The sequence below is a fragment of the Rattus norvegicus genome, chromosome 1 (assembly GCF_036323735.1).
Source record: "Rattus norvegicus strain BN/NHsdMcwi chromosome 1, GRCr8, whole genome shotgun sequence".
In the NCBI taxonomy this organism is placed as follows: domain Eukaryota; kingdom Metazoa; phylum Chordata; class Mammalia; order Rodentia; family Muridae; genus Rattus; species Rattus norvegicus.
The window spans coordinates 88,651,470-88,773,365 of record NC_086019.1 but is presented as its reverse complement, the minus strand read 5'-3'; the positions used below and the strand labels follow the sequence as shown (position 1 = coordinate 88,773,365).

The window sequence follows — 121,896 nt, the reverse complement described above, 5'->3', positions numbered from 1 at the left end:
TTCAGACACACCAGAAGAAGGTTTCGGATCCCATTACAGATGGTTGTGAGCCACCATGTGGTTGCTGGGAATTGAACTCAGGACCTCTGGAAGAGCAGTCGGAGCTCTTAACCACTGAGCCATCTCTCCAGCCCCTCAACTTGCTTTCTTATAGAAACCAAGACTATCAGACCAGAGGCAGCACCACCCACAATGGGCTGGGTCCTCCCACCCTCCATCACTAGTTGAGAAAATGCCTTACAACTGGGTCTAAGGGAGGCATTTCCTCAACTGAGGCTCCTTTCTCTGTGATAACTCCAGCTTGTATCAAGTTGGCACACAAAACCAGCCAGTACAGTGGTATAGGAAATCAGGCTGAACAAGCCATAAGGAGCAACAGTACTCCTCATGGCCTCTGCATCAGCTTCTGCCTCCAAGTTCCTGTGTTAAGTTTCTGTCCTGACTTCTCTGGGTGCTGGACTCCAAACTGTGAGCTGAAACGAACCCTTTCCTCCCCAACTTGCTTTTGGTTTTACTGTTTTATTACAGTACCAGAAATCTAACTAAGACACACTATAAAGAAAGGGGGGAGTTACCTGTTGTCATTGGTTTTGAATAGTTTATTTGTATGCGCCTGTATGCTGGTGTGAGGGGGCCAGAGTCACTGGAGCTGGAGTTACAGATGGTTGTGAGCTTCCATATCAGTGCTGGGATTTGAACTCAGGACCTCCGGAAGAACAGCCAGTGCTCTTAACCGCTGAGCCATCTCTCCATTATGCAGCCTGCCATTGCTTCTTTTAAAAAGGATGATTTGGTTTTCTTTGTGTACATATGCATTGTGTGTGTGTGTGTGTTTGTGTGCGTGCGTGTGTGTGTGTGTGTGTGTGTGTGTGTGTGTGTGTGTGTGTGTGTGTGTGCTCGAGCATGCATATGCACATGGGGCTCTAAAGAGGACAGAAGCAGACATTGGGTCATCCAGAGCTGGAGTTGACAGGAAGTTGTGAAGCACTGACGTGAGCTCTGGGAGCTGAACTTGGGTCCTCTTGAAGAGCATGTGCACCTTAAGCACTGAGAAGCCTCTCCAGCCCCTTTGTCGCATGTTGTATGTGTGCCACTGGGGTTGGACCCAGACTCAATGCCTGTCAGGCAAGACGCTTGACCACTGAGTTTCTCAGCACACTGAGCTGGGTATGCTGTCATACACCTTTAACCCCAGCAAAGGCAGGGGGCTTCTATGAGTTCACGGCCATCCTGATATACATAGCAAGTTCCAGGTCAACCTGGGCTACGTAGTGAAACCCTGTCTCAAAAAATTGCTTTATCTTTTTTAATCTGTATGTATTCTTGTCTCTGCAGAGGCCAGAGGAGGGTATTGGATCCCTGGAAACTGGAGTTGGAGTAAGTAAGTCTCCATACATGGGTTCCGGGAACTGATCCTGTGTCATTTGGAAGAGCTGCAAGTGATCTTAATGACAGAGCCATCTCTCCAGCCCAGCTCTGTTGCTATAAATGAAGCGTGAGCCCAAAGCTAAGGTTTGGTGGAACTTGTTTGTCTGAGAATCTGATCCAGCCAGGACATCATGAAGTCCACAAAGGTGGCAGGGGATGGCTGGATTCTAATGTGCAGGAATCCACACATCGATGTCATGGAGTTTGTGACCCAGCATGGCAGGTCTAGACCTTCTGGGAGAAGAAACTTGGCGTCCATCAGACTGACGGGTTGATCTTGCAGTAAAGACTTTGGTTCGGATTCAGCAGTGCCTGTGGAACAACGGGAGAAAGTAAGTTCTATCGATGAAGTGTGCACTCCGGTCTACTGGGCTTGTCCTCTGCAGCCCACAGAGCCTGGGGCTCTTGATCCCTATCCCGGACATCCACTCTTTTCCTTACATTATTACAGTCATACTAGTGTCTCTAGGAATGGCCAATGACCCTGCCCACTGTGACAGACAGACTCTAAGGTGGCCCCCGCAATCCCTCACCTCCTGGTCTTAGCACCATTATATAGCTCCATGCCCTGATGAAGAGACCTGGATTTTGCATCTAATGAACAGGGCAACAACCCCAGACGTAGGTGACTGCAAAGATACTGTAATCTATCCCATGAGATTTTCGCTTCTATTCGGCTTTGAACGAAACAAGAAAGATGGGTAGTGGTGGCTGTGCACACTTTTAATCCCAGCACTCAGGAGGCAGAGGCAGGTGGAGCTCTGAGTTTGAGGACAGCATGGTCTACAGAGTGAGTTCCAGGACAGTCAGGAGTATACAGAGAAGCCTCGCCTCAGAAAGAAAGAAAGAAAGAAAGAAAGAAAGAAAGAAAGAAAGAAAGAAAGAAAGAAAGAAAGAAAGAAAGAAAGAAAGGAAGAAGGGAGGGAGGGACGGAGGGAGGGAGGGAGGGAGGGAGGGAGGGAGGAAGGAAGGAAGGAAGGGAGGTGAGGGAGAGAAAGGACTCAGTGTTACAAGATACTCACAGAGAGGGATATAGAAAAAGGTGGAAGGCCACTCGACAGTCAGTAAGAAACCAGGGCCATGCTGGCTTGAAAATGGATGCTCCCCAAGTGGAGCCCCACTTGAAACTCAGCACCTCCATTCCAGCCCTGCGGGAGGCTTGTGTGAATGACACTGACCTACTGACCCACAGAGACTGGGAGATGATGAATGTGTGTTATCCCGAGCTGCACAATCAATGGTGATTCCGCTAGGAAAAACTGATACCGAAAGCACCCCCAGCAGGGCCTCGACATCCTTCAACGTGACACACCCCACCCCATGCCCTCGACCCAGGTGGCTCGTCTCATTCTTCCAGAATACAGCAGATCCTGGGTGGGCTAGACGGACTCTCTCTTGCCCACATGTTAGCCTTCCTTTGACAGCCTTCCTTACAACAAGAAGTAGCACAAGGCTCCACTTTCTCCAAAGATGGATGGGAGAAAGCCTCCTATGGGAGATTTCCAGAAAGAGCTTTTCCCCTTGGATAAAGGGAAATTCCATGGCTCCCTCCTTAAGCTGTGACGGGGATCGGTTTGTGGCCAGGTGGCAATGACAGACACCTTTAATCTCAGCACTTGGGAGGCAGAGGCAGGTGGATCTCTGAATTCGAGGTCAGCCTGGTCTACAGAGAGAGTTCCAAGACAGCCAGGGCTACACAGAGACGCCCTGTCTCAAAACAACAACAACAACAAGGCACAGCTGACGGGAGAGCTCATCAAACTGAAGAAAAGGCCTGCAATAGCATGAGCAGGTCTGACTCTCTCCTAGGGAGCTTGGACTTAGACATACTGAAGCTTATGTGCCCATAGCAACACATACACATCTGCAGCTCCAGTGCTGGGAAGGTCAAGGCAGGAGGACCGCCATAAGTTCTAGACTAGCCTGATATATCTAGAGAGTAGCAGGATAGCCTGGGCTACAGAGTGAGAGCTTGTAACAGGGAAGCAAGATCAAGGAGATGGGAAAGTAGAGTGAGTGAGAAGAGAAAGAAAAGAAGAGAAGGGAAAGGGGTTGGGGATTTGGCTCAGTGGTAGAGCGCTTGCCTAGCAAGCTCAAGGCCCTGGGTTCAGTCTCCAGCTCTGAAAAAAAGAAAAAAGAAAAAAAAAGAAAAGAAGGGAAAGAAATGTGACAGGGAGCAACTGAGCAGAAGCACACACACATGCACATATGCACACACGTGCACATAAAAAACTAGATGGAATGGAAAATAAAAATCTGGGGTAGAATGAAATGGAAAGACAGAAACAGAAGCTAGGTGTGGTGGGCACACAGGTGCTTTCTAGCACTGGATAGGCTGAGGCAGGAGGATTATGAGTTCAAGGCCAGGGTGAACTATATGGAGAGAAACCTTAGAAAGAAAAGGAGAGAGAGAGAGAGAGAGAGAGAGAGAGAGAGAGAGAGAGAGAGAGAGAGAGAGAAGAGACAGAGAGAGGGTGGAGTAAGTGGGATGAAGAGTCAGATCTGGAAATGAACTATGTAACAAAGGAAATTAAATGGAATTGGAAACTGTTGTGAGAGCAGCACATGTGTGTACATGTGAACACATGTGTGTTCTTACACACATTTGTACCTGTGCATGTGTGGAACAGGTGTTACGTTGTTCCTCAGGAACCTTCCACCTTGAGTGTTTTGTTTTGGCTTTATTGTTGTTGTTATTTTGTTTTGTTTTTGAGATGGTCTCCCTGGCCTAGACACTGATTCTGCAAGGTTGGCTGGCCAGTGAGCCTCAGGTTCCCTCGGACTTGGCCTCCTCAGCAATGGGATTACAGCACGAGCCTTCATGCTCTTATGTGGGGGTTGGAACTGAGCTATCTCCTCAGTCCCTACACTTGAGAAAGTTCTTAAAGAAAACTCTGTTGGGCATTTGTCCTACAGACTCCTCAGCAGAGGACAAAGGGTGCAGGTATCTATCTACCAGAGGCGGGGTGACATCGGAGTACGTGGCATCGGAATACCTCATAATTTGACTCTTTGTTTCTGTTTGGTACTGGGGGGACCAATGGCTGCTTCGGGATACGGGGCAATGGCTTCCTGGGGCCCTCAGGAGCTGCGGAAGGTGGCTTCTTCTGCAAGTAAGTAGAGAAGTCAGGTGAGACCCATATAGTCAAGATGGACCAGATGTCAACCTATACTCCTCAAAGACCCAGAGAAGCCAGGCAGTGGTGGCTTGTGCCTTTAATTTCAGCACTCGGGAGGTCTGGGCAGGTGGATCTCTGTGAGTTTGAGGCCAACCTGGTCTACATAGCAAATTTCAGGACAGCTAGAGCTACATGAGAGACAGACCCTGTGTGAAAAGAGGGAAAGGACATCCACTTCAGAGTTCTACAAAGAACCCCACGTGGAGGAACATCTCTCCCAACCCACTGCTCCTCTATAACATGCCCTCTCCCTCTCCCTCCCCCTCTCCCTCTCCCTCTCCTCCCTCTCCCTCTCCCTCTCCCTCTTCCTCTCCCTCTCCCTCTCCCTGTCCTTCTCCCTCTCCCTCTCCCTCCCCCTCTCCCTCTCCCTCTCCCTGTCCCTCTCCCTGTCCCCCTCCCTCTCCCTCTCCCTCTCTTCCCTCTCCTCCCTCTCCCTCTCCCTCTCCCTCTCTTCCCTCTCCCTCTCCCTCTCTTCCCTCTCCCTCTCCTCCCTCTCCCTGTCCCTCTCCCTCTCCCTCTCCTCCCTCTCCCTCTCCCTCTCCCTCTCCTCCCTCTCCCTCTCCCTCTCCCTGTCCCCCTCCCTCTCCCTCTCCCTCTCCCTGTCCCTCTCCCTCTCCTCCCTCTCCCTGTCCCTGTCCCTCTCCCTCTCCTCCCTCTCCCTCTCCTCCCTCTCCCTCTCCCTCTCCCTCTCCCTCCCTCTCCCTCTCCCTCTCCCTGTCCTTCTCCCTCTCCCTCTCCCTCTCCCTCTCCCTCTCTCTCTCTCCCTCTCCCTCTCCCTCTCCGTCTCTTCCCTCTCCCTCTCCCTCTCCTCCCTCTCCCTCTCCCTCTCCGTCTCTTCCCTCTCCCTCTCCCTCTCCTCCCTCTCCCTGTCCCTCTCCCTCTCCCTCTCCTCCCTCTCCCTCTCCCTCTCCCTCTCTCTCCCTCTCCCCTCCCTCTCCCTCTCCCTCTCCCTGTCCCCCTCCCTCTCCCTCTCCCTCTCCCTCTCCCTCTCCTCCCTCTCCCTGTCCCTCTCCCTCTCCCTCTCCTCCCTCTCCCTCTCCCTCTCCTCCCTCTCCCTCTCTCTCTCTCCCCCTCCCTCTCCTCTCCCTCTCCCTCTGTCCTTCTCCCTCTCTCCCTCTCCCTCTCCCTCTCTCCCTCTCCCTCTCCCTCTCCCTCTCCCTGTCCTTCTCCCTCTCCCTCTCCCTCTCCCTCTCCCTCTCCTCTCCCTCTCCCTCTCCCTCTCCTCCCTCTCCCTCTCCCTCTCTTCCTCTCCTCCCTCTCCCTCTCCCTCTCCCTCTCCTCCCTCTCCCTCTCCCTCTCTTCCCTCTCCTCCCTCTCCCTCTCCCTCTCTTCCCTCTCCTCCCTCTCCCTCTCCCTCTCCCTCTCCCTTCCTCCCTCCCCTTCCTTCCTCACTTTTTCTCTTTCTCCTCCCGCCCAGTCATTTTCTCCTCCTAGATCAGCACCTTCCCCTCCTTACTTCCTCCCACCATCATGTTCCTAGCCAGTGCCACTGCACTGCAATCCAGCCCCAAGGCCTGCTGGAAGGAGCAACACAGCAGCCAAGGTCCCCGAATGAGTTATGGATCCCTGAGTGGCCTTGGGCCATGATCCCCCGATCCCTGGAACTGCCCTGCAGTGAGAAAGGTTTAGACTGAATCAACCCTCAGCCCTGATGATCATCAAATCCTCTGGTCACGTCTCTCCCAGTTTCTTTAACTAGATGCAGCAGGTCCAACCTACCTCATAGAAGTGCTCTGGGGAGACAGGTGGCGGAGATGGCATCTGGGGGGAAATGGGTAGGAAAGAAGTCATAGAGGCTCAGAGATAGAGCCCCTGCCCAGAATCCCCCAGTGAGGGGCTGGGGGCATGGCTCAGTGGTAGAGCCCCTGCCTAGAATCCCCCAGTGAGGGGCTGGGGCGTGGCTCAGTGGTAGAGCCCCTGCCTAGAATCCCCCAGTGAGGAGCTGGGGCGTGGCTCAGTGGTAAACGCTAGTCTAGCATGCTTAAGGTTGGGTTCAATCCCTTGCAATACACATATACACATGTAGATATATAGAGAAGGGTGAGAAAGGACAGATAGAAAATGGGGCAAGTGGGGTGGCTATGGCAGCCTCTCATCCTAAGAGGTAGAAACATCCCGCTGAACTGGGGAAGAACCAGACAGAAAGTTTGGGAACAGTGATAGTAGTATTCGAGGAGCTCACCCACCTTTTTACCTCTGTCCTCTCCTTTGGGTTTCAGCATATTGTCATATACAGGCTTTGGTTTGTCTAGAGAAAGCAAACCCCATCCCAGAGCAAAAGTTAGGGTGAGGTATAAGGACAAGGTGCTGTGTTTCCAGAACGTTTCCTTGTCCTCAGGATTTTCTTCCCCATCACGTCTCGGGTGAGACAGACCATTTAGTGTTACGAGGGAGGAGCCAAGTCGTGGCCATGAGTTGTGGGAGGCCTGTCGCGGCCTCAGTCTTTTTCCTTCAAGAAACTGTTTATCCTCTATTAAATGGAGCCAGGACCAAGGCGTATAGTTACTGGCTTGTAGCCCTAGCTGCCCTGGAGACAGAGGCGGGAAGGTTACACGTCAAATCCTTTCTGGGTTACCACACCAAGTTCCAGGCTACACGGGCATCTTGACAGACACTGTTTCAAGATGAAAAGTAATTTATTTTAGTGTGTGTGTGTGTGTGTGTGTGTGTGTGTGTGTGTGTGTGTGTGTGTATACATATATACATTTTTTGAGACAGGGTCTCTCTGTGTAGCCCTGACAGCAAGTCCTGGAATTCGCTCTGTAGACCAGGCTGGCCTCAAGCTCACAAAGAGCCACTTGCCTCTGCCTCCCGAGTGCTGGGATTAAAGGTGTGTACCACCACCATCCTGCACAAAGTAAAAAAGTTTTAAATGAAAAAGTAGTGGCACACAGCTTTAGTCCCAGAACTGGCTCAGGGAATGTCTAAATTCACTAGGCTGGGTGGAGAGAAGGGAGAAAGGTAGAGAGAGGGGAAGGAGGGGAGGGAGAGAGACAGATAAAGAGAGAGGGAGACGAAGAGAGTGAGAGAAGGGGGGGAGCACACAAGGTTAATGGGAACAGCAGTGCATCTCAGGGAGGACAGAGCTTCCCTGGGACCCGACAGTGACCTGGGACTAAGCCAGGAGGAGAGTCCTGGGCTTCCCATAGCAGCTGCCACCCTGCCCCTCACTCACTGCAAGAGCACAGACTGTGGAGTCACTTACTGGGTCTGGTGGACTCTGGGGTGCTCTGAGTCACAGAGGTGGGTGGCTCGGTATTAGAGGTCGTTGTGTCATTAGCTGATCTCCTGTGGATCCTGAAACAACATATTCCTCATAATCTCACGGGACAGGTTCTGGCCTGTTTCCATAGGTGCTGTCGTGTTCCTTACCCCCATCCCCTTACCTGTCTGCTCTTGGGGAATGACCCATAACGCTCTGAATTCCCAGGGTGCACAGACAGGGTTCAACACCACGGCCAGCAGCCATGTCTCCTTGCCCCTGCTGGCCCTTCCAGATCCCTTACTTCTTACCATCTGTCCTTGGTGCTGTAGAGGAAGTAGCCCAGCCCTATCACCAAAGCAATGGCAGCCAGGATCCCGATAACAATGCCAGCAATGACTCCAGGAGACATAGAGGATGACTGGAGACCTCGGCCAAAGAGAAAAATCGAGACTAAGCGGGGCACACTCTCTTCCTATCCCCAGCCCCATTCTGAGCCTCTGGCTTTATCTTTACTGATCGACGACCTTGTTTCCCAGCCACTGGGACGCAGCAGTTCACAGTGTAAGCAGTATTCTTCCCAAAGCACATTGGCTTGTGTTCAAATCCCCCAACCGTGTGATGCTGGGCACACTACTCAACCTCACTGTGTATCAACTATGTCTTCAGTAACACATGAAAAAGAGTGCCTGCTCTCTAGGGTTGCTGGAAAGATTAAAACAGAAGAACCTGCATTAAATAAGTCATGTTCAATACACCTGTAAAGTACCTGGACCAAGAACTGATCAGTACATAAATATGTGGAGGAACTGGTTATATGGATGGATCAAGGCATGGAGTGAAGGTTTTACTGCTCTGAACAGACACCATGACCAAGGCAACTCTTATAAGGACAATATGTGATTGGGGCTGGCTTACACGTTCAGAGGTTCAGTCCATTACCATCAAGGCAGGAGCGTGGCAGCATCCAGGCAGGCCTGGTGCAAGAGGAGCTGAGAGTTCTACATCTTCATCTGGAGGCCACTAGGAGAAGACCAGCTTCTAGGCAGCTAGGATGAGGGTCTTAAAGTCCACACCCACAGGGACACACTCACTCCAACAAAGCAACACTTCCTAGTGCTACTCCCTGGGCCCAGCATATACAAACCATCGCAGTGAGGAAAAGGATTTTGATTACAGAAAACTGGCTGTCCCTCAGGTGAAGCCCTTTGACTCTCTAGGGCAGTGTGACTCTGGGCGGATAAATTCACTCCAGAACCAAATTTTCTCATTGACAAGGGGAAAGTGGTACCCACTACAGAGGAGGATGCTGCAAGGATGAGAAGAGACTGCACCTGGCCGTGCCTGGTGTGGAGCAGGCGACTCCTGATGACCTTAAATCGCTCATCCATTTCCGCCTGAGCCTTTCACAGAAGGATGAGGGCTCAGCGTTCGAGAAAGTGACCCTGGTTTATGGAGTACCAAGATAGATCTTCCTGGGATCTGTCTGCCAGTCTGTCTTTCTTTCTGCTTGTCTGTCTCCACACGTGTGTGTGTGTGTGTGTGTGTGTGTGTGTGTGTGTGTGTGTGTGTTAATATATAGTTCTATTTCAAATACATTGCTGCTGATTCACGTCCCCAGCTCCTTGCTGGTGGACACTAGGCAGGCACTCCGTAGCCCAGAAATATCTTAAAATATGGGGAACTTTGCTTCCCAAGCAACTGGGATTATATACCTGTACTAAGTCTCCATTTTTTTAAGTTTAGTTTTTATTATGTTAAAAGTTTATGTGCACACATACATAGCTCTCTCTCTCTCTCTCTCTCTCTCTCTCTCTCTGTGTGTGTGTGTGCGAGTGCGCATGTGTGTGCACACGTGCATGCATGCTTGTGTTTACGTGAGTGCAGGTGTCCTCGGAGGGCAAAAGCATTGAATCTCCATGGATCTGGAGTTGCAGGCTGTTGTGAACCTTCTGATGTGGATGCTGGGAACTGAGGTCAAGTCCTCCATTACAGAAGCCAAAGCCCTTAATTCTGAGCCAGCTCTCCAGCCCATTGAGGTGCTTTTTGCCCAGAATTCTGTTGCAGCAATGAGATAAGTAACCAATATACTAACTCTATAGATCTGTGAGGAAATCAAATGGAATCATGCGTGACATTGCTAGAACATTTGACATACGTGATAGAAGCATGACAAGACATGATGATGATGGTGATAGAAATGAAGATGATGGAGGAAACAGTTGTCTAGGAGATGCTAATCACTGACAGCCTTTGCACACAGTCTCATTTAAGTTCTCATGAAAGTAATCAGGATCACAACTCCTTCCTCTGAGTCTCAGTTTCTCCAATTATCAAACGGTCTTCACCAAAGCAGACGTTTGTTCTGAACACTGAACTGGGTCATTTGGGAAGCTGTGTGGGGTCTTTGGCTTAGAGAGCAACCAAGGACAGTTGCAATGGTTTCAGACACCAGGAACAGGGTTTGAACACTGGGTCTCAATCTCTCCTGTGTGGTGAATATAGTAACAAGCTCATCCCATAACTGACTGACACACGGCACCAAAAAGTATTTGCTCAGCAGTAAAGTCCCTGCCTAGAATCCCCCAGTGAGGGGCTGGGGGCGTGGCTCGGTGGTAGAGCCCCTGCCTAGAATCCCCCAGTGAGGGGCTGGGGGCGTGGCTCAGTGGTAGAACCCCTGCTTAGAATCCCCCAGTGAGGGGCTGGGGGCGTGGCTCAGTGGTAGAGCCCTGCATAGAATCCCTCAGTGAGGGGCTGGGGGGGTGGCTCAGTGGTAGAGGACCTGCTTACCACAATTGGCTGGGTAACTATAACAATATGTGTAAACACTTTCATAGACAGTTATTCAGAGGCCCTGCAAGATTGAGTAAATTGCTCTCTAATAAGAGCTGGAGCCAGGATTTGAACCCTCATAAACAGTGACACTATGTTTTCCCATTAAGATCTCAAAACAGGAGGCTAGAGAGACAGCTCAGTAGTTAAGATCACAGGCTGCCCTTCCAGAAGACCAGAGTTCAATTCCCAGTATCCACACAGTGGCTCACAACCATCTGTGAATTCAGTCCCAGGGGATCCACTGTCCTCTTCTGACCCCCATGGGGACCATGCATACATGTGGCACACATACATATATGTAGGCAGATACTCATGGCGGTAGTTCGAATGAAAATGACCACCATAGGCTCACATATTTCAATACTCGGTCCCCACTTAGTGATACTCATTGGGAAGAATTAGGTCTTGTTGGAGGAGGTGTGTCACTGGGGTGGGCTCAGTCCTGCAGATCTGCTGTGACTCTCGGTTACCTCCCCAGCACTGTGCCTGCCTTTGCCATGCTCTCCACCAGGATGGTAATGGACTAAGCCTCCAAACCTGTAAGCCAGCCCCAATTACATGCCTTCCTGGTCTGTAAGAGCTGCCTTGGTTGCAGTCCAGAGCAAGCGAGCGAGCTAGAGGCTGTTGGACGGCTGGAGCGGAGCAATGCCTAAATCAAAGGGACTTGTTTCTCCGAGCTCTTCAGGCAGTGATTCTGACAGGGAAGTTGAAAAAAAGCTAAAGAGGAAAAAGCAAGTTGTTCCGGAGAAACCTGTGAAGAAGCAAAAGCCTGGTGAGAGTTCTAGAGCGCTGCCATCCTCCGAGCAGAGTAGCATCAGCAGAAATGATAACATGGTCCAGAAAGGTGAGGCGTCAGTGTCCGGGGCTTTAAAGGAAAACGTCTAATTGACATTAGAGAATATTGGGTGGACTTGGAAGGCGAAATGAAACCGGAGAAAGAAGGTGTTTCTTTAAACATGAAACAGTGGAGCCAGCTGAAGGAACTGATCTCTGACGTAGATGATGCAGTCAGAAAGCTGTAAAGTCTGAGGCACGTCAAGCCTGCACTGTCATAGCTGTTTTACTCTGTCTTTTCACATTGGCTTGTGATTTCTAAATGTTGTTTTCCACGCTGCTCTATATTTGGATTGCAGAACAATTTATAAGAGAAATACTTTTTTTTAACGTGCATTATTAAAATGTTCTAAATGAAAAAAAATTGCCTTGGTCACGGTGTCTCTTCATAGCAATACAATAGTGACTAAGACATGAGAACCAGTAAAATAATTTAATTAATTGATTTTTTAAAAAGATCTGAATTTAGGGGTTGGGGATTTAGCTCAGTGGTAGAGCGCTTGCCTAGCAAACGCAAGGCCCTGGGTTTGGTCCTCAACTCCGAAAAAAAAAAAAAAAAGATCTGAATTTGCTGTGGGTTTGGTTCAATCAGTAAACGGCTTGTCTCCCCAGCACAAGGACCTGTGTTTAATCCTCAGAACCCACATTACAAAAAACCTGGTGGCATGTGTGTATGATCTCAGAGCCAGGGAGGCAGAGCCAGGTGGCCCTGGGGCTCAAACAAGCTCTCCGAGCATATTTGGTTGCTTTCAGGCCAGTGAGAGACCCTGCCTGAAAAAAATAAGGCAGATGATCCCTGCAGAACAGCACCTGAGGTTGACTTCTGACCTCCACACATGTGCACATGCATCTGCACACTCATGAACCTACACGCATGTGCAGTACACACACACACACACACACACACACACACACACACACTAGTCTAGGGCCAGCTTGGGCTACACAGAGAGAACCTGTCACAAAATAAGTAGTATGAGACTGCATGACTTGCTCAGTGGTTACCGGCACGCACTCTTTTTGAAGAGGTCCCAATCTAGGTCTGGCAGCTCATAACTGCCTACATGTCCAGCTTCAGGCAGTCTGACGCCCTCTTCTGGCCGCTGGGAGCATGTGCACTTATATGCACGTACCCACAGAGACACACATCCATATAACGTTTTAAGAAACAGCACAAACGGGGGCTGGGGATTTAGCTCAGTGGTAGAGCGCTTACCTAGGAAGCGCAAGGCCCTGGGTTCGGTCCCCAGCTCCGAAAAAAAAGAACCAAAAAAAAAAAAAAAAAAAAAAAAGAAACAGCACAAACTCATTCACAGGTAAGAAAAAAATAAGAGTCAAATAACTCACAGAAGTTGCTGGAAGACACACTAGAAAATATAGGCTGTTTGGGCATGACGTGCCAGGATTCTGTGACTCTGGACTGGAAATCTAGCAAGCCGCTGTCACACTTCAGGCCATGATATAAGAGAGGCAGGTGGCTAGAGCCACTTGGGGACAAACCAAGTGGATTCCAGACAGAAGGAGCATTGAGCAACTCACCCACCACCGTGACCAGGACAGAGGCGGATCGGGTCAGGCCGGTGACATTGTTGGAGCTTGTGCAGCTGTAAATGCCCTGATGCTCCTGCCTCAGTGCCTCGATGTTCAGTTGATCGCCAGCAAACACCTGGGAGGAGTGCTCATGGGTCCAGTGATACCTGGCACCTGGTTTGGAGTCAGCCCAGCAATGCAGGGTCAGGCTGGAGTTGAGCGTTGCCTCGATGGTGTTGACCACTCCAGACGCTGACCCCTGGGTGATGTCCACTTGGTCAGGGCCATCTGCAAAGTCACACATCATGAGTCTCCAATGCCACAGGCAAAATTATGGTTGTTTTTTTTTTTAATTTTCTGTTTTCTTTCTTTCTTTTTTGCTCTTTTGCTTGTGTTTTGCTTTGGGGGTTTTTGTTACTGTCATTGTTCTTTTGGTACTTTTCGATTTTGTTTGTTTGTTTGTTCTTTGAGACAGGATTTCTCTGTGTAGCTCTGGCTGTTCTGGAACTCATTCTGTAGACCAGGCTGGCCTCTAACTCAGAGAGATCCACCTGCCTCTGCCTCCTGAGTGCTGGGATTAAAGGTTGCACCACCACTGCCTGGAAGTCTTGGTTTCTTGTTGGTTTTCGTTTGTTTTGTGACAGCCTCAAGTAGCAAAGGCTATTCTCTTTTTTTTTTTTTTGGAGCTGGGGACCGAACCCAGGGCCTTGCGCTTCCTAGGCAAGCGCTCTACCACTGAGCTAAATCCCCAACCCCGCAAAGGCTATTCTCAAACTCCATCTTTAGCCAAGAATGACCGTGAACTCCTTGAATACGGGATTGTTGCCACATACAACCACAGGTGACTTAGCTTTCTCCTTGGTTTGAACTAAAGGAATTCCAACTTTCACTTGGAAAATGCGGACTCTCCTGGGCTTTGTGATTTTGTTTTGTCTTAAATATTTTTGTTTGTTTGTTTGTTTTTTTGTTTATTGTTAAGGTCTCTCTGTGTAGCCCTGGCTACTCTGGAACTCACTATGTAGACCATGACGGTCTCGAACTCGCAGCAATCCTCCTGCCTCTGCTTCCAGAGTGCTGGGATTAAAGGCAGGTGCCACCTCGCCCAGCTTTGACTTTTGTTTGAAATTGTGGGTACGCACGTGTTCACATATGGGTGTGTGTAGGTTGATGCCATTGTCTCCCTTATCTATTTTATCAGCCTATACCTCTGACTCTGTGGTGAGGAACATGTGTGTAGTGCAACATGTATGTGGAGGATGACTTGCAGGAGCTGGTTGTCTCCTTTCCGTTCTGTGGGTCCTGAGGATTGAACTCATGTTGTCAGGCTTTGGGGCAAGCACCTTTACAGCCTGAGTCATCATGCTGGCCCTTGTTTCTCTCTTTAGGCTCTATCTCCTACACTACAAGTTGTATAATGCCTGAGTCGGCTCTGTCCAGCCCCCAGATTCATGCCTCACATGCCAAAGGGCTTAAAGTTCAGTGGTTCTCAACCTCCCCAACCCTGCAACCCTTACTGCTCCTCATGCCATGGTGACCCCATCACCACCACCAGTACCACCGTAAAACTATGTCGTTGTTACTTCATAATGGTGATTTTGCTTCTGGTATGAATCATGGTGTAAGTTTTTGGAGATAGAGAATTGCCAAAGGCCTGGAGACTTACAGGGTGAGAATCACGGGGTGATGGGCAGAACAATTCAAAGGTATGGCTTTCTTTCCCCCTCCTCTTTTCCTTTCTTCTCTTTTCTTTGTTGTTGCTTTTATGTGTTTACTTTTTTCAGATCATTGCTGACCTCCAATTTGTAATCCTCCTGTCTCAGCCTCCCATGTGCTGGGCACCATTGTGCCCAGAAAGAATTGACTCCTAGGGGTTGGGGATTTAGCTCAGTGGTAGAGCGCTTGCCTAGCAAACGCAAGGCCCTGGGTTCGGTCCCCAGCTCCGAAAAAAAGAAAAGGAAAAAAAAAAAAAGAATTGACTCCTTAAAGAGGCAGGTATTGGGAAAAGGAAGGGAGGAAAGGAGAGAGGGAGGGAAGGAAGGAGGGAGGGAGGGAGGGAGGGAGGGAGGGAGGGAGGGAGGAAGAAGAGACCCAGACTCCCCCACTCACAGTTGATGGTGAGCTCCAGGGGGACACTGCGTGCCTGGCTACCCCAGTTCCACACCTCACACTCATAGGGCCCAGAATCGTCTCTCTGAAGGCCATGGATGGTCAGGGTTCTGTTTTGGGATGACAATGTCAGGTGCTCACTAGGCATGAGCGGCTGACCCCTCAGATACCAATGGACACCAACCCTCTGGTGGCTGGTTTTGCAGGTCAGCATCACAGAGGTGGCGTTCTCCACAAGGGCCAAGGTTGGGGACTCGATATACGGTGCAGTCACTTTTTCTGGAAACACAGAGATAAAGGGTCAGGGTTCACGAAGGATTCCTAAGACTCCTACATTGCCAGAGGTGGCGCAGGCCTTTAATCTCAGCGCTTGAAGAGGCAGGCGCATCTCTGTGAGTTCAAGGCCAGCCTGATCGGCATAGCAAGTTACAGGTCAGCTAGGCTATATGGTGACCATGGGTCAAACCAAAAAAACAAAACCACTGAGTTTTCCAGGGGGTGATGGGCAGAGCAACACACGTGAGCATTTGTGTGTTGGGGACTGGACCACAGAGCTTGTGTGTGGATGAGGGGGTATGCGTGACAATGATGCAGGAATGTTATGTGTTTTGTGTGGGAGAAGAGTCTGTGGAATTGGGGTGTGTTTACGGGAATTGTTGATTTTGTGCCTGCTCTGTGTGCTGTGCCGTGTGTGTATTATGACTGTGAATTGTGTGAATTGTATGATATGCAATATCACAGATATGGAACACACACATCTTGTATCTGAGTGTGTCTTCCATATCTGTGATATTGCATATGTTATGGTACATATTGAGTGCTCCTCACAAGTTTTATTGGAGACTGCCAAATATGTGTGGTGTGTATATGTATGTCGCCTGGATCTATCTTTTTTTTTGTTGTGGTTGTTTGTTTTGTAGTGTCAGGGACTCGACCTAGAGACTCCTAAATTCTAAACAAGTGCTTTTCCACTGAGCCACGCCCCCAGCCCCTCACTGGGGGATTCTAGGCAGGGGCTCTACCACTGAGCCACGCCCCCAGCCCCTCACTGGGGATTCTAGGCAGGGGCTCTACCACTGAGCCACACCCCCAGCCTCTCACTGGGGGATTCTAGGCAGGGGCTCTACCACTGAGCCACACCCCCAGCCCCTCACTGGGGGATTCTAGGCAGAGGCTCTACCACTGAGCCACACCCCCAGCCCCTCACTGGGGGATTCTAGGCAGGGGCTCTACCACTGAGCCACGCCCCCAGCCCCTCACTGGGGGATTCTAGGCAGAGGCTCTACCACTGAGCCACACCCCCAGCCCCTCACTGGGGGATTCTAGGCAGGGGCTCTACCACTGAGCCACGCCCCCAGCCCCTCACTGGGGGACTGTAAACAGTCATTTACTAAAGAGCATTCAACTCAGTGGTATTCTAGAACAGGGCCTCATCAAGTTACACACACTGGCCTTGAATTCACTATGTAGCCTTGAAGTTATTTGGATTTTTTGTTTGTTTGTTTGTTTGTTTGTTTGTTTTGTTCTATTTGTTTTAATTTGGGTGGTGAGATGGCCCAGTGGGTACGGCTCAGTGTAGGCCTTTGATAAGCTTGCTCTGTATTTTGTCGTGAGTGTGTGTGTGTGTGTGTGTGTGTGTTATGTATTTGTGTCTTCTATGACTGTTATATGCCTGAGGTATGTGTATGTATGGTGTTGCTATGTGTATGTGATATATAAAAGTTGTATGTGCCCATTGTATATGTGAGAGTGGCCTGTGCTTATAAACGGTCTTCTGGTGTATATGGAGTGAGGGTTGTGTTAGTTTTCCTGTGTAGACACACATCCCCTTCCTATTCAAAGAATCAAATCATGGGTACCCACAGAGAGCTACGAAGGCCTGGAATATGTGCCAAGCTGGCGTTGTGTCCTTCTCTGAGATAGGAGCCATGTCACGTGGAAAATCATCCAACCTCTGGTTCTTCCTCAAATACTGAGGTGGGACTGGAGTTTCAGCTTTTACTTGAGATTGTAACGATTACCACTGACTGTTTCTTTTTTTTTTTTTTTTTTTTTCGGGGCTGGGGACCGAACCCAGGGCCTTGCGCTTCCTAGGCAAGCGCTCTACCACTGAGCTAAATCCCCAACCCCATGACTGTTTCTTTAAAACATCACCAAGACTCCGTACCCATCCAGGTAATCAAAGAGTTCCCCTAAAATCCCAGACTAAGTCTCTGGTCCCACGCAAAACCTCAGCTTCTGATCCCTTAAAGAAGCAACAGCGAAACCAGGAACTAACACTCACCGAGCACTTGGACTTTGACAACACCTAGACGAGATGAGTTGGTGACAGTGTTGGACACCAGGCACCTGTACATGCCCTCCTGTTCCCTGGATATGGCGGGGATCGTGAGTTGTCCTGTGATGGGGGGGGGCTGGATGGAGTCAGTGGGGAGATACCAGGTGTAGGTGGGAGCAGGGTAAGACTGTGTTTCCACCCAGAAGTTCACGGTGTTGCCTTCCATCACCTCAACCACGTCCCCAGTGGCTACTCCTGAGTCCAGCTTGATTGACACAGGGTCAGGACCATCTGAAAGGGTGGGAACAAGCGTGGCAGGGGCATTAGAATCAGCAACAGATCACTTATGGAAGAATACTGTAGGTACTGCTTTCTTTTCCCTTTAGTTACAAGGGGGACATGGATTTGATAGAGGTGGGATCCTAAGGAAGTGGGATTCTGATGGGGGTGGCATCTGATGGGGGTGGGATCTGATGGGGGTGGGATTCTGAGGAGTGGGATCTGATGGAGATGGGATCTGATGGAGGAAATGGGGATCTGATGGAGGAGGGATCTGATGAAGGTGGGAATCTGATGGAGGAGGGATCTGATGGAGGTGGGTTTATTATAGGCATACTGTTTAAAAACTCAGGTTTTAATTCACAACACTGGCTATTTCAGATGGAATCCTGATGTGAATATCAGTTTCCCACTTGAAGCCTACATTTGTTTTCTTTCCTGTGGGGTTTGGTTGGGATCAAATCCGGGGCTCACTTGTGCTAGACAAGGACTCTAATTCTCGACTGCACTCTCACTCCTTAAATCCTCTCTGGGCCAGCATTTTACGGCCTGAGAAAGTGCAGGGCCAGGGAAACAGGTGAAGGAACCGGGAAGACTCACAGTTCACCTCCAGCAAGGTGTCGTCACTTCTGCCAACCTCAAAGCCGGACTGCACTTCACACAGGTAAGAGCCCGAGTCCTCCCGCTGAACGACGAGGACGGTGAGGTTCTTGTTATCTGCAGACAGCTTCATGCGCTCGTTCAACACGAGCAGAGAGTTGTTGAAGACCCAGTGGATGGTGGCGTTAACAGCATTAGTGGCACAGTAGAAGTCTGCCATGTCCCTCTGCTCTGTGACAACACGCTGACGGACTGTGAGGATGGGCTTGGCCAGTGAAGCTTCGAGAGCAAGGGCAAAGGGTGATGGCGGCAGGCAGAGACACAGAAGAACAAGACAGTCACTAAAGAGTACGAGGTGTATCTGAAAAGAGCTACAGTGTACTGATATAAATAAAATAAATAAATCTTTTTTTTTTTTTCCAAAAAAGTTGTTTTTCAAGTGTGGAACTGTAGGCAATTCCTGTGGAGGCCAGGAGAGGGCGCTAGATTACGTTGGCGCAGAAGTTAACAGGGGCTGTGCAGGTGATAGGAACTGAATTCATGTCCTCTGCAGGAGTAGCAAGTGCTCCTAATGCTGACCCATCTCTCCACCCCTAGGGATAAACGTTTGCATCCTCCTTCTGATCTCTGTGCATCATCAAATGGGACTGTGTAAGTGGTACAGAGGGTGTGGGACATGACAGGGGCATCAGGGTAGCTCCCATAGATCCTGGCCCTCAGCTACTGGTGCTAGCTGAGAGGTTGCGAGATTGGGTGGGTGGAGGTGAATCCCTGGGAGAGTTATTTTAAGGCGTATAGATTGGCCTCCCTTCCAGAATTGTCTCTGGTCTACTACGGTGTGAGAAGCAGCTGCCATCTGACACTCCTGCCTTCAGCCCTTCTCACATCGATGGGCTGGATCTCCCTCCACGATGAGCTGAATTAAGTCCTTCCTCCCTTCATTTGCTATGGTCACAAGGAAAGTAACAGAGGCTGGAGAGATAGCTCAGTGGTTAGGAGCACCTGCCGCCCTTGCAGAGGACCTGAGTTCAATTCCCAGTACCCACATTGGGCAGCTCACGACCCCCTGGAACTCCAGTGCCAGGGGCTCTGATGCCCTGTTCTGGACACCACAGTTGGACACACACACATAAGCAAGCCCCAAGTAAATGCTTTATTTTAGTCAGGCATGGTGGTGTACGCCTTTGATCCCTGCACTCAGAAGGCTGAGGCAGGCTGATCTCTGTGAGTTTGATGCTAGCCTGGTCTACAAAACAAGTCCAAGACCGCCAGAGCTATGCAGAGAAACCCTGTCTCAAGCAAATAAATAAATAAGTAAATAAACAAACAAACAAACAAACAAACAAATCTTTATTTTTTTTTCCGGAGCTGGGGACCAAACCCAGGGCCTTATGGTTGCTAGGCAAGCGCTCTACCACTGAGCTAAATCCCCAACCCCCTATTATTTTATTTTTAATATAAGAGTTAGTCGTGGTGTCTCTTCACAGCAATGGAATGGTGACTAAGACACTCCCTAGGGCTCTTTTGGTTATGGTGTTCTATTTCAGCATTAGAAAGCCTAACCAAGATAGAAATTAGTGCCAGGTGTTCAGATATTGCTGTGATGAACCTGTCCATGTTTTGGTGGAGAACTGTGGAAAGTTCTGGAACTTTGGGCTAGAAAAGCCACTGAGTGCTCAGAGTTTAGTAACTGCTTGAGGAACTTTGATGATTCTGAGAGCAGGGAACACTGTACGCCTGACTGGTGAAGTCTCCCAGGGGAGAGTCTATCGGGGTCACTCCATGTTTCCAATTAGGAACCACAAACAAGAAACCTTTGCTTTGCTGGGACAATGGGCACTGGTCAACTGGGGTTGAAGAATCTGCTGTGGTTAAAAAGAGACCAGCATTGTTGAGGTAAAGCCTTCTGGGATGTTTCCTTAGGGTCAGAACACTGGATCTGTTGTCTGGAGGGGTCTGAGGCTGCATCTCACGCTGGCAGCTGGACTTGGTCAGAGTCACCCAGGTGGCGCCGGTTTCAAAGGCATGATGACACTGTAGAGAGCACTTGAGCCTTGGCAACTGTGCAGCAGGGCTGGAGTCCCCTGATGCTAGTACCATGGAATGACTGCCAAGTTCACTAACAACCGTGGGGTGGAGCTGGCCTGAGCCCAGGAGATGTGCTATGTGTGTGGTGCCAAGCCCTTTGGAGCCTAGGAGGTCAGGACCAGAAGTCTGATGTTGAGCTTTACACTGTTGGATTTACTATTAATATGCTATCTTGGGGACAAATGGAAAAGGAAAGGTTCTGGTTGAATAGTGATGGGTTTGTGTGTCAAGTTAACAAGGGGTTATTTGTGCTAGCTAGTTTTATCCAGGCCAAAGAAGCCCTCACTATGACACTCTGTGAAGACAGATACATGATGGAGATCTCAATCTCTGTGCTCACAAATCACTCAATCTGTCATGAATCAGGGGCTTCTGGGCAGAGGGCCCAAGATACCATACCTCTCTCCATCTGGGTGTTGCTAAGCAGCTCAGCATGGTCGGTGAACTGGGCAGCAGCTAGGGGGTTCCATGTGGTCAGAAGGGAGGCTGGAAGGAAAGAGAAGAGAGACAATGAGGGAAGGGAGATAAAATAATGTGGCTGATTACAGTCTTTACAAGTAGAGAAGATCACACACAGCATTGCTGGCCTACAATCCCAGGACTCAGGTGTCAGATGCAGGAGGATCGCATGTTTGAAGCCAGCCTGCCACCCATGTAGTAAGCCTCTGTCTCGAAACAAAAACAAAACAAAACAAAACAAACAGCAACAAAATGAAGCCTAGCACGATGGTGCATGTCTTTAATCCCAGCTCTCACAAGACAGAAGCAGTCGGATCTCTGTGAGTTCAAGGCCACCCTGGTCTGCAGAATGAGATCCAGGGCAGCCAGGGCTGCACAGCGAAACCCTATGTTTTCAAAAACATATATATATATATATATATATATATATATCATATATAAACATATATGTTTCCTAAACACCCCCAGTGAGGGACTGGTGGAGTGGCTCAGTGGTAGAGCCCCTGCCTAGAATCCCCCAGTGAGGGGCTGGGGGTGTGGCTCAGTGGTAGAGCCCCTGCCTAGAATCCCCCAGTGAGGGGCTGGGGGCATGGCTCAGTGGTAGAGCCCCTGCCTAGAATCCCCCAGTGAGGGGCTGGGGGTGTGGCTCAGTGGTAGAGCTCCTGCCTAGAATCCCCCCAGTGAGGGGTTGGGGCTATGGCTAGGTAGTGGAGCACTTTCTTAGCACCCACAAGTCCCTAGGTTTGATTCTTAAAGACACAAACACAGTAACTCCTCATTAGCCCTTAGTCATACTGATGTTCAGGCCTTGCTCATGTCCGTACTACTCTGCCTCCAATGCACTTACAGGTCAGGGCCACAGGTCCAGAGGGTTCCCATCCCAGCTTTGTTTCCTATTCAGCCTGGTGATGCTCTCTCTAAGTCTCACTTGCCCCTCTTGTCAATGGGAGTAAGGACAGTTCCAGTCTCTCCTAAGGACTGAAGGAAGCCACAGGGGTCAATGAACCAAAAGAGGACCTTGTCCCCATTCTGCCTGGATGGGAAAGAACCTCCTATAGAGAAAGTCCCCCGCCTGTCCTGCTTCCTTCTCTTGTCCTGACTTTGATCCTCACTGGAAGGAAGCAAACTTCACGGTGACATCTATGCACACAACTGATAACTTAGCCTCTCAGGAGGACCTGGAATCTGTCCAACCTTCACATCAGCCATAAAGCTCTGACCCAGAGAGGGGTACATCAGACTCGGGGCCACACAGCAAGGCTGAGCTGAGCCCTCATCTCTGCGGAGAACCAATCGCAAAAATCACAAAAATATCCCGTCACCTTCAAGCGCTTTGCTTTATTAAAATACTCTAGTAAACCCCAACATGTGTGTGCAAGCGAATGCATGTGTGCGCGCGTGTGTGTTTATCTCTCTCTCTCTCTCTCTCTCTCTCTCTCTCTCTCTCTCTCTCTCTCCCTCCCTCTCCCTCCCTCCCTTCCCTCCCTCCCCCATTCTCCCCCTTCTTCCCTTACCTCTTTGAGGCAAGGTCTCTCCCTGAATCTGGAGGTCACATTTTTTTGGCAACCAAAGAACTACAGAGACCCTTCCACGTTTATCCCACTGCGGAGGTTACAGGCTTGCAGGAGCCCATGTCTGGCTTGTTACACGGTGCTGGGACCAGAGCTCGGGTCTTCAAAGCTGTGCAAGTGCTCTTAACTCCGGGGCCATCTCTGCCACCCCTTTCATCTCGGATGCTCATTAGATTTGAATTTCACACCCACCCCACAGTGATGTGCGGACCATGGGGACATCCCTGTCTACACATGCCCATTTATCTGTCTAGTGGGGTCCTTCCTTTCTCCCACCCCTGCCTGATTCCCTTCTCTTCCCCCCCTGCCCCCGTTTTTCTTCAGTTTTCCTGCTGTCTCTTTGTCCTTTGTCTCCCCTGTCCCCTCCTCTATTGACTCAGTCTCTCCCTGGTTTTGTCCCTGGTACAGACTCCACTATCTCTGTCTCCTTCCCTCCCCTGTCCTCTGTCTCTCCCTCCCTTTCCTCCTCTCTCCCTCCCCTTCTTTTTCTCCCTCTTCTCTGTCTCCCTCCCTCCCCTCCCCTCCGCTCCTTCCCTTTCTCCCCTTCTCCCTCCCTCTCCCCTCTCTCCCTCCCTATTCTCTTCTCTCTCTCTCTCTCTCTCTCTCTCTCTCTCTCTCTCTCTCTCTCTCTCTCCTTCCCATCCTTTTTCCTCCTTCACTATCTCTCCCTCTCTCTTTTATCATTTCTACAAGAGAGAAAGATAATTTCTCTGTTTTTTTTTCTTAATGTCTTTGATGTCTGGTTTATTTCTACCTTGTCTCTCTTTCTGTGTGTCTCTTTCACACACACACACACACACACACACACACACACACACACACACACGCAACCTCCAGCCACCCAACCAATCCAGCAAAGTCTGTCTGCAGGACAGACTCACCTGAGAGGAGGATCGCTGTCCACGGGCAGTCGTGGAAGCCAGCAGGCCCCATGAGTCCTGGCACCTGGCCTCAGTGTACTGGGCAGTCCCTCTCCCGGCTGACACGCACAGCCTGTTGCACAATGCACAGTGTAGACAAGTGCCAGAGCATGAGGGCACCAGTGCTAGGAGCAGGGAAGGAACTTTGTTCCCACCTCAGCCCTTCCCGATCCCATCCCCATCCCCCACGTGCTGTCCTTCTCTGTCCCTGGAACCTCAAGGACCAGGAACTAAGACTGTTTGGGCCCACAGCAACCCTAATAAAGACAACAAAAGCCATTACTCTGAACTTAGGAAAGCTAGGCCGGTTGCCAAACTGACCATGAGCAGCCACGAAATATTAATTAAATGAGTGAGCATGCATGGGGGGGTGGATCCTGGTCATAAAAGAAGGCTGGGGTCAGGTGACTGAGAGGGCAAGTAACCTTCCTGGAAGCGGAGCCCTCTGAGGACATGGGAAAGAGCCTAAGAGGGTCTTTGGTGTAAAAGAAAAGAAAACGTGAACCAGCGAGGTGGTACACACCTGTTATCCCAGCACCTGCAAGTCAGGAGGGTCAGGAGTTTGAGACCAGCATGGGTTACAGAGTGAGACTTTTCTTTTTCATCTCAGAAATAAAACTAGGAACTGGAGAGATGGCTCTGGTTCACCGTGGTGAAGAGCACTGGCTGCTTTTTCTGAGGACCCAGGTTCAATTCTCAGCTCCTACATCGTGGCTCACAATCATCTGTGACTTCAGTTCTTGGAAATCTGTCTCTGGCTTCTGGCTCCTGCAGGCATTGCATACATGTGCTGCACAGACATACATGGGGAGAACACACATAAAATAAGCCAATCCAAACACCTGGAGCTGGGAGATGGCTTGGTTGGTGTAGGGTTTGCAGGATGAAGACCCGAATTCACATCTCCTGAGTTGTGTAAAGCCAGACATGGGAGCTCGTCTCTGCGATCCCAGTGATCCTAGGTAAGAAAAGAGGCTGAGCCAAGAGGCTGCCTGGAACTCAAGGCAAGCTAGCCTGGTGTGCAGCGCAGGAAAGAAGGAGAGACCTCATTCCAATGACGTGGACAGCAAGGGTAGACACTTGAAGTTGTCCCCGGATCGACACACACACTGTGACATCTGCACTCACGTACATCTGTACGAACACACTGGACACACTCACACAAATATGCACACACAAAACTAAGGTAATAATTGTTGTTATTATTATTACTTATTATTACTAACTATTATTAGCCAGAGGTTGGGTATTTAACTCGGTGGTAGGATTCTTACCAGGCGTTACCGTCTATGAAATGCTCCCTACAGTCTTGTGTGTTTGGACACTCAGTTCCCAAATAGTAGCACCGTTAGGGAAGGCCTGGCACCTTCCAGCCATGGTGCACACATAGCTAGTCGACATAGCACCACAGAGGTGAGGCTTCTGTGTTCTAAGCAAACTCCGCTCCTTGACCCACAGAGATGCCAGGATAAAGCAGCTCAGCCAGTTCCACCTCCACACCCCGTGCACATCGTCCTGCCACGAGGGACTGTGTCTCCTGGACCGTAACAGGAAATAAACGTTAGTTGCCAAAAAGAAAAAAGAAAAAAGACACGCTGTTGTGTAGCCCGTCCTGACCTCTGACCTCACATGGAGCCACCAACCAGGCTGTATCCCTAGCCCAAGTTGCTTCTTTTGTTTGTTTGTTTGGCTTGGTTTGGTTTTCACTAAGGTCTCTGTGTGTAGCCCTGGCTGTCCTGGAACTTGCTCTGTAGACCAGGCTGGCCTCGAACTCAGAGCCATGCCTGCCTCTGCCTCACAGTACCGGGATTAAAGGTGTGGGCTACCACAGCACTTCACAAAATTGCTATGTATTTAGAATTTGGTCACGTTGAGAAGAAAAAGAGTTAATATATTGTCATAGTTTCCTTTTGCTACTGTGACAAGCGCCATGACAAAAAAAAATAACTTACAAGAGAAAAGGATTTGCTTAGCACTTCCAGGTCATAGTTCATTCACTGGGAGAAATCAAGGCAGGCACCATGGAGGAATATTTTTTTGCTGGTTCACTCTCTGACTTTCTCAAAGGGTCATGCTTAGTTAGTTTTCTTATTCAGCCCAGGGCCATCTGCCTAGGAAGGGTGCCGCCCACAGTGGGCTGGGCTCTCCTGTATCAATTAATACTCAAGATAATCACTCACTGTCCTAGTCAGGCTTCTATTGCTGTCATAAAGACCAGGATCAAAAGAAACTTGTGTTTCCTTGGCTCACATATTCTGGGTCACAGTCCATTGAGGAAGGCCGAGGCAAAAAAGGTGGAGGCAGAAACTGAAGCAGAGGTCTTGGAGGAACAGTGTTTACTGGCTTCTTCCTCACAAGTTTCTGTGGTGGTTTGAATAGAAATGGCCCTCATTGACTAATGTGTTTGAATTCTTGACCCATTGGAAGTGGTACTAGTAGCGGGTATGGCCTTGTTGGAGGAAGTGTGTCACTGTGGGGGTGGGCTTTGAGGTCTCAAATGCACAAGCTATGCCTAGTGTGTGTCTCTCTTCCTGCTGCCTTCAGATCCAGATATAGAACTCGCAGCCACCTCACCACACCACCTCTTCCTGCCCGCAGCTATGCTTCCCGCTGTGACAATAATGAACTAAACCTCTTGTTGTGCCTATTCAGGGTCACGAACCCCAAAAGACCACCAAGCAGCACTAGAGTCTTTTATTCAAGCTCGAGCTCGGGCTCACCGCCAGGCGGCGCAGTAATGAAGCCTGGAGCCCAGTTTTCAAGCAAGCATTTATAGAGGCAAGCAAACAAGGGGGGTTTCCAGCTTGGCACACATCTGATTGAGGGGCTATTATTGCCTTCTAATATGATTGGCTGGTGCTGGGAGCCAAACCATAAAGTTAACTTCTGCTTTCCTCCTGATTGGTGGTTGTTAGGGAGTGACTTGGAAACTCGCGCTAGGGGCAGGCTTGTTGGTTAACTTAAGTTCGACTTTAGATGATGTTGGTCTTGTTTCTCAGTCTGAAACCGTAAGACACCCCAAGTTAAATGTTTTCCATTATAAGGTGTCTCTCCACAGCAACAAAAACCCTAAGACAGTTGCTCCACCTGTTGGATCTAAGCAGCGGGGTCTATAAAGTCACACCATGCCACAGGTCTCACATGGGAGGTTTATTCGAGGAAAGGGGAGGGGATACAGAGGCTGCTTATGGGGGAGGAGGGGAAAAGTGGGGGAGAGGAGTAACAGGATCTTTTATCAGGAATGTGGCGCATGCACCCCAGGAGGACAGGCAACACGAGGCAACAGTGAAATGTGTCACCTCTTGGCAGCTAGTGATGATGTGTCCTGCTGTCACCGGCCCCTCAAGCTGGCCATGGAAGTGTCGGATGGTCCTATTGTGGCCAGACCCCTCAAGCTGACCAAGGAGGTGCCTGATTGCTAACACTATCTGCTCTCTTAGAGAATCAAAACCACTTCCTAAGGGTTGACACCGCCCATAGTTGGCTGGGTCATCCCACATCCATCATAAGCCAATCTGATGGAGGCGCTGTGTTGTTTTGTCAGGCTGACATGAGCCAGAGTCATCTGGAAGTGGGAATCTCAATTCCCTCACCAGACTGGCCTATGCATTTTCTTGATTGATGACTGATGTAGGAGGTCCAGCTCACTGTAGATGGTGCCACTCCTGTCCTGAGGCCCTGGGTTCTATAAGAAAGCAAGCTGAGGGGCCGGGGATTTAGCTCAGTGGTAGAGCGCTTACCTAGGAAGCGCAAGGCCCTGGGTTCGGTCCCCAGCTCCGAAAAAAAGAACCAAAAAGAACCAAAAAAAAAAAAAAAAAAAAAAAAAAAAAAAAAAGAAAGCAAGCTGAGCAAGCCAGGGGCAGCAAGGCAGTAAGCAGCACCCCTCCATGGCCTCTGCATCAGCTCCTGACCCCAGGTTCCTGCCCTGTTTAAGATCCTGTTCTGACTTCCTTTAGCGATGAACAGCAATGTGGACGTGTAAGCTAAATGAACACGGAAGTGGAAACTTTTGGTTTCTTTGGAAAGTCAATTATGTCAAAGGATGTTTTGCTAAAGCAGCCCCATGAAGAAGTGTTTTCCTGAAGCGGACACAGGTGAAAGGACGTTTTGCTGCAGCAAGCACGTGAAAGGACAGGTGACAAAGGATTCTTCACTAACGATATGCCTTATATTGTGTTGCAAGCTCCACTTGTGGTGACGCCATAGAGAGCAACTCACCAAAGAACTTCTCATGAGGTTCCTGCGGCTTCTGGCTGTTTCCACAGACTGGGGCCAATTAGCAGAGTGATGTCAGTTGATACAGACTCACATGGAGTTTGCTAAGACAGATTCACATGCTGGGGCAAGACCCATGGTGAGGCAAAGCCCATGGAGGACATGTGACGTTTGGAGGGAGCATAAATAGGACGCAAGAGACAGCGATGAGGGCTGGCTTGCATAGGTCGCTTTGAAACACTTCTTGGTCTGCAGCTGGTGGCCTCTTTGCTCATTTTCACTTCATCGAGAGAGGCACAGCAGAGAGCTTCTCCTGGAGTCCCTGGTGGTCCTGGTCTCTCCTCCTGACTCTTGCTGACTCAGCCGAGGTCTGGCTGTCTCTGCCAGGTCGTGCCACCACCGCTGGTTCATGTTTGCTATCCTGACTCTACTGAACCGGACTGCTGGTGTATCTGTGAAGTGTTTGCCAGTGGATCCAGCGGCCGCTGCTGACTCCTGTGAGCTGAACTGCTGATGTCCTGACAACGCAGATTGGATTATTTCCAAAGAACCATTTCTAAACAGGTCCACTTCCCCATATCCTAATAATCTTTCTTTTTCACTACCTCTGGTGGGTGGTAGGCTAGAAGGAGATTAAAGCATTTAAGAAACCACATTAAAAGTAGGAATTGATTTAAGTTACAGAACACTTTTCTCCCCAACTTGGTTTTTGGTCAGGGTGTTTTGTCACAGCAATAGAAACGCTGAGACAGAGGCTTCCCTGTCAGGTGGCTGCAGGCTAGCATTTGTTAGGCCATCTAGAGTGCCAGGGAGGATGGAAATAAAGGATGCAGGGAGAGAGGGAGGGAGGGAGGGAGAGAGGGAGGGAGGGAGGGAGGGAGGGAGGGAGGGAGGGAGGGAGAGTACTTATTTAACTTACAATGTCAAGCCCTGCATCTGACCATTGAACATCTCTACCAGCATGGAGCCATCTCCCATCTGGACTGCCCCAGCCAATCCCTTACTCCCTGCTCCTGGTGTCCCATTAACACTTAGAGCTGCTTATGTCCCCTTTCTCTGCTCAGATGTTTCCCATAGCTGTCATCTCACCGAACAGAGAGAGAGAGAGAGAGAGAGAGAGAGAGAGAGAGAGAGAGAGAACTGGGGTGTCGTGCAGTCCTTTTATACACCAGGCCACGTGCACCTGGTGGCAGCAGGTAATGGTGGCAGGTGATGCTGTAAGCCATTGCTAGGTCCCTGGGAGGAACCTAACAGAATAGCCTGGAAGCTAACACAGGCAAGCAAGCTAAGTTCTGCAGAGCCATCCTCTCTCCCTCCCTCCCCCCCCCCTGCTTTCTGACTGTGGATGCGATGTGACCAGTCACCCTATCACTTCTGCCACTATGCCGTCCAGCTACTATAAACCGTAGCCTCCAACTGTCCGACACAGTGGAGTTGCTATGTCAGGTCTCTGGACAGAGTAATGAGAAAGCAACTGATATCCAGGGCTTTTTCCACTGACTTAGGCGTGAGTGAGTGCAAAGGCTACAAAACCACCTCAGAGAAACTAAACTGTTTTAGTTCCGTTGGCAGTCATGCAGACACACAGTGCAGCAGCTTCTTCTTGGTGTGGTATTACAGTCGGGTGTGGGTGAGCCACAACACATTGTAAAGCCAGTGAAGTTAGGACAGCAGAACAAGTATAACAGTGGCTAGGGGTTGGGGATTTAGCTCAGCGGTAAAGCACTTGCCTAGCAAGCGCAAGGCCCTGGGTTCAGTCCCCAGCTCCGGGGGGGGGGGGGGGGTGGGGGGGGGGAACAATGGCTAGAACACGTGATCTAGTGAAATCCTGTTAACATGTTTGCCCTGAGCAAAACAGGTATAACATAGCCTATTCTGCATAAGCCTTTTATAAGCAATCCTTAGCATGACAAAGCAAAATCATACACATCTGTCAGAGTGTGTCCTTCGTCCCTTTGACAAAAGACATTTGGATTCTGAACCGGTAAAGGTTGCATGTAATGAAGTCAGCAAGCACATCAGTATCATTTCTGAGTGACCCTTGTTGTTTTCCTCCAAGTCCCAGCTTGGTGAGTCAAAGCCCTGATGTCTCCCCAAGTTACCAGATGTCTCCTCTTGGGACACCTCCTTTTGATGGGTGTGCCATCTGCCTTTAGAGTCATCTGGTGGTCTCTGGGTGTCCTGGTCGCATGTATCAGATCGGGGGTCCTCTGGGATGGTGTCATTTTAGGACAGCTTGACCCTGTGAATAGGAAGGGATTTTTAGTAACGCGATTAATATTAAACTTTCTGAAATCACTTGCTGGCCTTAGCAGGACCATTGTCATGTTTCGGTTGTAAGGAGGCCTACAAAGGACCTGCCTAGAGGGCTGTTTGTCAAGCTTAAGTTCCGGATGTGGCGTGTGGCGTTTTCTGGAGTCCCCGGGGTCCCCTGGCGTGCCTAGGGCTGCGCTTTGTAACTGACCGGTTGGGGAGAGGCACTGTGTGCGTTCGGCTGTATCTCAAGAGCAGATCCTCACATGCCCATCAGCAGAGAATGTCCAAGTTCCAGATGTCAAGCTGACGTCCACGCATTACTGATTATGCATTCAAAGCTTGGAATATTGTATAAAATTTGTTTTTATGAGGTATAACACAATGCAGGCTCTTGTGAGCCTTTTAAACTATTTTTCTTGACAGAGTTTGATTATTTTTTTTTCTCAAGACAGGGTTTCTCTGTCTGCCCTCAAACTGGCTGCCCTCAAACTCATTGAGATTTGCCTGCCTCTGCGTCCTAAGTGCTGGGATTAAAGGTGTGTGCCACCATACTCAACATTGGTTTTTACTCCATTTTTGATATAACAAATGATAGTTTGATATAACAAATTCTCGAGCTGAACTGAAAGTAATTTTAGGTGAAAACTTTAAAATAATTTAATTTGGGGCTGGAGAGATGGCTCAGTGGTTAAGAGCACTCACTGCTCTTCCAGAGGTCCTGAGTTCAATTCCCAGCAACCACATGGTGGCTCACAACCATCTGTAATGGGATCTGATGCCCTCTTCTGCTGTGTCTGAAGACAGCTACAGTGTACTTATATAAATTAAAATTAATTTAAAAAAAGAAAAGAAAAGCAAACAAACAAGAGAATTCTAAATCCTTGGCCAACTGTGTTAGCTTATGCAGAAGGGAGCCCCGCTCACCCTTCCTCAGAAAGTGTCACCATTCTAGGCTGGTGACCTGTGGGCAGCACAGGCTGACAGGCAGCTTCCAGCCAGAGATTCTGAGCTCCAGCTGTCATTAGTCCTTTTTTCAGAATCACCAACCATTCCTCAATCCCTTCGTAAAGAAGTGCCACAGCCCCTGACTTCCCTTTCTACCAGAAAAATCCTTTTTCCTTCCCCTCTCCTAGCAGGAGGATCCCTTTTCCTTCTAATATTCTTTGTCTCTGGAACTTGTTTATTTTTATCTGTAAATTTTGCAAACATGCAGTCTGTGCTTCTAACAAGTGCTTTTAACCAGCATTTTAACAACTGTATGGCCACTCCTGAGGGGAAGTGTTGGAATCCCCCACGTCCCTGACAAATCCTGGAGTCTTGCTTACTGGTGAGCTTTCTTTGCCTCCAGTCCTGGAATGTCCAGGCCCCTCTTTTCTTCCAGCCCCACATCAGACACCATGTATCCATGTTCTCAGTTACTTGGATAACGGAGTCACTAGGGTCAATCTAAGAACCAGGGTCACTCCAAGAAGTAATCAGGCTCTGAGGGAGCAGGAAGGTCCAGCCTCGATGAACGGAACTCCAAACCACTTTACAGAAGCATATTTATGGATGGTTACACAAAAGCTTTCATTCTGAGAGTAAAACACGTTCCTCATACGAAACCCAGATCTGCTCTCCGTGTTTCCTGAAGGAGCTCCTCACCCTGCAGTCTCAGTCTTTACTGTGTACTGTTTGCGGTACTCAAGACTGGGAGACATTCCAGGTTTGCCAGGACTGGCTTGTGACCTAAGTCATACAAAGGCTGTTAAGCTCCCTCAGAAGAAAAACTCTATAAATCACAGAAAACAAACACTGTTTTCTATGTGGATTTCTTCAAGGTTGAGTACTTCTAGAAAACTATTCATTCCGATGTCTACCCTAGCTATAGGTTTTCAACTACACTCAGTTCTTGCTCAACTGTTACCTCCCCAGAGAAGAAATCCTGTTGAGACATTTACCCAAAGAACTCCGAAGGATCACCCCACCCTGTCTCTATGTCTCTGTCTCCGTGTGTCTCTGTCTTTCTCTGTCTCTCTCTGTCTCAGTCTCTCTGTCTCTCTCTCTTTGTCTCTCTCTCTGTGTATGTGTATATGTGTGTGTGAGTGTGTGTGTGTATATATGTGTGTGTGAGTGTGTGTGTATGTGTGTATGTGAGTATGTGTGTATGTGTATATGTGTATGTGAGTATGTGTGTATGTGTGTATGTGTGTATGTGAGTATGTGTGTGTATGTGTGTATGTGTGTATGTGTGTGTATGTGTGTATGTGTATGTGAGTATGTGTGTGTGTATGTGTGTGTGTGAATGTGTGTGTGTGAATGTGTGTGAGTGTGTGTGTGTGCGTGCATGGTTGTGTGTCAGACAGGATCTCAAGTCCCTCAGGCTGTCCTCTTCATAGCCAAGGATGACCTCCTTCTCCAGGATGCTCAAATTATAGGCAGGCATCACCCCACTAAGTTTCATGCAGTGCTGGGGATTGAACCCAGGACCTAGTGAATGCTAGACAAGCACTCTACCAATTAAACCACATCCCTGCTCTAAATCCACCCCACCCCCACCCCCAGCCCAGCCGTTGTCCCTGATTGGTCTCTGCTACTCTCAGTTTGCCTGTTGACCATTGGCATCCTTCTGATGTCAGCTTTCCTAGGGTGGAACCTCTGTCTGTCTGCTATGGATGCGCTGGGCCAGACGGTGCTCAGCAAATGCTTGTGATGGATTCTTCAGACCCTCCAGTTCTGAGAGGTCGATTGAGATCAGTCAGTGAGGATTTCTGTCCTTTGGGCATGGGAACAGGGATGGAGGCTCCACTGACTGAGCACACTTTCCAACCCCTCACCTCAGGGGAAGGAAATGGATTCAGACCCAAGGGCAATGCAGAGGCTCTGGCTAAAGGAATCCATGCCCAGAGGCACCGCTAACTCTGGTAACCAACAGCTAAGGGGAAACTGAGAAGCATCTGGAGTCACTCCTAAGGGAACAAGAATTCAAATGAAGGGCTGGAGAGATGGCTCAGTGGCTAAGAGCACTGACTGCTCTTCCAGAGGTCCTGAGTTCAAATCCCAGCAACCACATGGTGGCTCACAACCATCTGTAATGGGATCTGATGCCCTCCTCTGGTGTGTCTGAAGACAGCAACAGTGTACTTATATATAATAAATAAATCTTTAAAAAAAAAAAAAGTGGGGCTGGAGAGATGGCTCAGCAGTTAAGAGCACCCGACTGCTCTTCCAGAGGTCATGAGTTCAATTCCCAGCAACCACATGGTGGCTCACAACCATCTGTAAAGAGATCTGATGCCCTCTTCTGGTGTATCTGAAGACAGCTACAGTATACTTATATATAATAAATAAATAAATCTTTTAAAAAAAAAGAAAAATGGAGTCAAATTTAAAAAAAAAAAAGAATTCAAATGAAAGCCCATTTCCCACCAGAATCTATGGGTGGGGGAGGAAACGGTGGATGTTCAAAGTGCAGAAGGAAAAGAACTGTCAAGAATTGTAGATGTAGAGAGCTGGAGAGATGACTCAGAGGTTAAGAGCACTAGCTGCTCTTCCAGAAATCCTGAGGTCAGTTCCCAGCACCCACATGGTGGCTCATGAGGGTCTATAGTGGGATCTGATACCCTCTTCTGGCGTGCAGACATACATGCGGATAGAGCATTTATACACATAAAATAAAGAAATATTTTTTTAAAAAAATCTAAATCTAGAACAGGAGAGAATGGCTCCATGGGAAAAGAGGTGAGGATCGCATATGGAATCCTCAGTGTTGGCACCAAAAGCGACCAACAACCTCCGAATCCAATGACGTCATTCCTAGGTGACAGGGATACAAGCATCTGTTGCCACGGCAACTGTCACGCCTTCCCAACATCCATTTTACCTGCCTGCGCCTTACCTGTGCAAGGTGGTGCGTGTGATTATGTCATGGCCCTAATAAAAGGCAGAGCCTCTCAACCCCTCACTCTTTTTTTCTTCTTCATTGCCCCCTTCATCCTCTTCTCTTCCCCCCTTCCCACACCAATAAACCCTCTTCTCCTGGAGCTGTGCTGGCCTGGTATGATCTGTCCAGATATGAGCCACCATTCTAACACAACGCCCAGCATCCCTAGGTGAACATGGCGGCCTGCCCATGAATCCAGGTCTCAGAAGCAGAGACAGGGGATTCTTCAGAACAAGCTGGGTAGCTATTACCTGATAGTCAACTGGGCTCAATGGAGAGACTCTGCCTCAATGTATAAAGAGGAGAGCCATCGGGGTTGGGGATTTAGCTCAGTGGCAGAGCGCTTGCCTAGGAAGCGCAAGGCCCTGGGTTCGGTCCCCAGCTCTGAAAAAAAGAATCAAAAAAAAAAAAAAAAAAAAAAAGAGGAGAGCCATCAAAAATGATTCCTGATGTCAGTCAGCCTCAGGCCTCCAACAGTCACAGACACACATACGCCTGCACCCTCCTGAGGTGCCTCGCACCGGTGTGCACATGCATGCATGCACACATGCTCCACACATGCATTCACAGGAAGAAGAAAAGAATTCTGGGTCTGGCAAAAATATTCCTCATAGCCTGTGATGGTGGTGCTCACCTTTAACCCCAGCACTTGGGAGGCAGAGGCAGATGCAGCAATGTGAGTTCGAGACCAGCCTGCTCTACAGAGCTAGTTTAAGGACAGCCAGGGCCACACACACACACACACACACACAGAGAGAGAGAGAGAGAGAGAGAGAGAGAGAGAGAGAGAGAGAGAGAAGACATGCATGCACAAAACCCTGTCTCAAGATCAAAACAAAACGGGGTTGGGGATTTAGCTCAGTGGTAGAGCACTTGCCTAGCAAGCACAAGGCCCTGGGTTCGGTCCCCAGCTCCGAAAAAAAGAAAAAAAAAAAAACCTTCAGACATGAAGACAACATAGAGTGGAAATTGTGGGTAGTTTTAAGACCACAGATTCTTCTTCCAGAGGAGTCAAGTTTGATTCCCAGTGCTACCATGGTGGCTCAGAACCCAAGAGACCTGATGCTTTTTCTGCCCTCCTCAAACCCTGCGTGCACTTGGTGTACGTGATAATGTCCTTAAATCGACAAAACGCTCCTTGGACTTGGAACACACGCACCGGATGCAATTCCACATTTGAACAGTAGGTGGCACCGCTGCAATTCACAGCTTCCTTACACTACCACAGTCGAACGAAAATTGAGAATGTTGTCCAACCAGTTTGGACAACCCTTGAAGTGTTTTCCTTTGCTAAAGAGGGTAATTGGCAGCGTCCTCTGCAAGAGTCGAATTCCCAACCTCGTTGCAATGTCTGTGCCAACCCAGATGGTTGAGGAGTTAAAAAACCATCCGGGGCTAGGAATGAAGCCAGAATCTGGCACCCTCCAGGTAAGTGCTGGGGGAAGCCCTTGTGTTTGTTTTCATGAGACAAGACCTTGTTATGTAGCTCTGGCTGGCACTGAACTCTTCGTTTGAGCCAGATGCCCTTGGGCTTACTTACAGTGGTTCTCTTGTCCTGGAATGCTGAAATTACAGGTGTGTGTCGCTCACTACCTCTGGTCTGCCCTTTTGTTTAGTTTTGTATTTCAGACAGGATCTCATTAAACTGCTCTGAATTGTGGCCCTCTAGCCTCCCTTGTAGCTGGAGTTACTCACCTGTACCCCCAGGCTGGACTTTGTTTGTAGCCCAGGCTGGCCTGGAACTCACTATGCAGCCCAGGCTGGCCTTGCTGCACAGTGGGTGAAGAGCTGATATCAGATTTCCAGCTCCCACGTAAGTGCCAACATACAGAGAAGAGAAGTCTGTGAGCACGAGCGCTCCCAGCTAAAACAAATGTTTTTTTCCCATTACCTACTTTTGTGTGCATGTATACATGTACTGTTTCCAGGCGTGCGTGCGTGCATGCGTGTGTGTGTGTGTGTGTATGTATGTGTGAGAGAGAGAGAGTGTGTGTGTGTGTGTGTGTGAGAGAGAGAGAGAGAGAGAGAGAGAGAGAGAGAGAGAGCGCGCATGTGTGTGTGTGCATATTGGAGACTTGGACCACAGGAGTCATAGAGCCCTTGTGGAGATCAGAGGACAACTTTGAAGTCCTCTGCTCCCTGGTTTATGTGGGTCCCATGGATGGAGCTGAGGTTGCCTGACTTGCCCGGCAGCACTTTGCCTGTGGAGCCTGTTCTCTGGCTTAAGAGCAAATGCTTTCAATGCTATTCAGATTTTCTGATCTGTGTGGAAACCAAGTGCACTGACAGATACCATAGCGCCATATTAATCCTGAGATACCATAGCGCCATATTAATCCTGAGATACCATAGTGCCATATTAATCCTGAGATTCACAAGAGAGAAACCAGTTCCACAAGTCTGAGCCAAATTTGAAGCAAGTTTTAATTAAATGTTGGCCAGGGTGGGCTTGGGTGGGCTTCCTAGCAGGCAGTAATGCGATACCTGTCGTAGGTACTTTCAAGAACAAAACCACATGGCCACCATATTTTCCCATATGGTTTTGTTATTTTCCATGAACTACAACTCCCAGGATTCCAGAGAGTTACTTGGTCCTTGGGCAGGGAGGGTTTATAGGTTAACTTTGGGTCTAGAAGACCCGTTTTACAAAGTTCATCGTGCAGAGATCCACTTGCCTCTGCCTCCCCTGTGCTGGGATTAAAGGTGTGCACCACCACACGAAACTCTAATGTTTTGTTTTGTTTTTTTTAAGGTCAATTGCATACCTTTCATCCCGCTCTTGGGAGGCAGATCTCTATGAGTTTGGGGACAGCCTGGTGTACATAGTGAGTTCCAGGACAGCCAGGGTGATATAGTGAGACCCTGTCTCAAACCCCCCCCCAAAAAAACAAAACAAAAACAAAAACCCACGATTACCTGCCCAGAGGTGGCACGGCCTACGCCCTGTCAATCACCAATCAAGAAAACGCCCCAGAGGCCAATGTGGCTGAGGCAGGTTTTTCTCCACCGAACTTCCCTTTTCGTAGATGACCCTGTTGGGGTCCAGGAGTCGCCCCACAAACCACACGAACACCCATCTCACTCAGACAGGGATGGTTTATTGAACGCACACCTAAAGACTGGGTCGTCACCCAGGCTCATGCTCAAAGGCTTGAAGCTGAGCACTGGACATCTCTCAGGGCCAGCGTATAAAGGCTAAAACCTCAAAACCCACAATGAGCTCATATGCAGGTGCTGGAAGTGCTGCCCAGTGGTCGGCCCAGGCTCAAGCCATTTTAGACATAACGGTTCCCACTTAATTTGAGGGGTCCTGAGTAAAGTTTTTGGTTGTGGAACTTTTTAAGATTAACCAACCTCATAGCATACAGAACCCTCGTGGTTAGCTCACCCCTGCTCTTCTGAGCCAACCTATTTTCTGTGTCACTGGCGGGCAGGCCTATCACAGGAACAGTATGAAACAGCCGGCTGGCATGGAACAAAATGGCTACAGCTATGCTTGGTTGGGAGGGAGACCTCAACAATGCTAACTTGTGTCAGGTTGATTACAAGAAACTAACCAGCTCGCACAACTACGGGGAAACCACTGCACCTGCTATGAGTACATGATAAATAACTGAGTCATCCGATGATGGAGTCGTGGGTAGCCTTTGCCCCCGGGTGAACCTGTGTCTGGGAGGGAACGCATGAGCTTGTGACTCACAGGGATTTGAGTTAAAATCCTGGCACTCTCCTCTGAGGCAATCACTTTTTCACTGACAAACAGCACAGGCCTGGATTCCCTGGAGGCAAGATGTTCAGGCACTCAAGGCCAGCCTCGGCTGTGCGAGCGAGTTTGAGGCCAGCTTGGGCCACGCAAGAGCCTGTTCGAAAATAGAAATAAAACAGGCACATTGTGGTGGCAAAGGCCTTTAATCCCAGCGTGTGGGATGCAGAGGCAGGTGGATCTTCCTGAGTTCGAGACCAGCCTGGTCTACATAGCAAACCAGACTAGACAGAGCTACGTGGTGATACCCCAGGTCTTCTATGGTTGTGACAAAACACCATGACCGAAAGCAACTTGAGTGGGCAAGGGTTTGTTCCAGCTTAGAACTCTCCGGTCACAGTCCGGAGGGAAGTCGGGGCAAGAACTCAATGTAGGAACCTGGAGGGAGAAACTGAAGCAGGAGCCATGGAGGAGCGCTACCCCCAGATGCTGCTTACAGCTTGCTCATCCTGGTTCCTTACACACTCCAGGACCACATGCCTGGGATGGCGCCAGCCACGGGGGTCCTTCTCTATCAGTTCAGTCCTTAATCAAGAAAATGCCAGGCCAGGTGATGGAGGCACACACCTTTTGTCCCAGCATTCAGGAGGCAGAGGCAGGCAGATCTCTGAGTTCGAGGCCAGCCTGATCTACATCAAGGGTTCCATGACAGCCAGGGCTACACAGAGAGAAACCCTGTCTCAAAGAAAAAAATGAAGATGGGAAGGGGGAAAGAGGTGGGGGGGAGAGTATACCCCATAGATATGCTCACAGGCCAATATAAAGGAGGTAAGTCCCCAACCGAAATTCTTTCTTCCCATATATGCCTACGTTTGTGTCAAGCTGATAAATAATAAGCACACTCTGACTTAAATACACGCACACACACACATGCACACATACACACACCATACACACACCTGCACACACACACCATACACACATGCACACATACACACACACCACACACACACCTGCACATACACACACACCGCACACACACCTGCACATACACACAAACACACCTGTACACACATAACATACACACACATGCACACATACACACACCACACACACACCTGCACACACACATATCTGTACACACATACCTTCACACACACCTTCACACACACATACACACACATGCACACACATATCTGTACATACACACCTGCACACACATACTCACATGCACACACACATGCACACACACATACACACATGCACACATACACACACCTGCACACACACATATCTGTACACACACACTTGCACACACACATACTCACATGCACACACACATACACACACATACACACACCTGCACACACACACCTGCACACACACAAACACACACATCTGCACACATGCACCTGTACACACACACATACATACACACATACACACACAACACACATGCACACATACACACACCACACACACCTGCACACACACATCTACACACACATGTGCACACATGCGTGCACACATACACACATGCACACATACGCACATATACACACACACCTGCACATACACACACACACCACACACATACCTGCACATACACACAAACACACCTGTACACACATCACATACACACACATGCACACATACACACACCACACACACCCCACTAAAGACAATCCCAAACAAAATAGCTCAATTCTAATAGCCACCGCCATCCGCCAATCACCTAACCAAGTCCCTCAGGCCATGTCTCTTGACTGTGACTCACTCACTGTCATAAACGTCATCTTCCAGAGAAGAGCTGGGCTCGGAGCTGACAGATGAGAACCTGGCAGTGAAGCCAAGAGGTGGGTCCCAGCTGCCTCCTATCATGTTGACCTTTGGCCTCAGTACCCTCTGACGAGGGTGATGGGTGGGGCTATACATAATGGCACATCCTTCTTCCTCAGCATTCAGTCTGCTCTGGCTATGGAGGGCGGGGACCATAGAATTCTCTATGCTGAAGACATAGGTTAGCCCTATCCTCTCCCACATAGAGGTGCTGGAGGAAGAGGCTGAGGGGGGACTCGTGCAAGGGCAAGGGCAGAGACCCAGCCTGTGGAGGAAGAGTGTGGCTGGGGCCCCATAAAAGACCTGCGTGTCCTTGAGGTTCTTCTACCCAGAATTCCCTAAGAGGTCCAAGGACAGAGGACGACATGGACTGTCTTCCGGACTCAGGCCGTGGCCTCATTCCTGCCTGGAAGACGCTTCTACTAACAGGTACATGAGAGAACATGGCTTCACCTCTGGCTGGGGACAAAGGAGGGACACCCTCAGGGAGCCCACATAGTTCATCACACAGAACTCCTGGTTAGGAGTCCGGGGCTCCCCCAATTCGCCAGCAATCTTTTCGTTGTGGAGCGGGACCTTTTTAAAGTCATCTTGCTAGGTAGACCCACTCGGCTGCATAACTCAGAATCAGGATCCTCCTGCTCCAGCTCCTCCCCGCCTCCCACTGCTGGGGACACGGGCGTGTGCCTAACAGCCTGGCTCTTTACCTGTGGTCCTGAGAGTCCTTCCTGCTCTTCTTACAAAGAATGAGAAGATCAGAAAGGGACTGTCCCCTGCTAGTCACTCAGGGCTGGGGAAGATCAAAATGAGAATCCAGACTCCTGTCCCTTTTTGCCAGAGTAGCACTGCGCTTTGGCTCTCCAGACCCTAATAAAATTATCAGCCCAACATCATCTCAGAACCTGGAAAATGAGACAGGAGGATTGCTGTTAATTTGAGGCCAACCTATGCTGCTCAGTAAAGACCACACTAGTCAGGACTCCGTAGCAAGATCTGGACTCAAACAAACCAACAATACGAACATTCATACATCGGGGTCCTGTGGACCGGTCTCAGCTGGTCCAGTGCTCGCCTAGCTTAGGAGACCCTGGGATCTGTCAACAGATAAACTGGGTGTGGTGATGTACACAGTAATTCCAGCATTAGGGCGGAGGCAGGAGGATCAGGAGCTCAAGTCATCCCCGGTTACATTGTGAGTTCAAGGCTGTTAGGGTTTCGAATCACGGCCTGTGCCCACAAAAGACATCCAAACAACATGGTTCCATGTGAAGGGGTTTTAATGAGAGAAGAGTAGAAGAGAGGAAAGGCAGCCGGCCATGGACACGTAGTGGGGAGGGGATGGGGAAAGGGACAAGAGCAGCAAAGAACAAAGAACAAGATGGGTAAGAGAAAGAAGAGTAGGAAGAGGAGGAGGAGGAAGAGGAGGAGGAGGGAGCAAGCAGCCCCTTTTATATTGTCAGGCACAGCTGGCTGTTGCCAGGCAACTGTGGGGCGGAGCCTACCTGACTACTGCCAGGTAGCTGTGGGGTTGGAGCTTAGACAGAATGCCAACAGAGGCTAGCCTGGGCTACACGAGAACGTGTCTCAAAAAGAAAAAATGGGGGCTGGGGATTTAGCTCAGTGGTAGAGCGCTTACCTAGGAAGCGCAAGGCCCTGGGTTCGGTCCCCAGCTCCGAAAAAAAGAACCAAAAAAAAAAAAAAAAGAAAGAAAGAAAGAAAAAATGAGGGTTTGCGGGGAGGCAGCGAGATAGCTGAATGGCAATGGAAGCCTGACACTTGAGTTTGATCCCCCAAACCCATGTAAAGATGGAGGAGACAACAGATTCACACAATTGTTTTCTGACATGTATGTGTGTCCTCCACAGCACACACACACTAATAAAAAAAAAATCACACTAGGAGAATTTCTGCCATCACAGTGCACAGTCCCCGGGACTAAACATATCTACCTGCCAGTCAGACCTACCTGCTTTCAGACAGTGACATTTACCTTCCACACCCGCTGGTCATCATTTATTTGTGGGGAGAGGGGGAACGCAGCTCAGAGAGGTTATATCGCTTCCCCGGGTCACACAGCTTAAGGAAGAGAATGAAGCTTTGAAGGGCAGTAGTTTGTGTGTCAGAGACCACAGAGAGGGCCTCTCATAACGAACTGCCCCTCCTGGTCCAAAGTTCTGAGCCAGGGGTTATGACACGGGCCTGTGGTGGTTGAGGCAGGAGGATGATGAGTTTGGATCCAGTCTGGGCTTCCATAAGGAGACCCAATCTCAAAAAGAAACAACAAAAAGATCCGGCTCTGTCCATTCTAAAGCCCACCTGAAGTGGGCATGGTGGTGCCCACCTGTAATCCCAGCATGCAGCAGGCAAAGGGAGGGGGCCCACGGAAATCTGGAGGCCAACCTTGTCTAGGTGTCGAGTTCTAGGCCAGCCAGGACTACATAGTAGGACTCTGTCCCCAAAACCAGCAAAACATAAATAAAGCCCCAAACTCCATCCAGCTCAAAGCTTTCCTGGTCCCCGGGTTAGCGCTTGCACTGCAGGGGAGATGGAGAGCCTCTGACATCTCTCCTCTTCTCTCTGTGTGTGCTTCTTCCCCTTCACAGCTGCCCGCTGGGTGCCTCTGGGCATGAACAGAGACAGGCAAGGAGAGGAGACAGGCTCAGGCTGAGCCCTTGCATCCAGCTGCTGTAGTTATGGCGAGGGCGCATGTGCTCCTGGATCTTTCTGGCTGGGGCCTACTTAGAACCTTGCAGGATGTTCAGAACTATCTCCCACCACCTCTCAGTCTCTCCGCCAAGAGTCCTTCCTTCCCCTGGGCCTGACCCAAGAGAGCCCCCGCCTCCCTTCACAGTCCTTGGCTGTTCACCTCCTTCCAAATGCTGGCAGTGTGGGTCATTTCCCAAGGCCCCTCCTGCAGAGGCATACCTGTTCCCCACCGCTGCGATCCGATGGCCCCCGTACAAGTCTAAGACCTCCTTGTCCCCAACTCTAGAAGACACTTCCAAACGTCTTCTCCAGCCCCATTTCAAGTCCTGACCAAAGAAGCCCTCAGATAGTGCTACCTCAGTCTCCTCCCGACAGCCCTAGGACTCCTGGATGAGTTTTATTGAGAAGGAATATGTTTGGTGGGTGTGTGGTAAGGTGTGGGGGAAGGGGAGGCCTCAGCGGGCCCACACTGCTGAGGCAACCCTTCCCCCTGAGGGACCAGCCACAGGACGGTATAGGATAGGATAGAGTTTATTCACGGCATGGGGAGGGGAGCTGAGAGAGAGAGAGAGAGAGAGAGAGAGAGAGAGAGAGAGAGAGAGAGAGAGAGAGAAGATGGCCATGTACAATTGGAGGGGGGGGAGAAGGGGAAAGAAGACAGAGCAGGAGCAAGAAGGGAAGAACAAGAGAGAGCAGAGAGGGCACACAACCCCTCCATTGCTAGGTAACTGTGGGGCGGAGCCTCTACAAAATGCTAACACTCTGAGCCCCAAGGGGCTGGAGGAATCAGTGGGGTGGGGGTGAGGGAGCATCTCTTTTGTATTGGGTCTTGGTAGGGACTATGGTTTCTTGACATCCATTTTGTTCCTGGCCTTTAAAGAGGTCAGGGGTTAGGCCTGAAGAGATGGCTCAGAAGTTCAGACCAGTAGCTGCCCTTGCAAAGGGCGTAAGCTCAGTTCCCAGCACCCACACGGAGGCTCACAACCTTTATTATTAGCGTGCGCATGAGTAGTGTGCTGTGGTGTGCATGCAGAGGTCGGTAGAACAGCCTTGCAGACCGAGTCCTCTTCTTCCACTTTATCTGTGGGCTCCAGGTTTCCTGATGGTCAACAGCACGGCTGCTCTTCCTGAGGACCTGAGTTCAGTTCTCTGTGTGACTAGGAGGATAAAGCAGCATTGTGTCTTAGGGTTTCACTGTTGCGAACAGACACCATGACCAAGGCAACTCTTCTAGGGACCACATTTAATTGGGGCTGGCTTCTGAGGTTCATTATCACCAAGTCAGGACCATGGCAGCGTCCAGGTAGGCATGGTGCAGAAGCAGCTGAGAACCCTTCATCTAAAGGCTGCTGACAGAAGACTGACTTCCAGGCAGCTAGGAGGGTCTTAAAGCCCACAGCCTCAGTGACACACCTACTCCAACAGGGCCACACTTAACAGTGCCACTCCCCGGGCCGAGCACATACAGACCATCACAAGTGGTACCTTAGCGGGTCCTGGACAAGGTGTGCAGCTAAGAGACTACGCCATGCAACAGATAAACGCAGTAGTTTTATTGGGGGAAGGGGAATGCACTGAAAAGACATTTCAGAGAGTGGACATGAAAGAGAGACAGACAGACAGACAGATCATGAAACAGAGAGACAGAGAAAGAGAGACCATGAGACAGAGAGAGACAGAGACAGAGAGAGACAGAGACACACAGAGAGAGACAAAGAGAGAGACCACGAGACAGAGAGAGACCATGAGACAGAGACAGAGAGACAGAGAGAGAGACCTTGAGACAGAGAGAGAGAGAGACCACAAGACAGAGAGAATGAACAAGACAGACAGAACGATCTGAGGCGGCCAGAGGCTTTTAAAAGGTGTGTGTGTCTCTACTCAACTCACAGCGGTGGCGGCGGCGACATAAGCTGCTGCGCTGAGTCTCTGAAAGGCAGGCACTGAAGTTTCAACCACTGCAACCCAGAACTGCCTGCTGTGTGCGGGGATGTACTGGCTGGTTTTGTGTGTCAATTTGACACAAGCTGGAGTTACCACAGAGAAAGGAGCCTCGGTTGAGGAAATGACTCCACGAGACCCAGCTGTAAGGTCTTTTCTCAATTAGTGGTCAAGCAGGGAGGACCCAGCCCATTGTGGGTGATGCCATCCCTGGGCTGTAGTCTTGGGTTCTATAAGAGAGCAAGCCCCTCGGTTGGAGATTTAGCTCAGTGGTAGAGCGCTTGCCTAGCAAGTGCAAGGCCCTGGGTTCGGTCCCCAGCTCCGAAAAAAAGAAAAAAAGAAAAGAAAAGAAAGCAAGCCGAGCAAGCCAGGGGGAGCAAGCCAGTAAGTAGCAAACCCCCAAGGCCTCTGCATCAGCTCCTGCTTCCTGCCCTGTGTGAGTTCCAGTCCTGACTTCCTTTGGTGATGAACCGCAGTGTGGAAGTGTCAGCTGAATAAACCCTTTCCTCCCCAACCTGCTTCTTAGTCATGATGTTTGTGCAGGAATGGAAACCCTGACTGAGACGGGCACAGTAAAGAAACCGCCAACAAAACGGCTCCGTGATATGGTGGAAGTAGTGGACTGAACACGGTCAGGGACACGGAGAGAGCGGAGAGAGCGGGAGAGAGCAGTGGAGACATAAGCTAGCCAAAGACAGAGCACAGCAGAGAGAGACTCAGAGAGTGAGCAAGGACAAGAGTAGAAGCAGAGGGGAAGGAAGTGAGGAGTAGTGGGAAATAGGGCTGAGAAGGCAGGTGAGCCCCTAACGGAGGGAAGTGAAGCTTCAGAGACTGCTGTGGCTTTGAAATGTGTAACTAGATACTGGTTCTGAGAGGGCCTGGAGGCCAATGTACACTTTGATATGCTGATAGCTGCCCTGGGTGCCATACTTTCCTTCCCCCGACGACGTAATATAAAGGAAATGACTCCTTAAGGCAGGTGGAAACCGGTTTGACAAGTTCCTGAGCAATGCCAGCTTTCATCTAAATCTTCCTGCAGTCTGCACTGAGATCATTTCTGGAGATTGAACTGCCTGAGACCTAACACCTGTAAATCCAGACCTTGGGTATCTGATAACTACTTCTGGCTTTGATGAGCAGCAACACACATACACACACACCACACACACACACACACACACACACACACACACACACACACACGGACACATGTCTGTCAGGAGGATTGCCACAAGTGAGTTCCAGGTCAGCCTGGTTAGCCTGGACGACACAGTGAGGCCCTATCTATAAAAGATCAATAGCGACAAAAAGAATCAGTGCACGTTTGCTTGAGACAGGGCCTCCTGTAGCCCAGGCTTGCCCTCAGTCTGATATGTGGTTGCCTTTGAACTCCTGATCCTACTGTCTCTACCCACCAAACAATGGATGGGACCCCAGCTCTAACCACCACACGCAGCCTTTCTATGACTTGCATTAATACTTTTCTGTGGTAAAATATCCCAACAAGCAAGTTAGCACAAAACACGGTTTATGAGGGATACAATCCACACCGGCAACCTGTCAGGGAAACCAGGAAGCTGGTTGGTCATATTTCCTATCACACACAAGAAGGAGAGGAGTAGAGGAAGTAAGGACACTCAAGGCCCACCCCCAGTGATGCACTTCCTCCTGCAAGACTCTATATCATACATAGATCAATGTTTCTCAACCTTTCTGAAACTGTGACCCTTGTGCTACTCCACAACTGTGATTTTGCTATGGTTACAAATCATAGTGTAAATATCTGATATGCAGGATATCGGTAATCCCCGTGAAAGGGCCATTCAACCCAGAGGGGTCACGACCCACAGGTTGAGAACCATCCTCCTAGAAGTTCTGTACCCTCTCCCAAACAAAGCCTCCTCTCGGGGACCGGGTCTTCAAACAGCTCCTTCATACCAACACTTTCCCCAGCATCTGTAATGTTCACTTATGGACAGGTCACTACAGGCAGTATATCACCTGTGGTCTCACTTGTCCCTCGATGTCCCCTCCTCTTTCCTGCCGCCTCCTAGGTGCCCTGCTTGCCTCCTGCACCTGCTCTGCCACCTCCAAGCCACCCCACTTGGAAGGAGCTGGCCCCCACCTGCCTGACCCCAGAGCCCCTGAAGGAGTTCTCAGCACTTCTTGGTTCCGAGAGTTTGAAGCCCAGCCGCCAGCCTTGTCCCCTCTCAAGGGCCTCCGGGGACTTTCTCACACTAGCCAAGAGGTGCTACACACTGAAGACAGCTTGGTCATCAGGGATGTGTCAGCTCAAAACTCAGAGAGCCACGCTGAGGTTCTGGACGCCGTCAGGTCCCATAGGACTGAAGTCAAGAGTGAGTGGGGCCTGTGGGGAGGGCCCCAGTTCTCAGAAATTAGATTCGTCACACCCCTGGGGGCCAACAGGGCCTCTCTCAGGTGGTGTTCATCACCCCTGTGTTAGATCGTTTTTTTTTTTTCTCTTGCTATCATAGAGTGGCTGAGACTGGATAATTTATAAAGAATGGGGGTTTGAAGTCAGGTCTTGTAGTTAGGGTTTCTATTCCTGTGATGAAACCCAATCACCAGAGGGAGCCTAGGGAAGAGAGGGTTTTATTGTATCCACGCTTCCAGATAACAGTTGACGACAAACAGAAGTCAGGGCAGGAACCTGAGGCAGAGACCATGGAAGGACAATGTGTACTGGTTTGTTCTCCATGATCACCTGCTTTCTTCTGGGTACCTCAGGACCACCTCTCAGAGGTATCACTGCTCCTAGTAAGCTGGGCCCTCCCAGTTCAACCATTAATCAGGAAAAGGATGCTGGGTAATGGAGGCTATGCCTTTACTCCCAGCACTCAGGAGGCAGAAGCAGGTAGGTCTGAGTTCAAGGCCAGCCTGGTCTACGGAGAGAGTTCCAGGACAGCCAGGGCAACACCAAGAAACCCTAGCTCAGGAAAAAGAAAGAAAGGAAAACAAAGAAAAAAATGACCCCACAGACTTGCCTATGGGCCAATTTTATAGAGACATTTTCTAAATTGAAGTTCCAGCTATTAAGACTCAGTATTGGGGTTGGGGATTTAGCTCAGTGGTAGAGCGCTTGCCTAGCAAGGCCATGGGTTCGGTCCCCAGCTCCAAAAAAAAAAAAAAAAAAAAAAAGACTCAGTATTAAAAACAAAACAAAACAAACAAACAAAAAAAAACAATGTCTCAGTTATAAAAGAAATAGTTTAATTGTGCCTAGCTTTACTGGATACTTAATAACCGGGTATCATTACTATTACCAGTATAATTAATTGTGACTACTGACACTGTAATGGCCACACGCTGCGGAACACAGGAGCTTGTGAGCTCCAGTAGGGTTGTACTAATGAATGCATGAACGAATGAATGAATGTGTGCGTGAATGAATGAATGAATGTATGTGCACAAATGTGAGTGAATGAATGATTGTGAGTGAATGACTTGTGAATAAGCGAGTGAATGGATGTGTGAACGAGTGAATGAATGAATGAATGAGAGTAAATGAATGTGTGCGTGAGTGAACAATGAATGAATGTATGTGCACAAATGTGAATGAATGATTGTGAGTGAATGACTTGTGAATAAGCGAGTGAATGGATGTGTGAACGAGTGAATGAATGAATGAATGAATGAGAGTAAATGAATGTGTGTGTGAGTGAATGTATGCATGTAACTATGTGGGGCAGAAGAGATCCCAATGTCTCTGGAAGGTTGGTCACCTGCATGTCTTGCTCTCTGTTCCCACAGACAGCGCCAGCCTGGTCCCACTGGTGACCTTCCCAGAGGCTTTGAAGGGCACAGTCTACAGTGACCTTAACTACTCTGTGATCCTGCAGTGGAGGGCGATCATGGACCCAGAGCCTATCCTGAGGTGGACCTTCAATGGGAAGCCATGCGGGACTGGGGACAAGCTATTTATCCGGCGACTGTCCCAAAATCAGCTGGGCACGTATCTGTGTATAGCCAAGAACACAAACGAAGAGCTGGTATCTGAGCCAGTGACCGTCTCCTTGAGCCGTAAGTGTCTCTGGGATCTCTGTACCTACACGGGTCTGCAGCTGGCTTCCCCGTAGCCACCCCAGCCAGGTCTTTTACAGCCAAAATGTCGCTCCGTGTTTTCTTCTACCTGGTAGGCTGTGGCTTCTTGGCCTTTTTAAAAATTTTTAATTTTCTTTCATCTGCGTGAATATCTGCGTGTGTATCTCTGTGCATACGAAAGCCAGAGACGGATATAGGTCTTCCTTAGTTGCTCCTTACCTGGTTCAGAGGCAGGGTTTCTCAGCTGAACCCAAAGCCCGCTGATACTCGTCTAGCTGGCCAGCGTCCTCTAGGATCTCGTCCCTCACTCCTCATCACCTCCCAGGCACTGGAATTAGAAGCAGGCCATCTGCCTGACATTTACTGTGAGTCCTGAAGGTCCCAACGCTGGTCCTCGCATTGCACAGACTACTTTATCCACTGGGCCATCTCCCAGCCCTGCGTTAACCCATTTTATGTATGACAGGCTTGGTCTTGGGGGTCCTTAGCAGATACCCTCCCCTTACAACACCAAAGTCCAACTTGGTGAAGCGATGAGTTTCATTAGGGTTACTTACATACATGTGGGTGAGGGGTGACTTACAGGAGCATAGGACTCAAAGATGGCTTCGTCACCGAAGCCCACTCCAGCATGAGTGACTGCTCACAAAGCTGGGAACCTGGAGACAACATGGAGGCAGCTCAACAAGGTCAGCGGTGTCCTGTCTGGTGCCTCGGCTTCCCAAGGGCACCCCAAGACCAAGTTCTCAGCCCGAGAAGGGGAGGGGAGCAAGGCAGAGGGGGAAGAGGTTGTAAGGCTCGAAGTGAGTCTTAACTACCGGAAGGCCCCCCAAGTGAGGCACGAGAACGGAGTTCGATGCAAACGCAAGAGATTTAATTTCTGTCACGTCGGGGTCAACCTTCAATCAGCCCCTTATGGCGAATGACTAGAAGGCGACCCTGAATGGCTGCAACAGTTTTTATATTTTTAGAGGTACAGGTAACATCAGCAAATTTACAGTTTACACTTACATGGCATGCCTTCGAACTCCATCTAGGACCAGAGGGTCAGGCGACTGTCAGTCAGTACATCCTGCGGATTTTCAAGAATGTCCCTGCTCATCACAAGAACTGTGGGTAGAGAATGGAACTTGGCCTAGCTTTGACCCAAGGCAGGAAGCTGGTACTTGGCATAATCTTGACCTGAGGCAGTGGATGTAAAGCTGGCGAAAGCCCTTAGGGTCCTCATAACCTACCTACTTTCTACGGGGCCAAGCTCTCATGCTTCAGTAAGGACTAGGGTCCTTCATGGTGTGGGTCCCAGAGGATCGAAGGACTGCTTCTGCATAGAGGAAACAGATAGGGGCCATGGGAAAATGGCAGTTTATAAAGGTCCAAGGGGGAAGCCTCGCATTAGGACGAGGAGTTTATTTTTGATTGGACAGGTAAATTGGGTGAGCCAAAGGGGGCTTTGATTGCCGGGCTTCAATACTTTAACAGCTGGATCTAGGTAGTCAACCTCAGTGGGAGGAAGTGGCAAACTACAGAAGTAGACTTTGGTGGCTAGCTCTAGGAATGCAATGTAACAATTTCTAGCAAGGCAGAGGGAACTGGGGAGAAGGGCAAGGTCCGCCAGAGCCGAGGAAGACTTGCTGGAGCTGGCCTTCAAGTTTGCCTGAGGGTGCCTTCTCTGCCCCGCTTGTGGGAGAAGCTTGCCAGCAACCACTACTCACATTTGCTTACCAGGAGCCTAAGCCAGTTCCGGAGACTTCCTGAAGCTGTTTTGAGTTGCTTGCTTCCTGTCTTAAGGACCTTTCTCTGGAGGATGGAGGATTTCACACCACCCTCCCAAAGAACATCCTGTTGTTACACTTTGCTTCTACATCCTGTATCTGGAGAGGTTTTCCTCAGGTGGCACACGCCTTTAATCACAGCACTCTGTGGGAGGCAGAGGCAGGGGATCTCTGAGGTCAAGGCTAGCCTGGTCTACAGACCAAATTCCAGACTACCCAGAGAAACTGTCTCAAAAAAACCCAAAAATATTAAAAAAGTAAATAACAACTACAATAATAGAAGACGTTTCCCTCCAAAATGAAAAGTTATTATAATCTCTAAGAAAACTCCAACACAATAAACCCAGAGGTTGATATTCGGTATCTTTGGCCATTCTCCATTTAAAAAAAAAACTTTTGGGCTGGAGAGATGGCTCAGTGGTTAACAGCACCCGACTGCTCTTCCAGAGGTCATGAGTTCAATTCCCAGCAACCACATGGTGGCTCACAACCATCTGTAAAGAGATCTGATGCCCCCTTCTGGTGTATCTGAAGACAGCTACAGTGTACTTATATATATAATAAATAAAATAAATCTTTAAAAAAAAACAAAAAAACAAACTTTTGCCCTGGGTTCAGTCCCCAGCTCCGAAAAAAAGAACCAAAAAAAAATTTTTTTTTAATTTATCCTTTGACAGCTCCATACTACACGCAATGCATTTTTATCATATCTACCCCGTGCCCTCCTCAGCTCCTTCCCTAGTTTTTCACCTCCCCTGCCCCCTCCTCTCTGTCACCAACTCAGTTCAATTAGTGCGCACGTGTTCTGCCACCCATTGAAACACTGCAGCTTACTAGCATACACCTCAAATCCAAATTCACTTTTTGGAGACAGGGTCTTGGGTTCATGGAGTCAACTAGACCAGCTGGCCAATGAGCTTCAAGGATTGGTCTGTCAGTTTCTGGCCCCTCCCCAACCTCAATACAGGAGTTATGGGCAAGTGCCTCAGGAGATGTTTACCGAGAAGCTATAGTGTGCCCAGGCCAGCGCAGGCAAAGCTGGATCCACCCTGATGACCAGGACTACTCCATCTGGGGAACTAACGGGGGGGGGGGGGCGCGAGGGGGGAGGCTATCCACAGACCACTCCCACCCCAGAGACCAGAGTAGGCTGAACTGGAATGAGGGAGCCATGCAGCATGGCTCGGCCTGGAGGAGAGGCCATCTGAGCTGGTTCTAACATATATAAAGATTATGCAGACTCTGGGTAAGAAAGGAACAGAAAGAGGTAGGGTGTGCCATTCCGAGGACCAGGGTGCTATCCGCACGTTTGGAGCAGCCAAAGAGTTGTGGCTCTTCAAGTGGGGAGGGGGAGCTGAAGCAAGGCAGGCTGCCAGCCTATGGGGTACAAAGGCAGGTGGGGCACAGTGAGTGGCTAGGAGCTAAGGGCGTGGCCTCTGAGCAGGAAGTGGTGCAATAGGCTTGAGAAGCTTCTGCGATGAAAAGCTTCCGGAGAGATTTCTCTTCCCCAAGGCGTTACAGCTCTACAAGGCAGACACTCCCAGACAGTCTTTTGAGAAATAACTTTATTCCTTGTAGACAGGGTGTTATACACATGTCCGGGTGGGTTGGGATCTAAAAGCAGATGCTTTCTATGGGTTTGGTCCGAGATGTTAGGGATGCCCCGTCTGCATGTGGAAGGACTTCGGGTGTTGCCCCTACATGACTAATAGTCACAGTTCCCTCCATGGGGTGTGGTGGTCACCATGTTCTAGGACAGAAACCTGGTTGTGAGTAGATTAAATGCCCGCTGTTCTCAGACATGAGAATTACCGGGGTTTCTGAATCTGCGTGACCTTACCAAGTTTTCTGTCTGGTGGCACAGTGCGACGGAAGAGAAGGATAGAGAAATCGATGAACTTGGAAACAGGAGGAAGAGAGATGGGCGTGTGGAGACCGCTGTGTGCAGAGAGGCGCCTGAGTTATAGGTTGACAGGGATGGGGGTGGAGGGGCAGAGGGTGGCTCCTTCAGTCTTGTCTCCCCTCCGTTCCCAGAAGACAATGTGGCTCCCACAGTTCCGGATCCCACAGTTGCCTATCCCACGACGTCAAACGACTACATGGCGCTCTCAGGAGGACCCGCCATCGTCCTCATCGTAGCAGCCACACTGGGAGGCCTAGCACTGATCGGAGCTAGCTGCTTCTATTTAGTTCGGGAAATTAAGGTAATTCTGCCCCCCGCCCCTCCCCCCGCCACTGGTCCACCAGAGGACATCCACTCCAGCACACTTGAGATTGATTTCAGTCGCTCTACCAGTGGAATAAGCTCAATTCTAGTCTCAGTTTATGGATGAGGCACAGAGACATCAAGACATTAATTCCAAATCACACAGTCAGGGAGCAGCAACAATTCAAACTCTGATAAAAACAAAAAAACCCACCGACCCAACAGGCCCATGGGAAAGAATAACTTTGACCCCAGATGTGCCCATCTGACTCTGTAATACCCAAAGTGACAAGAGAAGCTATGAGTGCTTGCTTGGCTGCCGTGGCCCACATACCTGCTTAGGGGAGCTGTGGAGAAGTGGAGTTCCTTTGGGGCTCAGTGTGTCCATCTGCAAAATGGGGATGGTCATAACCACACCCAACCCAAGAATGACATGAGTCTGAACCACGTTTAAGCAGTGGTGGGCTTTGTGAGTACCACATCCCATCCCATTTGTGTCCTGTGAGGGAGGCAAACGTGATCAACAAAGATGGGAATCAAGGATGGGAAGACGGGAAAAAGAATGGGGAGCACCAGGGAGGGGAAGGGGGAGCATCAGGGAGGGGAAGGGGGAGCACCAGGGAGGGGAAGGGGGAGCACCGGGGAGGGGAGCACCGGGGAGTGGGGGCACCGGGAAGGGGGAGCACCGGGGAGGGGGAGCATCAAAGAGGGGGAGCACCGGGGAAGGGTGCCAGTGAACCAAGTCAGGGAGGACCCACCCTGCAGAGAGAGAAGACAGCTAAACAAAGCCTTGGGCAGCACAGAGGGTTCAGTTGGCAAATTCACCTGCTGCCAAGCCTGAGGGTCTAAATTTGATCTCCAGGAACCAACATGGCTGAAGGAGACAATGCCAGAGCATGCACACACATGTACACACACCAAAAAGGTGTAAAATACGGGTTGGGACCTCCATATATGCATAACAGTGATGTTCATTCTCTCTCCCTCCCTCCCTCCTCCGCCACCCTTCCAATCTTTACTGCAGAACACATAGAGATAAGGAATGTGCAGCTGAGCCATGAGCGCATAAATCTCTACCCAAAGCCGATCCCAGGACAGGAGTCTCAGAAAAGGACATGGCCCTCGTCAAGCTCCTCTTCCCTCCCAGTTGTCCCCATGATGTCCCCAGCTAAACAAAGCATTTTCTGTCCTCCTGCCCACCGCCAGCAACCCATCTTCACAGCCCACCTACTCCTGGAACACTGTCTCTATTCTTCAGCCTCACCAAACAAAAGAAACTTCTTGGCTTAGCTGAAGGGAGGAGTGGGGTAACGGAGGAAGAATTTAACAGAAGTCATGAAGATTTCCCAGAGTCCTAGCGTGTATCTGTCAGCCTCCGCATGGTAATAAATTGCCTCTGGAACTCAGCAGCGTGAAACAACAGTCATTTGTGCAGATTGTAATTCTGAGGCTTGGGCTGCAAGTAGGGCTCGGCAGGAGGGGGCTTGCTGCAGCATCTGTGGTCCAGTGGCTGTCTGGAGGGGTAGCATCAGTGGGGACAGCTGGCACTCCTTGGTGTCCTCTCTCAAGCTCAGAAAGGCAGACCTCAACTGGTCAAGGCCTCTGGCTCAGAAAGAAGACCATCATTGTCTCCCCATTGGTTGGAGGGAGTCACGTGGCCGGCCCAGTTCCAGAGGTGGAGGAGTTGGCTCCGCCTCTTCCTGCTCTCAATTCCCTCCTTATTACAAACTTGCTTTCCAGGAATTCACACTCTGTGTCTTCTTCACGGTCCCCTCCCTCTTTTCTCCTCTCTCTTTGCATTATCCCAAATTTCTGTCCCTGGGAGTTGACCAACTCAGCCAGCTGATGGGCTTACTTACGACATGCAGCATCTGTTGGAGTGACGTTTTTGTACATTGTGTGAAGACGTGTCTCTGTCCTTCTTTGCCTGCCCAAGGCGCCTTCTGATTGGTTAAAGTAAAAAGCCTATGGCCTGTAGCAAAAGGCAGGATCGTAAGATGGGACATCCGGCAGAAAGGAAAGAAACTAACTCTGGGGAAGAGAGAAGCGCCAGAGATTTGCCACCCAGACTCAAGAAGTCGGACAAAAGAAACTGAGGAGAGATAACCAGCCAAGTGGCAGACATAGCGTGGTAAAACGAAGTTTGGAGCTAGTTGGGGAGCAAGCCTAGTATAAGGCCTGGCATTTACTGGTAAACACAAGTCTCTGTGTCGTTACTCTATCCGGAAGCTGGGGCGGGCATAGAAAAGCCAGAATGGTTACAGACGCACTGGTTTCCTGCTGGGATGTGGCACAGGAACACCGAATGCTGTCACAAATCCTGGGGCGGCAGAGGACGTATTGCTTTGCCTTGTAAGTTGAACCGAGCACAGAATATTTCTTCTGAGTGTACAACTTGTTCTTGCTTACTTTCTAAATAAAAAAACTAGATCGCCGGTGTGCCTAGAAAAGGGGCGGTCACGGCGGGCCCCCCAAAAGCCACAGTGCTCTTGTGGGTGGCATTTTGTGTGGGGATCTTCAAGTTTGGGTTTCTGAGACACAGTCTCACTTCGTAGCCCAGACTAGCATCGAACTCATAACCAGTATACATGCTGCACTGTTAGTTTGAGGCCAGCCTGGGCTACGTGAGATCCAGTCTTAGGAGGAGGGAAAGGAAGAGGACCCTGACAAAAAAATTTTTTTTTTAATTTTTGAGATTCCGGCACGGTCACCCCTTCTTTGGCCTACACATCCTATTTTTACCTACCTTGTTAGGCTGGAACCATTGCACAGCCCTGCACAAGCTGGGAATTTGTCTGCCCTCCTTCCCCAAACCCCGCCTACACTGAAACACTCCAAACAAAGGAATGGCTCCAACAGTCCAGTTCTGCATTCTTGGCAGCTGGCAAAACCTGCTTCCTTGATGCTGCCGGCCACCCAAATCCGGGCCTAGGTGTTCAGCTCTTGACCATACTTGGGCACAAAGCTAGCTTATGGCTGACGTGTCTCCACCCTTTGCCTACAGTCTATAAAATTTCTCCGCTCCAGCCAGGGTGCACGACTTCCTCAGCCCTGTTCTTTGGGACTGATGAATCCATCCCAGGGCAATGCCTAATAAACCTGACTATCTACTTTTAATTTGGTCTAATCTGGCCTATACCTGTGTCACCTAAGGAGAGAAAAAGCCTCTCACAGCTAGAGATCCCTCCCTTGATATCTATCAGAAGCACTGTTGTGTCGGTCAGTGTTTGAGTGACCGCTCCATGGTGTCAGTCCTGTCAGGTTGATTTTGAGTTCCTAGGACAGAAGCGGGGGTAGGAGGGGCCTGAAAAGACGCTTCTTAGGGCAAAGGGAAGTAGGAACCCTCCCAGCCTGCAGGGGTCTCTGTAAGCTCAGGAAGTGAGCAGAGGAAGTTCCTGAAACGGACAGCTCCAGGAGGCTCCTCCTTCCTGGGCGTTTATAGACAGACATTAAGGACTGAAGTGGAAACTTCTGGTTTCTCTGGAAAGTCAGTTACTTCAAATGATGTTTTGCTGGGGCACACATGCTAAAGCGGACACGTGAAAGGACGTGTGATGAAGGAGTGCAGCTGTGACCCGGCAGACAGCGGGAGAGGAGCACTGAACATGGATTTGGTTTGCTCTGCCTCCCTGTTCTTTGCTATGCTGCTATTAAGAGATGCTCACCCAAAACTGCTCGTGAGGTTCCTGGGGCAGTTCAATTCGTGTGTGTTGTTTGCCTACCTAGAGGATTGGTCTACAGCTGCTGAGTTGTATTTGGTGTTTGCTACAGAACTGAACTGCTGCCCAAGAAGATCAAGGTCGTCCCCGAAGAACTATTGCTTAACAAGTCCACGTCCCCTGTACCCTAATAACTTTTCTCTTCCACTACCACTACTGGGCGGTGGGCTAGAGGAGAGGTTCAGCCCTTATTAAAAGTAGGTTACAAAAAACAATGTATGCCGGGCTGGAGAGATGGCTCAGTGGTTAAGAACACTGACTGTTCTTCCAGAGGTCCTGAGTTCAAATCCCAGCAACCACATACCATCTGTAATGGTATCCGATGCCTTCTTCTGGTGTCTGAAGAACAGCTACAGTGTACTCATATATAATAAATAAATCTTTTAAAATATGTGTGCCTACACAGACTCATTCACTCTCAGACCAGCTGAGCCTGAGGACACTCTGTCTGCAGGTTGTGTACTGTGCTCAGGGTCTCAGCCTTGTGAGCTGTCAGTCGTGCTAGGGTGTGTTTGGTGACGAAACTGTCCTTGTTTCATTTCTGCTCCTTTAAGTGACAATTCCCCCATGCATATTCCTGTAAGGAACCCCAATACAACTCATTGGTTTACCGAGTTGGACCACGGTGGTACCCCCATGCTGGTCTGTCATCAGCTCCCTTAGTGGGGTGACTAGATGTTTGTCATTATCTCCTCAGGAAAGGAGGTCTAAGGAAAGGCAAGAGGGTGAGGAGCCAACCTACATCCGTACATCTGCCAGACCTTCCTGCTGAGACGCCTACAGAGTCTCTTCTCAGTCCTTTCACATCTACTTTTGTGCTAGAAAAGACAGATAGATGTATTTCTTCTCAACTACCTTTTTAAAATTATTTTACTTTTAATCATGTGTGTACATGTGTGTGTGTGTGTGTGTGTGTGTGTGTGTGTGTGTGTGTGTGTTGCATTCATGCAAATGCCAGACGACATCTTGGATCCCTGGCAGTTGGAATTACGAGCAGTTTCAAGCCATCAGATGGGTACTAGGAACTACACTTGGGTCCTCTGTAAGACCAGCTCACACTCTCAACCCCTGAGCTGTCTCTCCAACCCCCAGCTATTTTTTTTATAGACCTGTAGTGAGTATTTAAGAGTGCTTACTACATTAAGAATTCTGGGAAGTCAGCTGTGCTCACTGGGTGTGCTGACACCCAGGAATGCCGAAAGGGAGTGTTTGCATCAATTAGTGATGTCTGCCACTGGGAAGGCAGAAAGGGAGCACTTTTATTGTTAGTGATGTCTGCTGGAGGTTTAAACCAGAAGACTCCATAAGTCTGCGTTTGTTCCCTAATCCTCAGCGGTGTGAGCGAATGCCAGGCGCAACAGCTCTTCTAAAATTCTGCTACACCTAAGGAGATCAGAAGAACTCTGGCAAGTTATTAGGGTACACGGGAAGTGGACTTGTTAAGCAATAGTTCTTTGGTGACGAGCTTGATCTTTGGCAGCAGTTCTGATATGAACTATTGTGATTCTCTTCACAGGGGACACAGAAAGAGTTATAGCCCGCTTTCACAATCTGGAGTCATCCCAATAGTGACTCAGAGAACCTTGTAGGTAACGGGATCCAAGTTACAGAAGCATGACTGAGCCGGGCGTGGTCTCTGCCCACACAGGACTTTTCCCAGCGGGTCTCCTAGCCCCGCCCCTATCTACAGCCCCCCCCCCTTCTCACTTATCCAACACCTCTTCCTTAAGATTTTCTCTCTTCTCATCAGTAGAAATATTCTCTAAATTGTAGTCTTTTTTAAATTTTACTTTGAATTACTTGTCGTTAATATCAATGTGTGGCACTTGAGTGCCTTGCCTTGGAAGGCTAGAAGAGGGCGTCAGATCCTCCTGAAGTTTATTTCAGGGGGGCGTGAGTCATTTGACTTGGTGCTGGGAGCTGAATTTCTGGAAGAGCAGGAAGTGTTTTTAAGAGCTGAGTTGTGTCTCCGGACCACCCTTCCTCCCACCCCCCCACCCCCCCACCCCCCCACCCGTCTTTGTGTGTGTGTAGCCCCAACCAGCTTTGTCACCAAAGAGTGATCTTGAATTCTTGAACCTCTTATCTCCACCACCCTCACCACCAATTTTTCTGGGATTGAAGACATGCATGAGTCACCACCACTCAGTTTCTGGGGTGAGGGAGAGGTGGGGGGAGTGGAGGGCAGGTGGCGGGAGGTTGGGGGAAGGGACCGGACAGAGAAGGGGAACCGGGGACAACGACATGGGGGAGGGGGAATGGAAGGCATCATGCAGGCAAGCACTCTACAACCAAGCCACATCCTCAGCCTCTGCTTGCAATTCTCGATATAGCGTCCTACTGCTCTGAAAAAGCCCGGATGGAACCTAGTCTGATAAAGGATGCGCAGGAGGCGTGGGTTGTACAGGTTTAATATAAGCCTTTTTTCCGGTAAGTGGAATTTCTGGAGAGATCTTCAGAATGTTACAGGTCTCCTCGTGACCCCAAAATTTTCCCTGCCTCCCATCGTGCCTCAGGAAGTAGAACAGAGAAGCCCAGAGGTTGTTTACACCCAGCCAGAGGAGTTTTACAGAGCTTTCAGGAGGAAAAGCCTCGACCACTACAACCAAAAAAAGAACGTAAGGGGAGATTCCTGTTTGGCAGCCACAGAGCCCAGGCACAAGCGAGAGGAGAGCTTGCACAACTTTAGGAGGGCGGGGAGGGCCAGACGGGGAGAAGGGCGGAACGCTGATATCACCGAGCGTCACTCAATCAGTTACCGAGACTGGAGACCTGCCCTGGTCATTCATTTATCCAGGGTACAGTTCTCAGCATTTTGTTTTCTTCTCTGGGCTTTCGAAAGAGAAGGAAGAAGAAAAAGAGAGCACTGGAAGGGAATGCGAAGCAGAGGAAGTCGCAGCTAGCACCTTCGTGGAGAAAGGGCCATGGAGGCTGGGTCTGAATTCTAGCACGTTCCTATGTGGCTGAGAAAAGAAGAAAAAAGCTCCGCCCCATTCAGACAGCGCCAAGGAGAGGAACAGGGGGTCGTCCCAGCTGTGTCAACATTGGAGAAAATGAGTTAGTGAGCTGGAGTAAAGTCTTTGCAGGGATGTCTGTCTCCTTCCTTCCATTTTTAGGACTGGTTCTCTTGCAGACCTAGCAGAGGGTGGCCTTGAACTCCTAACCACACCAAATCCACGAGATATTGGGGATGGAATTCAGGGCTTTTCACTCTATAGCTCCCTACTGACAGCAGAAGCAGGTCTAACAAAGAATGCCCAGCAAGATGACACAGGGTGAGTGCCAGGCAGAGCAGGAAGTGAGACTTAGCCTACAGCCCAACCCAGCCTGAGAAATTCTCCCAGACTTCCACTAAAGGAAGCAAGAAGTCTCCACTTGCCTTTTGGAGACGAGCTCTCATATAGTCCGGGCTAACTCCCTAGGTTCCACCACACCTGAGTATCGAAGCTTGAATTTGTTTTGCTAGCATGTGTTAGCATGTGTGGTGCATGTGTCTGTATGCATGCACGTTAGCATGTGTGTGTACACATGTACCTGTGCATGTGCATGACGCGTGGAGGCTCCTCCCTGACACTGTGTCTCCTTGCTCTCTCCCTACCTTCTTTGGTTTTTGGTTTTATTTTTATTGTTTGTTTATTTATTTATGGTTTTTCAAGACAGGGTTTCTCTGTAACCATGACTGTCCTGGGACTCATTCTGTAGACCAGGCTAGCCTCGAACCCAGAGAAATCCACCTGCCTCTGCCTCCTGAGCGCTAGGATCAGTGTCATATGCCACCCCTTATTTTTGAAACAAGGTCTCTCACTTGAAACTCAGCAGCCCAGCCTCTTGCTCATGTGTTCTGTGTGCTGGGATTCAGAGCTCCGGTCCCTGTGCCATCTTGCTAGTGTTGGGAAATATTTTTAACAGATTTAAACATGAGCATTAAGAAAGAAAGAGGCATTAAGAAAAAGATTGTACGTACCCAAGGCAGAGGAGCAGGCTCAAGAGAAAGAGGAGCCTTCACACATGTCAGACACATGCACAGGTACACATACAGGAACATAGACCACACATACAGGAATCTACATATCTAAACATTTTTATATTTTATTATGTGTTCGTGTAGATGTGTGCAGGTGACTGCAGGGGTCGGAGGTCAGATTCCTTGCAATTGGAGTTGCAGGCAGTTGTGAGTGACATGGGTGCTGGGAACCCAGCAGGGGTTTTGTGGATGGGCAGGAGGCTTCTAACTGCTCCCCAGGCCCAATACACATGGTTAAGGTGGCTTCTGAAATTGCATGATTTAAAAGGCATTTGGGTTGGTTCTGGCTGGGTTTTTTTTTTTCTTTTTATGAAGATTTTTATTTACTTTATATATGAGTACACTGTAAGCTGTCTTCCGACACACCAGAAGAGGGCATCGGATCCCAGTACAGATGATTGTGAGCCACCATGTGGTTGCTGGGAATTGAACTCAGGACCCCTGGAAGAGCAGTCAGTGCTCATAACCGCTGAGCCATCTCTCCAGCTGTTGATCTTGGTTTTTGAGTCAGGGCCTTATGTAGGTCCGGCTGGCCTAGAACCGACTGCAAAGCACTGGCTTGCTGCAGGGGTGTGAATGAGAATGCTCCACCCCCACCCTCCCTCCACACTGTAGGTTCATGTGTCCGAATGCTTGGTCTCCAGTTGATGAACTGTTTGGGAAGGAGTAAGAGGTGTTAGGGGAGGTGTGTAACTGCGGGTGGGCTAAAAGCCTACCCCAGACCTGTTTCTTTCTCTCTCTCTCTCTCTCTCTCTCTCTCTCTCTCTCTCTCTCTCTCTCTCTCTCTGCCTGCCGCCTCAGGATTGGGTACAAAGCTCTCAGTTATTTACTGGCTGTCTGCTCCCCACCATGATGATTATTGGTAAACCCTCTGTAAATGCAAGTAAGTCCCGTGCTTTAGAAAATTTTAATCCCCACAGAGGGTTTCTACTCCGCCTTGGACCATTTAGTTGCTAAATAAAAGACACAGGCCACCTTTCTATTTAGAATAAGCCTTAAGCAGAAGCTGGGCAGATCTACCCTCTATGCTATTCGAATCTCCTTTGCTATAATAAGGTATCGCTGTGTTCCTTCTGGGCTGCTCTTAACTCCAGTTGTCCAGCCCTCGGGGCCATGCTGTCTTGAACTTACATAACCCATGGTGACTTCTCCACCCTCAGCTTCTTGTCCCTAGTGGTTCTTCACTGACCCAAGCCCTGTGTCTCTTCTGTCCAGCTATTGGCTGTTGACATCTTTATTAGCCAGTCAGAAATCATTTGGGGGCAGGGTCACTTGGGTCTAAATGCAGACTCCAGGTCATAGGCCTCCCACCGCCATTACAATAGACAGCAAGGGGAAAGCTCAACAGTCCTTAATTAAATGCTTTTATAAGAGTCGCCTTGTCTTAAAGAATCTTCACAAAAATAAACTCAGACCAGCACCTTGAATTTCAAGTTTTCCCCACCCAGAGCTGGGATCATTTGGCCTCGCCTCCAGGCTTCAAATTTAGTTTGTTTTGTTTTGTTTTAAAGTGAGATCACAGGTCCTTCCTGTGTTAGGAAGGAACCCTGAGTCATAACGGTCCCAGTGTAGGCGGCCAGCGGTGTTATCAGGGTTCAAGATCTGATTTGTGAGTTGGGGATCTTACAGGTTCGAGCCCGAACACAGTTAAGGTGAAAGCAAAGGCCTTTGTGTGGAAAGAGCACTCAGGGGTGAGCATCGGGCGCTGCTGGTGCCTGAGCGCTCTGGGGTGAGCATCGGGCGCTGCTGGTGCCTGAGCCCTGGGGGGGTGGGGGGGAGGAGTGTGAGCATACGGTGCCGCTGGTGCCTGAGTGCTCCGGGGTGAGCATCGGGCGCCCGCTGGTGCCTGGGGAGGACTTAGGTTTGGTTCCCTGCGCTCATATGGAGTGGCTCACAGTCACCTTAACTTCAGCTCCTGGGGATCCAATGGCTTCTTTTGGTCTCCTTAGTCAACACACACACACACACACACACACACACACACACACACACACACACACACACCACACACGTATTCTCGCACACACTTGCACAGGCAAAGATTTTTAAAAAATAATTAAAGCAAAGGAAAACTTAAAGCGAAGGTCTTACATGTTTGAACCATAAGCAGGCTTCCTGGCTGTTTCGGTTTAATCTTTCTCCTCCCTTTTCAAATTTGCCCCTTGTGGTTTCCGAGGTAGAGTCTCGCGTAGCTCAGGCTGGGCAGGAATTTGCTGTCTAGCTCAGGATGACTTTGGACTCTTTTTTTTTTTTTTTTTTTTTTGGTTCTTTTTTTTTCGGAGCTGGGGACCGAACCCAGGGCCTTGCGCTTCCTAGGTAAGCGCTCTACCACTGAGCTAAATCCCCAGCCCGACTTTGAACTCTTGATTCTCTGCCTTCTGCCTTCAGAGATGACAGTTGGGACTCAGGGCACCAGCCATGTATTCTTTCCTTGTCACACCATGTCCTGGAACTCACTCTGTAGACCAGGCTGTCCTTGAAACGTAGATCCTCCTGACTCTGCCTCCCGAGTGCTGTGATTAAAGGCCTGTGCCACCACGCCTGCCTTGCATCTGAAAATTTTTAAGAATTGTGTCAACTTGGAGCAGCTAAGGAGAAACTTGCTTTGCTAAGACAGGCTGCTCCTGTTGGTGGCATGGCGACATCTTCTAAAAACAGACTGTCTGCCCTTTCACCCACTCAGGAAGTCATAAAACAGATACCGCCACATCTGTGGGGAGTGTCGGTCAGGCCTACATACTTTCTACTTTGCTTGATTTTATCTGGGTGCTGGGGAATCAGACCCAGGTCTCTAGGCTTGGTTGCAAGTGCCTTTACCCACTGAGCCATCTTGTCACCCCTTCCTGCCATTTTTCATAAACACTGGCTCTGCTCTGTGCTGGCTAGTCCTGAAATTCTTTTCTGCAGGGAAGTCAAGATTAAGAGACTTCCTCAAGCTGCTGGCCTCGATCCTGGGATGTGTTTCCTGCTGTACCACCACTGACAAAGGCCACATCAAAGTCACAGGAATGCCACAAACCGAATCTGTTCCTTCTGAAATTGCTCTGCAGATTGAATTTCCCCCAACACTAAAAAGCCACACTTATGTTAAAGATTCCACAAGGCTGATGGACTGACTTCATGATTGTAGAGAGTTAGGATGGTGCAGATCCAGTACCATATTCCAAGCTAGCTTTAACCCATTATAGCAGCCATTCCATGCCCAGTCCATGTCTAATCTAATGTCCTTTTGGCCATCACATAAAACCTCTGGGAATATATTATCTTTACAAATCACCCATTTGCACCAACCCCAAAGCCAAGAATGCCACCAGACAGCCTCAGACATCTTCCTTCAGCCTACAGGTTACAGTCCATCATTGAGGGAAACCAAGGCAGGAATTCAAGACAGGAGCTCAAAGCAGAAACCATTCCCTGGCTCACATTCCTGCCTAGGGATAGTACCACCCACAGTGGACTGGGTACATCCAATCAAGGAAAGGCCTCCTAAATATGGCTCAAGGCCAATCTAATGAAGCAATGCCTTAAATAAGGTTCACTTTAGCAGGGTGTATCATGTAGACAAATGAGATTATACATCACTCATGAGCCTGATCTTTCTGCCACCATACAGCTTTGGCTGCCCTGGAATTCTCTATGTGGACAAGGTTGGCCGGGAACTCATAGGCATGCCTCTGCCTCTGCCTCTGCCCCTGCCCCCTGCCCCTGCCCCTGCCCCTGCCCCTGCCCCTGCCCCTGCCCCTGCCCCTGCCCCTGCCCCTGCCCCTGCCCCTGCCCCTGCCTCAGTGCTGGGATTAAAGACTTGCACCACCACCACAAGGCCTGAAACCTTTATGTTAGAACATACAAGCTGTATCCATGACCCCAAGCCAGGTCACTCACTGTCAGCTTCAGAGTCATCTCTCTATTCTCTATGAGGCCAGTGTTGTGTTTTTCATTGATAATGATGGCGGCCAACGGCAGGCTCCAAGAATGACCCATTTTCAGTGAAGGAGTCTCCGAGATTGACACCAGGTATGGCTCGTGTCCAGACACTCAGCATTGTCTTCTTGGGTAGATGTCAGTGAATCAATTCTGAAGACCAGACTCACTTTGGTTTTGGTGGACAGTCAACTGCTTTCCCCTAAGCTGGTTCTTTTTTATTTCTATTTTTAATTTATTTGTGTGCGTCAGTGCGTAGCTGCAGATAGTGTGCAGGTGCTCATGGAGTATGGAAGGAAGGACTGGATCCCCAAGGGCTGGGTTAATAGGCAGTTTTGAGTGAGCCAATGAGAAGGCTGGGAACTGGAGTCCTCTGGAAGAGTAAGAGACTCTCTCAGCCAATGAGCTGCCAGCCCCTGGCTTCCTAGTTTGTTCAAAAGTACTTATGTACCATTTGGCCTTTTCCTCCTTCCCCTCCTCTGTTTATCTAAGTCTCCATTCTAGTTCTGGGCATCCAGCTATAAAGACGGATGGATGGTTTAAGGCACTTTCTGGCTGGAGAGGTGGCACAGCGGGTAAAGGTGCTTGCAACCAAGTCTGATGGCCTGATTCCCAGGGCCCACAGGCAGAAAGGAAGGACTGACTCTGGCAAATTGACTGTCAGTTCAAAGAAATTCATTTTCCCCGCATTCTAACAATGACATCTAAAAGCCAGCATTCCCTTGGGGACTTGGGAAGCCAGTTCCTGTGTTCTGGGTTAGGGATGATCCAGGGATCTTTGGAAGAAAAGTGAGATACTTCAGGATGAATTTACATTTTTTTTTCAATTGGAGGGGGGTGGGGTAGGGATTGGGAGTGGGGGTGGGATCAGCTTCTCAAGGACTGAACCCTCACAGCTTCTTAGAAGCACTTTTTATTGTTACACGAAAGGCACTTTTAGAAAGTCAATTTCTAAATACGCAAACTGTTGTATCTGATCTAGGGAATGTCTTGAAAGACACCCCGACACCCCCCCCCCCCAAGCAGTTCTCAGCCATACAGACTTCCTAGTTTGCCAGACATGTCTGCCGACTAGGTTACGCAAAGGCTCCATAGAATCTGACGAAAGGCTATTTTAAGTTTAGGTGCCATCAGATTCATGACAGGTACAACGATTCTGCTAAAAAGTTTGCTACAAGCTTCCGCTTGCCAATAGGAATCATTCTCCTAATCTCTAAGACAGGGGCATAGGGCACTTCCATTAATACATTTCTGTGGTTCTTATCAGCATATCAAGGGCCGTGCTGTCCTCCAGGCTCCCTCAGTCCCTGCTCAGAAGTACTCCAGATCCCCACACTCTGGCTCTCAGGCTCCCTTCCTCTCAGTACCTGTTCCCTAATAGCCCTGAAGAATGTTCCTCTTTCCCTTCTTACTTTCCCCACCAGACAGCTTGGAGAGATTAAAATAAACTTTTCTTCCTCACCCACCGAGTGGCTACTTCTAAATATTTCCGTTTCGTTACTTTGCCCTTCACCTCCAGCCAGTCAACCGAGGCGTGGCTATATGCATGCTCATATGAAACTTACATACAATAAATAAAATGCAACTTACATTATATATATTTACTTTTGAAGACACACTTTCGTCCACCCTGGTAGGCTGAAGACCTCAGGGAGAGAACCAAGAGGTTGCAGTAGATTTATCTAGAAGGTCTAGAAATAAGCCTGACCATTAGGTTAGATGAACTGGATTAACTCAGCCAGAAAAACACAGGGGAAGCATTGATCCCTCCCCCTTGTTAGGCGGGATTCTCCTGACCTACCCTTAGGCTCCTAACAACTGCTTAAGTCATCATCCGCTTCGGCCAAGGTCGCCAGGTGTGGGCTGTGTATAAAAGGATCCCCTCCCAACCCTGCGCTTCCTCTCCCTCCCTCTCCCTCCCACTCCTCTCCTTCTCCTCTTCTACTTCCCCACGTCTTCAAAGCTGTCTTTCTCTCTCCCCCGTTTCTGTCCTCTCTTCCTCCCCCACATCCCACCCCCTTTGAGAGCTTCTTTGCCCTCATGGTTTTCCTCCCATCGGTCTGTTTGTCTACAGGTCCACCAGTCTGCCTCTACCCCTGCCCAGTCTGACTCCCCTCCCTTCCCCTAATAAGTAAGTCCCCTTTATACCAGATCTTTTAGGTTTCGTTCCAGATCTGCTACATAATGTAATTACTCAGAGGACACCTTGGCATGGGCCTGCCAGCTACCCCCCACCCCCGCCACCGCATTGTATTTCATAGCACTCCTGACCCCTCTCACACAGTGGGAGGAGCCCGAAGAATGGCTCTCATCAGTGGCAGACACCTAACCAAAGCCCAGACTCTCTCACTAGCTTAGAGAGAAGGGATGGCATGGCTCAGGAAAAATAGGAAGTAGAGACTCAGGAAAGGAAATGAGAAGGAGGGAAAGCAGCATTTGGCACCTCAGACGGTTTCAAGTTTTGTGGTGGCATTAATTTGATTTAGAAGTAAATGGGGGAAATAGGGAAATAAAAAACACCCTGGCTTTGTTCCCCTCTGAAGACAATAGTTAATATTGCCAGTCGGTTTTACTCGTTCACTTGTGTGCTAACTGCTATGTATCCATCCGCCTGTGCGCCTCTCCCACCCTCTTGGTTGGCCAAGTCCACCTAGGCCTAGGCAGCACCTGAAGAGCCGCCGTTCGCTGGTAATCTCTAGTGAAAGGATATCTGAAGAAGGAAATGTTGGAATTCCTCATTTAGAAAGTGATGCTTATGATTTAGGGAAGCGCGGGCTTCACAGCGCCTCAGGCATTTTACCCACAAGGTGCATAACTGGAGACAGATTGCGTCAGGAAGAAGAGACTCCTGAGGGTTGTCCCTGACTTTCACACATGAATCAAGGCATGCACAAGCACTGTGTACACACTCACTCACACACACTACACACATACTCACACTCCTACACACACTCCATTCACACATACATACACATACACTCTACACATATATACACCAGGCATACACACCAGGCATACACACTACAGACATATACACACTCATACACCCTCACATTACACATCATATACACTACACGTACATACACTCACACATACTACATACACACACTACACAAACACATACATTCAGGCACACACACACACACTATATACATATATATATACTTACACATATACATATACATATCTATCTATATATATATATACACTCATATATACACTAAATATGCACCCTACATACACATACACTGTACATACATATGCACACAAGCACATACTACATAAATATACAAACTCATTCATACACACCCAGGCACACACATCATACATACATACATACACACATGCATGTGTACATAGAAAAGCAGTTTAGAATCTATCAAATTGGAAACAGATGTTAAAGAACAGCCAAAAAAGTTAATAAGAAAAATGTAAAGGTTGGTGTTGCTTCCCCAGGAATCTGACTTTTCCACCATTTTCTTTCATTTCAGGAAGCTGACAAGCTGTGTGTGTGTGTGTGTGTGTGTGTGTGTGTGTGTGTGTGTGCGCGCACACGCGTGCGCGCGCCCTCGGGCATAAAGAACCAGAACCAGAGTCTCAATGAGGAAACAGCCTTTGTGTGAGAAAGGACTAGAGACACTGTGTTCACAGGGCAGAAAGGGGGAGAGAGAAGGGAACGGAGCTTTTTTCTTTTTTGGGTGTGCGTGCATGTAGGGGTGTGATTTAGTGACCTGCCAGTTTATGCCACAGCAATGGGGAGATCTGAGAGAAGGGGAACCCCACAGTGGTGACAGCATGGTCAGAGAAGGAACAGAGTGGCCACAGGCTCTCAGCGTGGAAATGCCACAGGACTCAAGAAAATCCAGAGATTTCCAGAAGACCTGCCCCTCAGATTCCCATTCAGAAGTTAGTAGAGAGCAGGAATGGTGGGGTTGGGGGAACACACACCTGTTATTCCTGCATTCCAAGGTGTTGGAAGGAAGATCCGGAGTTAAAGAGTAGCCTAGGACAGTTGTTCTCAACTTGTGAGTTTCAAACCCTTTGGGGAAGCATATCAGAGATCCCACAGGTCAGATATTTACTTTATGATTCATAACAGTAGCAAAATTACAGTTATAAGTGGCAATGAAAATGATTTTGTGCTTGGGGGTCACCATAGCATGAAGAACTGTATTAAAGAATCGTGCATTGGGGGGTTGGGGATTTAGCTCAGTGGTAGAGCGCTTGCCTAGCAAGCGCAAGGCCCTGGGTTCGATCCTCAGCTCCGAAAAAAAGAAAACAAACAAACAAACAAAAAACAATCGTGCGTTGGGAAGGTTGAGAACCGCTGACCTAAAATAGTCAGTCTAAGGGCAGCCTGTGCTTCATGAGACCCTATTTCTTCTTGAAACAGAGTCCTTTCTGCCCTGTGAACACAGTGTCTCTAGTCCTTTCCCATACAAAGGCTGTTTCATCATTGAGACTCTGGTTCTGTGTTTTTATGCCTGCGCACGTGCGCGCGCACACACACACACACACACACACACACACACACACAGAACTTGTCAGTTTCCTGAAATGAAAGAAAATGGTGGAAAAGTCAGATTCCTGGGGAAGCAACACCAACCTTTACATTTTTCTTATTAACTTTTTTGGCTGTTCTTTAACATCTGTTTCCAATTTGATAGATTCTAAACTGCTTTTCTATGTACGCATGCATGTGTGTATGTATGTATGTATGATGTGTGTGCCTGGGTGTGTATGTATGAGTTTGTGGGCTGGATTTGTCTACGTGGACCAGGCTGACAGAACTCACAGATCTGCCTGCCTTGCAGAGTGCTGTGATTAAAGACATTTTAAGCCTACCTTCCCCTCTACCCCTATTATTTTTAATTAGAAAAAAAAAATCCGGGATGATCTCCTATGGCCCAGGCTGGCATCGAACCTGCTTTGAACCTCCGATCCTCTTCCCTCCATTTTCCCCAACCCGACTCCCGTGCTGGGACCACAGGTTTACTTAACACAAATTGCCAGTGCCTTGGGCAACTAGCCCAGCGGACCGGTTTGGCTGTGTGCGCCTGCGCGCCGAAGACCTCGCTTAAAGGGTGACACCCGTGCGCTGAGATTCCAGATGACGCCAGCTACCGGGAGAGAAAGGACGCTTGCCCGCTCGCTGCTAGCTTGGATCCGCGTGGACTACAGGGACTGAATCGGACCCGGAACCACATGGCCCCACTCGCCGGTGCCTCTCGCTCCCGGGTGTGGTCAGTGGGGCTACTGAGGCTGCTGCTGCTGTCCTGCTTTACGCTCCAGAAAGCGGGTAAGTAGCCCCGCGCTCCTGCTCCCCGGCCTGGGCGCGCCTCGAGAGGCCCTCTGAGGCCACCCGATCCCTTCTTCCCCGCCCTTCTTCCTCCGGTCTGGATTCCGGAGCAGAGATTCCAGAAAACTCAGGCAGGAAGGCTCACACTGGGTCCCCTAGTACCGGGGAAGATGAGGTAGGAGGGTTGCCTTGAGTTCCAAAGTAGCCTAGACTGCGGAATGAGACCCTGATTTGTCCCGCTGCGCGCGCACACGCGAACGCTCACAAAGTTTTCTTTTCTTTCTTTCTTTTTTTTTTTTTTTAATTGTAAAATAAATGACACCTACGCAAGAATCAGGTTACTTATGCCAGGAAGCCTGGCGGCTACACCCGAGTCTCCAGCAAATTCTTCCTGACTGACTCAGAGTTGGTTCTTTCATTCATTTTCCTTTCGTTGAGTTGGAGACTGAAACCAGCCCCTCACTCGGGGAATTCTAGCGCAGGAGTCTACCCTGAGCATGCGAGGTGCTGACGATAGACCCTTGGACCTCACACAACCTAATTAGGAGCTCTGGGCTAAGTCCCATTGTTTCAGTGGTGGATCAACAAGTCACGCTGGGCTCTCCGAGTGAGCTCAGAGTGAGGTTAGCAGCAGGCTGACTTCATGGCTGTAACCAAAAACCAAAACCAAAAAACCAAACCAAACCAAAACAGGGAGGTGGTGGCTCATTCATGCCTTTAATCTCAATACTGGGGAAGCAGAGGCAGGTGGAACCTGGTACAGGGGCACCCTAGGGTCGCCATGGCAGGGCCTGGGTTCCCAGAACTTGACTCTGAAGTCATTATTAGACTTCTGAAGTATTATTGACTTCTGAAGTAATCAGAAATGCCTGACACTATATCTGCTAATGTTGAAGGCCTACTGTGTGTTGGGCTAAAGACAGAGTCTCACATAGGGCCTAGCGGAGTGACTATTAATGGCCCAGATTCAAACCCCACCTTCTCATCTTATGCCAGTGTGAACCCCTAACAAATTTTCCTATGCCTCCATTTATGCATTTATTTCTAAGGGACACCTGCAGCCCAGGGGGATAGCGCACGCCTTTAGTCCCAGGACTTAGGCAGAGGCAAGCAGAGTACTAGACCAGCCTGCTCAACATACTGAGACCCTGTCTCTAATAATAATTAATTATAATAAATTATACCTACTATATAATTATCATAAGGTAAAATTATTGTACATTATAATAGATTCTGTAATATAAGCATATTTGATTGCATCAATAATATTTAAATATAATATACTTAAGTAATTGTATTATAACATATATTTAGATATAACCCCAATACATTGTTTATTATTATTATTATTATTATTATTATTATTATTATTATTAAAGTAAGGTAAGAAAGCACTGGCTGCTCTTGTAGAGGACTTGGGTTCGGGTCTCAGCTCCCACATGGTGATTCACAGTCCTCTGTATCTCAAATATAGGGGAATTTCGTGCCTCACTTTTGGCCCCTGTGGGCACTGCACACATATGTTGCACACACGTGTAGAGGAAAATCTCTTATAAACATCACCTGTCAATAAAAGAGCCAATGGCCAATGAGCTGAGGCAGGAAATATGGGGTGGGACACTGGCAGGAAGAAAGGATTCTGGGAAATAGTGAGAGAATAAAAGAGAGATAGGGCGGGGCGCAGGGGTTGGGGGTTGGCGGGATGGGGACAGATGTAAACCAGCAGGGAGACACTGAGGAGACGCTAAGGGAGAGGCAGACCAGCACTGGAGGAGAGGCAGCTAACCACATGGTAGATGCAGAACAGTCTAAATGGGTTAAGTGAGTTACGAGCTCGTCAGGGAATGAGCCAAAGCTTGTGGCCTAGGCATTTAATAATAACTAATTAGTCTCAGAGTTGTTATTGATGGGAAGCAGCCACCAGGAAAAATGGATTTAAAAAATCATTTTTATATGTACGTCCATGCTAGCAAACACTAACACACGTGAACTAAAAATAAATACAACTTTAAAATAAATTAATTTAAATGAATTAATTGGCACCTCTGGGTTCCCAGGTGGGGAGATAGCTGTGCAGGTGCTCTCCAATTCGACCGGCTTCTTGGGAGGGTCTACAGTCTTGCACTGTAGTCTGGCTTCCAAAGACAATGTGACAATCACTCAGCTAACATGGATGAAGAGGGATCCAGATGGATCCCACCCTTCCGTGGCTGTCTTCCACCCCAAGAAGGGGCCCAGCATCTCTGATCCAGAGAGGGTGAAGTTCTTGGTTGCCAAGGTGTACGAGGATCTGAGGAACGCATCTCTGGCCATCTCGAACTTGCGTGTAGAAGACGAAGGCATCTATGAGTGTCAGATTGCCACGTTCCCCACAGGCAGTAAGAGCGCCAATGTCTGGCTGAAGGTGTTCGGTAAGTGTTGGGGTAAGGAGAAGGGACCCCAGGCCAGGGGAGCAGGGAGCTAGTCAAACCAAGAAAGCAAGATACCCTTGGGACATGACATAGCCTCTGTTTGTTCAGACCAGATGTGGGGTAAGTCAGAGGATCCAGGCAGGATCTCGTGTAGCCCAGGCTGGCTTCCAACTTGCTGTGTAGCTGAAGATGTCCTTGTCCTCCTGAGCTTACAGTCATTGCACCCCAGTCCTCTGACCTGACCTTTTTTGATATGTGGTCTTTCTAACCCTAGCTGGCCTGAAACTTGCTATGTAAACCAGCTAGCCTCAGACTCACAGCGATTCTCCTCCCTCTGCCTTCTGAGTGCTAGAATTAAGTGGGTACATCATTATACCTGGCTTTTCTTTCTTTCTTTTAATATAAAATGAAGTTTATTTAGGGACATGGAGAAGAGGTATGAGGAAGGGAGTAGAGGCAGAGAGAGAAAGGGGACAGAGAAGGACAGAAAGAGAGAAAGAACGGAAGAGGCCAGCTAGGAACGCATGGAGGCAGGGAGAGGACAGTGAGAGAGATAGAGAGGGAGAGAGATGGGCTGAAGAAATGGCTCAGTGGTTAAGACTGACTGCTCTTCCAGAGGTCCTGAGTTCAAGTCCCAGTGACCACATGGTGGCTCACAACCATCTGTAATGAGATCTGATGCCCTCTTCTGGTGTGTCTGAGGACAGCTACAGTGTACTCATAACATAAAATAATTTTTTTAAAAAAAAGAGAGAGGGAGGGAGAGACCAGAGACTATTCCTTCCTTCTTTAATCAAATAATACTTACAGAGCTATGTACCAAAGAGCATTTTGTATGTATGTATATATTGCATATTCATATAATATATTCATATATAATACACATTACATAGTCATATAATATATTCATATGTAATATATATTACATAGTCATATAATATATTCATATGTAATATATATTACATGGTCATATAATATATTCATATGTAATATATATTACATGGTCATATAATATATTCATATGTAATATATATTACATGGTCATATAATATATTCATATGTAATATATATTATGTATTCATGAAGTCCAGAAGAGGATGTTGGATCCCCTGGAACTGGAGTTATAGATAGTTGTGAGCTGCCTTGGAAGTTGTGGTGCTGAGACTTGAACCTGGGTCCTCTGGAAGATTAGCCTGTGCTCAGAACTGTTGAGCCACTTCTCTGGTCCCCTCCTAAACCTCATTCTGAGTGCTTGGCCCGTGTATTCTTATTCTCTCTCCCCTGATACATAGACTTAACCTGCATCTATCTGGCTCTTCAGAAGCAGAGTTGAGATTTTACTTCATATTCTTCATTATATTTTATTTATCTGTGTGCCTATACAGGAGGCAGTCAAAGGACAAAGGTAGAGGAATTGTCCTTTGTGAGTCCGGGGAATGAACTCAGGCTATCGGGCGTGGCAGGAAACACCTATATCCACTGAGTCAATTGGCCGTCTCATACCCTTAAGCTACCCCTCTAACACCAAGCGTAGTGGCACAAGCCTGTATTCCACCACCAAGGAACCTGAGGCTAGAGGCTTATGAGCTCCAGGCCAACCTGGGCTACATAGTGAGATCTTGTCTCAAAAACAAAACAAGGGGGCTGGGGATTTAGCTCAGTGGTAGAGCGCTTACCTAGGAAGCGCAAGGCCCTGGGTTCGGTCCCCAGCTCCAAAAAAAAACAAAACAAAACAAAAAAAAACCAAAACCAAAAACAACAACAAAGCAGGATAATGTGCTTTCTTCCTTTGGCTGTTGAATGGCCTGTGGAATGTGTCCTTAATGGTTCTTGCAGCCCGACCTAAAAACACAGCAGAGGCCCTGGAGCCCTCTCCCACCTTGATGCCGCAGGACGTGGCCAAATGCATCTCTGCTGATGGTCACCCTCCTGGACGAATCACGTGGTCCTCGAATGTGAATGGAAGCTACCGTGAAATGAAGGAAACAGGGTCCCAGCCGGGCACCACCACAGTTATCAGCTACCTCTCCATGGTGCCTTCTAGCCAGGCAGATGGCACGAACATCACCTGCACAGTGGAACATGAAAGCTTCCAGGAGCCGGACCAGCAGCCATTGATCCTTTCCCTACCTTGTGAGTGTGTTGCGCATGCGTACAAACCCTGACCCCCTGGCAGCCTCTGTCTCCTCCCTAATTCACGGTCCCTCATCCACACTCACTCCTTAGACCAGCTGTGGGGCATAGTCACTGAGACACACACACACACACACACACACACACACACACACACACACACCCTCTTCCTATTTTTACCCTGGTTCTCTAAGGCACCCACTGTTTCCCCAATATGGTACCCCTCTCTCCCACATTGTCTATGCCGACCAGCCCACCTACATTCCAATGTCCCAACCATGGCAGGCTATGTGGACACCGCCCCACAGTCTGACACTGAATCCTGGGTCCACAGTCCAAACGCCCTGGCACTGTCTACACTGGCTCATCTCTGGGCTGCCTGTCTCCCGGCCATCAGTACATGTAATTAGCTGTGCTCCGTGGTTGGGACTCACACTCTGTGGGGCCAGGGTCACCTCCCCTAGATGCCTAATTGACAGGGACACCTGCAGATTTACCGACAGAGGCAGAGAGTCCACCCAACCAAAGTAGGACACAGCAAACTATTCACCCAGCTTGCACAGAGTCATTGGTTTGAACCCCAGCATCACATAAGCCTGGCATAGTAGCACACACCTATAATCCCAGCGTCCCGGAAGTGGTTCTCAACCTGTGGGTCTTGACCCCCTTGTAGGTCAAATAACATTTTCCACAGGAGTCACTGAAAGCCATTATGATTCATAGCAGCAAAATTACAGTTATGAGGTAGCAACAAAAAGAGTTTTATGGGGGGGGGGGTGTCACTACAGCATGAAGAACTGTATTAAAGGGTCACAGCATTAGGAAGGTTGGGAAGCATTGCTCTCACGGCTTGATGGAAGCATGTTCAAGTCCAGCCTAGGCTACATGAGACCCCTAAGTCTGACATGGTAGTGCACACCTGGAATCCCAATACACAGGAGGCTAAGGTCAGGGCATTCAGGTTTGAGGCCAGCCTCGGCTACGACATGCTCAGTACAAACAAACCCAAATGCAATTAATGATCATAGTGGATTTTACCCAACCCTAAATATCCAAAAGGTTAATTTTTAAAAATTTTATGACATCTAAGTATTTCTTAATCATGTGTCCAGAGGAGACAGCTATGCATGTGTGGAAATCAGAGTCCCTCGAGTGTCACCCCCCCACCATATGAGCGTCAAGGCTTGACTTGGGTCATCAAGCCAGGTGGCCATGGCAGGCACCCACTGAGCCATCTCGCTGGCCCAATTTTGACACAGGATTGACTTCTCAGTCTTGGTGATACCTTTATTTTTTAAGGTTTATTTATTATGCACACTATAGCAGTCTTCAGACACACCAGAAGAGGGCATCAGATCCCATTGCAGATGGTTGTGAGCCACCATGTGGTTGCTGGGAATTGAACTCAGGACCTCTGGAAGAGCAGTTAATACTCCTAACCGCCGAGCCATCTCTCCAGTCATCTTGCCAGACTAAATCTTCAAGTTAGTGCCTCTCAAACTAGCTGTCTCTGAAGCTGTGAGAGTTTCTGTAACTGGGGGTAGCATCTTGAACTATTGGGATTTAAACTCCTAGGTCATCTATGCTGCCCCATCTAGCACGCGCGCGCGCGCGTGCAACACACACACACACACACACACGCACACACTCGTCTTTATTGCTTGCTCCCCTAGGACTGAACTTTCCCCCAATCAGTGGCATCCACCCTGCACTCCCACACCCTGTCTACACCAAGCTCATCAACAGAGTCGACACAATCTTGCTTTTTCAGGGACTGAGTTGAGGTAGGATCTTTCAATGTAGCCCATGCTGCCCTCAAACTCATGGTCCTCCTGCCTCCACCTCCCAAGTGTCTGGTCAATGCCTGGCTCCTATACAAGCTCTTGAGACACTCCACTTACCTTCCTTGTCATCACTGTCTACCCTGGGCTCTCTTGTCAGAGCCATGAATGTGTTTGCAGTGTCCAGAAAGGCCTTTGCTCACATGACACCCAAGACAAGCCAAGACTTGTTGCAGGGAAACTCACTTAAAGGAGGAACCTGAGAAGTCCTGTGTGTCCCCCTGACTAAGGAAGCCCAGACCTGACTATCATGGGTTGATCCCCAAAGCTGCCAAGCTGCCTCCTGCTCAGGAGAGGCCCCCCAGGCACTGCCCAGACCTCAGCCTCATGCCCATCTTCTCCAGATCCACCCGAAGTGTCCATCTCTGGCTATGAAGGCAACTGGTACATTGGCCTCACTAACGTGAACCTGACCTGTGAAGCTCGCAGCAAACCACCGCCCACCAACTATAGCTGGAGCACGTGAGTGATTGGGACCTGGAACGCCATCTGTGGGAGGGGAGCTGGGGTCAGGACCCACAGGTTTGAGAGAGAAGGGCAAATACAGGAGCAGTTAAAATAGAGTTGGGCATAGTAGCCCACATCTTTAATCCAAGCATGCTGGTAGCAGTGGCTGGTGGACCTCTGTGAGTTGGAGGCTAGCCTGGTCTACAGAGTAAGTTCCAGGGCAGCCAGGGCTATACAGAGAAACCCTGCCCCTCCCCCCCAATCAAAATCAGTAGAATCATAGTCCTAGTAAAATTTTAGTCTTAGGGGTTGGGGGTTTAGATCAGTGGTAGAGCGCTTGTCTAGCAAGCGCAAGGCCCTGGGTTCGGTCCCCAGCTCCGAAAAAAAAAAAAGAAAAAAGAAAAAAGAAAAAAAAATTTTAGTCTTGTGACTGTGCCTGGGGTTTTCAGGGTGGTTGGATTCAGACCATGGCCACACTAGCTGTCCAGGGATTTTTTTTTCCACCATACCCCTCGGAAATCCCCTTCTCTGTGCAGGTTAAAGGTCAAGAAAAAAAAAAAAAAAGCTGGGATAATAGTTTAATCCTTAGGTGAGTCACCCAGGATAGATAAATAAATCAAAGAGGTCTGCCTTCATCCAGATCCCTTTGATTCCTGACCACCTACATCTGCCACTCCTGAAGCCACCAGTCATTCCAGTGTACAGATAAGAAAATTACCTCAGAGCCGTCAGAAGCTCCAAATGCCTCTGGAGGCTGAGGTTATATGGACAGGAAAGGGAGATGGCTCAGGTGGGAAAGTGTTTGCTGTACAAACAAGAGAACCTGAGGCTAATCCCCAGCACCCACATGAATAAAGACCTCATCTCAAAGAGAAAAGAAAAGAAGGGAAGGAAGGAAGGAAAAAGAAAGAGAGAGAGAGAGAGAAAGGAAAGAAAGAAAGAAAGAAAGAAAGAAAGAAAGAAAGAAAGAAAGAAAGAAAGGAAGAGAGAAAGGAAGAGAGAAAGACAGGGTGATTTTCTTTTTCAGTTAAGGTTAGAATCCAGGGCCTCATAAACTCTAGGAAAATATGTTACCACTGAGCCACACTGGGGGACTCTAGGCAGGGGCTCTACCACTGAGCCACGCCCCCAGTCCCTCACTGGGGGATTCTAGGCAGGTGCTCTACCACTGAGCCACGCCCCCAGTCCCTCACTGGGGGATTCTAGGCAGGGGCTCTACCAGTGAGCCACGCCCTCAGCCCCTCACTGGAGGATTCTAGGCAGGGGCTCTACCACTGAGCCATGCCCCCAGCCCCTCACTGAGGGATTCTAGGCAGGGGCTGTACCACTGAGCCATGCCCCCAGTCCCTCACTGGGGGATTCTAGGCAAGCTCTATGACACCTGCCTAATGTATAAATAATTGAACATAAGTTTTATTAGACTTCTTTCTTTATTTCAAAAATACTTGGGATGAGCCATTCTAGAACTTTCAAACAGACCCATTAGTGCATGTATTCAAGTATAGCCACCCACTTTGGTTAGTCCCACGTGTGTGCACACAGACGCACATGCATGCACACATGCACCACCCCTCCCTATTCTTCTGGTCCCCCGACAGCTGTAATCTTGTCCTGGGCGCAGTTTGCACATCTTCCCTCCCACGTTCTAAACATAGCGGAGCTCATAGTTTCACAACCCTGTTTCTTCTTGTTAGGGAAATTTCCAATATACATTGTCATAGGAATTTTCCAAGTGAATGCCCAAAAGAAAAAAGAAATTCAGGTCGAGGATTTTCTGACTGATATTCACTGCCTCTACTTTGGCATTTTAAAAAAAACTATTCCGGGGTTGGGGATTTAGCTCAGTGGTAGAGCGCTTGCCTAGCAAGCGCAAGGCCCTGGGTTCGGTCCCCAGCTCCGAAAAAAAGAAAAAAGAAAAAAAAAACTATTCCATCGATTCATTTATTTTGTGGGGAGGAAGCAGCCAATGCCACCATGCACGTGTGGGGGTCAGAAGACAGGCATCCGTTTTCTCCTTCTACCATGTGTAGAACTCGGGGATAGAACTTGGATCGTCAGGCTTGGCAAAAGCACTTTCCACCCGTTGAGTCATCTTACTGGCCCCATTTTGGGCTTTTTTGAGACAGTTTCCTTACATAGACCTCAGCATGGCTGGCCTAGAACTTGCTGCAACCCTGCCTCAGGGTCCCAAGTTCTGGCACCACATGCGCGGTCCACAAATTGACGGCCCTGTTCCCTCGGCCTCCTGCTTGCTATGGTTCCTGGAGTCACTACTAGACCCTGCCCACGTTGTTAGAATTTACACTCTATATATTAATCAGTTATTTAAGCAGTCTTTAGGGCCAGGTGTGGCGGCACATTCTTTAATCTCAGCAGAGGCAAGCCAGTCTTCGTGAGTTCAAGGCCAGCCAGGTCTACAGAGCAGATTCTAGCCAGTCAGGGCTACGCGGTGAGAGCCTGTCTTAAAATAGAGCAAATCTGTTCATATTGTGTGATAAGGTGACCATTTCTGTATTTTAACTGTGCAACCATGCATGCCTTGGTGGTTAAGGCCCACACCACGTTACCAGTATTTAGTGGAAAGGAAATGACGTCAACATTTGGCATCTAAGGACCGGGAGCCTGACTCAGTGGTAGGGCACCTCTGAGTCATTTCAGGGCTGAGAACTCCACACTTCCACACCTGCTGCCTCCCTGCTTGGATACTTCCTTATGGCTTGTGCCCATCCTCCAACCCAGCTTGGTGCATAAGATTGACCAAAGTCTCTGTGTTTCTGGGCTTTCTGCCCCGCCGAGAAACATAAAACTGTAAAAGAATGTCTGAGAAAGATAAATGTCTGGGATAGGTAAAACAGGGTGGGGACTAGAGAAGGAGGGTTGCTCTGTCACCAAGGCTGTGCCTGAGAGCAGAAGCCTGGGGGAGGCCAGGCGGAGCTCAGCACCGGAGGACGGGCATTGTACCCACAGTGAGAGAATGGCATTTGCAAGTGCTTCTCTGCCATCATCGGCCCCTGCTTCTGCAAAGGTCTAAGGGAGGTGTAGGTGCCTGGAGCGGGAAGTTCGTGTTAATGTGCACAGGTAGAGGGGGGAGGTCGGATCACGTGGGCCTTGCCCTGAGTGAGGCCTGGCCCTGAGAGCCCTGGAAATGGATCTGGGTCCGTGTGCCCTCTGGTGGCCGTATGGGGGACAGCCGGAGGCGAGGACTTGAAGCTAAAGCCCCCGCTACAGCATTTGTGTCCCATCACAGAGGCTGCCTGCTTACTATCCTGTCTTCCCCAGGGCCACGGGTCCCCTTCCCAACTCCACTCATTTCCAGGAAAACGGCAGTCACCTGCTAATCTCCACCGTGGATGACCTCAATAACACGATCTTTGTGTGCAAAGCCATCAATGCCCTAGGGTCTGGGCAGGGCCAAGTGACCATCCTAGTTAAAGGTGAGCAGTCCTCGGACAAGGAGGGGAGGTACGCGAGGATGGCCCCTTAGCAGTGGGATCTGGGTGGGGTGGCCAAGAATGATAGCAGTCACATACTTCACCAGCCCGGACTGGGGCAGGTGCGGGACACCTCTGACCAAGGAATGTAATAAGAAGTTTTCTGTAAGTCCGTCTTTTTCCTCTCAGCCCCAAACTCCTGTAAATAATGACTCAGAGACTCAAATATATTTACAAATGCCTAGGCCATATAGCTAGGCATGTTCCCCGACAGCTTTATAATTTAATAACCCCACTATTCTATTGTAAATTCTGCCGCGTGGCTGTTTACCTGGTCCTTAGTTACATACGCCATCGTCCTCTATGTCTGGGCCAATCCTCCCACACTTGGCTCTATCCCTGCTGGATGCCCCGCCTTCTAGTTCCTGCCTCAGCTCATTGGCCATAAGCTTGTTTATTGACAGGGGATGTTTATAAGAGATTCTCTCTACAGAGGGACTCAGAAGTCCAAGGGTCTTGGACATATTAAGCAAAGAAAATCTGAAAGGGCAGGAGGCACAGAAGCGGCTCAGCGGCTAAAGGGGCTTGCTGCCAAGCCTGATGGTCTGAGTTCGATCCCTGGCACATTCATCGGAAGGAGAGACCCAACTTCCACAAGTCGCCTTCCAACCTCCACTTACCTACTATGGCAAGGCACATGTACACACATCTGCAAACACATGCACATGAATAATTGTAATTCTTACTTGAAAAATAAGTTGGTGAAGGTGCAGCTTCAGGTATGGTTGGATCCGGGTGCCAGTCCAGGAATTTCTTTACATCTCTTATCTTGGAAGCCAGGCGTAGGGGCACACACCTCTCGGCCCCTGGCAGGGCTGACGAAGAAGGTCCAAAAGCCTGAGCGACCAGGGCCAAGGATACAGTTTATTTGGTAGAGTGCTTGCTTAACAGGCATGAGGCCCGGGTCCAAACCCTAGCATGTTATCTGCTGGGTGCTGTGGTACACACCTGTGATCACAGTGCTTGGGAGACAGAGAGGGAGGAGAAATGGGGTGGAAGGTTATCCCTGGCTACATAAAACGTTTGTGGTCAGCCTGGGCTACACGAGCCCCTATCTCAAAACAGAAAACTAAAACGAACAGTCCCGCTGTAATGACCAGAAAGGGTGGTCAACACCTAGACACTGTAAACTGAGCGAGGTGGAATTCGGGGAGTTGTTTCAAAGATGCAGAGGCAACATGAAAGCTCAATAACTGTCCTCACCTGCTTGCCCATTTTCCAGAGGCATCTGAGATTCTGCCGCCAAAGACAAGCTTAGGCACTGGCTACATCATTGCCATCGTCTTTTGTGTCCTGATCATCGGAGTAGTAGCAGGCATTGTATTCTGGAAATACAGGCGTGGTAAGTCTTTTCGTCCTTAGGACATTCCTTTACCCTCTTTTGAGAGCCACTTCAAGGAGCCCCACTCTGTGCAGCCTTGGGTCCCAAGCATCCACGGGCACAGATCAACGGTACAGCCAGAGAGTTTTCGGATTTGGTTTTGAAGTATTAGAGATGGAATGTTGGGCTTTGTGTATATTAGGCAGGGGCTCTACCACTGAGCCACACCCCAGCCCCTCCCTGGGGATTCTAGGCAGGGGCTCTACCACTGAGCCACACCCCAGCCCCTCCCTGGGGATTCTAGGCAGGGGCTCTACCACTGAGTCACACCCCAACACCTCACTGGGGGATTCTAGGCAGGAGCTCTACCACTGAACCATGTCCCAAGCCCTTTGCTTTCCGTAGACCACACTGTCTAAGCACTAGGTCTGAATGCCAGTGTAGTCTGCACAGGGGCCTATGCTGTGTGGGGGAAGGGATGTGTGTTTTAACTGACCAACCTGGCTGCTGTAGCCACACAGAATGACTGGTTGGTCATAGAAGGCCATCCTTTGTGACTGATTTTTTTCTTCAAAACGTGAAATAAACCTGGCCCCCACCCTGTCCCCAGTCACCTGGCTTCTGCCTCCTCCTCTACAGAATCCCCTCTGACCTCTCACAGAGCAGATCAAGAGCTGTCTTCAGTCTCGCCCAGACCAGCCTTCCTCAGTCCTGGTGGTCACATATGTCACAGCCCTGTGTGGGGACGTGTGTATCTGTCCCAGTGGACTGTGAGCACAGAGGACTTGGCAGGAACTGTCAGGGTCAAAGGTATCTCCTGCTACATAGGTCAGCTTGGGCTACCTGGGACCTTTCCTCAAAAAAACAAAACGTGCCAGGCAATGGTGGCGCACACACCTTTAATCTCAGCACTTTGGAGGCTGAGACGGGATGATTGTGAGTTTAGAAGCCAACCTGGGCTAAATGTCAGGGCCTCTCCCTCCACCCTGAGATAAAGCTAAATCCTAGCCCTGTCTCAGTGGTTATATCCCGGGGGAGGAGCAACTTTGTCTCTGTGGATTGACATATACCAGAGCAGATGACATGGTTAGCACAGCCCTTGCCGCCTGAGAAGGCACGTGCTAGGGGGGTGCGTTAGCTATGGCCATCATTGGCTTTAGTAATAATTATCCTCACTATTAACTTCCAGAAAGGTGAGGCTGTCTGTCTCTTGGTCTCAGCTGTGTCTCCAATGTCTTCTTGTCACAAGAGACACCTTCCATTTACTGACTGACCCCTGCTGGAGAGTTGAGGGAACTCAGGCACACAGAGGTTAACTCACTAGCCCCAACGCCACACCAGCCCTAAAGGGTTAGAGAGAGAATTTTGGCTCTTGGACAAATTATTTTGTTTTGGAGACAGGCTCTCACTCCTTAGCCCAGGCTGGCCTGGAATCCAGTATATGGACCAGGGAACCCTTGAACTCACAGAGATCCACCTGCCTCTGCCTCCTGAGTGCTGGGATTGAAGGTGTGCACCACCATGCCTGGCTTTATATTTTGTTTTGTTTTTTGTTTTAACGTGGTATCATGGGTGCTTTATCTGCATTTATGTCTGCATAGTACATACATGCAGTGCCCACAGAAGCCAGAAGAGGGCGTCAGATGCCCTGGAACTGGAGTTACAGGTGGTTGTGAGGCACCATGTGGGTTCAAGGAACTCTATCCAGGTCCTCTGTAAAAATGGCCAGCGCTTTTTTTTTTTTTTTTTTTCCGGAGCTGGGGACAGAGCCCAGGGCCTTGCGCTTGCTAGGCAAGCGCTTTACCACTGAGCTAAATCCCCAACCCCATGGCCAGTGCTTTTAACCACTGAGCTATCTCCCCCGCCTCCCCCAACCCCCCCCCTTTTTTTTTTCAGAGCTGGGGACCGAACCCAGGGCCTTGCGCTTGCTAGGCAAGCGCTCTACCACTGAGCTAAATCCCCAACCCCCCTTTTCTTTTTTTGAGACCGGGACTCATGTAGTCTAGGCTGGCCTCACATTCTATATGTAGCCAGAAATGACCTTAAAGCACTGGTCTACTTCTAAAGTGTGTGCACCACCATGGCTGGCTCTTCCCTGTCCTACACCAATGCAAAGACCAAAGAAGCCCAGATGCCCTCAGACATCCTCTTCCCATGATTCCAGAGTCTCAGACATCCTCTTCCCATGATTCCAGAGTCTCAGACATCCTCTTCCCATGATTCCAGAGTCTCAGACATCCTCTTCCCATGATTCCAGTATCTCTTTCCTCCTGACAAGTTCTCTTGTTTCTCCAGGTTGTGGTCGGCAGTCCAGGACCTTAGACAGGGAGGTGAGTACAGAGGCACAAGGGAGGAGGATGAAGGGGTCTGAGTAGGCCACAGACCTATTTCTGGAACTTTCTCAAGAAGGGCAGGGCAGATAGCTACAGTGTGGCATTGGGAGTTGGGATTTTCCAGGTCCCCAGCTTGTGCCCCACTGGGAGGAAGATGGGACCTAGTGGGAGGAGGCTGGATTATTATTCTGAGTATGTCTTTAGAAGGAATTTTGAGAGCATACATCTGATTTTGAGATCAAGCTATCCTTTGAGTTCAATGTCTAGCCAAGGCTGGCCTTGAACTCTTGACCCACCTACCTCTATCTCCCTAGTGACTGGATTACAGGTGTGTGCCACTGCATCCAGCTCTCTGTTTGGTGGTGGGGGGTGGGGAAGACATGTCACTGTAGCCTAGGCTAGCCTCTGACAGTCCTGCCTCTGATGCCAGAGTGCCAAGGTTCTGAGGTCTGCCTACCTCCTAATCCCTGCCTATGGCCACTGCTTAGGGATCAGGTGGGCCAGCTCCTTGAGCACCTCACTTCACCGGGAAGACCGTTTACTTGAAAGAGGCCCTGACTGAAATGTGATGTCTGTTGTCCCCCATCCAGAACGTCCGCTATTCAGCAGCGAATGGCGTCTCTGTCCCAAACGTGGAGACGAACAACTTGAGGTGATGGTGCTGGGGTAGACAGAACTAAGGAACTTGAAGACATAACAACTGGAACCCTACTTCCACAAAAGAAAAAGCCTCCAGAGAGACTTGACTGTCCAGTGTGGCGAACATAGCAAGGTTGGGGGTCTCCTTGGCCGCTGCCGAATTCCGCATTGTCGAAAGGACTCATGGAACCCGGTGTGCTGACTCACACTTGACATCTCAGCAAGCGAGGGCCACATAAAGCAAGGTTGAGTCTAGCACGGCTGTAGAGAGAAGCCCTGTCTATACACAGGCAAGCTAAGGGGCTTTGAGACAGTCAGAAACTGAAGTCTTTCTTTGGGTAAGGTAAATCCTCTACCTCGTGTATGTGACAAACTTGAAAGACTTCTACCTCTGAGACTCAAGTGCGGACTCTCTTTATAAGCTGACTCAGCTGGGGCTAACCCCTCTCTCCTCTCTGGACAAGGTCTCAGAGTGTAGCCAAAGCTAGACCGAAACTCACAGAGGTCCGTCTGTCTCTACCTCCCAAGTGCTGCAGTTAAAGGTTTGTGTGTGCCACACTCCTTTGCTAGGTCTTTTTAATAAAGTAAAATATTTAATAAAGTAATATATTTATAAAAAAACTAGTTATAATATATATTTTTTGAGACAGTGTTTCCTGTAGCCCAGGCTGACCTCAAACTTACTATGTAGCCAAGAATGATAGTAAACTAATTTATTTTAATTTGTCTTCAAGTTTAAACATAGCCCAACCCCTGCTCCTTTCCCTCTCTTCTCTCAATCCATTTTCGTCTTCTTTTTCTTCCCAGACACTATTCTGATGTATGTCTTCATTGCAAACATTTTATTGACCTTCGTAAAAATGTGTGAACCACAGATAAAAAAAAGTTTTGTATTTGACAAAATTGTAGCTGTCTTTCTGAGGCTGACTTGACTTCTTTGATACCATTCTCTCCAGTTGTATCCGGTTTCTTTTTTTTTCTTTTTTCTTTTTTTTTCGGAGCTGGGGACCGAACCCAGGGCCTTGCGCTTGCTAGGCGAGCGCTCTACCACTGAGCTAAATCCCCAGCCCCTGTATCCAGTTTCTTGTAAGCAATGGAACTTTGTTCTTCTCAGAGGTTGAAAACCCCAACTGTGTGTGTGCACTTTCTTTACCTGTTCCTCTGTGGGCGGCCAGCTGGGTCGGGTCCATATCTGAGCTGCTGTGCACGGTCTTCTCTCTGTGGTGGCTCTAGTAAATCCCAGGGATGCTACAGCCCGTCCTGTGGTCTGGGCTGTTTGAACCTGGGGACAAGAGACTGAGGTGCTTGTTTTACATATTGAAGCAGACCTGGCCTCCTGGTTCTCCCAGCAACCCTCAGTCCTGACTTGGCATACCCTGTCCCCAACACTGAACCTCCCCAAAAGTTCTTCTCTTTATAATCCAGACATTTTGGTTCTCTCTCTCTCTCTCTCTCTCTCTCTCTCTCTCTCTCTCTCTCTCTCTCAATGGGCCATTTCTTTGATTCTCTTCCTCTTTCCCCCCCTCCCAATGGTGACTTCCCTGGCCTCAGTCCTTGGAGCCAATGAACTCACCCAAGAGCAGCTTCCCAATAAACCTGCATTTAGTAAAATCTAATCTGGCGTGAATTGGCTCATTTCACCAGTGGAGAAATGACTTACTATACATTCGAGTTTTTAGAGACAGTACATCAATAGTGTAAGGATGGCTATACCAGCACCAGCAGTTACATCATGCAAAGGTTCCCTTTTTCTGCAAAAGTGTTGTTTTCTCAATGACTACCATTCTGACTGGAATGAGGTAGAATCTCAGTGTGGTGCATGTGCGTGCGTGCGTGTGTGTGCGTGTGTGTGCGTGTGTGTGTGGTGTGTGTGTGTGTGTGTGTGTGTGTGTGTGTGTGTGTGTCCATGCACTCATGTGGGTGTATTGCTTGCAGAGGCCAGAAGAAGGCCCCAAATGTGGAACCAGGCTTACACGCCCTTGTGAGCAGCCTCCCGCCCGCCCCCCCCCCCACACACACACACACTCACAGGTGCTAAGAACCCAGTTCGGCCTCTGCCAGAGCAACACATACGCTTAACCACTCAGCAGGTTTTTACTTTTTTAAATTACTAATTAATTTTTTTGCCTTTTGCTTTTTTTTTTTTTTTTTTTTTTTTTTTGAGGCAGATTTCTCTGTGTATCCCTGGCTGTTCTAGAACTCACTCTGTAGAACAGGCTGACCTCAAACTACTCAATATAGTTGTTTTTTTTTTTTCTTTTTCTTTTTCTTTTTTTCAGAGCTGGGAACCAAACCCAGGGCCTTGCGCTTTCTAGGCAAGCGCTCTACCACTAAGCTAAATCCCCAACCCCAATATAGTTGTTTTTTTAAAAGATTTTTTCTGTTATATGTCTGAGTAACTGTCACTCTCTTCAGACACACAAGATGGTTGTGAGCCACCATGTGGTTGCTGGGATTTGAACTCAGGACCTCTGGAAGAGCAGTCGGTGCTCCTAACCACTGAGCCACCTCTCCAGCCCACTTATTTTATTTTTAAAGCATCTTTATAAAAACTAAGGAATCATTATCTGAGGAGAATGGCCCACACCTCCAATCCCAACACTCAAGAGGCAGAGGCAGGTAGATCTCTGAGTTCGAAGCCAGCCTGGTCTGCAGAGTGAGTTCCCGGACAGTCAGGGCTACACAGAGAAACCCCGTCTCCAAAACAAAAGAAATCAGCTGGCTATAGTTGCATGAATTGTTACTATTTTCTTGCCTTGTTTAGCCCAGGTTGTCCTTAAGGTCACTATATATAGCTGAGGCTAGCCTTGAGCTCTCAAGTCTTCTGCCTCCACCTTCCAAGTGCCAGACTTAGAGGGCACAGACTCGAACTTGTGGGGGCCGTCAGCTCAAACAGCCTTTTACCTAGCTTAAGTCCTGACAGAGGCCCTGCCTACTGTGGGTTGGCTGGAATTGACAGGTTTTAACTCATCTGTGGAGGGGCTCATGGAGCTCAAATGTGGCTGCAAGGAATACTTTAAAAGACCCTTAGGCATGAGGAGTTGACTCGGGTCCCAGCGCACATGTAAAAACCACACTTTAATAAAAGCGTGTGCCTATATACCACTCTCCATGTGGTGGGTCTGCAAATACCAGGCAGGCAGAGTAATCATTCCCAAGAGGCAAGAGGGAAACCCTCTTCCACGGGGCTAAAACGTGGGTGTTGGTTCCAACATCCAGAGTCTGACCCCGGGCAGACTATTTGGAGCACACTTGAGTACAGTCTGGAAAAAGTGCCCTGGCTGGTGCCCCAGGCCAACCAGAAACCTGGAACCTCGACCTCATTTGCTTTCCGAGACGGGGTTTCCCTGGGTAGCCCTGGCTGGCTTGGAACTCACTCTGTAGACCAGGCTGGCCTCGAACTCAGAGATCTGCCTGCCTCTGCTTTCTGAGTGCTGGGATTAAAGGCATGCACCATCCACTGCCAGGCTAAATTCTTTAAACCCAAAATCTAGGATTCTCTTACCTCCAGAGATCCCAAATACAGAGACTAAGGTAGACTTAGCTTGAGGGGTAAGCTGGAGAGGGGTAGTCAGTTACTGAGGTCGAGGAACATCATCTCGGTGGCCTCCCGTAGGAACAATAGCCCTCACCCTTTCCTAGGAGGAGCCCCACCTCAGGGCTCGGGGGATCATCTCAGGGATGTTGGTAGGACCCCGAATGTTATGGGGTACCTAAAGAGAAACACCTGAGAGACCTGAATAAGTCAGACGGAGTCTTTGTGACCTTTAACCACTGGTGTTATTGCCCCAAGGAGATTTAGCAAGAATCAGCCTCAACCTCCGATTTGACTGAATTTTAAAGGTAACCCCCCACACACACACAATTGTGACATACAGGAGAGGTAGCTCTGGCCATGTGCAGCAGTCAGATTTGTTTCCAGAAACGGACAGACAGACAGCAGTCAAATGACCAGGCAATTCACCTGCTTTAGGGTCACATCGTATTGGAATTTATGGCTGATTCGACCAGAGACCAGAGACAAGTTTTACCCAAGACGGTTTTAGCTGGTAAACATTCTTAGGAATCCATTCATGGGATGGAATAAACTATGGTTCAGTTGTTCGCTTGGCCAGAAACCAAGGAGCGAATTTCACAGTTATTTGTATTACAGTGTGGCAGAGCTGTAGCCCTGGGATTTTGCTCAGCCAGGTGAACTACAGCCCCAGCATTTGTCAGGCAGAGGCAAGCAGGTCTCAGAGTTTAAGGCTAGCCTGCTCTACAGAGTTCCAGAAAAACAAAAAAAAAAAAAGAAAGAAAAAAATTGTTTTTGCTTCTCTGAGGGTAGACCCCCAAGGGCGTGTCAGTTATGAAGGCCTCCACAGACACCGTGGCTGGCAAAGTAATGAGCTATGTAAGGAAGAAGGAAATCCTGTTCAGAGTGACTAAGTAGCCTGGGTTGGGTCAAACTTCTAGAGTGGGGCCCTGGGCAGTTTATTTTAAGCATGTTTATGTACAGTGCAGTTTTGGAAAAAAAGTTTCCTGATGTAACAAGATCCTGTGTACACAGGGAGGCATAATTACATCGAAACTCTCCTCAAAGTACAAGTAATTCTTCCATGAAGACAGGTTCAGGCTAGAGATGGCTCAGGGGTTAAGAGCATTGGCTGCTCTTCCAGAGACCCTGAGTTCAGTTCCTACAACCACATGGTGGCTCACAACCATCTGTAATGGGATCTGATGCCCTCTTCTGGTGTGTCTGAGGACAGCGACAGTGTACTCATATAAATAAAGTAAATAATTCTTTTTTTTTCTTTTTTTCGGAGCTGGGGACCGAACCCAGGGCCTTGCGCTTGCTAAGCAAGCGCTCTACCACTGAGCTAAATCCCCAACCACCCCCCCCCCTTTTTTTTAAAAGATAGGTTCTTAGACAGGTATCTCGGGTTACCTAGCAGGGAAGACAGCTTAGACATAGTATCTTAGTTAGGGTTTTACTGCTGTGAAGAGACACCAGGACCAAGACAACTGTTGTAAACGCAAACATTTAATTGGGGCTGGTTTACAGGTTCAGAGGTTCTGTCCATTCTCATCATGGCAGGGAACCAGGCAGTATCCAGGCAGACATGGCTCTGGAGAAGAAGCTGAGAGTTCTACGTCTTGATCCCAAGGCAGCCAGGAGGAGACGTCTTCCGTAGACAACCAAGAGGAACATCGCTTCCGCACTGGGCAGAGCTTGTGCACTGGGAGCCCTCAAAGCTCCCCTGCACATTGATGCACTTCCTCCAACAAGGCCACGCCCATTCCATCAAAACCACGCCCCCTAATAGTGCCACTTCCCATGGGCCAAGCACATTCAAGCCCCCACACGTAGGTTTACATCTTTATACAAAAAGTCTTAATAAGCAGGTCGGGGGCTACACTGAATGCTCGGCATCCTGGCGTGGCCCCAAGCCTTTCTCGGAATGAACTTTCAATCACAAAATCACTTCACCTAACAAGAACAGTTAGCCAGAAGCAGAGCTACAGAAGCCAAAAAGCCAGGATAGTACATTTAGAGGCTTTTCCCAGAACTGTGGACTTTGATTTTGGTTTTGCCTGTGGTGCTGAGTTTTGCAGCCTGAATGGGATTTCCATCATGGCGAGAGTTCTGCTAAGGTGGGTGCCTGTTGTATTCCCCACGGGTCTTAGTGAATGAGTCAAATCATGGACTCATCCTGTCCTAAAGAGGGATAGTTGGTCCTAAGGACCATTAATGTTACTGAACTGATACATAATTGAACATATAGTTTAAGATGCTGAACCCACCGTTAACCCAACCAGAATGAGAATTAAGGGCCAAGTCGGGGCTGAGAGCAGAGTTATTAGCCACGGGGAACAACAGAGCAGAGGCTGGTACCAATTATCTGATTTACAACTTTGTCTCTTTTTGAGATTTTCCCCAACCGTACATAACAAGATTTTCTCTAGTTACTTCTGATCAATTAACATAGAAACAACAGATTTCCCCTAAAGCTAGACTTAATTCCCCCTTATCTCATGAGAAGTAAGTCTAAACCTCTGGATTTGTAGGATCACATCTGTAAGGAAGTCTAACTGCTGTTTTCATTCAGAAATGGAAACTTTTATTTTGTCTTGTTTTTCAAGACAGGGTCTTCTGTGTAGCTCTGGCTGTAGTGGAACTCACTCTGTAGACCAGGCTGGTCTTGAACTCAGAGACCCACCTGCTCTGCCCCCTGGGTGCTGGCAGTAGAGGCATGAGCCACCACTACCAGGTCAGGAAAATGGAAACTTGTAAGGTCCTGATCAACCTGTCTACCTAGTTTCTTAAAGTTCTTACCTCCCATGATAAAAGCCAGTAAGCCATGACAGCTGAGCTGGCTTCTGCTCCGACCAGAGGAGGGAAAAGGACGGGGATAAGGTCTTTTTCCCTTGTGGTCCAGGGTGCAATTAAGCATACGTTTTCCCTTCTTCTCCATTATGTGGGTATACCTGGGGCACAATGTGTGCTCTGGTGCATCAAGATGGCTCTGGGCCATTACAGCATCAGAAGATGCACGTTTAGTCACAGCATTAGAACTTGCCCAGGGAGTATCTCGGGGCTGGGTAACACTGCTGTCTCCAGATGAGTTAACCCACAAGGCAGACTAGCGGGCAGCAGAATAGAGGAGGGGGGAGGGGGCGTTGGTAGCTCTGGTGACTGAATGGCTCCCAGCACTTTATTAAACTGCTGTGACTTAAAAAGTTGTGTGCGGTAAGGTTATTGGTGGGACCCAAGGAGAATGCTGGGTGGGACAGAATCACATGTGGATGAAAGACCACGGTGACAAGACAAATCAAGGCAGCAAGTTGAATAGTCAGACACCAGCAGAAGAATCAATCATATCTATATCCTTTTCAACATCCATGTTTATATATATACAGTACAAACATATATGTATGTATGTACACATGTATGTATATATGTATATGTATTTTGCCTTAGGGTTTCACCGTTGTGAACAGACACCATAACCAAAGTAACTCTTTTTTTTTTTTTTTTTTTTTGGTACATAGCTCTGAATGTATTATTTGATTAAAGAAGGAAGGAATATTCTCTGGTCTCTCCCTCCCTCTCTCTTTTTTCTTTAAAGATTTATTTTATGTATGAGTACACTGTAGCTGTCTTCAGACACACCAGAAGAGGGCACCGGATCTCATTACAGATGGTTGTGAGCCACCACATGGTTGCTGGGATTTGAACTCAGGACCTCTGGAAGAGCAGTCAGTGCTCTTAACCACTGACCCATCTTTCCAGCCCCCAAAACAACTCTTATAAGAATAATATTTAATTGGGACTGGCTTACAGGTTCAGAGGTTCAGTCCATTATTATTAAGGCAGGAGCATGCAGCATCCAGGCAGGCATTGTGCAGGGGGAGCTGAGAATTCTACATCTTCATCTGAAGGCTGCTAGAAGAAGACTGACTTCTAAGGAGCTAGAAGGAGGGTCTTATAACCCATGACCACAGTGACACACCTACTCCAACAGAGCCACAGCTTCTAACAGTGCCATTCCTGGGCCAAGCACATACAAACCATCACGTATATGTATATGTATATGTATATGTATATGTATATGTATATGTATATGTATATGTATATGTATATGTATATGTATATGTATATGTATATGTATATGTATATGTATATGTATATGTATATGTATATGTATATGTATATGTATATGTATATGTATATGTATATGTATATGTATATGTATATGTATATGTATATGTATATGTATATGTATATGTATATGTATATGTATATGTATATGTATATGTATATGTATATGTATATGTATATGTATATGTATATGTATATGTATATGTATATGTATATGTATATGTATATGTATATGTATATGTATATGTATATGTATATGTATATGTATATGTGAGGAGAGAAGAGTTATGGCCTTAAGAATCTGGCCTTAAAAAGGCAGGTAGGCCAATGAACCCCTCAAACCCCTCAGAATGACTACACTGGCAGCACAGGGAAATCTAGGAAGGAAAGCACATATCTAGTTTTTGTTGGTAAGATTGGTTATTTTTGCTTTGCTTTTTTTGTTTTTTGGGGGAGAGTTGTTTGGGAGGTTGTTTTTGTTTTGCCTTGTTTTATGCCTTTTTTGTTTTTGTTTTTGTTTGGTTTGAGTTTGGGTTTGTTTTTTTTTTTTTTTCCGGTGATGTGGGAGGTTTTCAGAAAGGCTCTCTCTGTGTAGCCGTGACTGTCCTGGAACTTACTCTGTAGAGCAGGCTGGCCTCGAACTCAGAAATCTGCCTGCCACTGCCTTCCTAGTGCTGGGATTAAAATCGTGCACCACCACTGTCCAGCTTGAAAGACAACTTTATATAAGATGGGACCATCTGGGGCTGGCAAGATGGCTCAGAAGGTAAAGATGCTTGCCTCTAAGCCTAAGGACCTGGGTTCAATTCCTGAGACCCAAATTCTGGAAGGAGAGAGCCAACTCCCCATCAGTTGGCCTGTGACCGCCACGCACGTGGTGTGGCAAGTGTGGGCACATACACAAAATGAATACATGTTGTTTTTTAAAAAAAAAAGGGAATGTGGTTTTCAAATGCTTCAACCACCCACCGCTGAAAGGGAGGCTGGGGATGACAGGAGCTGGGCTATCTGATTTGGCTATGGCACCGTGTGCAGCTCAGCCACCCGGACTACTCCTCATTCCTGTCTCCCTCCTGGTAATTACCTCAGGTTGATGCCAGCATGGTTGCTGCATTCCAGCTATGGTTTCAAGATTCCAACCCAGTGAAGAAACTTATCCCATGAGCCTCTGAAGACAGGAAGGGCCTCTGGGCAACATTAGCTCTCTGGTCTCATTGGCTTACCTCTTATTCTAGTATCATCATCTGAATGTTATAATGAACACTGGCACCTCCCTCCCCCACTCATTCATTCATTCATTCATTCATTCATTCATTCATTTTGCGACAGGGTCTCCCTACATAGAGGGTTGCCCTGTAACTCAGGTCAGCCTGCCTCTGCATCCTGAGCGTAGGATTAAAGATGTGCGCTACCATACCTGGCTATCTGTCTTTATCATTTAATCGTTTTACAGGGACCCCTACTGGCCTGCTGGTCCCAATTCAGCTAGGCTGAGTAGGCGTCCAGCCCCAGGGATCCCAAACGCACACCACAGTACATGAATTTTTTTCCCCATGGGTCCAGGGTCTCGAACTCAGGTCTGAAGCTTGTGAAGGAAGCACCTTACCTCTCCCCAGCCTGACTGTGTGTAAGTTTCCAGATCAGTGGTTCTCAACCTTAGGGGGCCAAATACCAGCTATCCTACATATCAGATTTATACATTACAAATCATAACAGTAGTAAACTTACAGTTATGAAGCAGCAACGAAAATAATTTCATGGTTGGGGCATCACCACAATGTGAGAAACGGTATCAAATGGTCCCAGCAATAGGAAAGTTAAGAAACACTGCTCTCCATTTGCAATAAAATTGCTACATTGTCTACACTCACTTGGTGGCAGACAGAAAAATAACAGGACTGTAGCAAGAAGGCTTGAGGGATGCCTGTAGACATCTCTGCTAGGCCCTCCAGGTATAGAGAAAATGAGGGTCTCTGGCTCTATGGGAGGGCTGGGCCTTGGGCGGAGGGCTGGGCCTTGGGCGGAGGGCTGGTCCAAGTCAGCGACTCTAGGTTACTGCTACTGTGATTGCTACTACTCCAGGCACGAACACACGGGGGCGATGTGGATCCTCGTCTCTCAGAGGACCAGTTGGAGAGGCAGAAATGGGGGGCCACTTGGCAGCCAAGTGGGTAAGGAAAGGTGCCCAAGGCTCCAGGTAGGACTGCCCACCCAGCTCAGTGGGAGTGGGGGTGACTGTAGTCCAGGGATAAAAAGCCACAATTTCTGATTGTCCCAAAGTGGAGACTGAAGGGTTCTGCCCATCATCTGCCACCTCATGACAGAGACAGGCAAGCATGTTGCCAGGCAGAACTGGGGAACTTGCCTTTCCCACCAACTGGCCTCACACAGCCCTTCCCAGTGCCTCAGTGACCCAGATTTCACAGTTCCCATGATACTCTTGGGTGCTCAGCCCCACCCGCCCATCCTCCTTCCTTTGCATGAGCTGGGCAGTCTAGGGCACAGGCCCGCCCATCCCTTCTCTGCTGATTCCAAGTCTCTCACAATAGGTCCCTTCCTCCGGGGAGCTCTCCCTTCCCCTTAGGTTAGTCGGAGGCTCTCCTAGTCCTCCTTGGTTTTCATCTGTTCTCTGATCACAGCCTTGTCTGGTGGTGGGTCTGAAAGGGGGGGCTGTGATACGTAGAGGGCTGAAGGCAAAGAGGACACTTCTTAAGCCCCATCAGGTCACAAGCTGGGCAAAGGTCACGGTATTTAGTAGATGAGTACTTTAAAAACAAACAAACAAAAAAAAGTGGTTAAGAGCACTGACTGCTCTTCCAAAGGTCCTGAGTTCAAATCCCAGCAACCACATGGTGGCTTACAACCATCTGTAATGAGATCTGATGCCCTCTTCTGGTGTGTCTGAACAGCTACAAAAAACTAATCATGATAAGATAACTCAGAGGGTGCAAGCAATTGCTGCCAAGTCTGATAACCTGAGTTCGATTCCTGAGACCCACGTGGTGGAGGGAGGCACCCCACCCTCCGAAACACACGCATAACAATAAATAAATGTTAAAAGAAAAACTTAAGTGCTTTAGAGTGAACCTGCCCCAGATATTAAAAACCCTCTGTTACTCACTGACTTTCCCACCTCCCTGAACTTCAGTTTCTGGTCCTGGCTTCTAGGGGAGGTAGTGGGTGGGGGTGGGGGTATTGCTCAAACAGAAGCTGCCTCATTGTTTCCCCTTAGCCAGTCACAACGACTGGGAAGAGAATGGAGGGGCTGGGATGGAGGTCTGGGAAGACTGGTCTAACCAGTGTTCTGGCTTCATCTCAGGGCATGGGTGGAGCCCCGAGAGGCTGGGAGACCTTGGAAGGGGATGCTAGGACTCAGCAGAGCCTGGCTGTGTCCGGAGGCACCTGCTGGATGCTCCACTGTATTTCACACTTCAGAGAGAAAGAACCCACCCTGTGGTTCTCAGTGCCTTTGCTGTCTCTACAGGAAGCAAGATGGAGATTCAGACCTGGATGCCGGGCTGCTTCTCAAAGGGCCTCCTGTTCTCAGGTAAGGAGGAAACGGCCCCAGAGGGCTGAGGGACCAGATGGGGCAGGGTAGTGACATCACAGCTCCATCCCTATTTCATCCATGGAGTCTTCTAGAATGTCAGAACTATGAGGATAGGAATTAGTGTTTGCTTTCCCTCTGAGTTCTGGGGAGTGAGCGAGGGAGGGAAGGAACCAGAGACTGAGCCTGAAGCGGGGAGTCACACATAGACTCCCAGAGTTTGGAAGGTAGAAGGACACAGCCGGTTCGAGGTGAGCCTGGTCTACTTGAGACCTTGTTTCAAATAAAAAGCAAAAATCTAGGAACAAGTCAGGCACGGGGGTACGTATCTGTAATGGCAGAACTTTGGAGGCTGAGGCAGGAGGATCACAAATTGGAGCTGGACTTCAATAGTGAGTTCCAGGCAACCTTGACTCGAAGAAGGAGGAGGAGAAGGAAGAAGAGGAAGAGGAGGAGGAGGAGGAGGAGGAGGGGGAGGAGGAGGAGGAGGAGGAGGAGGAGGAGGAGGAGGAAAAGGAGAAGAAGAAGAACCCAGGAGGTGGTGGCACATGACTTTGATCCCAGCACTCAGTAGGCAGGGGCAGGTGAATCTCTATGAATTTAAGGCCAGCCTGATCTACAGAGTGAGTTCCCAGACAGCCAGGGCTACACAGAGAAACCCTGTCTTGAAGAATAAGGAGGAGGAGGAGAAGGAGGAGGAGGAGGAAGAGGAGGAGGAGGAGGAGGAGGAGGAGGGAGAGGAAGAGGAAAAAGAGGAGGAGAAGACAAACCTAGATAATGTAATTGGCCTATAATCTAATGTAATAGATATACCTTTAAATATTGGTTGAATAAATAATTTCAGAGGGTCCAAGTGTTTAGGGATAGATCACATAGAATTTCAGGGCAGCAAACCTTTCTGCCAGCGGGGTGGCATATCTGTGGCATCTGTGCCTATATTCCTACTCCCAGGGCAGACATCACTAATCAATCTCATCGTCATTCCCACTGTGCAGCCCTTATGGTCTTTGCTTGCGGTTGACAGTCTGTAGAAAGGAGGGTTTTGTTACCTCTGCCCAACACTCGACCTCAGGCCTCCTCCATACTTTCCCACAGCTTTGTTCCTGGCCCTTCGGCTGCCCCAAGGCTCCCAGGCAGCCCTCCACATCCAGATGATTCCAGAGCAGCCTCAAAAGAACCAGGACCTTCTCCTGTCCCTTCATGGTGTCCCCAGCACTGTCCAGGACTTCATCTGGTACTTGGGGGAAGAGACATCTGGAGGCACAAGGCTGTTCTCTTACATCCCTGGACTACCACGACCCCAGAGGGATGGCAATGCCATGGGACAGCGAGACATTGTTGGCTTCCCGAATGGTTCCATGCTGCTTCGAGGTGCCCAACCTTCAGACAGCGGCACCTACCAGGTGGCTGCCACCGTGAACCCTGCCTGGACAATGAAGGCCAAGATTGACGTCCAGGTGGCTGGTAAGTGGAACAGCTATGGTGGGAGGGAGGCCAAGTGCAAACACCATTTCATTTGGCCTCATTCATTATGGACCATGTGCATTGATTGAGCACCTGCTGAGTACCAGACCCTAAGATATACCCTTTTTTATTAGTTCTCCCCATACAATAACTATTCCTATATTCATTGAGCATCTTTTATATGCATGACCCTGATGAATTGCTCAATTTTCTTAATCACAAGTCAAGTATTTGCTGATGCAGCCACTCCAGATAAAGGGCTAGGGGACAAGGTAGGAAACAACAGTGATATTCTTGAGAATCTTACCAGGCCAAGTATGAATCTAAATACTTCCCCTAGGTCACACTGATCATTAGAACTGGCTAATATCTTTGAGTAGAGGGCTGTGCATTTCATAGAAGTTTTATAGCCTCTCTGGTCTTGCGAGACATTACTAGCGCTTGCTGCTCACAAGAATCACATGCTAGGTTTTGACAAGTGTCTCCCAGAACCAGGGTCACCCCTGAATGAGGACCACCGCAATATAGTAACTATTTTGCTCTTAAAGAAGCTTCCTGAGGTGGTTGCAATTGTTATCTCCATTTTACAGATGGGGAAAACTGAGGCATGCTGGTGTAATAATTTGCCTGGCTCAGAAAATTAAACAGGCTAACATGACACAGGAGGGGAAGTCATCAGAGAGGTCTCCCCAAAGAAGATGCCCCTTAGTTAGGTATGGTGGAGTATAAATGTCACCCTCCACTGGGTAGATTAAGGAAAGTTAGTGAGGAATTCTCAGGCAGCCTAAGCCACATAATGAGTTCTAGGTCAGACAGGGCAACTGAACAGGAACGTCTTTCAAAAATGTCAGCAGGGTCAGTGAGATAGCTCAAGGGGTAAGGCATTTGCACCCAAGCATGATGGACTGATTTTGATCCACAGGACCAGAAAGAAAGCCATCTCCCAAAAGTTGTCCTCTGACCACCACTTGCTGGTATAGGCACACACAGGAATAAATAAATAAACTAATAAAGAAAACAAACAAACAGACAAAGAAATGCCAGGTGGTAGTGGTGCTTGCTTTTAATCCCAGCACTCAGGAGGCAGAGAAAGCAGATCTGTGAGTTCAGGGCCAAGGTCTACAGCGTAAGATCCAGAACCCTGCGAAACCCTATCTCAAAACACCAAGAAAAGATAAAACAAAGAAAAAGAAAGAAGAAAGATCATGCCCCCAGCCCTAACTGGGGGGATTCTGGGCAGGGGCCCTACCACTGAGCCATGCCCCAAGTCCCTCCCTGGAGGATTCTAGGTAGGGGCTCTACCACTGAGCAGTAATCCCTAGCTCCCTTAGCTGCTGCTAACTCTACCCTTGTCCCCATGCAGTGTCACTGATGTGCCATTTTTTTAATTACAAACCAGTCAGTATCCCACATTCAAAGAAGAGAGCTGAGGTAAGCGATGGTGGCACACACCTTTAATCCCAACACTCTGGAGGTAGAGCCAAGGGCAATCTCTGTGAACTCGAGGCCAGCCTGGTCTACAGAGTGAGTTCCAGGACAGCCAAGGCACCACAGAGAAACCCTGTCTGGAAAAACAAAAACAAACAAACAGAAAACCAAGAAGAGGGCTCTCAAGCTTGTTAGAATAACAACTCAGAGCACACAATGGAATGGGAGAGACACTGTTTCCTTTTGAGCTCTGGAAATTAAAATGTTTCACCTACTTAGCTGATAAACTCACTGTTTATGCTCAAGAAAAATAGTAACATGTTACCAGAGGGAGACAGTTCACTCGGAGACTGCTTCTGTCTGTTGGACAGCAATGCGGAAGTGATGAGTGACTCGCAACACTTCAAACACCATCAGCCCAGGGCCTTGGGCCCTGCCTGGGTTGAGATGCAAGCCCAGCCTCATGACGGACCCAGGAGGATGGAAAGTCCAAAGCCAGTCTGGGTAACTTATTAAAATCCTTCCTCAAAAGAAAAGAGGAAGGAGAGGAAGGGAAAATTGGGGGGGGGGGATAAGGATTGATTTTTAAAAATGATTTACACGGCTCTGGGAGAGATTGCTCACAGTTAAGAACACTGGCTGCTCTTCCAGAAGATCCCAGTTTGGTTCCCAGCAACCACATGGCAGCTCACAACCACCTACAGCTCCAGTCTCCCTTCTTGTCTCTGCAAGCATGTGACACTCACATGGGACACAGACATACATGCAGGCAAAACACTCACACACATACAATAACATTAAAAAACAACAACAACAAAAAAAAAAAAAACAAAAAAAACAGGGCTTGGAGATTTAGCTCAGTGGTAGAGCACTTGCCTAGCAAGCGCAAGGCCCTGGGTTCGGTCCCCAGCTCCAAAAAAAAAGAATAAAAAAGCAAAAAACAAAAAAACAATTCACATAGGCTGTACATGTGGCTCAGTTACTGGCAGGGTGCTTGCCTGGCATACATGAAGCCCTAGGTTAAACCCCCAGCAACATATAAACTGCATGCGGTAGTGAACACTTGCAAGACCGGTCTGGGTCAGTCTCATAGGCAGGAGGATCCCTGACATTTGCTGGCCATCCAGCCTATCCAGCGGATGACTCCAGACTCAGTGAGAGACATGTCTCAAACACCAAGGTAGAAACTGATTGAGGAAGACACTTGACATCAACTTCCGGCTTCACCTGCTCTCTCTCTCTCTCTCTCTCTCTCTCTCTCTCTCTCTCTCTCTCTCTCTCTCACACACACACACACACACTCATGCAGGAATAGAAACATCCTTAGCTACATAGTTCAAGGTCACCCTTAGCTAAATGGTAAATGTGAGGCCTGCCTAGACTATAGGGGACCCTATCTCAAAATAACAATATTTAAAAAAAAATGATAACTTATAAGAGTGGGCTGAGATTTAGCTCAGCAACAGAACTCTTAACTAGAATCCCCCAGTAAGGGGCTGAGGGCGTGGCTCAGTGGTAGAGCCCCTGCCTAGAATCCCCCAGGAAGGGGCTGCGGCCGTGGCTCAGTGGTGGAATGGATCCCTAGCCTGCTTAGCAAGGCACTGAAAAGTTAGGAATTAGGTGAGGGCAGACAAAAGTCCTCCCTGAAACAACCCTCACTCCCAGATGCACGCAAGGTCTCCTCACTCCTCTCTGCCAATGCTGGGATCACAACAGCCATCATCGTTGGGAGTCTTGCTGTCGGGTCACTGCTTTTATGTGGCATTGCATACCTCCTGGTCACTCGCCGCCATCGCCATCGGAAGGGCCAGAGCCCCAGGTACAGTTCCCAGAACTCCCTCTGGGTCTTTCATCCACTCTCTTTCTCCTCTAACTCTCCTGCCTTCCCTGGGCTGGGTGAGAATCAAGTCAATAGGTGGGAATCAGGGAGACAGAGTCTCCAGGATGTCGGGGTTCCTTTCCCCCACCCAAACATCTCAGGGTTCTTCTATGTACCCCTAGGAATACAGCCACAGAGAAGCCAGAGGTGAACATGAGTCCTGAATCTGGTAAGCCAGGAAAGAGAGTTTTTCCACCTAGCAATTCTGTGTCTCCCCCAGTTAAAGGCCTCCATTCCCATACATAGTCAGAGCCCTCGGGGACCCTTGATGCACTGAGGGGATCAGAGAGATTTTACTTTTTTTTTTTTTTTGGAGCTGGGGATCGAACCCAGGGCCTTGTGGTTGCTAGGCAAACGCTCTACCACTTGGCTAAATCCCCAACCCCGGGATCAGAGAGATTTAAGACCCCTCCTAAACCTCTAGGGTTAACATGTCTCCTGCTAATAAGCCTTCCGTAGCTCCCCCAGTGTCTTGGGGCAGACTTCTGTCTCCCTAGCATGACTCTGCAGAGTGGGCTCTCTTGCCACTGTAGGCTTCCCTCCTATCTCTGCCCAGTTCTCAGATGACCCCTCCTCCAGTTAGTCCTCCCTAACATCCAGGCTGGCCAGGCCTGTTTCTATGTTTCCACATCCCCCACTCCCAGCTCCAGCCTTAGGTTCTGGATTATCACTCTCTGGGGATGGGTCTCTCTTCTCCCAGGGGAATTTGAGTTCTAGAAAGGCGCGGCCTGGATTGTCTGGGCTACCACTGTGTCCCCAGAACACAGCTGGCAGGAGGAGGAATTTGCACAAATGCTAGTTGAGTGACTAAATGAGTGAAATGGACAGGCAGGCAGAGCGGGTCTACAGGAGTGAGTCATCTGCCCGTGGGACGCCCTTTCTCCTCTACTTCAGGTGACAGCAACATCTATGAAGTGATGCCATCTCCAGTCTTCCTGGTGTCTCCCATCAGTGACACGGAGCCAGGAAACCCACCCGTGGTGAGTGTTGTCCCCTTAGATCTTGCTTCTCACAAAACCCCAACCCGGAGTTAGCCATGGTACCTGGGCACCTGGAAGCCATGACTCTTCCTTTCTCTCTCCAGTCAACATATTCTGTCCTCCTCTCCTTCCTTTGTGTATGAGGGGTGTGAGGGAGGAGCACGAGCCATGATGTACACACACAATCACACACACGGCAAATACACGCATACACACACATAGCACAGACACACACAGCATAGATACATACACAGACCACACACACACACACACACACACACACACACACACACACACCAATAAAAATTAAAGAAATCTTTAAAAGATCAGGAAGACAAGGAGCCAGAGAGTGGCTGAGCAGGTAAAGGCATTTGCTCCACTAACCTGGGGACCTCAGCTCTGTCCTTGGGACCCACTTAAAAGTCAAAGAGAATTGATTCCCCGTACTCACCCTCAGACTTCCATATGTGGGTGCTGTCACAAACCCTGTACATACAATTGTTGTTGTTGTTGTTGTTGATTTGATTTGTATTTTTTTTTTCGGAGCTGGGGACCGAACCCAGGGCCTTGCGCTTCCTAGGCAAGCGCTCTACCACTGAGCTAAATCCCCAACCCCAGATTTGTATTTTCAAGACAGGGTTTCTCTGTGTAGCCCTGGCTGTCCCGGAACCCACACTGTAGACCAGGCTGGCCTTGATCTCTGAGGTCACCTGTCTCTGCCTCCCAAGGGCTGGGATTAAAGGCATGCACCACCACTGCCTGGCAATAATAATCTTTTTTGAAGGCTGACAGAGACAGAGAGAGAATGTAAAAAACAAAGGCAAATTGCTTAAACCCCGTGTTGGGAAGAAGCTAAGCACCTGAGGACACCAAGAGTCCTCACTGCTGGGCCCGTTGCCTAAGATGTGTTGACCCACACTAAGGGGCCTCATAACCAGAGGGCCCATGGGGACTCTGAATCCGGGCCCATAACACCAGGGTCAAAGATTGAAGGGCGCGAGGAACCCCCTCACCTGTACCTCTCCCTTGCAGAGCCTGCCTCCACCAGCATCCCAGGAGCCACAGCCAGAGAACCAGCACTATCAGGTATGGGCTGCTCCCCACCCCGATCCCAACCCCGCCCCACAAGAACCCTGTAGAACCATGATCTGGGAAGTCAGGTGGGTAGGGACAGGGCTATCTCCATCTTTTTCTCCTCAAGAAAGCTTCCCAGTGAAACCGGCTTCAGCTTCCTTGAGACTGGCCCACTGATCGAGCCCCTTGCCTTCCTGGGCCTGGGCTCCTCCTCTGTAGAAATGATCGAAAGCTTTAAGCCTGTATAGGATGAGCAAGGCTCAGAGAGGGAAAGGAAGTTGCTCAGGGTCACACAGCAGAGCAGGTCAGGTCTTTATGGAATCCCACTGCATGAAGGGACCCATTTCTGGATTGGGTATCAAGTCTGTCCCATCTTCTCCTGGGTGCCCCTCTTGTCTCCTCAGTCTATCTACACCCATGTGTGTTTCTCTGTTCTGGTCTTCCTCTCTCCCCTTTCTCTCTCTTAGTTTATTAGTATCTAATCCTTTCCCTTTTCCTGTCTGGCCTTGCCCCTGTTATTTTGGGTTCATCTCTTCTGCTCCCTAGTACCCCCTAATTCTGGGGCTCACCCCCTTTCAGTCTCCTGGTCCCATTCTGTTTGTCATCTCCCCACCCCCACCCCCCAACCACCGTTGTCTCTCTCCCACCTCCACCTCTCCTGCCCTCACAGTTCCTGTGCCCTTCCTCCTAGGACCTACTAAACCCCGACCCAGCCCCATACTGCCAGCTAGTGCCAACTTCCTGATAGGTCCTGGGCCCAGCATGCACAGAAGACGGAATCTCAACTTCCAGACCCCACTCCTCAGACCCTCACACCTCACAGAAGGGACACACGTGGCACCCACAGGACAACACTGTGGAGAAACTGGCAAGATGGACTCTGCCGTAGACCTAGCATGACATGGGGCCAGTGCCCTGCGGGGCAGGAGACTGACAGCCCCAGATCCCCAGTGTCCCAACAATCTTCAGTCTGTGCCTCTTGGGTCATCTGCCTCTAAGAAACCAGGCTCCTGCCCCACAGAAGGCCGCGGGCCTCATCTAGGTATTTGAGGGATGGGAAGAAGGCCTTGGTTCTACCTCAACCAGTTACCCAGAAGCCAATGGAGCCGCCAGGGATTCTCAATCTGTGGGTCGCAACCCGTTTAGAGAGTCTAACTCTTTCATAGGGTTCGCCTAAGACCATCAGAAATGTCCGATATTTACACTATGATTCATAACAGCAGCAAAGTTACAGTTGTGAGGTAGCAACGAAATGATTTGAGGGGGGTGTCACCACAACAAGAGGCAGTGTTTTAAAGCGTCTCAACGATAGAAAGGTTGAAAGCCACTGCTCTCTTAGAGCTGAGCACTTGCCAGAAGATAACAGCCCCGGGCAAATAAACTGCCTGACCCCTGAGCTGCTTCAAAATCAGCCACGCAGAGGACTGAGACCATGGCACAGCTGTAAAGCGCCTGCCCAGAACCCACCAATGAGGGACTGAGAACATGGCTTAATAGACAGCCCTCGCAGGAGATCCACTCGTGAGGGATCGGGCACGGCTCTGCAGGTGGACTGCTGCCAAGCAGGAGAGAGGCCGGGGTTCAGTCCTCAGCCGCGGGGGACGAGACAATCATCATTAGTCACTGGGAAGACACAGCAAGCCTGGGAGAAGTCTCTGGAAGCTTGAAAGCTCAAGAAACTGCCCCACCCCAATCTTCCAGAAGCACCCAGCCCTGTGACCTCTGGGCGCTCCACTTTGGACTTCCAACATTTATGATTGTAAGGTGATAAATTCGTGTTGTTTTAAACCAGTCGTGACCTTTTTTAAAAAAAGATTTATTTATTTCATTTATATGAATACACTGTAGCTGTCTTCAGACACACCAGAAGACAGCATCTGATCCCATTACAGATGGTCGTGAGCCACCATGTGGTTTCTGGGAATTGAATTCAGGACCTCTGGAAGAGCAGTCAGTGCTCTTAACCGCTGAGCCATCTCTCTCCAGCCACCTGTTGAATAGCAGGTTGTTCCAGCAAACAGGAAATGGGGATGCTGAAGGATCCTAGGTAGGGGAAGTTACAGCCACAGCTGATTGGCAATATGCAAATGAACCTCTCTGAGGGACTTTCCCGGACCTTGATCTCATATGACCAGCGCACAGATGACTAAGGTGGCCACCCAGATCGATCATGTGACCTGAGGGCCAGAGCAGAATGAGTAAATGAAGCAGGGCTTAATTACGTCTTTTTAAAAATTATTTTTTGAGATAAAGTCTGTAGTTCTGGCTGTCCTGGAACTTGCTCTGTAGACCAGGCTGGCTTCAAACTCACAGAGATCCACCTGCCTCCGCCTTTTGATTGCTGGGTTAAAGGCGTGTACCACCACCAGCCGGCCAAACTTATAATTTTTTAAATTTTTTAAAATTTATTTTTATTTGTGTGTGTGTGTGTGTGTGTGTGTGTGTGTGTTGGGTTTGATCAGATGATGTTCGCACTGTGCTCTTGTTCCCTCTTCTAACCACATGTGGAATTGCACTTTCTTGGCCCCTAATTAGGACGCAAAGGGTGACTTGCTCTGATTAATGAAGTGTGGGTATAATTAGTATCCAGTAGTCCAGGTGCGCCATCACTTTCCTTCCCTACTCCAGTCACAGTGACTAGCCCTGTCAGTCTGGTTCCTGAACAAGCTGGTTCCCACATAAAACTGAGTTCTCTTGATCCTTTTCATAGCTGTCTACCTGAGACAGAAGTGTCACAGAAGTGAGAAATAAACCCTAAATGAGCCCCACTGTAGGTAAAGCTTCTTATTAGTGAAGCATAGCCCAGCTCACTCTGACCACAGGTGAGGCAACCCAGTCTCTTCAACATAAAAACTACATTTCCCAGATGCCCTTGCAACTAGCTCTGGTTACCCCGTGGTTAAGTTCAGTATAATCAAAAATGGACAGAAGTTTTTTTTATAAACAGTTCACAGAGAGTTCTTCCCTGCAAGAAACAGAGCAAGTGAGAGAATTGGGGTCCTGGGGATGCTGTCAACAGATCCACCATGCCAAAACTCTCTAATTTATATGACTTCTTTGGGGAGTCCGTTATTCCCAGCTCTTTCTAAACACACTTTCAACCCATGGCCAAGCAGCATTTTCCAGATAAGGCCTCTGAGCCTAACCATTCCACTTTCACAGGACATTCTGGAGAATGAACTGCAGTAACCATAGCGTCCCTTTTGAATCAATGCATTAATTATATAGCAAGCCAAAGTAAAAAGAGTAAATAGTAGGGGCTGGGGATTTAGCTCAGTGGTAGAGCGCTTACCTAGGAAGCGCAAGGCCCTGGGTTCGGTCCCCAGCTCCAGAAAAAAAAAAAAAAAGAGTAAATAGCAAGTCAGGCATGGTGGCCCATGCCTTTGATCCCAGCATTCAGAAGGCAGAGAAGCAGGCAGATCTCTATGAGCCTGGTCTATAGAGCAAGTTCCAGGACAGCCAGGGTGACACAGAATAAACCCTGTCTTGAAAAACCAAATAATAATAATAATAATAATAATAATAATAATAATAATAACAATAATAATAATAGAAAATAAATTAAAAGTAATAAATGGCGAGCAAAAGGTAGATAGCAAAACACCATCAAGGCAGATGCTCACACTATCCAGCAGGAACCTACCTACTGGGGACGGACATCAGGCAGCTTCTACATGGCTGAGCTCCTGGCACCTTCTCCGACTGCAGAGACCTTTATATCAGAGGACAAAGGATAACAGCTCAGCCATTAAGAGCATGCATCGCATCGTGTCTCTTCCTAGAGGACCTGAGCTCCGTTCCCAGCACACCTGCCTCTACTTCCAAAGTCAGAAACATTCTCACAATAAACAAATAAATAAGAGTATCTTCTAGCTGTTCCCAAAGACGGTATTTTTTCACTCCTGGGCTGTTTTGCTGTCTTTTCCTACCTGCCACTGAGGTGGGGATGTTGAGTCCTTCCCCAGACAAGGGCCTTGGGGACACTGAGGCAATGTGCTCTGGTTTGACATGGGGGCAAGTAACCCCGCCTCCGAGAACTTGACACACCGACAGCACGTGATTATTTGCCAACCTAATGTGCACTACATCCTGTCACCTCCCCACTTTGAGACAGGGGATTTTTTTTATATAGCTCAGGCTGGCCTCAAACTGGATATATACCTGAGATTTCCTTTGAAACCAGAATCCTCCTATCCCCAATTCCACAATGCTAGGAGAACAGGCTTGTACCACCACACCACTCTGGCCTCCTTACTGATAGAATGGTGTCGCTTCCTCATTATATGCCAAAGACCTACCCCAAATATGACAAAATTTGGGTGGTTCAGTAGTGGAGTATGCTTGCTGCTCTCGCAGAGGAACAGAGTTCAATTCCCAGCACCTACATTGGGCATCTCACAACTGCCTGTGACCCCAGGTCCAGAGGATCCAGTGCCCTCTTGTCCTCCTCAGGTCCTACACTCGTGTGTACAACCCCACACAGAGGGACACACCTACTCATGAAAATAAATCCCTAAACCAGGCCTGGTGGCACACACTTTTAATCCCAGCACTGGGGAAATGGAGAAACCCTGTCTCTAAAAGACTGAAATAAATAAATAAACAAATCTTTAAAATCAACATATTCGGCGACAGGGATTTAGCTCATTGGTAGAGCACTTGCCTAGCAAGCGCAAGGCCCTGGGTTCAGTCCTCAGCTCTGAAAGAAAAAACCAAAAACTCAACAAATTCAGAGACGACATCCTGTATTATTTATTACTATATATATATATATACACATACATACATATATATACATACTATATCATACAGTATTGTAAATTATATTATCTATTTTGTGGGGGGGGGGGGTCCATGACCTCTGACCTCAGATTTTCAAGAGTCTTAGTCTGTTATATTGTCACCTTGTGACTGGAGACACCGGGGCTTGAGAGTTGGTGGTCGTCTCAAGGCAGCATGCTGGCGATAGGAAAGGAAAGGGTGTTGTAATCAGGATAAGCTGGATTTTGCTGCAGTAACAATGGGCCCGGTGCTGTCCCCAGCTTGAAAATCTTGTAAGATTTATTGTTCCCTTTTGTCTCAGGTGGATAGGAGTGACAAGGGTTTGGAGAACTCCGCTACCATGTGGACATCTTCAGAAACCAGGCGGACAGAGTTACTCATGGCAAGGAAAAGAAAAGCAGGGCGCGTGGGTGTGCACCCAGCGACTTTTAGAAACTCCGAGCTGGAACTAAGGCTTCCACTCACTTTCCATTGGCTGAATCAAGTCACGCGGTACAGAGTTCGCTAAGGACGGCAGACATGCAATTCTACTCTGACCAGAAGAGGGAGCCCAGGAGCACTGCACCAGAGAGAATCTTGAGAATTGAGCCCTGATCCAGCTCCTCTGACAGAACTAAGCAAGCCTGCCCTGCTTCGTTTATTTATTTATTTTTTTTCAGGGACATTCATCCGGCAGACACTGGACCAGAAGATAGAGGCTAGGGACAAACCGCAAGTGCCGATAGATGCGGCAGGGGTAACCTTGGCAGGGGCTGGTTGTAGACTGAAAAGGAGGCTTAGAAAGCAGAACGGGTGAAGAGAAACCCATCCAGTCATGAGTTCCACGCGTATTTATTGAGCACCTTCTGGATACAGCACTCTGTTTTAGGTCCCAAAGAGAGACCTCGCTCTCCCTTGGAGAGCTGAACTCCCTGCAAGGAGACTACGGGACAATTAAAGGGGTGCGGACAAAACCACAGAGGTGACATTGCTGGGAAGGGGAGCAATGGAACAAGTGTTCGGACCACTAAGATATTTGTGCTTAAGTATTCGTAAACTAAGAAACAGGCCAGCAAGATGGTTCAGTGGGTAAAGGGCCTTGCTTTTAAGCCTGATATCAGGCTTGAGTTTTGATCTCTGGTACCCACACACTGGAAGGAAGGAACCGACTCCCACAAGCCACTATTTAAGCTTCGACATACACACAATAATAAATAAGTGGGGTTTTTTTTTGTTTGGTTGGTTGGTTTTAATATAAAAAGGGGACGGGGAGGAGTGTGGAAAGCAGTCATTCTGGGATCTAGGACCCTTGCAGAGCCCACACGGCTTATTAAATAGGTGTCGGTGCTGAGCCAGCAGGAGGCAGCATAGGCCAACAGACAGGCCACCTAGCAGGACCTCTTCCACCGTCTGATACCCACCCCCACCCCCACCCCCATCTCCCGCCCTGCTTTTGAGTACTCACAGTTCACTCGACTGCCTCAGGCCAAAACACCCAACCTTGATCAGCCTCTGCCTGCGGCAAGAATGCTATCAACTTCGCTTTCCCTGTCCCTACAGCCCAGCCCGGAGCAGGCAGTTTCCCTCCTCTCCACCCCAGTCTCTCCTGGTCTGTCTTTCTCCTCACACAAAGCAGCCCAAGGAGCTTTGTATGCTTCAAAATCGATCCTTCCCCTCCCTGTCGAGAACCAGCCAATGCCCCCAGTGCCTTTAAAGACAAACTTCTCAGGCCAGGTGTGAGGTGCACCCCTTTAACCCCAGCTCCGGGGTAGCGGGAGCCGGTGGATCCCTCTAGGAGGTCAAAGCCAATCTGATCTACATAGTGAGTTCCACGTCAGCCAAGATTGCATAGAGAGACCCTGTCTCAAAAACCCAAGTCCCAAACAAGCAAGCAAACAAAACCGGAAAAACCACAGCAGCAGTGTGTTGGCGCACACGTGTGATCCCAACAGGGGCCTCTTAGCTTCTTTACCCTTTATCCCCACTTTGGGACCCCCAGGACTGGACTTCCTTCTGCTCCCCAAAACTCAGCCTGGGGTTCTCCTCTCCCTCTCCTTGGAGGAATGCAAACAAAAAAGAGAAGGACCCGAAATGTGACCAAAGCAGGTGTCAGTGACAATGGGATTCCAGACAGTGCGGCTCAGCCCAGTTCTGCCTGAGCTGGGTGTCTTTGATTGGAACTAGACAGTAGCAGGATCTTCCCACCAGGGGTCCCTGTCCCCCGCCCCAGCCACTCCCAGGGTACATCCAGCTTCTAAGAGATAGTGTTGGCTCCTTGTTTGATAAATGAGGAAGTGGGCCTAGGGAAGGAAGTAGGCTGGGCTCTGGCCCACAGTCTAAATGATTCATGGGGAAAACCTTCTGTTCGGAAGCCACCTCTGTGGGCAAAAGGTCCTGTGCCCACTCAGCAGGGTCACAGGATCACCCAGCATAAACTGGTGACCGGAAGTGTAGACGCCCCTCGAAGCTCCCAACACAGCAGAACTCCAAGAATTCCCAAGGGTGCCAGGGACAGTGTGCAGGCCTCTGTAGGGTCCCAGGGCTGACCTCATCCTGCCCCTGTGGGAGGTGATAAGCTGAGATAGAGGTGGCCCTGGGCCGGAGAGCATAGACCACGTGAATAGACTTCATCTGTCAGAGGCTATGGGCTCTACCGTTGGCCCACCCCATCTTTGAGAAAAGCGCTTATCGGCTCATAGCTTGCAATGCCAGGGTGCGGGCCTCCGTGGCAGGGAAGTGAAGGCTGGAACTGAAACAGCTATCCACAGCACACCACAGTCAGGAAGAGAGAAACCAGTGCAAAGTTAGAGGTCAGGGAGGGACTTTCTGCTGTCTGTCTGTCTGTCTGTCTGTCTGTCTGTCTGTCTGCCTGCCTGCCTGTCTGCCTGTCTGCCTGCCTGCCTGCCTGCCTGTCTGCCTGTCTGCCTGTCTGCCTGTCTGCCTGCCTGTCTGCCTGTCTCTCTGCCTGCCTGCCTGTCTGCCTGTCTGCCTGTCTGCCTGTCTGCCTGTCTGCCTGTCTGCCTGCCTGTCTGTCTGTCTGCCTGTCTGCCTGCCTGCCTGTCTGCCTGTCTGTCTGCCTGCCTGCCTGTCTGCCTGTCTGCCTGTCTGCCTGTCTGCCTGTCTGTCTGTCTGCCTGCCTGTCTGTCTGTCTGTCTGTCTGCCTGTCTGCCTGTCTGCCTGCCTGCCTGCCTGCCTGTCTGCCTGTCTGCCTGTCTGCCTGTCTGCCTGCCTGCCTGCCTGTCTGCCTGTCTGTCTGTCTGTCTGTCTGCCTGTCTGCCTGCCTGCCTGTCTGCCTGTCTGCCTGTCTGTCTGCCTGCCTGCCTGTCTGCCTGCCTGTCTGCCTGCCTGCCTGCCTGTCTGCCTGTCTGTCTGTCTGTCTGTCTGCCTGTCTGCCTGTCTGCCTGTCTGCCTGTCTGCCTGTCTGTCTGCCTGCCTGCCTGTCTGCCTGTCTGCCTGTCTGCCCGTCTGCCTGCCTGCCTGTCTGCCTGTCTGCCTGTCTGCCTGTCTGCCTGCCTGTCTGTCTGCCTGCCTGCCTGTCTGCCTGTCTGCCTGTCTGCCCGTCTGCCTGTCTGCCTGTCTGCCTGTCTGCCTGCCTGTCTCTGTCTCTAACAGCAGCTTACTTCATAGCCCTGGCTGACCTGGAACTCACTCTGTAGATCAAACTGGTTTAAACTCCCAGAGATTCTCCTGCCCCTGCCTCCCTCCCAGCGCTAAGATCAGAAGCACGGCCCATCATGGTTGGCTTTCTTTCCTCTCATACAATCCAGGGCCCCAGACCAGGGGATGGTGGCTCTCACTTTGAGGCTGGTCTTTCCCACATCCATTAACACAGTCAGACAATCCCTCACAGACACGCCAGTCACGAAGCTGCCCTCAACTGTCCCTCACGGAGAGTCTTCCCAGGTGATTTTCAGGGTGTGTGAGGTTGAGAATTAGACCTAATCATCATGCTGGAGGATTCGAGGTGCTTCTCTACCTACAAAGTCAGCCTCCCCTGTTTGAAGTGAAATCCCCATACACACTTCCCAGGTCCCCAATTATACCCAATATATGCACGAGGGGCTGGGAGACGGTGGATGAATTCCAGTGAGAAACCCTGCCTCAGGGAACAAGTGGAGATGTGGCCGTCAGGGGCTGGGGGAGGGAGAAAACACACACATGACATGCAACACACACACCCCCAGAACACACAGAGAGAGAACACATACAGTAGAGAAAGTGCTTGTTCTTTGAGGAATGAGGGCCTGAGTTCAGATGCCTGGCACCAAGGTAAAAAGCCAAGTGTGGCAACTTGTGCCCAAACCCTAACACTGGGATGGACTGGGGTGGAGGGAGAGGTAATGGTGGAGGGAAGGGGAGGAGGAGGTAGTGGGGGAGGGGAGGAGGAGGGAGAAGGAGGGGTGTCCATGGAACTACCAGCCAGTCACCTCATGGAAATGGTGGACTCCAGAGTCAGTGAAGGACCTGTCTCAAAGGAAGGAAGGAAGGAAGGAAGGAAGGAAGGAAGGAAGGAAGGAAGGAAAGAAAGAAAGAAAGAAAGAAAGAAAGAAAGAAAAGAAAGAGGGCTGGGTATGGTAGTGCACACCTTTGACCTTTGTCCTTCAGAGACAGAGACAGGTTGATCTCTGTGAGTTTGGGGCCAGCCTGATCTACATAGAAAGGTCCGGGCCAGCCGGGGCTGCATAGTGAGAACCTACCTCAAAAAAAGAAAAAAAAAAAAAGAAAAAAAGAAATTAAAAAAAAAGAGAGAAGAAAATAAGGGCTGGAGAGATGGCTCAGCGGTTAAGAGCACTGACTGCTCTTCCAGAGATCCTGAGTTCAAATCCCAGCAACCACATGGTGGCTCACAACCATCTGTAATGAGATCTGATGCCCTCTTCTGGTGTGTCTGAAGACAGCTACAGTGTACTTCTATATAATAAATAAATAAAAAGAAAATAAAAGGGCAGGGTGGTCACTGGACATGGAGCTGTGGCACGGTGCTTACCTGGTCTGCAGGGGACCCCGAGTCCAACTCCTACTGCCACACACAAAATTAACAACAGCCGTGTGGGGCTGGAGAGACAGTGCCCACGCGGTGGCTCACGACCCTCTGCACCGCAGCTCCAGTCCTAGGGGGTCCGACATCCCGTCCTGACTATTTTAGGAACTACATACATGTGGAACACATGCATACATGGGTGCTAAAATACATTACACATACAATAAAAATAAAGGTTAGCAGTAACAATAATAATAATGGTGTGTTGATCAATTGTGGAAGACTCCCGACAGATGGACAGATAGACCCCTCTAGCTTCACAAGTACTGGTGTACAGACAGACAGACACATACACACACACACACACACACACACACACACACACACCACGGAATCCTGTGTCTCTGATGAGCATGTGGCTCCTATTTTTTTTTTAATTTATTTACTTTATTTATAGATGGTTGTGAGCCACCATGTGGTTGCTGGGATTTGAACTCAGGACCTCTGGAAGAGCAGTCAGCGCTCTTAACCACTGAGCCATCTCTCCAGCCTGTGGCTCCCATTCTTGCTGTGGCTCCCGACAGTGGCAGTGTGACAGGGCAGCTGTACACGTGGGACAGCCTTTGGCATGCTGAGTTTTACAGAGATGGCTGAATGCACACCCAGGAGGCCCTGGAAGGTCTTGGGCCCATGCTCCTACTAATCAACATTGTCAGTATCTTGGGCTTGGGTAGCCATGGAGTTGACTCCAGATCCTGTCCAGAACCTTGTGCCTTCGATGGAGATGGGGGTGGGGGATATGACTGGCTCTGAGTGTGACGGGCACAGGAGTACGAGGACATAGTGATACTACCCTTCTACGGGGTAAAAAACATTTGATTTCCGTTATAATGTCCTTTTTATCACTTGAGATGTGTGTGTTTGTGTGCCCTTGGGGGCCAGGAGAGGGCATCAGATCAGAGTCCCTGGAGCTGGAGTTACCGATAGTTGTGAGCTGCCTGATGTGTGTGCTGGGAACTGAACTCAGGTCCTCTGCAAGAGCAGCGAGTGGGGGGGGGGCACAGCTGTAAGTCCAGCATTGGAGGGGGCGGGGCTGAAGACAATGTCTAAAAATTATAATGGAAAACCTACAAACTCTTTCCTGCCTCAGGACCTTTGCACCTACTGGGTATGCATCGGGAAACACAACTTCCCCCTGTACCTGCAGGCTCCCTATCACCTCGGTCAGGCCTCAGCTTACTCCCTCAGATACCAGCTGACCTCCGGAGCTGAAAAAATGACCTGCGTCCTCCCTATCCTCCTGGCCTGCCTTGTCTTCCATCTCGAGGCACTATGACACTCATCTTTCTCTGACACTATAGGCTAAGCAGGGTTCGGTTTTATAAAATTACTGCTCGTGTCCTCCAGTAAGATTTAGCCACATAAGAGAACAGATCTGTCTGCCGTCTGTGTCCCCAGCGGTTTGGCATGGAGTCAGCGTTCAGTAAATATTTGCTAGGTGATTAAACGACTTGGAAACCCCCAAGCAAGGAGAAGAGCAGGGAGAGTGCCAAAAAGGTGGGGACGAGAGGCCTGTTTCTCCAACCCACCTGCTCCACTAGCTGAGAGGATGGTTTGTCATGTGTGTACATACATGTTTCTCTTTGTGTGTTTGTGTCTATGTTTTTAGGTGGAGCAAATCGAAGGTTTTGCATGTGATAACCAAGTTCTCTGCCACTGAGCCACGCCTCCAGCCCATCACTGGGGGATTCTAGGCAGGGCTCTACCACTGAGCCACGCCCCCAGCCCCTCACTGGGGAATTCTAGGCAGGGGCTCTACCACTGAGCCACGCCCCCAGCCCCTCACTGGGGGATTCTAGGCAGGGGCTCTACCACTGAGCCACGCCCCCAGCCCCTCACTGGGGGATTCTAGGCAGGGGCTCTACCACTGAACCATGTGCCCAGCCCCTCACTGGGGGATTCTAGGCAGGGGCTCTACCACTGAGCCATGCCCCCAGCCCCTCACTGGGGGATTCTAGGCAGAGGCTCTACCACTGAGACATGTGCCCAGCCCCTTACTGGGGGATTCTAGGCAGGGGCTCTACCACTGAGCCACGCCCCCAGCCCCTCACTGGGGAATTCTAGGCAGGGGCTGCACCACTGAGGTATTTTTCTGCACCTCGTTTTTACTTTTTATTTTTGAGACAGGATTTTACTTAATTGTCCAGACTGACCTGGAATGTACAATATATGCTTCAGTCTCCCAAATAACTGGGAAGACAGGCTTGTGCCACCAGGCCTGACCCTTCACTCGATGCTGTGTACAGTGAGGAGTGAAGAGCACTTGAAGTCTTTCGAACAGTCTAACAGCCTCCATGGCCCAACTGGAATCTGTAGGATTTTGCCTTCCAGTCCTTTTTAGAGAGACACCCCCGCCCTGGTCAGGCTTACATAACTGCTGTCCTCAGCTCCCCCAGATGACTAACATGGGGAGGGGGCCTCTTCTCCTGCTTTACTGAGACAAGGGTCCTGCCGTGGAGCTTCCCAAACCCAATCCCCATTCCCAGAGTCTTGAGAGGTCAGGAGCAGGCAGTCGGCAGGGAGGGAGAAGGCTGCTCCACTTCCAGCCTTGAGCTCCCCAGGGAACTATCGAGGTGGCAGAGGAGATAAGAGGGCTTGGGAAGGGAGTCCCATAAAACGAGGCCACAGAATTGTGTCCTTAAATGGCCCCAGCAAGCAAGAGATTAGCCTGTTTGTGCTTTGTTTTGTATTGTTTTTTTTAATGTGGTTTTGAGAATATTTTGTTGATTTTGTCGTTTTTAAATTTTGTTACATTTTACCTATTGGGGGACTGCCCGTACCTTGGCACAGGTGTGGAGGTCAAAGGACAACTGTTCTCTCCTTTCACCATGTGGGGCCAACGATAATGCTGATGTCATCAGCCTTGGCAGCCAGGGCCATTGCCCAATAAGCCAGCTCACTGGCCCCGTTTCTGGGGTTTGGGGGTTTTGGTTGTTTTTGTTTTCGAGACAGAGAGTTGTTGTGTGCCTCAGGCTGACTTCAAATTGGCGGCAGTCATCTTGCTTCGGCCTCCCAAGTGCTGAGATTACAGATGTGAGCTACAGCGTCCTAGGCAATAGTTCTGCGTCTCATTCAACCTCATAGGATTTCGGGTGAGGCCAAAGGGATAAGGGGACAGTAAATGTGTCACCATTGCTGGCTCCAGTTCAAATGCTCACACAGGGGCAGGGATGGGCCTTTTCTTGGTACCTGCAGTTCCAGCTCCTTTAGAAACCTAGGCAGGAAACTGTCTCAGGTTCAAGGCCAGCCTAGGCTATGTAGCAAGATCCCCACGTAGCAGAAAGAAAATAGGCTGGTGTGGTGGCACAGATCTCTTGTCTTTGGTCCCAGGACTCCTGAAGCAGAGGCAGGTGGGTCTCTGTGAGCTCCAGGCCAGCCTGGTCTACATAGTCTGGTCCCAGGTTTAGACCCCATCTAAAGCAAAGAAAAACAAAGTCCAGGAACTCTGATCAGTTTGATAAAGTGTTTGCCTAGCACAAAACCTGGCGTTTGAGCTTCTGCATGGAGTAAACCGGGTGGGGCAGTGTGTGCCTGTAACCCCAGCATTCACAAGGTGGGAGACGAGAGGCAGTTCAAGGGTTCAAGGTCACCCTCCAGCACACACACACACACACACACACACACACACACACACACACAGTGAGTTCCAGGCAGCCTGGGTTCCATGAGACTTTATTTCAAAAACAAAAACAAATTTAAAAAATACAGGATCTCCTTCTAATGTAACATTATAAGCCATCTGTGTATGTTGACTTCTCAGCCGGAAACTGAGCTGTGTGTTTGTTCTGTTCCAGGCTGGGACCCCCAGCTCACACACAGACAATGCTCACACACAGACAATGCTCACACACAGACAATGCTCACACACAGACAGACAATGTTCACACAGACAATGATCACACACAGACAATATTCACACAGACAATGCTCACACACAGACAATGCTTACACACAGTCACTGCTCGGCCTGCAGCAGCAACCCAGGTACACCAGCTCTAACCTCAGAAGAGTCAGGAGTCAAGGTTGTGGCCAGCCACTGCTCCCTTCAACAGAAGGGCTGAATGTGCACCCCTGGACCAAGCACATACCAAGTACACAAACAATGGCAACTTTTGCTTAGACTCAAAGGGTTCACGCAGGGGTCAGGGATGGGCCTTCGTTGGTAGGGTGTTTGGCCGAGGATGGATTCCCAACCCTGTATAAAAACCCCCTGTAATCCCAGCACCCAGGAAATGGAGACAGGAGGAGAAGGTTATCCTGGGCTACACAGTGAATTCAAGGCTAGCCTGGGCTACATAGACAACAGCTCAAAACCCCAAAAATGTTCATATTAGCAGAAGACCAGGGAGTGGAGAGGGAGCAGGGAGCAGGGAGCAGGGAGCAGGGCAGAGATAGCAAGGACAGCAGACGGAGAAGGGTCATGTGATGCTTTGGGAACTTGAAGTCATGACACAGGTTAGGGACAGAAGGTAGCTCTGTCCAGTTTCCTGGGCCTCCCTGGAGACTCTCAGCTCTGTGTCATCCACACCTGGTGTCAACTTGCATAAACATTCTGAAGCACGCACAGGGCTGGGGACACTGTGAGGCACAGTGCAGGGAGGGGAGAGACACAGCCCTCAACAGTGAGAGCTGAGGGTGTCCAGGGCTCACAAGGAAGGCGGGAGCTAGAGTTATCCTGGGAAGACCTCCTGGGAGGCGGGAGGCTTGGATGTACATGGGGAGGATTCTGTATTCTGCAGTGGGCCCTGGGCAGCCCCAGCAGCCACTGTGCTAATGGAGTAAGGGAGTCATAAGGACTGAGACCCAGGTCCTTCTACCAGTCTCGGGAGTGGGGGTGGGAGGATTGCTTCTTCCTGGATGAGAGCAGAGAAATGGAGCAGGTCGGGAAGATGGGAAGGTCGATTTGGGACAAGGTGAGTGAGTCAGAGGCGCCCAGGGACACTGGGGAACCATTCTGAACAACAATGGGAACCAGTCCCAGTACTTAGGCGATAGTGTGGGAGCAGGGCCAGACAGGGAGAGCAGGGTGAGGTAAGGGCACAGTTGAGTGGGGGCAAGAGGTGGCAAGCCCAGCCTCTGCCACCTCCCACCTTCCTTCTCCCTCCCTCTCAGTCCTCCTCCCCCTCTACACAGCCTGGCCTTTTTGAGGGCAGCCCAGGACACAGTGATACTCAGGAGGAACTGGGACAGGAAAGCTACAGGTATGGCCCCCTGCCCAGAAGTAGGCTGCAGGGCAGCTGAGGAGCCAGCACCCACAACTATGCCATCAACTACGCCATCGATGACAGCGTTTGTCACATGCTGACCCAAGACTCCGAGGTCACTGCCTGGCTATCCCCCCTCCACCCCAGTGCAAGGGGCAGACCTCCTTTCTGAATTTGCTTTCCCATTTGAAGTGAGGATTCTGTTTTTGTTTTTAGAGAGGGTCTCACTCTGTACCCTAGGCTGGCCTGGAACTCACAGTGATCCTCCTGCATCATGACACGAACCTAACCTTTAAGCTTTTCTGTTGTTTTGAGGCAGGGTCTCACATAGCGCAGGCTGACCTGAAAGTCCCTGGGAAGCTGAGGATGACCTCTGACCCTCCCGCCTCCAACTCCCGAGTGCTAAGAAGACAGGCATGAGCCACCAGGCCTGGTTTACGTAGTGCTGCTATGTATTGAGCCCGGGGCCTTCATGCGCACAATGCACTCTACCAACTGAGCCCCAGCCCTAGCTGGTTCTACTTCTCTCATTGATCCTCGCCAAACACAGGGACTTAAATGATTTTTGGTAATTAAACTCTCTCAACATCTGTAACAAGGCCGGCACACAGTAGATACTCATCGATATTTGTGGAAGGAATGAGTTTGTCTTTTACTGAGCAGTTACTGTACGTCAGGCGTGGTCGTAAGCACCATGCATGCTTGTGCTATAGGGTGTGACAGGAGAGGCGGGACAGCTGCCCCTCATTACTTGGGATGGATACTGGTTCCAAGAGCCCCCTGAAGACGCCAACATTCACAGTTCCTCCAGGTCTTCCTATAAATGGCATCGAGTTTTAAACATCCTCAGTACAAGGGTTCTACCCCTGAGCTACCCCCCTAACCCCTCACTGGGGGATTCTAGGCAGGGGCTCCACCCCTGAGCCACACCCCCAGCCCCTCACTGGAGGATTCTAGGCAGGGGCTCTACCACTGAGCCACGCCTCCAGCCCCTCCCTGGGGGATTCTAGGCAAGGGCTCTACCACTGAGCCACACCCTCAGCCCCTCACTGGAGGATTCTAGGCAGGGGCTCTACCACTGAGCCACGCCCCCAGTCCCTCACTGGGGGATTCTAGGCAGGGGCTCCACCCAGAGCCACGCCCCCAGCCCCACAGTAGGGGATTCTAAGCAGGGGCTCTACCACTGAGCCACACTCCTGGCTTCATAGTTTAGGACTTTATTTTTAAGATTTATTTATTTATTTTATGTATGTGAGTACACTGTCCTCAGATGCACCAGAAGAGGACATCTGATCCCATTACAGATGGTTGTGAGCCACCATGTGGTTGCTGGGAATTGAACTCAGAACCTCTGGAAGAGCAGTCAGTGCTCTTAACCACTGACCCATCTTTCCAGCCCCATAGTTTTTATTTTTAATTACCAAAGGAGTATGAAGAGTTCGGGTCATCCAGAAATGTTTGTTCGCAAGGATCAATCAGCCTTACCTTCCAGAATTTTGCCAATTTCATTCTATTTATGGCATGATATGTCAATCAAATTTATTTATTTAATAAAAAGCGTTCTGGTCATCCTTGTGCCTCTAGTCACCTAGATGGTCATTATGCAAATGCTATGCAAAATGCTGTTGAAGAGAAGAGAGGGGGCTGGAGAGATGGCTCAGTGGTTAGAGCATTGGCTGCTTTCCAGAGGACCCAGGTTTGATTCCCAGCACCCGAATGGCAGCTGATGCCTATAACTTGTGTCTGAGGGGAGCTGATGTCCTCTCTGGCCTCTGTGGGCACTGCACATACATACATGCAGACGAAACAGCTATGCACATACAATAAAATTTTAACTTAAAAAAGAGAGAAGGGGCAAGAAAAAGACTAGGGGCTGAGAGATGGCTCAGCAGTTAAGAGCACTGACTGCTTGGGGCTGGGGATTTAGCTCAGTGGTAGAGCGCTTACCTAGGAAGCGCAAGGCCCTGGGTTCAGTCCCCAGCTCCGAAAAAAAGAACCAAAAAAAAAAAAAAAAAAAAAAAAAAAAAAAAAAAAAAAGCACTGACTGCTCTTCCAGAGGTCCTGAGTTCAATTCCCAGCAACCACATGGTGGCTCACAGCCATCTGTAATGCGATCTGATGCCCTCTTCTGGTTTCTGAAGACAGCTATGGTGTACTTATATATAATAAATAAATAAAATCTTTAAAAAAAAAAGAAAAGAAAAGAAAAAGAAAAAGACTAAAGACATGGCTCAGTGGGCAAATGTACTTGTCACTTAGCCTGATAGCCAGGGTTCAGTTCCTGGAGCCCATATGACAGAGGGAGAGACTTGGCTCCTGCACGTTGTCCTCTGACCTCCACAAACCCACTGTGGAAGGGACATATTGTGCCTTCCCTTTGCCAAAAACTAATAAAATATGATAAATTAAAAAAATGGGTATAGTGGTGCATGCTTTTAATCCCAGCACTAGGGAGGCAGAGGCAGGGTGAGTTCTGTGAGTTCAAGGCTGGCCTCGTTTGTATAGTGAGTTCTAGGACAGCCAGGGCTACAGAGAAACCCTGTCTTGAAAAAGAATTTTTTGAGCCAGATGTGGTGGTTCACATCTGTTATTCCAGCCCTCAGAAGCTTTGGCAGGAGGCTTATGAGTTCCGAGCTTCTCTGGGCTATTGAATGGGCCGTGGGCCATCGATGCTCTGTAGTGAGACTTCGTGTCGAAACAGAAAGTGGGGCTCAGCTGTCAAATGTGTAAACTGCTCTTACAGAGGACCTGAGTTCAGTTCCCAGCACCCTAACTGGGAGGCTCACAGCATCCTGTCACTGCAGAGGACCAAACACCTCTGTCCTTCATGGGCACCTGCACCCTCATGCCGAGAGACACACACAGACATTAATACACATGATTAAGAAATAAAAATACAGTGGTAGAGCGCTTGCCTAGCAAGCGCAAGGCCCTGGGTTCGGTCCCCAGCTCCGAAAAAAAAAAAAAAGGAAAAAAAAAAGAAATAAAAATAACCAGTTTTTTGAAAAAGGGAAGAAATATCAGCGAGGTGGCTCAGTGGATAAAGCCACTTGCTGCCGAGCCTGGTGACCTGAATTTAATCCCTGGAAGCCACAGATAGAAGGAAGGAGACTCCCAAAGGCGTCCTCTCATCTCCAAAGGCATCCTCTGGCCTCTACATGCTTGTGATGGCACATGCCACCTACCTCACGTAATAATGATAAAATAAAGAAGGGACGGTGATAGGAGAGAAAAGAGAAGAAGGGGAGGGCAGAGCTTAGGTCAGACAATAGAGCAGTTACAGTGTATCCACGGGGCCCTGGGATCTGGCACCATGTAAGCCAGGCTTGGTGGCCAACATCTATAATTTGAACACTAAGGAGGTAGATGTGGGAAGACCAGGCATTCAAGGTCATCCTTGGATATACATTAAGTTCAAGTCTAGCCTGGGCTACATGGAACCCTGTTTTGTTGTTGTTGTTCGTTTTTTGTTTTTGTTTTTGCTTTGTTTTTTTAAAAAGAGTCTTTTATTCCATCTTGATTTTTTGAGACTGGGTTTCACGGAGCCTGGACTGGTCTCCTAATCATTACCTGGCTGAGGAAGACTTTGACGTCAGGATTCTCCTGCCTCAACTTCCCAAGCAATTGCAAGTGTTAAAGATGCCCATCTCACAGAGCTGCTGTGCCATCCACTGTGGTTACACGTGTCACTCTCTGGCAGTACTGAGGGCTGGAGAAGCAGACGTCTCCAACATCTGCCCCTCAGTAACCCCACTGTACAGCAGGGAGACCACAAGCATGGTGGTCAAGAACTGCCTCAGAATTTCCCTGCATCCCTCTTCCCTCCTCCCTCCTCCCTGGCGACCTGGTTCTCCTCTCAGTACCAAATCTGGGCCTTTGGCACAAAGTGGATTAGGCAGCTGCCCCAGGAGGCCTGGCCGGGTCATGGCCCCTGGCCGGTGCCTGCCACACCCACCCTAGTGCCCAAACAGGGCCCCAGATCTTCTGTGACTCGATCCCTCCAAATTCCGGTGATCCGCCCCGGTTCCAAATTGCCGACCGATCCCGGGTCCAGTGGCAGACTGAGCCAAGCCTCAACCAGGAAGGGCCTCTGAGAGACCGGGACGCCATCACCACCAACCATCTCGGACCTCAGCCTGGGATGAAAATGCCATTGACCTGGGGCAGCTGGTTCCTCCTCAGTGGTGAGCGAGAAGGGGTCCCCCACCTCATCAGCCAGCTCCCTGCACCTCCAAAAGCCTCCAGACAGAGAGGAAGGCCTCCCTGGGAGGTGTGAGCCTTCTCCAGGCCTGCACTATAAGGAAAGCAACTTTGCTTCTCTCTGGAGCAGTTAGCTCTTGAGAGGAGGCCTATAGGGCAGGCTGGAGACTGCCACTAAGAGATGTCAGCAGGGAGGCTTTAGAGCAGCCGGAGCAAAGCAAGCCACATAGTTGACTAGTGTCGGGGCTTCCAGACTCTTGTTGGTGGCTTGATTTGGGGTGTCTTTGTGGTAAGGTCTTCTATAGCCCAGGTTAGCCTCTAACTTACTTTCTAGATGAAGATGACCTTGAACATCTGATTTGCCTGCCTCCTCTTCCCTAGTGCTGGAATTTCGGGTGTGTGTCATCATGCCAAGTTTATGGGGTGCCGGGGGGTTGAACCCAGGGTTTGACAGGCACTCTACAGACTAAGCTACATCCCGAGTACCTTTATGCCTCACTGTTGACCTGGCTAACCCGGAACTCTCTGTGTAGACCAGGCTGGCATTGAACTCACTGAGATCTGCCTGCCTCTGCCTCCTGAGTGCTGGGAATGAAGGTATGTGCCAGCATACCCAGCGATGGAGGCTGCTGTTGTGCTCTTGTTGTTGTTGAGACAGAATCTTGTTATGTAGCCCAGACTGGCCTCACACTTGAGACAATTGTCTTGACTCAGCTTCCTGGGTGTGACCACGGTGCCTGGTTTTTGCTACTTAGCCACAGCTCTCTTAACTATATATAAGTGGGCCTGGTTGGCGGTTTCAGCCAGAGGTCCTCAGACGCAGGGTCGATTAGCATCTATTGTCTCCCTACTTCCGAGTCCTTTCTTCTAGTTAGCAACCACCGTGAGAAGGATGTTCACCTGAGGCCCGACTTCCTAGAGAGGAAACCCAGGGCTTGAAGAGGTGGCTTTCTGGCCAGAGACTCATAACGCAAATGGCAGAACTCTGCCTTAAGCCCAGAACCTGCCATTTCCATCTGCATTCTTTCAACTGGGAAGGGACTGAAAGCCAGGCCAAGTCTGCAAGTGTGTCTCCTGTGAGATGCGCCAGTGCCGAGGAGGTGTCAGACAAGGTGTCGAGAAGGAAGAGTGAGGACCAGCTCTGCTGGCCGGGACTTGTCCGTCTG

The 121,896-nt window shown here is 49.2% G+C and overlaps 5 protein-coding genes, 1 long non-coding RNA gene and 1 pseudogene across 7 annotated transcripts in view; 6 read left to right on the top strand and 1 right to left on the bottom strand.

Annotated features, from left to right (window-relative positions):
- Positions 1-1,686: 1,686 nt before the first annotated feature.
- Positions 1,687-23,356, bottom strand: Ceacam20 (CEA cell adhesion molecule 20). The gene is made up of 12 exons (NM_001170324.1): positions 23,271-23,356; positions 20,759-20,845; positions 18,272-18,550; positions 17,399-17,683; positions 15,115-15,393; positions 13,018-13,296; positions 8,121-8,238; positions 7,813-7,904; positions 6,794-6,855; positions 6,327-6,368; positions 4,425-4,535; positions 1,687-1,740 (listed from the first exon to the last, which is right to left on the bottom strand). The coding sequence occupies exons 1-12, from the start codon at positions 23,320-23,322 to the stop codon at positions 1,687-1,689; spliced, it is 1,740 nt and encodes a 579-aa protein (NP_001163795.1). The 5' UTR covers positions 23,323-23,356.
- Sub1-ps1 (SUB1 regulator of transcription, pseudogene 1) lies at positions 11,242-11,666 on the top strand (annotated as a pseudogene).
- An 11,618-nt stretch (positions 23,357-34,974) lies between the features above and the next one.
- On the top strand, positions 34,975-54,366 carry Igsf23 (immunoglobulin superfamily, member 23). The gene is made up of 6 exons (XM_017590007.3): positions 34,975-35,130; positions 39,209-39,673; positions 45,946-46,248; positions 47,663-47,932; positions 51,760-51,929; positions 52,956-54,366. Exons 2-6 carry the CDS (start codon positions 39,610-39,612, stop codon positions 52,962-52,964), a joined length of 816 nt encoding a protein of 271 aa, XP_017445496.1. The 5' UTR covers positions 34,975-35,130; positions 39,209-39,609; the 3' UTR covers positions 52,965-54,366.
- A 3,570-nt stretch (positions 54,367-57,936) lies between these two features.
- LOC134484889 (uncharacterized) lies at positions 57,937-58,739 on the top strand. The gene is made up of 2 exons (XR_010062691.1): positions 57,937-58,080; positions 58,493-58,739. It is a non-coding gene; the product is annotated as an uncharacterized LOC134484889 (long non-coding RNA).
- Positions 58,740-68,724: 9,985 nt separating this feature from the next.
- Positions 68,725-84,131, top strand: Pvr (PVR cell adhesion molecule). The gene is made up of 8 exons (NM_017076.2): positions 68,725-68,894; positions 70,952-71,305; positions 73,142-73,438; positions 75,624-75,741; positions 79,006-79,160; positions 80,440-80,559; positions 82,834-82,868; positions 83,462-84,131. Exons 1-8 carry the CDS (start codon positions 68,801-68,803, stop codon positions 83,525-83,527), a joined length of 1,239 nt encoding a protein of 412 aa, NP_058772.2. The 5' UTR covers positions 68,725-68,800; the 3' UTR covers positions 83,528-84,131.
- A 10,334-nt stretch (positions 84,132-94,465) lies between these two features.
- On the top strand, positions 94,466-103,312 carry Ceacam19 (CEA cell adhesion molecule 19). Of its 2 annotated transcripts, none has more exons than XM_063273688.1 (7): positions 94,466-94,699; positions 95,795-96,163; positions 99,257-99,410; positions 99,593-99,639; positions 100,365-100,450; positions 101,483-101,536; positions 102,216-103,312. In XM_063273688.1, exons 1-7 carry the CDS (start codon positions 94,645-94,647, stop codon positions 102,267-102,269), a joined length of 819 nt encoding a protein of 272 aa, XP_063129758.1. In that variant the 5' UTR covers positions 94,466-94,644; the 3' UTR covers positions 102,270-103,312. The 2 variants fall into 2 exon arrangements, with proteins under 2 accessions (XP_063129758.1, NP_001185899.1); NM_001198970.1 differs by having other exon boundaries at positions 94,492-94,699; positions 100,365-100,459.
- Positions 103,313-120,544: 17,232 nt separating this feature from the next.
- Ceacam16 (CEA cell adhesion molecule 16, tectorial membrane component) overlaps positions 120,545-121,896 on the top strand; it is a 9,897-nt gene continuing 8,545 nt past the window's right edge. The window contains exon 1 of the mRNA NM_001169579.1: positions 120,545-120,714. Coding sequence (NP_001163050.1) covers positions 120,672-120,714 — 43 coding nt within the window. The 5' untranslated portion in view covers positions 120,545-120,671. The remainder of the gene's footprint in view (positions 120,715-121,896) is intronic.

Coding starts and splice junctions, on each gene's coding strand:
- Ceacam19 (NM_001198970.1), top strand. CDS start 94,645: ATGGAGATTCAGACCTGGATGCCGGGCTGCTTCTCAAAGGGCCTCCTG. Junction 96,164..99,256: donor GATTGACGTCCAGGTGGCTG/GTAAGTGGAACA, acceptor CCTCACTCCCAG/ATGCACGCAAGGTCTCCTCA. Junction 99,411..99,592: donor CGGAAGGGCCAGAGCCCCAG/GTACAGTTCCCA, acceptor ATGTACCCCTAG/GAATACAGCCACAGAGAAGC.
- Igsf23 (XM_017590007.3), top strand. CDS start 39,610: ATGGACTGTCTTCCGGACTCAGGCCGTGGCCTCATTCCTGCCTGGAAG. Junction 46,249..47,662: donor CCATAGGACTGAAGTCAAGA/GTGAGTGGGGCC, acceptor CTGTTCCCACAG/ACAGCGCCAGCCTGGTCCCA. Junction 47,933..51,759: donor AGTGACCGTCTCCTTGAGCC/GTAAGTGTCTCT, acceptor CTCCGTTCCCAG/AAGACAATGTGGCTCCCACA.
- Ceacam20 (NM_001170324.1), bottom strand. CDS start 23,322: ATGGGGCCTGCTGGCTTCCACGACTGCCCGTGGACAGCGATCCTCCTC. Junction 15,394..17,398: donor TGTCAAAGTCCAAGTGCTCG/GTGAGTGTTAGT, acceptor CTGTGTTTCCAG/AAAAAGTGACTGCACCGTAT. Junction 1,741..4,424: donor ACAAAGAGTCAAATTATGAG/GTATTCCGATGC, acceptor GTTGTTCCACAG/GCACTGCTGAATCCGAACCA.
- Pvr (NM_017076.2), top strand. CDS start 68,801: ATGGCCCCACTCGCCGGTGCCTCTCGCTCCCGGGTGTGGTCAGTGGGG. Junction 68,895..70,951: donor CTTTACGCTCCAGAAAGCGG/GTAAGTAGCCCC, acceptor CTGGGTTCCCAG/GTGGGGAGATAGCTGTGCAG. Junction 82,869..83,461: donor CCAGGACCTTAGACAGGGAG/GTGAGTACAGAG, acceptor TCCCCCATCCAG/AACGTCCGCTATTCAGCAGC.